Source organism: Podarcis raffonei, chromosome 1 (assembly GCF_027172205.1).
Source record: "Podarcis raffonei isolate rPodRaf1 chromosome 1, rPodRaf1.pri, whole genome shotgun sequence".
NCBI classification, from domain to species: domain Eukaryota; kingdom Metazoa; phylum Chordata; class Lepidosauria; order Squamata; family Lacertidae; genus Podarcis; species Podarcis raffonei.
The window spans coordinates 127,810,385-127,937,500 of NC_070602.1; the positions used below are offsets into that span (position 1 = coordinate 127,810,385).

The 127,116-nt window shown below is 44.9% G+C and overlaps 5 protein-coding genes across 9 annotated transcripts; 3 read left to right on the forward strand and 2 right to left on the reverse strand.

The window, feature by feature from the left end:
* Window positions 1–9,088: 9,088 nt before the first annotated feature.
* On the forward strand, window positions 9,089–18,037 carry YBEY (ybeY metalloendoribonuclease). Its single transcript, XM_053361871.1, has 5 exons — window positions 9,089–9,185; window positions 12,587–12,874; window positions 14,348–14,479; window positions 16,557–16,625; window positions 17,904–18,037. Exons 2-5 carry the CDS (start codon window positions 12,665–12,667, stop codon window positions 17,988–17,990), a joined length of 498 nt encoding a protein of 165 aa, XP_053217846.1. The 5' UTR covers window positions 9,089–9,185; window positions 12,587–12,664; the 3' UTR covers window positions 17,991–18,037.
* Window positions 18,038–35,854: 17,817 nt separating this feature from the next.
* On the reverse strand, window positions 35,855–51,921 carry FASTKD2 (FAST kinase domains 2). Its single transcript, XM_053361989.1, has 12 exons — window positions 51,828–51,921; window positions 50,116–50,938; window positions 49,218–49,321; window positions 47,515–47,623; window positions 46,203–46,326; window positions 45,442–45,581; window positions 43,893–44,065; window positions 43,026–43,189; window positions 40,873–41,094; window positions 38,757–38,835; window positions 38,104–38,218; window positions 35,855–36,047 (listed from the first exon to the last, which is right to left on the reverse strand). The coding sequence occupies exons 2-12, from the start codon at window positions 50,836–50,838 to the stop codon at window positions 35,949–35,951; spliced, it is 2,052 nt and encodes a 683-aa protein (XP_053217964.1). The 5' UTR covers window positions 50,839–50,938; window positions 51,828–51,921; the 3' UTR covers window positions 35,855–35,948.
* A 43-nt stretch (window positions 51,922–51,964) lies between these two features.
* MDH1B (malate dehydrogenase 1B) lies at window positions 51,965–74,572 on the forward strand. Of its 4 annotated transcripts, none has more exons than XM_053362039.1 (14): window positions 51,965–52,129; window positions 53,788–53,900; window positions 54,698–54,832; window positions 57,140–57,282; window positions 59,672–60,174; window positions 61,452–61,593; window positions 63,479–63,642; window positions 63,961–64,100; window positions 64,925–64,976; window positions 65,878–65,934; window positions 68,093–68,158; window positions 68,850–68,912; window positions 71,990–72,076; window positions 74,388–74,572. In XM_053362039.1, the coding sequence occupies exons 1-14, from the start codon at window positions 51,970–51,972 to the stop codon at window positions 74,402–74,404; spliced, it is 1,842 nt and encodes a 613-aa protein (XP_053218014.1). In that variant the 5' UTR covers window positions 51,965–51,969; the 3' UTR covers window positions 74,405–74,572. The 4 variants fall into 4 exon arrangements, with proteins under 4 accessions (XP_053218014.1, XP_053218022.1, XP_053218040.1 ...); XM_053362047.1 differs by having other exon boundaries at window positions 71,999–72,076; XM_053362065.1 differs by lacking the exon at window positions 51,965–52,129 and adding an exon at window positions 52,298–52,318.
* A 5,478-nt stretch (window positions 74,573–80,050) lies between these two features.
* On the forward strand, window positions 80,051–109,428 carry DYTN (dystrotelin). The gene is made up of 13 exons (XM_053376586.1): window positions 80,051–80,165; window positions 80,812–81,013; window positions 83,145–83,230; window positions 84,822–84,919; window positions 86,584–86,655; window positions 88,187–88,350; window positions 89,039–89,150; window positions 90,382–90,527; window positions 94,608–94,779; window positions 96,464–96,534; window positions 99,993–100,152; window positions 105,503–105,956; window positions 109,209–109,428. The coding sequence occupies exons 1-13, from the start codon at window positions 80,069–80,071 to the stop codon at window positions 109,352–109,354; spliced, it is 1,980 nt and encodes a 659-aa protein (XP_053232561.1). The 5' UTR covers window positions 80,051–80,068; the 3' UTR covers window positions 109,355–109,428.
* Window positions 109,429–112,312: 2,884 nt separating this feature from the next.
* On the reverse strand, window positions 112,313–121,628 carry FAM237A (family with sequence similarity 237 member A). 2 transcript variants are annotated; one of them, XM_053362156.1, is made up of 3 exons: window positions 121,185–121,628; window positions 117,269–117,657; window positions 112,313–112,880 (listed from the first exon to the last, which is right to left on the reverse strand). In XM_053362156.1, the coding sequence occupies exons 2-3, from the start codon at window positions 117,639–117,641 to the stop codon at window positions 112,735–112,737; spliced, it is 519 nt and encodes a 172-aa protein (XP_053218131.1). In that variant the 5' UTR covers window positions 117,642–117,657; window positions 121,185–121,628; the 3' UTR covers window positions 112,313–112,734. The 2 variants fall into 2 exon arrangements, with proteins under 2 accessions (XP_053218131.1, XP_053218124.1); XM_053362149.1 differs by lacking the exon at window positions 121,185–121,628 and having other exon boundaries at window positions 117,269–117,677.
* Window positions 121,629–127,116: the final 5,488 nt, after the last annotated feature.

A 127,116-nucleotide genomic window follows, 5' to 3' on the forward strand; every position in this document is an offset into this window, starting at 1 on the left:
ATGGAATTTTTTTACTCCCTTCACAATTGCCAGACCCTCCTTGTCGATTTGCGAGTAGTTCCGCTCGGTTGCGTTGAGTGTCTGGGAAAAGTATGCCACCGGTACCTCTCTTCCATCCGGGAGTTGGTGTCCCAGGACAGCGCCAATTCCATAGGGCGAGGCATCGCATGCTAGCACCACCGGCAGCCTCTCGTCGAAGTGTGCCAAGACCGAGTTTGAGACAAGCAAGTCCTTGACTGCCTGGAATGCGGCCTCCTGGCGCTGGCCCCACACCCAAGGGGCCCGCTTGTCCAGGAGTCTGTGTAGGGGCTCTGCTACCGCCGCCTTGTGGGGAAGGAAGGAATGGTAAAAGTTCAATAGTCCCAAGAAGGCCTGAAGTTCAGTCTTGTTCTTGGGCGCTGGGGCATCACAAATGGCCCGTACCTTGTCCCCAGTCGGGTGGACCCCTTCTGCGTCCACCATAAATCCCAGAAAGTCCACCTGAGGCACTCCTAGTAGACATTTTTCCCGCTTCACCTTGAGACCCGCCGTCTGGAAACGGTGCAGAACGGTGCGGAGGCGGTCCTCAAACTCCTCTGGTGTGGGCCCGGCAATCAACACATCATCGAAGAAGGGGGTGACGCCAGGAATCCCTTTAAGTAGAGAGTCCATTAGATTCTGGAATATGCCTGGTGCCACGCTGACACCGAATTGCAGCCGCTTTACCCTGAATGCTCCTCTGTGCGTCACAATCGTCTGTGCCTCTGCTGTGGCCTCATCTACTGGCAGCTGTTGATATGCTTGGGCCAAGTCCAGCTTGCCAAAAATTTTCGACCCAGCCAGGGTGGCAAGAACATGGCTGACCACTGGCACTGGGTATGCATGGGCCGTGAGGGCCTTGTTTATGGTACATTTGTAGTCTGCGCAGATGCGGACTGAACCATTAGGCTTGACGGGCGTGACGATTGGGGTTTCCCAGGGGGCATTAGGCACCGGCTCCAGCACTCCTTGCTCCACGAGCCGGTCCAATTCCTCGTCTATACGGGGTTTCAGGGCGAACGGGACCCGGCGGGCCTTGAGCCTGACCGGTCGTACTGCGGGGTCAAGCTGTAGAGCAATGGGGGGGGCCGTATACTGTCCCAATTTCCCATCGAAAACCCCCGGAAATTCCTTGCATATGGCGTCCACGTCCACTTGTAAGCTAGTGTGGTTCACCCCGGTGACGGCTAGCCCCAGTGGTCCAAACCATGCCAATCCCAGTAAGCTAATGTAGGGGCCCTTGACCACAAGCAAGTCCAGTTGCCGCGTCCGCCCTTGGTATTGCACCCTGAAGGTCCCCACCCCCATTGTGGGGACCTTACGTTTTTGGAAGTCCCGGAGGGTGAATGGGGCCGGCCTGAGTTTGGGACCCCCAGTAGGACACAGTTTCCTTAAGGTCCTTGCCGAGATTATGGATAGAGTTGAACCCGTGTCAAGCTGCATGCAGCATGGGGCCCCCTCTATCTGTACGTCAACATAAATTTTCTCTACGTTGGGGTGGGGCAACTGGTATACCTGGAAGTCCGTGAGCTCTGTCGAGTTGCCTTGGTGCGTTGGGCCCCGGGACCTGGGGCTCTTGGATTGGTCATCTGATGCCTGGCGTCGGGTGGGCCGAGCCCGACACACCCGGGCGATGTGTCCCAATTTTCTGCACTGCCTGCACTCTGCGTTGCGGAAACGGCAGGTCCTCCTCTCGTGACTTTCTCCACAGCTTGCGCAGTTCCCTCCTTCTCGTCGAGGCAGCTGTGGTATGTGGGCTGCTTGAGTGCGCTGCTGTACTCGGTGCACCTCCTCCCTGTCGGATCCTGAGTCGTCGGTGAGGTCTTCGTGGTGGGCCCTCGGTTGGGACAGCTGGCTCGGCCGTGCCTCTTGCGTCGACCTCTCGGCAGCTTCCGTTGCCAGGGCCTCCTCCAGAGCGACCTGGAACGTTAGGTCCTTCTTAGCGTAGAGGCGTCGTTGCAGCTTCTCATCCTTCAGGCCACCGACGAGGCGGTCACGAAGCATGTTCTCCAGCTCTGAGAAGTTGCAGAACTGGGCGGCTTGGCGGAGAGAGGTCACAAACCCAGTTATGGTTTCCCCAGGGGCTTGCCGCTTTGCGTAGAAGGCATTTCGACGAGCCACCACTGAGGGCTGCGGCGAAAAGTGCCCCTTCAGCTGTTCCATTATTGTTTTGTATGGAACAGTAGCGACGTCTTCAGGCGCAAGGAGGGCCTGGGCGATTTCAAACGTCTCCTCTCCGCAGACGCTGAAGAATATCGCCCTCTTCTTGGCGTCTTCTTCGTCGGTGACCCCTTTGGCTTCTAGGAGGAAGGTGAAACGGGAGGCGTACGCTTCCCAGTCTCCAGATGCTGGGTTGAATGGCGAGAAGCTGTTGTCGGTTGCCATTCTGAGTTCCTTGTGTCCCGGAGCTGAAGCCTGGATACACGGTGCGAGGCAGCGGTGCGGCAGGTGGCGGTGCTGCGGTGCTGTGTGTGGCAGTCAGCTCAGCGGGATCCCACCTTCGTCGCCAGTGAAATATACTCAGAGTCGCGAAGTGATTTCATGCTCTTTATTCAGCTCATAGTGGTGAGGAGGAATGAATGAAAGTCCCCTCAAAGTATCTGCTTTATATACATTATTTACACAATGGACTGCACATGATTGGCTAATTCCGGAATTCTACTGTAAGCCAATCAGGTTGTGGATTCACTTCTATCTGGAGCATGATTGGGTCGTTCCTGCCAACCAATCATACTGCTGCATTGTTCTAGGACCAATCAGACTGCTGCATTCTGAATCCTATTGTTCTAGGACCAATCAGACTGCTGCAGTTTGGATCCTATTCAACTCAGTACATAACAGAAGGGATGTCATGTTGAAGAGGGAGCAAGATTGTTTTCTGCTGTTCTAGAGACTAGGATGCAGAATAATGGATTCAAACTATGGGAAAAGAGATTCCACCTGGGCGCGGTAATCCAGTCAGGGAAAAAGGGAGGCATACTATGTTTAGGGCACTGTTTCCAGCCCCTTCCCCTTTTCGGGGTGAGCATAGTGGATCCTAAAAGGGGCTGCTCAGTCATGGATACAGCTGCTGAGCTGCTCAACTGCCTCATTCCTTGAGTCAGAACGACTGAACGCCCATGTGTCGGTTCATGACTAGGGGCTTCACATTCCTGCCCCCGTAGCCATTTAGTGATCGCCATGGGGGGAGGGTTTGGGGGGGTTGGGTTGGGTTTTTGGAAGATGCCTGTGCGTGAATTTGTTTTATGTGTGTAGATCAGTGCACACTGACCAACGCACAGTCTTCGCAGTAGGGCTCTGTTCTGATGGCATGAGTAGTCACGACGAACTGGTGGATCCTATCTGCTGCAGCCTTCATCTGCCTTCACAGCCGTTGTAACACACTGCTTGTTATCACCCGTCTGTTCTGCCGTTGAGGACTTCTTGGATCATTCTTTGTCTAGCTCCTTCCCTGTTATGTACTAAGCTTGGATCCTAGAACAATAGGCAAGTAGGATCCTAGAATGCAAGAACTGACTGGCTTGCAGGAAAAGACCAATCAGGCTCCAGGAGGGAAGCAGAATCAGCCAGTCAGACGGGACTCATTGTGTAAATAATGTATATAAAAGCCTGAGGTTTTGGGGGAAATTCAGTCACTGTTTTACAAGCTGCAATAAAGAGCATGAAATCACTACAGGACTCTGAGCATATTTAATTTTCTTTGACCTTACCACCTTGGGTGACCCTGCTGGGAGTACGAGATTCCCAACGGCTTCGCTCACAAGGGTCATAGGAATGTGCAAGCCCACTCACCATGACAAGTGAGAGAACTGAGATAGATTGCACTGAGCCCTGGTCTCATTAGACAAAGTGTTCCACCAAAAAGGCTCTGGCTCTGGTTGAGGACAGCTGGATATGTTTTGGGCCAGGGACCACCAGTAGGTTGTTGTTAGATGAGCGTCACACTCATGGGGGTGTATTGGAAGATAATTCCCACAGATAAGAAAGGTCACAGACTGTTTAGGGCTTTAAAGATTAGCACCAAAACATTGAACCTGATTTGATACTCCACCTGGAGCCAATCCAGCTGATGAACAACCAACTGAATGTGGGCTCTCCACAAAGTCCAAGTAAGAACTCATGCATCTGCATTTTAGACCATTTGGAGTTTCTGGAGCAGTCTCAAGGGTAGCCCTGCATCCATCTCTCTCTCTCTCTCTCTCTCTCTCTCTCTCTCTCTCTATCACATTTATACCCTGCACTCCCCGGCTCAGGTGTACAGCAAGTTAAAGTAGTCTAGTAGAGTGGTGCCTCGCAAGATGAAATTAATTTGTTCCGCGAGTTTTGTCGTCTTGCGATTTTTTTCGTCTTGCGAAGCACGGTGTCGGAAAAGTTTTGGAAAAGCTTCAAAAATCACCAAAGTCTTCAAAAACCTCAAAAAAGGCTACCACACCGCGTGCTACGAGTTGCTCCTCGAAGTCAAGTCGCAACTGTATTAACGGTGTTAAGAAAAAGGAAACAAACTTGCAAGACGTTTCCGTCTTGCGAAGCAAGCCCATAGGGAAAATTGTCTTGCGAAGCAGCTCAAAAAACCAAAAACCCTTTCGTCTTCCGAGTTTTCCGTCTTGCGAGGCATTCGTCTTGCGAGGTACCACTGTATGCAGGTGACTACTGCATGGATCACCATGGCTAGGTTGGAAAGGGACAGGTACGGTACCGATTGCCTAACCTGACATAGATTCGAAAATTCCAGTTTGGCTACATTTGTGACCAATGCCTCCATAGAGACAGAAGCATCCAGGATCACACAGGGACTCCTGATGGCAGCTACAGGTGACTATTGCGCCCCATGAAGAGCTGGGAGCTGGCAAACCAAACTGAAATTATTCTGGCCCAGCCATTGGACGCCCATCTTTAAAGGATAGAGATTCAGCCGACTCCGTTTCCTCCATCCCAGCACACCCACCTAAAAATTGGCCAATATATCCAGGGTAGCATCTGGCCAGGGCCATGAAGCAGTAGATCCATGATGTTTGTGGTCAGATCTGTGGTTATGTACAAGATATGTGAATAAAGGGTGAATTTGGGGTTCCCCAAAGCAAAAAGTGTGATGATCCATGAGGATCCGTGCTTCAAAACCATGTTTTTGAGCCATGGAGTGGCCAGGAAGCCATGGATCCGTGATTTTTGTGGTGCAGGCTGTGCCCCTGGCCATGATGTGTGATTTGATGGTGAGTTTGGGCTGATCTAGTGCAAAAAGCGTGAGGATCCATGAGGATCCGTGCTTCAAAACCACCTTTTTTGGTCCACGATATGGCCAGGAAGCCGTGGATCTGAGTTTTTTGTTGTGCAGGCTGTGCCCCTGGACATGATGTGTGATTTGACAGTGAGTTTGGGTTGGCCCAAAGCAAAAAGCATGAGGATCCATGAGGATCCGTGCTTCAAAACCACGTTTTTGGGCCACGGTGTGGCCAGGAAGCCGTGGATCCGTGATTTTTGTGGTGGATGCTGTGCCCCTGGCCATGATATTTGATCTGATGGTGACTTTGGGCTGGTCTTGTGCAAAAATCATGAGGATCCATGAGGATCCATGCTTCAAAACCACGTTTTTGGGCCACGGTATGGCCAGGAAGCCGTGGATCCGTTATTTTTCTGGTGGATGCTGTGCCCCTGGCCATGATGTTTGATCTGATGGTGACTTTGGGCTGATCTAGTGCAAAAATCATGAGGATCCATGAGGATCCGTGCTTCGAAACCATGTTTTTGGTCCATGGCGTTGCCAGATAACCGTGGATCCGAGTTTTTTGTTGTGTAGGCTGTGCCCCTGGCTATGATATGTGATTTGCCGTTGAGTTTTGGTTGGCCCAATGAAAAAAGCGTTAGGATCCATGAGGATCCGTCCTTCAAAACCATGTTTTTGGGCCCTGGTGTTGCCAGGAAGTCGTGGATCTGAGTTTTTTGTGGTGCAGGCTGTGCCCCTGGACATGATGTGTGATCTGATGGTGAGTTTGGGTTGGCCCAATGTGAAAAGCATGAGGATCCGTCCTTCAAAACCACGTTTTTGGGCTATGGTGTTGCCAGGAAGCCGTGGATCCGAGTTTTTGTGGTGCAGGCTGTGCCCCTGGACATGTTGTGTGATTTGACAGCGAGTTTGGGTTGGCCCAATGCAAAAAGTGTGAGGATCCATGAGGATCCGTGCATCAAAACCACGTTTTTGGGCCACAATATGGCCAGGAAGCCGTGGATCTGAGTTTTTTGTGGTGTAAGCTGTGCCCCTGGCCATGATGTGTGATTTGACAGTGAGTTTGGGTTGTCCCAATGCAAAAAGTGTGAGGATCCATGAGGATCCGTGCTTGAAAACCACGTTTTTGGGCCATGGAGTGGCCAGGAAGCCGTGGATCTGAGTTTTTTGTGGTGTAAGCTGTGCCCCTGGCCATGATGTGTGATTTGACAGTGAGTTTGGGTTGGCCCAATGCAAAAAGCGTGAGGATCCATGAGGATCCGTGCTTGAAAACCACGTTTTTGAGCCATGGAGTGGCCAGGAAGCCGTGGATCTGAGTTTTTTGTGGTGTAAGCTGTGCCCCTGGCCATGATGTGTGATTTGACAGTGAGTTTGGGTTGGCCCAATGCAAAAGGTGTGAGGATCCATGAGGATCCGTGCTTGAAAACCACGTTTTTGGGCCATGGAGTGGCCAGGAAGCCGTGGATCTGAGTTTTTTGTGGTGTAAGCTGTGCCCCTGGCCATGATGTGTGATTTGACAGTGAGTTTGGGTTGGCCCAATGCAAAAAGCGTGAGGATCCATGAGGATCCGTGCTTGAAAACCACGTTTTTGGGCCATGCCACTCTCAGATAACCGTGGATCTCAGTTTTTTGTGGTGGATGCTGTGCCCCTGGACATGATGTGTGATTTGATGGTGAGTTTGGGTTGGCCCAATGCAAAAAGCGTGAGGATCCATGAGGATCCGTGCTTGAAAACCACATTTTTGGGCCATGGAGTGGCCAGGAAGCCGTGGATCTGAGTTTTTTGTGGTGTAAGCTGTGCCCCTGGCCATGATGTGTGATTTGACGGTGAGTTTGGGTTGGCCCAATGCAAAAAGCGTGAGGATCCATGAGGATCCGTGCTTGAAAACCACATTTTTGAGCCATGGAGTGGCCAGGAAGCCGTGGATCCGTGATTTTTGTGGTGCAGGCTGTGCCCCTGGGAATGATGTGTGATTTGACGGTGAGTTTGGGTTGGCCCAATGCAAAAAGCGTGAGGATCCATGAGGATCCGTGCTTGAAAACCACGTTTTTGGGCCATGGAGTGGCCAGGAAGCCGTGGATCCGTGATTTTTGTGGTGCAGGCTGTGCCCCTGCAAATCATGTGTGATTTGACAGTGAGTTTGGGTTGTCCCAATGCAAAAAGCGTGAGGATCCATGAGGATCCGTGCTTGAAAACCACGTTTTTGGGCCATGCCACTCTCAGATAACCGTGGATCTCAGTTTTTTGTGGTGGATGCTGTGCCCCTGGCCATGATGTGTGATTTGACGGTGAGTTTGGGTTGGCCCAATGCAAAAAGCGTGAGGATCCATGAGGATCCGTGCTTGAAAACCACATTTTTGAGCCATGGAGTGGCCAGGAAGCCGTGGATCCGTGATTTTTGTGGTGCAGGCTGTGCCCCTGGGAATGATGTGTGATTTGACGGTGAGTTTGGGTTGGCCCAATGCAAAAAGCGTGAGGATCCATGAGGATCCGTGCTTGAAAACCACGTTTTTGGGCCATGGAGTGTCCAGGAAGCCGTGGATCTGAGTTTTTTGTGGTGTAAGCTGTGCCCCTGGAAATCATGTGTGATTTGACGGTGAGTTTGGGTTGGCCCAATGCAAAAAGCGTGAGGATCCATGAGGATCCGTGCTTGAAAACCACGTTTTTGGGCCATGAAATGTCCAGGAAGCCGTGGATCTGAGTTTTTTGTGGTGTAAGCTGTGCCCCTGGCCATGATGTGTGATTTGACAGTGAGTTTGGGTTGTCCCAATGCAAAAAGCGTGAGGATCCATGAGGATCCGTGCTTGAAAACCACGTTTTTGGGCCATGGAGTGGCCAGGAAGCCGTGGATCCGTGTTTTTTGTGGTGCAGGCTGTGCCTCCGGACATCATGTGTGATTTGACGGTGAGTTTGGGTTGGCCCAATGCAAAAAGTGTGAAGATCCATGAGGATCCGTGCTTCAAAACCACGTTTTTGAGCCACGGTTTCGCCAGGAAGCCGTGGATCCGTGATTTTTGTGGTGGATGCTGTGCCCATGGCCATGATCTTTGATCTGATGGTGAGTTTGGGCTGATCTAGTGGAAAAATCATGAGGATCCATGAGGATCCGTGTTTTTTAACCATGTTTTTGCGCCCCTGCGCCCCCCCGAAACAGTGGATGCGTGATTTTTTTGATGCTTTCTACAGAGTAAGACATGGTCTACAGTATCATGGTGGTTTTATTTAATTTGAATGAAAAAATCATATGAATTCACGAGGATCCGTGTAGATCCGCCTTTTACGTTTTTCCGTAATGGGTCTCCGTTTTTCCGTAATAAACACATCCAAGCGGGGCAGGGGGCGGGTGTCCTGCTTTAGGGCTACGGGGGGGGGCACTTGCAGGCCGGGGGGGGCAATTGGAGGGGTCGCTTCGCCCTGGCACTGTAATAATAAGTTTTATTTAGACCCCACCCTTCCCAGCCAAAACCGGGCTCAGGGCGGCTAACACCAGGTATTAAAACAATTGATTAAAATACAACATAAAAACAAGATTAAAATACAGTACATGGCATTGGTAATAAAGGCATCCAAGCGGGGTAGGGGGCGGGGGTCCTGCTTTAAGGTTACGGGGGGCAGTTGCAGCGGGGGGGGGGCTTCTTGCAAGGGGGGCAATCGGAGGGGTCGCTTCGCCCTGGCACCCGAGCGAGCGAGCCTCCGCCCGAAGGTGTTGCAAGCAGCGCCCCCTGTCAGCCCCGCGCAGCCGGCCAGAGAGGAGGCGGCGCGGGCCTCGGCCGAGCAGGGAAGGGTCGGCGGCGCTCTTCCCCTGCGCCTTCTCTATGGCGGAAGCGCCTCCAAACCGGAAGTTAGAGTCCCCCGAGCTTCCGGAGGGGGAAGCCGGGGCTCGCCTTCCCTTCTGCCCGGGAATCCGGAGCGAGCCGGAGGTTCCCCTCGACGGGGCGGGGGAGGGTAAGCTGTGTCGCTTTATTGCACCTTCGAGAAAACGGTTCCAAGATGATGATGAATTATATTTATTGTTATATTTATAATAATAATAATAATAATAATACATGTAATAATAAGTTTTATTTATACCCCGCCCTCCCCAGCCAACTCAGGGCGGCTAACACCAGGTAAAAAGCAATTGATTAAAATACAACATAAAAAAAGATTAAAATACAAGATTAAAATGCAGCCTCATTTCAGTAGAAACTCAAATCAAAAGCTTTTGGGGGATGAAAACGTCAAATCATCACCAAGGCCAAATATCCAGACTGGTCCTACATTCGTTTATTGCAATTACTTACATCCCACTTTTCAGGATACAAACCTTTCCACGGCAACTTACAAGTACAGTGGTACCTCGGGTTACATACGCTTCAGCTTGCAGGTGCTTCAGGTTACAGACTCCGCTAACCCAGAAATAGTACCTCGGGTTAAGAACTTTGCTTCAGGATGAGAACAAATCATGTGGCGGCAGCAGGAGGCCCCATTAGCTAAAGTGGTGCTTCAGGTTAAGGACAGTTTCAGGTTAAGAATGGACCTCCAGAACGAATTAAGTACTTAACCCGAGGTACCACTGTAACATAGTTAAACACACACACGCAACAGAACAATACCAATATATAAAATGGCTCCCTTTTGATTTGTGTCTGTTGTTATAGTTGCTCTCTCTGTGTTTTAGATATTATAGAACAGGGATGTCAAATTCAAATTCATCGGGGGCCGCATCAGCAGTTTGGTCACCCTCAAAGGGCCGGTTCGAGTTCGAGTGTCTTCAAAGCCCATGACACCTTTAACAGCTGGATTAAGTAATGCAGAGCTTCTGGCTCATGGAACACTACACCTTGATTTCATTTGAATACATATATGAATATAAAAATTGTTTCCTGTTTGGCTTGGTGTTTAAGTTACACAAGATGTGCAGGTTTTAATTTTTCTCATTCCCCAAATTTTAATCGAGCATTTGTTTGGATTTTTTTCCCCTTTGCTACCTACCCTAAACCTTTGAGGAGGGCGGGAACTGATGGCCGGACCCTGTAATAACATTGAGGAAAAAATTGCATGAAATAAACCAATTCCTTATCAGCTTTTTTTCCATATATAAACCAATATAAACCAATTCCTTAGCAGCTTTTTTTCCATATATAAATTTTTGTAACACGCACCCTGCGGAAGCCGCGCCTGACGTTATTTACGTATCGAATTTGCTTTTGAATTGCGAATCCCCAGAGGCAGAGGATGCTGTTCATTGGGCAGCACGGAAACGCGCCTAAAGAAATAAAGAAAAGCAAAGCAAAAGCACACTGCCCCGAGTATTCACAGGGCGCGCTCCTGAAACACAAGCGCGCTCTCAGTCTCCCTCTCTCCAACGCGCGCGAAGCCAGCTCTGCCCTTCTCCGCGTTCCACCTCGCGCAGGCGCGCTGCACTCCCGCCGGGACTTATTTCACCCCGGCGAGCCCGAAAAGAAGTTGAGAGCAGTGGCGGCAGCCTCCTATATCCAACCCCGCCCTCGCCGTGTCAAATAAGTCTCGGCTAGGTAGCTGGAGGAGGGGAAGGTCTGTGCCTGCGCAGAAGGGACCCGAGGCGCCCTGCGCGCGCGCCGCAGCCCAAGCTTCCCTCACCGATATATATAGACCAGGCTACACGGGCCACATGACGAGGTCTCGCGGGCCGGATTCGGCCCGCGGGCCTTGTGTCTGACACCCGTGTTATAGAAGATCTTCCCCATATGGCAGCTGTTGGTGGAAGGGCCTTGGCTGAGGCGGTGCAGCCAGAGCAGCCTTTTGCACGTCCTTTGCTTGTGTCCCTTTCTTGAGATAAAACGGGCACCCAGGCAACCGTTATTTTGGCACCAAACAGTTGTCCCCTGCCACCGCTTGCCTCGGGAGGGCTGTGCCTTGTTGCAACCATTTATTCTGCAATATTCTGCTCTTACCAATTTAAAGGACAAGGATTGTGCAACGTTTCAGTGATGAAAAGCATAATCCTCTCAGCATGTGCAGTTGCACAGTTCAAAATATGCTTGCAGCATATAAACTGGCAAGCTATGCTTCATAGTGTTTTAGTGTCTCTGAATATGCATCTATATGCTTGCACATTAGAAACAAGATGCACTTGTGCACCCATCTAGTAGGTTTAACTTCCATTGACAATGGAAAGGGAGCTAAATTCTGAAGGACAGCTCTGGGAACTCACACTAACACGTATTCAGCAAAACATCCCCAAAACATTGACTGACTAGAAAATCACAACTGTTGGAACACAGTGTTAGAAGATTGGGGTGGGGTGGGGGATAGTCTGCATGTCATCTTAGATGGGATCCTGCAGGAAAAGAGACTCCTTATTTTTATTTTAGTATTTTATTTTAGAAGTTATTTGCATACAATTTTAATTGCATTCATCCATAACAATTTCACTATTTTTTTTTAGGGGTTCTTCCAACCCTGACTTCCCTCCAACCTTTCCCCGGTTTCAAATATTTAGCTCTTCTCTTTTCTGGAACTAAATATTTTTATCCAATCTATTAAATCTCCTTTTTCAATACTCTTTATCAATTATACTACAAGTGCTAATTCAATCCTGACGTTTTTAAATATTTGCAATGCTCATTCATATATTCTATAAAATTAATCCATTCATTTCTAAAAATTTTATCTTCTTAATGTCTGATCTTCCCGGTCAATTTCACCATTTCTGCATAGTCCATCAATTTTGATATCCATTCTTCTTTCAATGGGGTTCTTTCTTCCTTCCAACCAACCTGGGCATATAACATTCTTGCTACTGTCGTTGCATACATAAAAATGGCCTTTTTCCCTTCCAGAATCTCTTCTCCTGTTATACTTAATAAGAAAGCCTCTGGTTTTTTAACAAAAGTTATTTTAAACTTTTTTTATCTCATTATAAATCATTTCCCAAAAGGCTTTTGCTGACTTACAGGTCCACCACATATGATAAAATTTACCCTCATTCTCTTTGCACTTTCAACGTACATTAGACATTTTAAAATACATTTTTGCAAGTCGGCACCAAGTACCATCGGTACATAATTTTCATACAATTTTCTTTTAACGAACAGCAAGCAGTAAATCGTAAATCCACTTTCCGTAACTTTTCCCATGACTCAAATTGTATATTATGACCCACGTCTTTTGCCCAATGTATCATTGCTGATTTTACTTCTTCATCTTTTGTCTCTCATGAGCATGAGACTTTTAATCTTGGGGTTGTGGGTTTGAGCCCCACGTTGGGCAAACGATTCCTGCAATCCAGGGGGTTGCACTACATGACCTTCGTAGTCCCTTCCAACTCTACAGTTCTGTGGTTACTTAACCTACTGCAATGATTCTAATCTCTGCCATTTCAGCTGCTGGAACTATCACTGCTGTCTAATGATGTTGGAAAAGCACTACTTTGCAGAGCATCGTCTTCACTTTTTAAAGATATGAGCCTGCTCATACGTAACCTGCAGAGAGCCATCCCTATCAGGCGAGTGCCACTTCGCAAGAATATAGAACAAATCCGTCGCATTTTGGGTGTGCAGCAGTTTGATCTTGGTGTTATCTGTGTTAATAACAGACACATACAGCTGCTCAACAGAAACTACAGATGGAAGGATAGCCCTACTGATGTGTTATCTTTTCCTTTTCATGAGGTAAACATTTTGCTTACGATTCTCCAGTTCAGCAACAGTCTTATGAGGCTTGTCTTGAACAGGAACAAGACAATAGGACATATTACAAAATGTGTTAAGGCTTCAAGTACATGTGGGTAATTGGGGGCCTTTGATGGACCAATCATACTTGTTAAGACTTGAGGACAACACAGATACTGCATAGAAATATTTAAATTTGGAGAAGATGAAGGCCTGTGGCTTCTTTAAAACAAATAGCCTGCTTCTGTATAAGCAATGCTCATTTGTAAGAATAAAGTGGTATATCATTTGTATTACCAGGTCCATTCATCATCGTTCTTTTTAACCACCACTGGAAAGTACTGTATTTTTCGCCCTATAGGACGCACTTTTCCCCCTCCAAAAATGAAGGGGAAATGTGTGTGCTTCCTATGGGGCGAATGCAGGCTTTCGCTGAAGCCTGGAGAGCGAGAGGGGTTGGTGCGCCCCGACCCCTCTCGCTCTCCAGGCTTCAGGAAGCTATCCGAAAGCCTTGCAAGCCCGGCGGGAGTTCCCGCAGGCTCACAAGGCTTGCGGGCAGCAGCCTGAAGCACGGGGCACCCTCCGGAGGACGCCCCATGCTTCGCGCAGGTGTCCGCAAGCCTTGCACGCCCAGGGGGAGTTGCCGCCGGGCTCGCAAGGCTTGCGGATAGCAGCCTGTTCTTGGGGCTGGGGTCGGGGGAAGCTTGGGCTTCCCCAGCCCCCTGGCTGGGGGGGGGGAATACATTTTTTAAATTCATTCCCCCCCCCAAAAAAATGAGGTGCGTTCTATGGGCCAGTGCACCCTATAGGGCAAAAATACGGTACTTCCATATAGTACTTTGTTATGCTTATAGCTTTACTTTCCCACAATTCATCCAAATAACCCTACAATGTAAGATACTAATTCTGCTCTACAGCTAAGAATGCACTGTTCTAAATGTTCTTATTTCAATAAACCCCATGGAATAAGTATGTGTAAGAGTGCAGCAAAGCAACCATATCACATGGTGTTCAGCATGATCTGCTCCAAAGTACACTTATTTATTTATGTACAAAATTTAATATCTTGTCCCTGAATCCATTTGGAACTCTCAGGATAGCTTACAGTGTAAGAACAACAAAGAAAATATAAAGCACATTTGCCTACAGTGCTTCAGTCCTAAGTATATTTAATTAGAAGCCACACTAAAATCAGTTTACTTTTGAGTAAACATGGTTAGGATCTTGCTGCAAAGCTGATAATTTCTGGCCCACACAATAAGAATGTAGATAAAAACAGACCATTCCTGTTTCCTGGCCCAGAGGCAATCACACGAGCCCCATTAGTCGCAGGGAGCTTAGAAATCAATATTGTGTTTCAACATATGCCATCTCTGCATTAATACCCATTGTGAATGTTCAAAAAAGTTATGGAACTTTGAAAATATATATCTGTAACTTTTGGATCATAGTTTGGGCCTGTTCCCTTTACAGAATCTGACAGCAGGGGAGCTGCCTCAGCCTTGTGCTCAAGGTGAATACAATTTGGGAGACATTTTTCTTGGAGTAGAACATATCTATCAAGAGTGTGAGGAGAATAAGGAAGATTTCTACAGTATTCTTACAGTAAGTATATGTTTACTACCGTATTTTTTGCTCTATAAGACTCACTTTTTCGCTCCTAAAAAGTAAGGGGAAATGTGTGTGCGTTTTATGGAGCGAATGCAGGCTGCGCAGCTATCCCAGAAGCCAGAACAGCAAGAGGGATTGCTGTTTTCACTGCACAGCGATCCCTCTTGCTGTTCTGGCTTCTGAGATTCAGAATATTTTTTTTCTTGTTTTCCTCCTCCAAAAACTAGGTGTGTCTTGTGGTCTGGTGCGTCTTATAGAGCGAAAAATATGGTAATTCGGTTTTCCTGCTACTTAAGTTGGTTTTTATCTTTAGAGTTCTAACAAGTTACCCTAAAACTTGCTTGGTCTCAATTCAGAAAAAAGAAGCTTCTTTTATTTCCCCACTTCATTCTAGCATTATGTATTAGATTTTCACAAAAAAAAAAAAACATTGCAGGCATATTTTGTTTCATCTAAGCCATTGTGCTACTTCATGATCTTAATGTCAAGGGAAGGAAAACGTTGCTCCCTAAGACTCTCTGCACAACTACAGCTGCTAGCCACAGTTGCCCTAGGACTGCAGAACCAAAGGAATGCATCAGTCAGGGCACCAAGGGCAACTGTACCCCTGCCTCCAATCCTAAGAGCTTGCTTCCTTACCCACACCCTCAAATGGACTCCTGGAATACTGTGTCCAATTGTGGGCACCACAATTTAAGAAGGATGTTGACAAGCTGGAAGGTGTGCAGAGGAGGGAGACTAAGATGATCAAGGGTCTGGAAACCAAGCCTGATGAGGAATGGTTGAAGGAGCTGGGTATGTTTAGCCTGGAAAAGAGGAGACTGAGAGGAGATATGATAGCCATCTTCAAATACCTAAAGGGCAGTCACATGGAAGATAAAGCAAGCTTGTTGTCTCCTGCTCTGGAGGGTAGGACTTGAACCAGTGGCTTCAAGTTACAAGAAAGGAGATTCCGACTAAACTTCAGGAATAAATTTCTGATGGTAACAGCTGTTCAACAGTGGAACGGTCTCCCTCTGGAGGTGGTGGACTCTCCTTCCTTCCAAGTTTTTCAGCAGAGGTTGGAAGGCCATCTGTCGTGGATGCTTTAGTTGAGATTCCTGCACCGCAGGGGGTTGGACTACATGACCCCCGGGGTCTCTTCCAACTCTACCATTCTCTGATTCTGTACCACAGTATTATCACAGGGTTGTTGTTGTTGGGATACTGCCAGGGAGATAAAGTCCATCTGAGCCCCCAAGCTCCTGCCGGACGATCCATCGATCTCCCGTAGTCACGCAGTATCAGCAATAGCGACACGAAGCCTCAAGAATAGATAGCCACATTCTTGAGCTTGTGCACACTCTATCAGCAGAATTCACACAGCAAAAGATGCACAGCAGGAGAGCATATTTACAGTTTATTCAGCGTTGGTCAGAACAAAGAAACCATGACCGTCTGCTTCGGTCTGCTCAGGCAAACAGGAGAAGAAAACGAAAGCAACTGACAACATAAACATCCTGTGAGACAGGAAACACGCAGGCTGTGACACAAACATCCTGCTCCCTTTTAAGGTGGAACGGAAATATCCTAACAGTTGTGAGGATAAAAATGAAGGGGGAAGTACGCTACCTTGAGCTCTTTGCAGCAAAGGTGGGATATAAATGTAATGATTGATAAATAAATAAATAAATAAGATGGGTGATCTCTGAGAAGTAAACATCTTGGCTGGTTGTCTCGTTCCTCTCCTCTGCAACACATTTCTTTAGTGTGTATATTGTAGCCTTGCCTTCCACTAGGTTTCCAATTAAGACACATGACAAGTGAAGAAACACAACTGAATTTCAGTAAAAGACTGAACAAATATCTTTTGCTTTCTAAAGGAAGCCTTCTTATTCTTGAGACAAGCCCCAGTGACTTCCATGAAATGAATTCCAAGTAACTTGGTAGCAAAGCCTAGCCCTAAAACCATGGAAGAGAATTACAATGAGCAAAGTCACCTGTTCATTATTTTGTTTCTTGCCAATAAAATGTGGTCCTTGAACACGGAGGGCAGAAGTGAAACTCTGAAATATTTTTCCCCCTTGCACAGGTAACAGTTGCTCATGGCATGTGCCACTTACTTGGCTATAAACACAGCACAGAAGCAGAGTGGCAGCAGGTGAGTGTTTTCCTTGTGATGAGCAATTTCACTGCATGCACCCTAATATCTGAGCAGTGAGAGACTCAGGGTTTAATTGTTTGGAACAAAGGTCAGCGGAGACTCTGTCTTTAAAGGTAAAGGGACCCCTGACCCTTAGGTCCAGTTGTGGCCGACTCTGGGGTTGCGGCGCTCATCTCGCTTTATTGGCCGAGGGAGCCGGCGTACAGCTTCCGGGTCATGTGGCCAGCATGACTAAGCTGCTTCTGGCGAACCAGAGCAGCGCACAGAAATGCCGTTTACTTTCCCGCCGGAGCAGTACCTATTCATCTACTTGCACTTGACGTGCTTTCAAACTGCTAGGTTGGCAGGAGCAGGGACCGAGCAACGGGAGCGCACCCTGTCACAGGGATTCGAACCACCGACCTTCCGATCGGCAAGTCCTAGGCTCTGTGGTTTAACCCACAGCGCCACCCGCGTCCCTACTCTGTCTTTAGGATGGCTTTATTTACACACACGCACACACCAAGGATAGTATAGAAGGACTCTTAGCATTAGCATTCCAGCAGCTATTGCCTCCCCACTAAGTTTCCAAGGTGAAGACCCCAAAGCCAGTTTTCAATTCCGCACACAGTGGCAGTCAAGCTTCTGTATCTCCTCTGCTTCCAGCTTCAGCCAAACTCACACAGAGCAGCCCCAACTATTTTTCTTCTACTTTAAAAAAAGATACCACCTCCAGGCAGGTGAGAGTGTGTGGACAGCCTATCCGCTCTTGGAAAGCAGTTGTCTCTATGGTAACACAGCTGACTCTTCGGTCACATAGATGAGGGTGTTAAACAAGACCAGCAACTTGACAAACTGTTTTGACCAGTTCAGCAGGCTCCTTCCTGCAGAGGCCCCCATTTTGTAGATACAAAACCACAAGTTTCATTGAGATCCATAGGCATTATCCAAACCAATCCCCCATCCTATAAAAATATTAATACTTTATTCAGCAACTTGATTCATCTACAGATGCCCGAGCATATTAATTGGGTGAGAAAACATAAATTTTATGTACCCTATATGCAGTGTAAATGACAAATTCATAAAGGGAGTCTGTGGTGCACCTGACTGTTAACAATAAAGTTGGTGGTTTGAGCCCGGCTTCCTGCACTGCAGGAAGTTGGACTAGATGACTGTCAGGATCCCTTCCAACTCTATAATTCTAATCTATGATTCAGATTTCGTATGATGACGTATTATTGTGTTATTTGGAAGGGAATGTATGCAATCACCATTGCCTTACCTCTTTTTCAGATGTACGAAAAGGAAGCACAAATTCTTCTGGAGCTAAACAGATTGTCAGACACAAATTTGCAACCACTGACCAAACACCACTTCTAGGAGCCAAATTTGTATGTTGGCTCAGAAATAAAAGAAATGAAAGTTCAGTTTTTTCCGTTATTTGTGGGGTTTGCTATCAAGTCCCCAAACAGAAATATAGTAAAAATGCATCTTCAGCTTGTTTTGCAAAATAATGATTTCATTGAAATGGGAAATAAGGCACTTAATGAAGAAAACGAGGAAGACCTTATACTACCAGTCCTACTACTAAGAGCCATAACAGGCAGGAAAATACGATTTCATCTTTCAGTTTTTTAAAACGACATCTTGGATTTCTCTCCTTGAAACAGATCCTATTGATCCATTGGTAAGGCTACAAATGTCCCTCTGTGACAACTTAGTTGCGCTCTGAGCATCTTACCTCTTGCCTTCCTCCTCCCCACTGTTTGCAAAATTGTTTTATGCAACAACACATGTCCCATTATATCCTTTTGCAGCTGCCTGGCATTGTTCAGATCTCAAATGTGCTCAGCTTTCTTTGGGTTATGCCCTGCCATCAGGATGAGGGCATGAACTTAGAAATTGGGCTATTGGAGCAAATAGCAGCTTCCAACTTTAATGATGATGATGTTCAAATAAGTACAGAGCAATTTGTTGTATATCTCACCTCCCCGAAGCAGTAAGTTCTATATAAGTACAGAATTGGTGGTTACGGTATACTTCTAGAATACAAAATCTAGCTATTCTCTCCTCATTTTATCAGCTAAGCTTGGGAAACTTACAAATGAAAAACTTCACACAGATCCAAACAGTGAAAGTATAACAATTAACATGCTCAAGAGCCCAATTTTGATATTTGAAAGATATACCTTTTAAAAGACATGAACAGTAATTACATGAGCAGCATGGGCATTTCATTATATTTAGTTTATTTGTCAAAAGGATTACAGTGTTTTAAATAGGAAGATTGTTCCAAAAATGTTTAACTTTATAATGCCCTGAATTAAAGTACATCTTGGTGAATCTTGGGTTAAAAAAGGTGAATCTCTTAAAATACACAACAAGCCATGTGCACTTCAAAAATATTCCAGTGTTTCTTTTTTTAAAAAATGATATTTATTGGGGAAAAGGTGTTTTGTTTTTTTTAAAAAAATTACACACACACAAAGAAAAAACAAGACAGAAAAAAATAAAAAATAAAATCATTCTCAAATTCCCCACTTTCAATACCTTCTTTCTTTGACCTCCTCCTCCTCCCTTTTCTTGTATCCTGATTAATAATAATCGCAGCAAATCCTTTCCTTAATTCATAATATTCTGTCATTACATTACCTTAATCTATTTTCATCTTATCATATAGAAACCTTAAAGTTAAAAGCTTAAATCTTATTTTTACCAACTTCTCCTAACCATAACATTCTTACCTAATTCTTTAGACATTTTTACAAGAGCCAAGTAATTTCATTTCAACATTTTTCTAACATTTATTAATTTTATAGAACAATCCTTATACATATATATAAAAAAACAAAAAAAACAATCCAATCTTCATCCAGCATCCCTTCCTCCTGGTCCCGGGCTTTGTCAGTCCTTTTTAACCTATTAATCTAGCACATTAACCTGGTAATCTTATATCCGAGGCCCTCAAGTCTCTTCCATGTCCCTTCCGGAGCTCTTCTTCATATTTTCCTTTCATTCGCGGGAACTCCAGCTTGGTAATGTTTTGGACCCTTTTCAACAGATCAGCCCCTTTTCCATAGACCAGACTAGACTCCATATGGTATTTAAAAACATGTTCCAGATTCCCTCCAAAATTGAGAGCCCCCACAGCTCCAGACATCTGACGGACCATTGCCAGACTCGAAAAGTCCAAATCTCCCTGTATAGGGGGGTCTATCCAGCCCCCCATTTCCAAACCTAACCAAACTTTATCTTTCCAAGTCTGGTTTTTTCCAAGTTCATTTGTCAAATCCAAAAATTTATGTTCCTGCTGGGCCGCTGCTCCCTCCGTCTCTGGCGCCCAAGATTCAGCAACATCCTCTTCTTTCAGTTGTTCTGTCATGGCACACTCCTGTTTTAGTTCCTGGGTGGGCTCCATATAATTTCCCACTACCTGTTCAAGGGTTCTGGCCGCATTAGTCATTAAATCCGTCTTCTGGCTTAACTGATCCAATAGGGCATTTATTTTGCAGAAAGCACCCAACAGTGCTTCTGAAGACATTGTCCTGCAAGGTCACAAATCCTTTCCCAAAAATATTCCAGTGTTTCAAGCAAACAAGACTTAATAGAACGTATGGCTTTACAGTAACATCAATTTGTCAACTAAATTGTAGCAATAAATACTTAAAATCTCTACCTATAGACTTACATTTTGATCTGGTTTAAACAGTACAGAAAACAAATTACAATTGAAAATCTGCTGTAAAATGTTGAACACTCAAAAATCTTTAAAAATCATTTTTCAGAATCTAAAACCAAAACATTTAAAGGGCATTGCAGATGAACAATTCTCCGCCAAACTGAACGAAACATGGACTCCATACATATTTAGTGTGAAATATTATGACGCGGGTGGCGCTGTGGATAAAAGCCTCAGCGCCTAGGACTTGCCGATCGAATAGGAGGAATTGTCAGCTTTTTCAATCAACATCCAGCTCTTCTGGATTCTAGAAGAAATGCTTCTTGGCAGGGGCGTAGCGACGGGGGTGCGGTAGGGGTGCCACGCCCCGGGTGCCACCACTAAGAGGGGTGACAAATCCCAGGCGGCACTCTGGGCGTGCACCGGCTCCGCTCCCCAAAAGGTTCCCCTGCTGCCTCCCACCCCCAGCTGTAACTCGAGGTGTGCTTAACTGGACATGGAAGCTTATTCGGATGGTTGCAAAAAGTGCCATTCTTAAGGCTCAGGCGTTTGAGGAGTGACGTGGTGGCTTAGGCGCCTGCAGGTTCCATGCGGCCTGAGACAGCAGCGTGGGACTTGCGTCAGTCTGCTGCCTCTCCCACAGCTGTTTGGAGACTACCATTCCCATCATCCCTGACCACTGGTCCTGCTAGCTAGGGATGATGGGAGTTGTAGGTCAAAAGCATCTGGAGGCCCAAGTTGGAGGAAGCCTGCCATAGAGGAACAAGAGTGAAGGAGAAGTGATCTTACAGGTTCAGGTGTGGAGCTTCTAGGCGAGGGAGGTCATGGTGCAGAGCTTAGGACGGAAAGGGGATCAAGCAGAGGGCAGAGCAAATCTATGTGTTAGGCAATAGCAAGGTGTGCTTATCCCAATGAGACTTGGGCCAGAATGGGCCATTGTGGGATCACTAGAAGGGGCAAGCTGACCTCAATGGAAGAAGGTGGGTCTCACCAGGCCAGGGCAGGTCCTGCTTTTTAGGGGCAGGATTTAGCCTTGAATCATAAACTAGCACCACCAAAAGTGTAATGCTCCTGAGCATGTACAGAATATGTTTTTTCTGGCAGCGGAATAACCATAACCCCATTGGGAGAGGAGGGAGTGAGGCTTTTAGAGCTCAAGTCCTTGTTGAAGGAGGGTGACAGGAGATCACCTCAAGAGGATTTAAGTCACTCCTGTTGTTTTGGGTCCTAGCTGGAGGGGAGCAGGTGGAAAGAACCTCCCAGGAAGCAGAAAGCTATTGAAAATAAAACAATTATTCTTAAAACCTGCAAATTCAAAAATAAATTAGCTCATCGAAAGAGTTCTAGATATACATTTTGAGATCAGCTTGTTACAAGCAAAAGCAGTCTGGGCCTGCTTTGAGTCACTGCCTCGCTTATGTCTGCAGTTCTTCCCAGAGTAATGGTGGAAAGTCTGGATTCTCCATCCTAGATCTCAGCTGGGCTCTCTTCTCCCCAAGAGGATGGTGATCACGTTTGGTCTCGTTTTTGAGCTGGCGATGGAGAATCATACAGAGTACATGCCCTGAGTTTCTCTGGAGAAGAGTTCCTCTGTTGCTGCTCTTGGGTGAGGCAGAAGCGTGTTACCCGCTGGCCACCTTCCTGAATGGACCTGGAGAAACAAAACCCACAAAAAGAAATCAGTGGCAAACTCAAACTGACAACTTACAGGGGGTATTTGTATGGGAGAGGAACAAACAGCCTGGCCTACAGAAGGTCTGTATTTATACTGGATGCAACAAGTACTATCACCATGGCTCCCCCCTGCTAAGCAGAACGGATGAGGCCATCTGGGTGCCTGGGCGTTCGTCTCTCAGCAAGTAGCTCATTGCATGGTAAACAAGTTTCTAGCCTCTACTGCAATGGGAGATGGCAGGATTGAATGCACTGAACCCGGCACATAGAAAACCCGTGTGTCAAGAAGGGTAAGCTACAACTCTTACCACAATGTGCTAGATTTCTCTGTGCACGGAGGCATTAAAAAATTCATTTGTGCCCTGGTTCATTTTTTCCAATGCCATTATTGTTGGTTGGTATGCTATATATTGCTTTGAAAGTCCTTTGGGCAGAGCTGTATTAAGAAATGCAATGTATAATAATAAAATTCCCTGTCTCCAGTCTGAAGTGATAACAATCAACTGAACAGGTTAAACTATCAGCTGTTTGTTCAGGGTAGTCTCAGGAGGTTAAGCCCAAACCTTCAAGGATGTTGACATATGGAAGACACTGGCCTGGCCTGAAGGTCTTCCTCCTTTTTGCTTCTGTTGGAAACCTTTAACGTCTAAAAGTTGCACCTTCTGATTGGCTGGGCTGGCTCACATTTAGTGCCTCTCTTTTCCCCAGTCCTCTCCGGGGCCTGTTCTCCAAAGGAAATTAAATGCATAAAACCCCTTTGAGATGAGAGAGCTGATCCTTTTGAACTGCATTTCCTTATTATTTAAATGAAAACAGCTGAAAACCACCATCCTTCCAGGGATCACAAACCAGATGAGGATTATATATATATATATATATATATATATATATATATATATATATATATATGATCAGCAAGTCTTTGTAACTCTATCTTGCTTTAAAGATTTATCTGCTCCTAACGAGTGCTACCCCTTCATGGATCACTGCCTTGCCGTGGCGAAGGGGCTTGAAGAACTCAGAGAAGATGAATCCCAAGCTGGAATTAAGATTGCCGGAAGAAATATCAACAACCTCAGATATGCAGATGACACAACCTTGATGGCAGAAAGTGAGGAGGAATTAAAGAACCTTTTAATGAGGGTGAAAGAGGAGAGCGCAAAATATGGTCTGAGGCTCAACATCAAAAAAACGAAGCTCATGGCCACTGGTCCCATCACCTCCTCAAATAGAAGGGGAAGAAATGGAGGCAGTGAGAGATTTTACTTTCTTGGGCTCCATGATCACTGCAGATGGTGACAGCAGCCACGAAATTAAAAGATGCCTGCTTCTTGGGAGAAGGGCAATGACAAGCCTAGACAGCATCTTGAGAAGTAGAGACGTCACCTTGCCAACAAAGGTCCGTATAGTTAAAGCCATGGTTTTCCCAGTAGTGATGTATGGAAGTGAGAGCTGGACCATAAAGAAGGCTGATCGCCGAAGAATTGATGCTTTTGAATTATGGTGCTGGAGAAGACTCTTGAGAGTCCCATGGACTGCAAGAAGATCAAATGCATCCATTCTTAAGGAAATCAGCCCTGAGTGCTCACTGGAAGGACAGATCGTGAAGCTGAGGCTCCAGTACTTTGGCCACCTCATGAGAAGAGAAGACTCCCTGGAGAAGACACTGATGCTGGGAAAGATGGAGGGCACAAGGAGAAGGGGGCGACAGAGGACGAGATGGTTGGATAGTGTTTTCAAGGTTACCAGCATGAGTTTGACCAAACTGCGGGAGGCAGTGGAGGACAGAGGTGCCTGGCGTGCTCTGGTCCATGGGGTCACGAAGAGTCGGACACGACTAAACGACTAAACAACAACAACAACGAGTGCTAAGTACCTACAGTCCAGCTCTTTATGTTACAGGAATACTCCACTCTCCAAGTTACATGTAGCACTAATGCATCGTGTAAAGCTATCATCAAAGGTCCCTACACACCACCACACTCCCACACCGGGTCTGGGGTGGCAGGGCTGCCACTTATGTTAAGTGAAAGAGGCGAAGCTCAGAAGTCGTCCTTGCTTGCCTCCTCTTGAGCTCCTCTTAGGAACCGCCATCCTCATGGCCAGACCTATACCATTAGGCAAAGTGAGGAGGCAGGTGGGGAGCAGGGACACAGTGGGGTCCCTGGCTATTGCTGGACTACAGCTCCCATCAGCCCTGACCACTGGTCCTGCTAGCTAAGGGTGCTGAGGGTTGGAGTCCAGCAATGGAATACAACAAAGTGTGTTGAAAACAGCCATAAGAGACAGGTAAAACATCAGAGTAAAAGCATCCTGTTGCAATGTTTGTTTGTTTGTTTGTTTGTTTGTTTGTTTATTGCATGTTGGCTAATGGGCCAAAAGTAGAGAAAAGGGAGGATCAGACATTCTGAACCTTTTGGGAGCTGCATGGAGAAAGGATTTCAGCAGCTGTGCCTGCCAGGCCTGCCGGAGGGTCGTTCCACAGGGCACTTCATTGTGGACTTGGGGCTGCCAGCACAAGTTTCGTGCAACATCTACACAGCACCCTCATCCAAATGCCACACTCTTTTATTTTCCAGTTTAATCTTGGTTAACTGTTTCCACCGAAAATCTGATTAAGTAAAATCTTGCTGGCTGAAGGTAACTAGAAGTGGGGCTAGCCAGATCTCTCTTGGCCCGGACTTGTGGAGCCTGGGATTGTAGCCACAGAGAAGGCCCCCGGCACCATAAATCATCAGCACCTTAAATTACTTGGACTAAATCATAAGCATAGCCACATCACATTAAATTACTTGGATTTTCTTTTCACCCTTTCAATGCCTGCTCCTCCCCATTTTCCCCTCTTGCGTCCCTCCTGGAATGCAAGGAAGGAGGAGAAATGGACCAGCTGATGAGCTGCTACGGCGGTCAACTTTCAAGCATGCCAGTTGGGGCTGAACTACACATGACAGCCTTGGCTGGGTCTGCAATCTGTAACTGACGCCCTAAAAGCACAGTTGAGTGTTTCTTCTGCCATTGGTGTGAAAGGCAACAATGCATTTTTAAATGTTCTTATACTGTCATTGTGCACCTTGTGAGTGGAAGTAACTGAAGCACAATTCCGCTTCCCGCCATTTTTGCAGGGGTGTATGCATGAGAACAACTTCCTGCTTCCTTTCTCTTTCATTTATCTCCATACGTATAGAACACTTCCAGAGGAACTGTTTGTGGAGCATTCGTCCTGATTTGTTTGCAGGGATGTTAGACAAGGGAAGTTATTTCATGAACATTCATTCTGGTTTGCTTATTTGGGAAGGTTGGATGAAGTTGCGTCAAAGCAAGCGTTGCCTCACACTTGCCAGTGCATTTCCGTCCATCAATTTCCTTACCACAAAACTCCCATTTTAATGGAAGTGGGTTTGTTGAGCAAGACCTCCCAATAGACTATAATTGTGCAACCTGAATTCGCTGGTGTGTGATTGGATCCCTTCTGAAAAGAGTGGCAGTGCCCCCCACCCCAATCTTTCTCTCTTTTTCGTCTTTTCCTCCCCCAACAAACTAATGTAGGAAAACCTTGTCAGTTTTCACCAGTTTCTCCACCTACACCTTTTCTGCTTTCTACTGAAACTGGCAAGTTTAGGGGAAACAATATGGATTTCCCTGATGCCAGTTTCTCTCGAAGTCTTCCTCTCTGTTTTCTGATCAGGCTTTCCTCAGTCTTGTCAGTTTCACTGCAGAGCTCTGTGTGTGTGAATGGAAGTGTTGGAGCAGGCTAGAAGGATACCTTTTGGGGTTGTTTCCAAGCTTAGATGCAGACATACGAGCCAGCTCTAGGGGCTGTGGGGCTTTGGCCCTCACAATGAAATATTTGAGGGGGCTGGACCCCCACAAAGTTTATGGGCATTCCCATTGAAATCATGTGTGTGCACTGCATCATGTGATTGATTATGCAGGGTGGGGCTTACCTGGGCCCCCACAGTATTTTATTCTAGTTGGCACTCCTGGATGCAGAACAGTGTGAGCCAGGTTCCCACCCAGGGAAAGGGAATGTGATAACACCTGAAGGCGGGAACAGCATAACTTCTGGGAGGGGCCATGCACATTATCTGATGCAGGGGGGGTATTCCAAAGTGCTTTTAAATGCACTTGTGGCTTTTGGCTGATGCTGCCTCTGTGGGCTTTTCCAAAACTACAAAGCAGTGGCTTTTTTCTCCCTGACAGCTGAATTCAGGCACACTTAAAAGTGGTGCCAATAGGCCACCAGTGGCAGCATCATATTTGGAGCGCATCTCCTTTAGCCTTCAGAAGATCTAAAATTGCAGGCAGAGGAGATCCACATGTGTTTGTTCTCTCTTGCATTTTCAAACCAACTCAGCATTTTGACTCAGGAACAAAGTTTAAAATACAGGTTGTAAGAAAGAAGAAAGCAACAAGATCACTAACTAAGAAGGGAAAGGAAGTTGAGGAGAAGTTTGGTTCTCCATAGTCATAGGGACTATTTAAGTTTCTGTCTGTCTGATGTGGTCAGAAGCTCTTGCTGGACTTGCCGCAGCTTGAGATGCAGTCGGTTGAGTAAAGCTTTTCACACCGTGAGATAAGCATTTGTCTCTGCTAGTGTCTCTTAGAGACACAGTTACAGTGACCTTTTTGAAATGGCCATCCTGCTGCTCATTGCATCAGTGGTCACCGTGGGCGGGCGGTGTCCCATCAGAGCAGTGAACTTGCGCAAGGTTGCTGCTCCGACATTAAGCTGCTTGCGTAAGTAATCCATTCATGTCAGCAGGGGCTTTTGAGCAAGCGGGATGTGGGCAGATCATTGGGATGGATTCACTGCTTAAATGCTTTGTAGAGTTTTCTCAAACCTCTTTGAGCTGAGACGTGGGATGAAATAAATGAGTGTGCACACCATATGATGCCTCTAGTCATGGGACGCTTGCTTGTCCCTGAATCTAAGGCTGTTGAAATTAGGAAGCAGTTGGGCAGAAATCCGTCTTTTGTTCCCAGCTAACTATGTAGTGCTAGCAGGTGTTTAAAAGTTGGCACAGAAGGTGCCTTCTGGATCTCAGTTGGCAGGGGATTCCATAGCACTGGGCCAATGATGCCAAAGGGTCAGTTTCTTGTCACTCTCAAGTGAGCGCCACCAACTGGCCATGCCAGTTTTGAGAATTCCTGGAGAACAGGCGAGGTCCCGGCAGACTGGAGGAGGGCAAATGTTGTCCCTATTTTCAAAAAGGGGGAAAGGGAGGACCCAAATAATTACCGCCCAGTCAGTCTGACATCAATACCAGGGAAGATTCTGGAGCAGATCATTAAGCAAACAGTCTGTGAGCACCTAGAAAGGAATGCTGTGATCACCAATAGTCAGCATGGATTTCTGAAAAATAAGTCATGTCAGACTAACCTGATCTCGTTTTTTGACAGAATTACAACCCTGGTAGATGAAGGGAACGCAGTGGATGTAGCCTACCTTGATTTCAGCAAGGCATTTGACAAGCTGCCCCATGATATTCTTGTAAAGAAGCTGGTAAAATGCGGTCTTGACTATGCTACCACTCAGTGGATTTGTAACTGGCTGACTGACCGAACCCAAAGGGTGCTCATCAATGGTTCCTCTTCATCCTGGAGAAGAGTGACTAGTGGGGTGCCACAGGGTTCTGTCTTGGGCCCGGTCTTATTCAACATCTTTATCAACGACTTGGATGATGGACTCAAGGGCATCCTGATCAAATTTGCAGATGACACCAAACTGGGAGGGGTGGCTAACACCCCAGAGGACAGGATCACACTTCAAAACGACCTTGACAGATTAGAGAACTGGGCCAAAACAAACAAGATGAATTTTAACAGGGAGAAATGTAAAGTATTGCACTTGGGCAAAAAAAATGAGAGGCACAAATACAAGATGGGTGACACCTGGCTTGAGAGCACTACATGTGAAAAGGATCTAGGAGTCTTGGTTGACCACAAACTTGACATGAGCCAACAGTGTGACGCGGCAGCTAAAAAAGCCAATGCAATTCTGGACTGCATCAATAGGAGTATAGCATCTAGATCAAGGGAAGTAATAGTGCCACTGTATTCTGCTCTGGTCAGACCTCACCCTGGAGTACTGTGTCCAGTTCTGGGCACCACAGTTCAAGAAGGACACTGACAAACTGGAACGTGTCCAGAGGAGGGCAACCAAAATGGTCAAAGGCCTGGAAACGATGCCTTATGAGGAACGGCTAAGGGAGCTGGGCATGTTTAGCCTGGAGAAGAGGAGGTTAAGGGGTGATATGATAGCCATGTTCAAATATATAAAAGGATGTCACATAGAGGAGGGAGAAAGGTTGTTTTCTGCTGCTCCAGAGAAGTGGACACAGAGCAATGGATCCAAACTACAAGAAAGAAGATTCCACCTAAACATTAGGAAGAACTTCCTGACAGTAAGAGCTGTTCGACAGTGGAATTTGCTGCCAAGGAGTGTGGTGGAGTCTCCTTCTTTGGAGGTCTTTAAGCAGAGGCTTGACAACCATATGTCAGGAGTGCTCTGATGGTGTTTCCTGCTTGGCAGGGGGTTGGACTCGATGGCCCTTGTGGTCTCTTCCAATTCTATGATTCTATATGGAGAACAGCAATAAACTGATTGAATATAGGAAATTATAAAAGACTATTCAGGAGTTCATAAGCACTATCATCAGTGGTCCGGATTAATAAAATTTGATGAGACCCAAAATTTAGTGCTACAGTTAGAAATTAGACACCAGCCAGAATCAATAATCCAGAATCCAAATCTTGGTTTGTATTCTGCAGAATCTTGAATTTTGATTTGCTGCTTCTAAAATTTAGAAATTAGCACGTTACTAGTCACATCCTAAATTGGTCATATAATACTACCCCCACACACACACACATCTGCTCCCTGTCTGCCCCATAGAGAAAGCCAGGGCCCATATGGGCCCACAAGTGTTCCTCTTGCTCTGCTACAAAGGCAAAAAAAGTTTCACGGTTAAACTATAAACAGTGTTTGTCGCTGCAGCAAAATGGCTGCCAGTGCTTCTGCTGGGCCAGTTAACCTGGCTGCCTTTCCTCAAAATACACATTCCTTCCTCAGAGTGATGCACTGTGGCGTCAAATGCTGCTTTTGCTAGGTTAAATTTAAGACAAGTTGAATGGGCACAGGCGGGGGGCAGGGTATTGGTTTGTTTTGTTCTTGTTCTTCTTGTGTATTTCATGTTTTTTATCTTGTATTCTCATGCTGCGAAGTGCCCCAAGATGATGGTGATGATTTGCTGATTTGACTCCCATCATCCTGACCATTGGGCCTGCTAGCTGGGGTGCTGGGATCTGGACTCCAGCAGCCTCTTGAGGGCCACAGATTCCCCCCACCCCCATTTAACCAAGGCTTGCTACCAAGCAACTTGGCCACTCTTTCCCCATGTGGCTAAGGCCCTTTCGTCCCCTCACCCCAATGCCATGGCAGAGGGCTCCTTCCTCCATGCAAGGCTGCTGCCGCTGCTGCTGCCGCCTGGGTCAGATGCTGCCCAGATCGGTGTGATGCAACTTGGTAGGGAAACAGTCTTTTGGCATACGCTCCCCACTGCTCTCTCCATAGGAGAATGGGGGGGGGGGAGGGCTAGCATTTAATGTTCATAGAACATCATAGCGGGGGGGGGGAGGGTGATGGGTTGCATTTTGAGACCCCAACTGAGAGTCCAGATTATCCTCTTTCCACAATCAGGGTTTTCCATGGGGTAATCGGCTGTTGGTTTCTGCAGGGAGCTACTGGGCTGGCAGCTGCTTTTGAGGTTGCAATCATGTGACTTTGACACATGTGTGTGTGTGTACACACATACACAAACACGCATGGGGGGTCCCAAACTGGGTCTTTGACCCCGGTGACAGAAAGCCTAGTTTCGGCCCTGCCCCATGGCATCTCCAGGTGGGGGCTGGGAAGGTCCCCTTCCTGAAACCCTGGAGAGATGCTGCCAACCTGTGTAGTCAGTACTGAGATCGATTGATCAGTGGTCTGAACTTGGGCAGCTTCCCTCTAACTGGACGCTTGGGCTGTGGGGAGGCTGCAGAATAACATGGGGGGGGCAGAATTAAGGGTGGACAATGGTTGCAGCCTGGCCCGGCTCCTTGGCGCCGGCTGTGGGGGACTGCAGCCCACCAAAAACCCCTCCTTTAAATTCACCACTCCTGACCTCCACAGTGGGCTTCAGGACTTCAGGAGCAGACCAGAGGGAGCAAGGTCTGCTCTGCTGCTGCAGTTCAAGGTCGGCTGCTGCAATCTGACCAAGCTGGCAACAGTTCAGCCCAGCCACCAGGTCTGTGGATACTGGGTTTGTAAGACCTTGCTGTGGTGTAATTGGTCTCTGTATTCGGGGCTGGGAAGGAATCCGCATGCAAACAAATGGGGCCCCTTTAGGGGTTTTGCCTTCCTCATATCAATCACCACAACTTTGGGTTGTGAAATATACTCAGAGTCGCGAAGTGATTTCATGCTCTTTATTCAGCTCATAGTGGTGAGGAGGAATGAATGAAAGTCCCCTCAAAGTACCTGCTTTATATACATTATTTACACAATGGGCTGCACATGATTGGCTAATTCCGGAATTCTACTGTAAGCCAATCAGGTTGTGGATTCACTTCTATCTGGAGCATGATTGGGTGGTTCCTGCCAACCAATCATACTGCTGCATTGTTCTAGGACCAATCAGACTGCTGCATTCTGAATCCTTTTGTTCTAGGACCAATCAGACTGCTGCAGTTTGGATCCTATTCAACTCAGTACATAACAGGTTGAATCCCGGAGTCTATTTTTGGGAGGGGGCGAAGTGGTGCATCACCCTCTTTCCTTCCCGCAGGTGTGATATCTCCAGGCCCCTGTTAAAGGGCTCTGCAGCCCAGAACCTCCACCCACACTTCCCAGTCTTGCCCCCCGGGAGGTCACTTTGGTGCTGGTACCACAGCAATTTGATTTTATCCTCGGAAGTGTATTCCAATGTCTCTTGAGACAGACAGATGCCAACAATAATATAAAACTCTACTCCTCACCCACACCCCAAATAACTGTGTACTTTTACTTTTATTTTTAATATCTTTCTGTGCTTTAGTTTCTCTTGGGCTTTCCTTTTCTGCTGCACCCTCAGTTTATGTCTTCCTTTGTGTCCCTAAGTTATGATGAAGATGATGATGATTTCCTTTCCTACCCATGAATGGGCAGCACTACCTTCCTGACTATGTACCAGTTGCTAGGCAGCTTCCAGTATGGCTTTTTTATTGGAGTGTGAGATTGTTTCCTTCCAAAACACTGTGTTATAAGAATTTTAAGGTCTCAAATATAGAATATTCATAAATGCACACATATCTAACTATATAAACCATGTGTCTGAGAGAGTACAGGAGAGCAATCCTGAAGCGTTTTGACTCTCCTAATGACCCCAAATATTCCTCTGCAGTAAGGGAGGCAAATGGGGAAAACTTTCCCATTCTTTTTGCTTAAAAATCCTGTCTTAAGGGGTATTTGTGTAAGACTAGGGTGAGCCTGTGACCTGGATTCAAGAACTAGAATATTAACCATCACAAAAGAATGCCCAGGCTGCCCAGGTAATGCAACCAGTGACCATTATCAGGTATCCTGGCAGACAGGATTTCTGCTATAGACCACCTCCTATGATGTATGTATGATGATTTTGCGGTGGTCTTTGGGCTAAAGGGGTTGGGCAATGTCCAAAGTCTTTAAAGGTTCCTGCACACTTTTAATCAGGGTCTCTCCTTCCTTGCAAAGAACTCATAACCCACCTACTTTCAGCAGCCAGAAACACCATAACCAGACACTGGAGAGACCTGTCAGGAGTAAGCATGGACCAATGGTACCAAATAGGATGGGAAACAGCCTTACTAGAAAAATTAACCAATAAACTGCAACTGACATGGGGACAAATAGAAGAAGACGCCTTCACCCCGGTATGGCTTCCCTTTATCACATACACAGCCCAATGAGACAACGACAAGAATCCGCCAACAGCATACGAATCAATCTGGCTAAGCTGATTCAAAAACACCCACCCATCCCACTCACACACGAAAACAAGGTTCACCACAGCCACTCACAAACAAGCAACCACACCCTAGGCCAACCCCAATTTCTCTCACCACCAAGGGAACACAAGCGAATAGCAAAGAGAACCCGCACAAATGACGCCGACACAAAACCCCACACATACATTAAGCAAGTTAGAAACATCGCCTCCCGACCCCCCCTCGCCTTTCCCCCTCCACCTCCCCCCCCTTCTCTTCCTAAGGTAACCCTAATGTCTCAACAAATGAAACTGACCTATGGAAAATGTAACTTTAAAAAAGAGACATTGTGCATACCTTTGTAAACCAAGAAAACTTTAATAGAAAATAGAAAACAATCCACTGCTGTTCCATTGCAAAACATGGGGGGCCAAAAGGAAAGAAGAGGTGGTGAATGATTGGCGCACCCCGGTACACACACAGCTCATTGCAAGTGGCACAATGATAGTACTCTCTGCAAATTTGATTAGGTTTAGGAAACCACATGCCAGCCTCCCGGTTTATGCTGTGGGAGTAGATGAGAGTGGAAACGTCCCCAAGGAAAATGGGGTGCTGCCCCACCAACTGCAATTTGCCCTCAGTCTCCACCCGTTGACCTAAATCCAGTGCAATATTGGCTCTGCATATAATTCAGCAGGGAGTAGAACTTCCCCCTAGCTGTTAAGCTCCCCATTATATACACATTACACCTGAGCTTTCACATGACGTAAAAGCCACTGCTGGAACTATTACGGAATACAGCGCAAGTTGGACACTCATTTCCGTTTTATTTGCATCTAGAGACACACTTCTGTGATTACTGGGCTTGTGGGCAAACTGTGGCTTCTCTGTTGTTTCAGTATTTATATTCTGCCTTCCTATAGAAAATATTTAAGGCAGAAATTTTCTAGTGATCCTGTTTGCAGCAGGGAGCCTATAGCAAAATGAACAGATAGGGCTAATTCATAGACATGAACTACATTTCATATCCTGTACGTGTAACCCATTGGAAAATACGATGGTGGTACTATTGTGCAAACTTCAAAGAGCCAGCTCCTGTGCCATTCCATGAATGGAGCATCTTTTCCCCCCAGGGTTCCTAAAAGTGTAGCGTACATTTCATGTATTGTTGTGGATGTACGGTCTTCACATCTGACATTTTAAAATGTATTGATAAGAGTATATATAAAACCAATTATATTAAAAAATATTACAGCACCATTAAGTTATAAAATACCAAATGAACCAAATTAAAATGCATGGCGAAACAAAAAAACATTTTCAGTAGGTAACGGAATATTACATTTGCAGGTATGTCTCTGATTTCAATACCAGGGCTCCAAAATACCGGTGCCACAATGCTATAAGCCTTTACCTGCATAGAAACTAAATGAACACAAGATAACTGTGGGCCAGTTACAATGAACATGCAGAGTTTGGGGGCAGAGCCTGCCACTGCAATGCGTCTCTCTCTCTCTCTCTCTCTCTCTCTCTCTCTCTCTCACACACACACACACAGAGCTGCAAAAACATTCTCATTGTTCACATAAATAATGTGTGACAAGAGCTAAAAGCTTCTTGTGATCAGCTTAGGAATGCTGCCTGATGCCATGCAGGCATGCAAGACTGCAGTTCTATGTGCAATTAAGCATATTTAAAACCAGGTGTGCCTAACCCAACCTACAGTCAAGCTGCTATAGACAGAAATCGGCCACTGTGCTGAAATATTTTCTGTATCAGGACTTCTGTACCAAAGTACAGTTAATAGGAATGCATTATTTTCATTTGTTATAATACACATGTGCATTTATTTTATTGCTGAAACCCCTACTAGACTACAAGTATTTACCTAATCCTTTCCCCACACACACACACACCTGTGTTGAAAAACCAGACTTGTTACTTTGATCATTCAGCAGTAATTCCAACCATAGCAAGGAAACCAGCGTTTCTGTCCCCTATGATCGGAATAATTGGCTAGGGAATAATCATCCAAAGAAATATCCTGCATATTATCTTGGGTGAACCTGCGTATCACAGCATGAAGATGCATCAAAAGTAGTCTCAGGTAGATATACCTGGGGATGGTAATGAGAAGAATCTTTGGGGTGGTGGGTTTTTTTGGGGGAGGGGGGATATTACAGTGCCTAACTTTGAATCTGTCTTTTTTAAAAATGTGGCATGGTTCTTATTAGCTTTTTATACCCAATAATCAGTTTTTCAAGCCTTTTAACAATGGATATTAGTGGTGAGCAGATAATATAGCATAAGAGGTTGACAACTTTCAGTTCACAGAAGAATTCAGAAAATGTACTCAAAACCAAGCGCGCTGGGGGGCGGTTTGCAGGGTTGTATTTCCCATTTCAATGATCACACAATGAAGTGCACTCAGGATGAATCTGAATGAGATGCCCACTGCAGGGGGTTGGACTAGATGACCCCTGGGCCCCTTCCAGTTCTATTATTCTACGTAATACTTGCAAACATGACCCTGTGAAGCATCATACATTCCTTTTGGGACCATTTATGGAATCACTTTGGGCAAAGGCTCCCTTCAAACACCATGTGGGAGTCACTGCATACCCAACGCCACATCAAAGGGTGGTCGTGTGTGTGCACACACGGGAAACACGTAAGCAGCGCTAATGGGGTTGGGTCTCCCCAGGTGGTTATTGCTGTCCCTTCCACTGGGAACGTGGTGATCAGGCAGGAGAGAGCCATGCTTTCAGCCTCTCTTCCAAGCAGCTGTGAGAGTCACATGTACTCCCCAGTGGAACTGCAGCCCAGGGAAGCAATTCACAGGTCATTCTGGGTCCCCATGTGCGCTTTCTGGGAAGCCACCGTATTTTTTGCTCTATAAGACGCACCTTTTCCCCTCCAAAAATTAAGGGGAAATGTATGTGCGTCTTATGGAGCGAATGCAGGCTCCTGGCTTTGCTTCACTGGAGAGGCGCTGCACAGCTTTCCCTCTCTGCGCAGCGCTCCTTCAGCGAAGCGGGAGGAGAAATGGAAGGGCTCTGTTTCTCCTGGCGCTTCGTTGAAGGGGCGCTGTGCAGAGAGGGAAAGAATTTTTTTTCTTGTTCTCCCCCTCTAAAACAAGGTGCGTCTTATGGTCGGGTGCGTCCTATAGAGCGAAAAATACGGTGCTTATCTATTTTGGAGTCCACTTTTATGTAGTCTTACAAATCAGCCTGGGATTTAAAAGCAAGTTCTGCCACCAATTGCCCACCTTAAATACTAGGAATGTCAAGCAGCAATATAGTGAGTGTCTCTGAGCATATGCAGAACGCATTCTCACCCAATAAAGAGAATCACTTCCAACAGGCCTGCGTATAGTAGCAAGGCTTCTCATCAGGCTTGAACCCAGGCACTTCTCTTTTGTGAACTCTTGATGCTCTACTCCAGGCTGCGTCAACCTCGGACCTCCAGATCTTTTTGGCCTACAACTCCCATGATCCCTAGCTAGCAGGACCAGTGGTCAGGGATGATGGGAACTGTAGTCTCAAAACATCTGGAGGGCCGAGTTTGAGGAAGCCTGGTCTACTCTCAAAGGACCACACCAAAATATCATCATGTTGGACTGGATGAGCCTCAGAGTCCCTTCCAATACTATGATTCTCTGTGAAGCTAGATGATTATGTCCTTAAAGTCTCGTGTTAGGCAATAAATAAGAATGTACCGTTTCACAGCCAAGTTCTTTCTAAGGATGGAGGCAACTGAGGATTAGTTTTATTTGAAACATATTTTCTCCAGTCTTCGCTAAACAGTGAGGACTCAAAAGTGATAAATACTACCAGAGGCAAAAAAAAATTATTCCTCAGTCTATAACAAATCTGAGTCAACAGGATTGTAAGGCAAGGACAGGCAATGAGGGAATCTTATTCATTTATTTTCTTAAAATGCAAAAAGAAAAAGGAAAAAAGCAATGTGGTATATTAATTTAAACCGTGATCCTGGATGTTCTAATCAGAATCCAAGTGTGCCTCTGTTGAAAATATTTCTCCCTTTAAGAACTCAACTGCCTCGTCTTTCTTCAGTTTCTGGAATTCCTGGTAATGAACCTGAACAGAAAAAAGGAAGAATGAAATCATGTCAGTTTGCATCCGAATTACAAAAGACCTGCACATTTCAGGTGATTTATAAAGAATAAAGCAGGAATCCTAATCTTCCACCTGGGAGTGGCAGGCCGGAGCCACTGTTGCGTCCACAGCCCTGCCATTCACACCAGCCCCATTCTTTTTTTTGCCAGCACCAGGCTTCATTGCAGAAGCTTTCGCTGGCCATTACCAGCAGAGAAATCACCACCTGCCCACCCATGCCCTTGGTGAGTGCGGCGGAGCTCCTTTACCAGTAGAGCTGAGCTGGGCAGAGGAACACCCCTGCCACATCCAAAACCCCACCAGTGTGGTAGAAAAGGGGCTTGGATTGCTCCATAAACAGCATAATCATCTGCATGTGTACGCCCACGTTTCCAAAGTTCAAGAATTAATATAGCAATTAATATATATATTCAAGCCATGTTCCAAACTAATATAAATACTTTGCCTTTTTATTGTGAAGTTTATGCAAAGCCTGTGAATACAGGCGTTCGGGTATTAAAAATAAAAGTGCTTTTATCAAGACACAGATTAATACAGGCAGCTCCTCATTTGTGTGCATTCTGTTTGCTCATAACCACACACATACACAGTGCCAAGTACCCAGAAAGGTACCGTATTTTTCGCTCTATAACACGCACCTGACCATAACACGCACATCGTTTTTAGAGGAGGAAAACAAGGGAAAAAACATTCTGAATGAAACCGTGGATGTATCATTTCGGTGCTTCATGCTGTGGCCACAGACATGTGATCTGATGGTGAATTTGGGGTGACCCAATGCAAAAATCCTGAGAATTCCTGTGGATCCATGCTTTGTAACCACGTTTTTGCACCATTGCAGCCCCAGGCAACAGTGGGTGCGTGATTTTTTTGGTGCAGGCTGTAGCCATGGACATGCTATGTGATATGATGGTGAATTTTGGGTGACCCAATGCAAAGATCCTGAGGATCCATGTGGATCTATGCTTTGTAACCACATTTTAAGTGGGGAGCGAAGGAAAAACAAAGAAGGGACATGAGAGGGGTGTGCAGAGAAGCAGTTGGCTAAGAATGCAGGAGAGGGATTTAACGGGAGGGAGGAAAGAAAGGCAAAAGTTTCCCCCCACCCAAGCCAGCCATCTCTCTCTCTCTCCCCCTCCCCCCCCTCTCTCTCCCTCCCCCTCCCCCAGCAGCACCGGAGCACAGAGAGGAATTAGAATGAACGACACTCTGCTTTCCCCTCTGCTTGCCTGGAGGGGAGGGGCTTTCCCTGCTCTTTGTTCCGTTTCAGCAAACACAGCAACGAAACAGAGGCGGGTGGGCAGTAAGACCCTGAGGCAGAATGCAGGAAAGCAGCCGCTTCCTCTTTTCAGGTTTCCCTTCTCCGTGAAGCGCGATTTGATTTTTGCCTGATTTTTCGGCTCCAGGGACCACACATTCGCTCAATAACACGCACAGACATTTCCCCTTCCTTTTTAGGAGAAAAAATCTGCGTGTTATAGAGGGGAAAATACGGTACTTCCCAAAGCCCAAAGAGGACGTCCTTTTTGGGCTCCGCGGAGGGTCTCCTCACAAGCCGGAGAAGCAGCAGGGCTTTGTTGAACTGCTCAGCCTCCCTGGCTAACAGCTGACATCCGGGGTAGCGCAGCAGCCTCAGCCGCTTCCCTGCCTGTCAGCTGTGCAAATATTAGGGGAAATAAGGACAGAGGCGCTTCATTGACCAGCTCAGCTGACGTGCTGGGAAGGTTCCCTGTGGGTTAGCTTTCAGCCTCAACAAGCCTCTGACTCATGAGACAGTGCCCAGGGCCCAAAGAGGACGCCTGGGCTTGCACAGTTAGGGGCAGGAGCCTTCAGGATCTGGGGAGGCTCTCTGCACAAGCTGGAGAGGCAGTGGGATTTTCTCCGCAGACACACAGGGTGTTCCCCATGTCACCCGTACCTCCTTTGGTTTTTAAATTTTTCTTACAACCTGCTTGAGACTACTAAAATTAACAAAGTTCCAAGTTTTCTGATGGAGCAGCATTTTGGCTTCCCTTACCAGAATCACGCGATAGCCCAGAAGACGGAGGTGCCTCATCCTCATGGCCAACCTCCCTCGGGGATGTTTGGACGCAAAACAGAGCGCGGACGCAGGAGCACACAGCACGGCTATCCTATAACCAAGAGAAGCAGTAATGATGTCTACAATAGTCATGAACTTGGCTGCACTAGTCTGAAGGACACTGTAGCTGACAGTGTAGTGAAACAAGGATCATGGGGCAGAAGGCCCGTATGCATGCGTGTTCAGTGACAATTACATTGACACTTATTTTCTTTTTAAAAAAAACGTCGCCACTTCTGACTCGCAAGGCACTCTTGAGAGTGTCCAGTTGGGGGTTGTCAAAGCCTCACATTTTTGTTTTAGTTATCAAATTCCTTGCCACAAACTATCAGGTGAGCAAGTGATCTAGTTAGTAAATACATTTGTAATACAAATAGGCCAGAAAATAAGGCAGAGTGTTTGTTATAGCTCTCCACTGAAATTATGTTTCCAGCACATTCTGACTAACCTCTTCACTAAAATATATGGACCACCCATGCAAATAAACTAACTTTTCATGTCTTTGAAGATTAAGAAAGCTAAACAGTTGAGGCTGGAAAAAGGACATGAAATAAAAATGGAAAGAAACCCTGTACCCAAGCTAAAGGTACCTTTGAATGTCAGACTTATCTGTCACTTCAGCATTTGGTATCACTATTCCCTTCTCTGCATCCATTAAGATTTCAAAATCTGAAAAAAGAAAATATCACATTCTTAGAAAATAAATTGTTACAAGATTGCACTCTATTCAGAAATGTGCAGTAAAAAGAAAAGGTGCAAACACTAGTGTTTTAGTTACAGTTATACCAAATATACATTATCAGGGCTATAAATTTTTACAGCCACTAATAACGGCAACTACAACTCTTGCAGCAGCCTGGGAAAAGGCAGGTTTAAATGGAAAGAAATGGAAATTGCAGATATGGGGCACAATCCAGCACACGCTGCATATTTTCCACAGACCATGGAGTGGCGTTAATTTGTGCCAGGTGCAATTCAGGCACTTATTTCCAATGCCATGGTTTTACCCAGAAATGAAAGGTGCACAAATGGATAAAATGGCATCTTGGCATACGCAACGCTAATTTCTCTCACTGCTGAGAAAGGAATCAAAGAACTGTACCGCTGGAAGGGACCCAGAGGGTCATCCAGCCCAGCCCCCTGCAACGCAGGAATCTCAACAGGACCCACACTCAGGAGGGATTTGGCAAAGGGCAAGAGCTTCCAGACGAGAAGGTACCATTTCCAGAAAGACCTGAGCCTCAGCTCCCCTCTTTCTGGCCCACTGAAAGTATCAGAAGTACCATATTTTTCGCTCTATAGAGCGCACTTTTTCCCTTCGAAAAATTAAGGGGAAATGTGTGTGCGTCCTATGGAGCGAATGCAGGCTCCCTGGCTTCAGCGATAGCAACGCGTTGCTTTCGCTGAAGCCAGGAGAGTCTGGTCTTCGCGCTGCTCCCCGACCTGGTTTTGAGGCTGGCGGTGGGGGAAAGCAGCGCATCCCCCCACCGCCAGCCCCACAAGCTCGGTCGAAAAGCCCGCAGGAGCCACGCGCTCTTTAAAGGGTGCGCGGCTCCTGTGGGCTTTTGCGGGAGATGGGGGAATTCCCCCACCTCCTGCAAAAGCACGCAAAAGCTGTGCGCTCTTTAAAGGCTGTGCGGCTTCTGTGGGCTTTTCTACGTGGTGGGGGAATTCCCCCACCTCCTAGAAAAGCCCGCAGGAGCCGCACAGCCTTTAAAGAGCGTGCTGCTCTTGGGGGCTTTTCCCCAAGGAGGGAGACGGGACTGATTGGGTTGTTTTCTGCTGCTCCAGAGAAGCGGACATGGAGCAATGGTTCCAAACTACAAGAAAGAAGATTCCACCTAAACATTAGGAAGAACTTCCTGACAGTAAGAGCTGTTCGACAGTGGAATTTGCTGCCAAGGAGTGTGGTGGAGTCTCCTTCTTTGGAGGTCTTTAAGCAGAGGCTTGACAACCATATGTCAGGAGTGCTCTGATGGTGTTTCCTGCTTGGCAGGGGGTTGGACTCGATGGCCCTTGTGGTCTCTTCCAACTCTATGATTCTATGATTGGCCGAGTCAGTCCCTTCTCCCTCCTGTGGGCTTTTGCGGGAGATGGGGGAATTCCCCCACCTCCCGCAATAGCAGGGAGAAGGTCTGGGAGAAGTGCACAGGCTGCGTGCAGCCTGTCCACTGATCCCAGAGCTGGGGGGGTGTCATATTTTCCCCCTTGATTTCCCCCTCTGAAAACTAGGTGCGCCCTATAGAGCGAAAAATACGGTAACCATCTCTCCCCACCAGATGATCAGCATTCATCCTGATTTGCATGCGCAAATGTGGTGGTTAAATTATCTCCGGTCTTTTTTGAGCATTTGTTTTAATCTGTTTGTGGAGAGACGATACCATTCATGCTGATTATCTTGTGGGGTGTTTACTTGTCTTCCCATCAAACATTCATTTTGGGCCACACTTTACATTTCCTGGTCACTTTCCAGATTGCAAGAAGTCAAGATTCTTTGTTAGATTTGTTGTGCTAGGACAACAAACTGCTTTAATCTACTTTAATCATGCAACCGCAGATCACAACAAAGCTCCTACTGGCATGTTTCTGCTCAAGCCAAGTGCCTCTTTGTGCTCGTCGTTCCTCTCTTCCCAATTTGCCCTCCACAGTTTTCCGCAAATTGCCATTATTTTATAAAGGCAGTAACCGTAATGCGCTCCCCCATACCTAGAGAGAAACCGTGAATCACTGGTACATTTGCTCGAAACAGACTTTCATCTCCCAACAGTGAAAGCAGAACCTCCTTAACGTCAGGAAAACTAAAAGTAGGGGTTGATGGTAGTTCCTTCGCCGATAAGGCTGCTGGCTTAGGGAAACAATTCCCATCGAGTTCTAAACAAGCATTTATGGTATGCAACATTACTTCATTCTGCTCTATATTCTGGCCATCTGGGGAAAACAAAAGAAACACCAATGTTATTTTCAAACAACCTTAACATACAGTTCTTCTGTAGCAGGAAAAGTCTTCATGAACAGTAGTTTAATATTTTTATATGACTTCATTGAAATAAATCTGCTCTAATGCCCTACAAGATAAACAAGTGGCTAGACTGCATGGTGGTATTCACCTAGGTTTCCCCAGAGTAGAATCACTGAAATTAAGGGACAGGACTAAGCCAGGTCGTTAATTGCAATAGGTTCTACTCTGAGTAAAACGTAGGTGAATACCACCTGGAGGCTATAGGATACCTGGTCATCAGGTAGGGGGAAAGTGAGCAACTAGCACAGGGGAAGGAGGGGGATACTGCTTCATAAAAGGAGAAGTGGGAGAACTGATTTATTTAAAAATCTGTTTAGACTGCTTATCTATAACAGTATCCAAAACAACTTCCAAAATAAACAACCCACCACAAAACAACTCAGCGACATCAACTGCAGAGTTACCACTATTCTATTGCATTTTACCTTGAGGTTTGCATTCTGGGGGAAATAAGTGATGCCTACTTACTGCGGGAATGATGTACAGTGCAAAGAAAAAAGGAGGGAGGCAGATTTGTGAGCCCAGCTGCAGTGGAGCTGCGGATGGTGGCACCGAGGCAGAAAATAGTTGCAGTAAACACAGGACGAACTGGGATTTAAACAAGCCCCAACTTTATTGATTACAGATGTCAGCAGGTTTTGGCATGGGCACTGGGTGTGTATCCTGACTGCTGGTCGATGTGGCAGGGTTAACCAAGGTTAAGGATCACCCTATGGCATACACCAAATCAGGGTGACACCCCCCCCCAAGATGACCAATGCGGGGTGCTGTGGCCCATCAGCATCCTATTTTGGTGTCTGGACAGAAGCACCTCCCACAGGATCCCTTTAAGGGGATACCCTGATCCCTAAGAGCAGAGTGGGGGGAGCACCCCCTGTTCAATTAAACTAGAGATCGAACCCAATGCCTTATCCCCCACAAAGCTATGACAGTTGCCGTGAGGGAGGCAAAATGCTCAGACAAGCTGTTAGTCTGATGACAGGACCCTACCTGACCCCAAATACAGCGGCCGAGGACTTAATAGTGAAGTCCTACACAGGGCTTGCCGGTGTATCCTTGGGCAGCCCATAAGCATAAAGATTGGGAGGGTGGGTTGGGGAATCCAGCAACGACTGAGGCTGAGACCTGGGCATGGCTGGCTTTTATTGCCAGGGACTGGACCAGCAGGAAGAAGTATTCCATCTGGTCTGCTCCCAAACCATGCCCCCTAGCTCGCCTGTGATTGGCTGCACCTGTGGGTGAGCTCCAGCAAGCAGCATGGCTGGGGGAGAAGAAAGCGATGTCCTCCCTCAGCTGTCCCAACTCCCTGCACCAGACCACAACCGCCACTTCTCTCCAGCTGACGCTAAGTGTTCTTTGACAACAAGCTTCTGATTTTTAGCCATCCAAATACCCATGGAAAACTACATTTTGTAGATCACTGAATTCCTGTTTTGTTTATTGAGGCATCTGTCACCCAGATTAAATTAGTTAACAATAATGTGGAGGGGGGGGGAGTTCCGTTGTGGAAACAGAAACTATTGTGCTTTGTTTGAGGCTACCCACAGTGGCAAATCAAGCACCCTAATGCGATAGAATAAAAATGCACTGGAACTTTCCTTGTTTCTTACGTGGGCACAGGGAAGAAAACTGCAAAACTAATATACCAAAGCACTATAAGCAGTTGTTATCTGCTGAAAGCAAAATGAGCATTTAAAGCACTTTTTTATTATAGGACTAATTTAAGGAACTCTAAACACAGTATTGATTTTGCAAACAAATAACACAATTCATACACAATCTAAAGCTGTGGCGTCAGCTTTCATTTGAGGAAGTATATGAGTCAAGATGAATATCTGACCTGTTGCTACCAGACTGTGGAGGATTTCATCTAGTAGAAGCTGCTTAAGTGCAGATTGGGGGAAGTATCCTAAAATGCAGAACGAATACACAGCTTTCAGTAAGTCCACGTTAGAGATCTTGGGGAGATACTTATCCAAGACACTATTCAGTGCCTCAAGGAACCTTCAAAATGTGAGGAAAAAATACTGTCAAGCACAAATTCACGATTTAATTAACAATATACTCTGCCTCACTACAGATATAGAGAGCTATGTAATTAATAAATATGACTGGCTGACAAGACACAGATGCTACACACAGACACAGAAAGAGTTTTCATCTGATAGATACAAGTTCCCGTTTTCTAATGGAAATGCAATCTCCCACTGATTCCAGTGTACAAAGAGCAACTTAGTTTTCTGTACTAGAGTGGGGGCTTCTGTTTTAATATTAACCAGGTCCCAAATTTTGTTTAGGTAGTCAAGTCACCCTAATTGCGTCTTTTTATGTGATGTGATAGTCCCATGACAATGTGGACACTTCTAAGAGGCAGACAGTCCTCTATGCCTTTAATTTTATGTATCAATCAAGGAAATACAGTTTTGTACACCAGAGGCACCCTCAGCCATTCCTGAACGGCCACTAAAATCCCCACAGAGCTGATTCATACGAAGGTTCCATTCCTAGCTGTGATTGGTTATAGGCACAGCCAATAGTCTTAGCCCAAAATATATGTTAGGAACCCTAAGCCATCATGCCAATGCCCATCACATTTGAAGAATTGGATAGGTTAATTCTGTGGGAAATGGTGATATTGCTATCTGGGCTAAATTTCTCCATTAGCTACCATGTAACACAATAACAAACGTTCTAAGCCAGAACCTACTCCTGATTTTGGCTTTTGGGGGTGTGGTTGAGAGAAGAATAGGCTCGCAGAACGGTCACAAGATCCCTCATGCTTAAGCATTCAGGATCGGACGTCACTTTCTCAGCAAACGCATCCATCAGATCAACGGGTCGAAAGCCAACATTCTCAAAGGCAGAAAGAAACAGGACTACCTGAAATCAAAAGAGAAGTCAGCATAATATGCATATATCAAGTGCGCTACTGAGAGAACTGGGCTGAAGACTTTTCTTAATATAAAACTATATTCAGCCGAAATAGGTGTAACTGAAACAAATGCACATTCTTGCCCAGCTTATGGCTTCCTTAATTTCCCACCACCTCCTCTGCTGTGCCCCCTGTATCTAGTTTTAGACACCCCCCTTCATTTTGGAACATCAGATTCAAGATGCAATCCTAATTCCAGTTGGCAGCAGTGCTCACACTGGCCAGGACAGGTTGTGGGGTGGAGCGAGGAAAAAATGTCCCTTTGTCACAGCAGCACCCTAGCTGACACAGCAGAGACGCCTGGATTGCGCACGCTGCCCTCGTAAGACGGAACCAGCAGGTCACGTGGTGGCTCAGTCCTGCCTCATTTCAGGGGGTTTCCACAGGCTGCTGCTGTCAGCAAGACCACAGGAGGTGGCTTAAGCCCACCTGCCTCTTGGGTGGGTACACTGGGGCACTCCTCACTGGCAGGGCTTTCCTGCTCACTAGCAGAAGCAAGCAGATCAAGGGTTGGGATTGCTCTGCAAAACAGCATTGCCAGTAAACACAATCTGGACTAGATTATTGCAATGAATTGGATTACTGTCAGGCTGCCCTGGTGAATCTGGTGTCTGGGCCTCATTATTCAGAGTTGGATTATCTTCAGAGTTAGATTATCCCAGCAGATATCGGCCATGTTTGCAGGTAACAAAAAAGGTAAAGGTAAAGGGACTCCTGACCATTAGGTCCAGTCGTGACGGACTCTGGGGTTGCGGCGCTCATCTCGCTTTATTGGCTGAGGGAGCCGGCGTACAGCTTCCGGGTCATGTGGCCAGCATGACTAAGCCGCTTCTGGCGAACCAGAGCAGCGCACGGAAATGTCGTTTACCTTCCCGCCAGAGTATTTATCTACTTGCACTTTGATGTGCTTTTGAACTGCGAGGTTGGCAGGAGCAGGGACCGAGCAACGGGAGCTCACCCCATCACGGGGATTCAAACCGCCAACCTTCTGATTGGCAAGTCCTAGACTCTGTGGTTTAACCCACAGCGCCACCCTCGTCCCTAACAAAAAGCCACAGCTAATGCAAATCAAGGTTTATAAGCTTCTTCGTGGTTAAAAAACCATGGTGAAGCTGCTGGGTCAGGTTTGGACAATCCAATAAACCAGTTTAATAAACCATGCCTTAGCATTACATGTAAATCAAAATGCTGAGAAGTTAACGCTTGAATGAATGCAGTTTGAGAACTACAACTACTGAAGTCTACAGCCAGCTCCATATTGGCATCAATTTTCTATTTAAAATGCCAGAAATGTGCAAATTAATATTGTTATCCCAAAGTTTACCTGCTTTGTGTCCCACATATAGAAGACGGATGCTGTATAATCCGCTATTGCAGAAAAAAGCTTGCTGTTGCGGTACAGGAGGTCTTTGCAAGACCTCAAAATATTCAGCAGACGCCGGAAGGGAGTTCCAGGGATATTCTCTGATACACACACAAAAATAAAAATAGAAATTCCACTAACTGCATTGAAGTAACCCTTGAGATGGAAGTATGTATTTCATTTGTTAAAAGAAATGTCACCTAAAATCACAGCAAAACATAAAGGTAATGGAACCTAGGAGCTGCTTAAGATAATAAAAGGGACCAGAATTAATGCAGGAGTTTTTTTGATATTCCTCCTTTGAACAGCGGAAGCCATGCCATACAACAAACCGTTCTCAAAACATTCCTCGGCTGCAAATTCTGCTTGTCATGTGATAGTGGGGGCTGCAGTTACAAAGTAAATTGAGCCACACCCACCACACACTTGGACTCACAGAATTAGCTGCACAGTTCCTTGGATCCTGGTCCATATTATTTTGGACCAACCCTCTCAAACCATGGCAACTGGACAGATTCAAACAGAGTATAACGACATGCAAAGTTGCAGAGAACAGTTCTCCTTTGACTATCCCAGATCCCTGTTTCTCTCTCCTTTTTGCGTTCCTTGGCAGATGGCTCTGCTCTCCATACTTTCTTATTAAACTGTTGTCCTCCTTCAGTTTAAGCAATATTTTTTTTTTTAAAAAAAAGACAAAAATTCTTACATTCTTTCTGACTTACCTATTGTTTTGTTACTGCAGGCATTCAGGACTGGAACAGAGCGGTAATTCATTTCAGCCAGCAGGCTGAACATGTGCTGAGCATTTGGAACAGTAAGTTGGTCTATGTGATACAAAATCTTGTTCTGAAAGAAAACAGATTTGAACGAGACAGAAATATCAATGTCCTAATATGCACAATTTGTATACGGTGTCTGATAATGTGTGGTTTGCTATGCCTAATAAAGGATATTTGATTTGAATTCATTTAAAGACCACTGTAAATGGTTAAAATTATTAGCAGGGATGTAAAGACACTCGTAATCTGGAATTGCTTATGATAACTATGGATATTTAATAGATGGATAAGGGTAAAAGATGCAGCAGATTTAATCTTAAACATGGGTCTGAAGGTTCAAAAGAACCTTGTATTTTAATGTTTGAAATGGTTAAGTTAAAATGTATAAAATTGTGAAAAAAACAATAAAAATATTTTTTTTAAAAAAGGAACAGATATCTACAGTGGTACCTCCATTTAAGTACTTAATTCGTTCCGGAGGTCCATTCTTGACCTGAAACTGTTCTTAACCTGAAGCACCACTTTAGCTAATGGGACCTCCTGCTGCTGCACCACTGGAGCACGATATCTGTTCTCATTCTGAAGCAAAGTTCTTAAGCCGAGGTACTATTTCTGGGTTAGCTGAGTCTGTAACCTGAAGCGTATGTAACATGAAGCGTCTGTAACCCGAGGTACCACTGTATATCCAATTACTTATCAGTTTTCCCCTTTCTACATTGAATGTGTTGCTTTCTTTCAAAATGGTTGAAAAAGAGCTTCGGCCAATATTGCATTTACTTCTATTGTGCAGATCCAATTACGAGAGTTAATATGATATGAAATAAATGGATTCTTTATATTACATGATACCGCTCCCAAAACCCTCAGAATAATGGAAGCTTTTTCCTCCATTGTTAAAATGTCTTGTGGTCTGCAGGGTGTGGCTGTGTGGGAATCACACTGGGGACTGCTTCTAATACAAGCTTCTAGTCGTAGAATGACTTACATAACTCTGCCTTTACCTAATGCTGTGCCAGTGGTGTTTTGCTTGTGAAACAGTATTTCCATTTCCTCTCCCCCTGTGCGCCCCCAAAATCTTTCCCAGCTGGTCTCCCAACCCTCTGGCATGGGTTTTGAGGATGTAAGCAGGCTGGAGGGGACAGGCGTGGAAGAGGAAGCTCTGTTGCACAGAGGAAGTCCATTATGCAAGCAGAGCTGCAGCAACGGTTATGGCCCTATACCTGGATACACTGAATTAATAACTCCCATTTTTTACCTCCAGTTTTGTCTTAAGCTTGAGTGGTGCATCCTTCCCAAGACCCTTCATCATGTTTTGCAACATAAGCACATTTGAGATTTTGGAGATTCTCTGCTCCACCAGTAATCTGTTTTTTTGAAAAGAGCAAGGGATTCAATCAGCTTGGAAAAAGAATGTGACATGGGCAGAAGCACACAGGACAGTTAACAAAACAACAACTTATTTCTACTCTGCCTTTTTCTTGTGACAGGGACTCAAGACGGCTTACAGACAAAATAGTAAAGGTAAAGGGACCCCAACCATTAGGTCCAGTCGTGACCGACTCTGGGGTTGCGGCGCTCATCTCGCTTTATTGGCCGAGGGAGCCGGCGTACAACTTCCGGGTCATGTGGCCAGCATGACTAAGCCGCTTCTGGCGAACCAGAGCAGCGCACGGAAATGCCGTTTACCTTCCCACCGGAGCGGTACCTATTTATCTACTTGCACTTTGATGTGCTTTCGAACTGCTAGGTTGGCAGGAGCAGGGACCAAGCAACGGGAGCTCACCCCATTGCGGGGATTCGAACAGCCGACCTTCTGATTGGCAAGTCCTAGGCTCTGTGGTTTAACCCACAGCGCCACCCGTGTCCCACAGACAAAATAAAAGCATCTAAAAACATAGGGGTGGGAAATCGCCCAAAGACTATAGAAACTGGGAGAATACAATCTTTCAGATAGCCTAGATCTAAAACATAGAGGGCTTTATAGGTTGTAACCCGCACTTTGAATTGTGCCCAGAAAGAATTAGTAGCCAGTGCAACTGTTATAACAAGGGAGTTGTATGCTCCCTGTAACCAGCCCCATTCAACAATCTGGCTGCAGCTCTTTGAGCCAGCTGAAGTTTATGAGCACTTTTCAAAGGCAGCCCTACATAGAGTTAATTACAGTCATCCAAATGGGATTTAGCTAAGGCGTTATGTCACCATGACCAAATCAACATCTCAAGGAACGGTCACAGCCAGAGCATTAGCTTCAACTGTGCAAATGCACTCCTGGCCACCAAAGAGACCTGGAGCATCCATGCTCAGGGCTGAATCCAGGAGCCTGCCCAAAGTGCAAACCTGCGTATTCAGTGTTACCCCATCCAGCACAGGCTGAATTCCCTGTTCGGCCTTCCAACTGACCAAGGGCACCTCTGTCATGTCTGGATTAAATTTCAATTTGCTCACTCTCATCCAGTCCATTAAGGATGACAGACACAGGCTTAGAACCAAGACAGTTTCCTTGGATTTAAGAGGAAATGCCTTTTAAAAATGGCAGCATATGAATGTGGCATTTTAGATGTCATATATTCTCCATCAGAAAGGAATCATTTTGTTTCTGAAACATTAAGAGAGAAAAAACACATTACTGATCTTAAGTGGGGGACTGGTACTGTGCTTGCCTTATCTGTTCCCAGGCATCGCCACCTGATCATATCACACACTGTAAGTTAAAGAAAGAACAGTTATGTAGCTTGGGGTTGCTCCTGGATCCATTGCTGTCATTAGAGGCCCAGGTGAGCTCTGTGACAAGGAGGGCACTTCCAAAACTTGCTTGGTATGTCAGCTATGCCCATTCCTGAACAGGGATGCCTTGGCCAGTGTGATCCATATACTGGTGACCTTACAGCAAGGTTTTTGTAATTATTATCAATTACAAGCATGATGCCTATTAGAAGTCAATGTATTGTTTTTCCTTACTGCAACCCAACTTGAAGAGCTTCCACATTCTTGGACTTTTCCATTCCTTGCAAAGTGTTTGCAACAACTGAGAGACATCGGTCATCAAATTCATTGAGACGTTCCTATTCAAAGCACAAGAAAACCCGGTTTTCAGCAATCTTTCACGTAAAGGGAACACGTCTCCTCAGAAGTACGTCTGAGAACTGCAGCCTCAAGGACAGTTATTCATTCCAAATTTTACCATTTAAACAAATATTAAACAAATGCATTTTCAACTCCAGCTTTACCATGACTCAATTACGTCGAATTAACAAAGTGTACTTGTTTGGTGTGATTACTCCTTATTTACTGTTGTGTTCTTCAAACTGTAAGTATGGCAATTCTTACAATGTGGAAATTCCCGTGTGCAAAATGTACATTAAGAAGTTAACAGGAGCCTTCAGCAACACCCTGTCCACCAGGAGGGCTTGCCACGCCTCTGATGGTCTGTGTATCTGCCAAGTTTCTACTGCTATGGGGAAAGAACCACAAACATGCAGTGCCACATCACCACCTTGCATTTTTCACAGGGCTGCTATGCCAACTGCTATGTGGTTCTCTCATTCTCCTATCTATCCTTAAAGAGCAGGTGGAGAACAGATTTCACAAGACTGTGTGCCTCAGAGGTAACAGATAGGAGAGTTGGAAAAGGAATGAACATTAGGGCTGCTCTATGACCTATTTTACAAAATTATGAGAATGTACGTGAGAGCACTTTGAAAACCAAAGTATTCATTATAAAATCATTAGTTTAGCTTGCTAGAGTTTCCCTGCCCATGCCAGATGAATGGCCCCATTGACAAGTCTGGAGCTCAATTCACTACTATATAATCATCCCTTATGTTCAGTGCAAGACTACAGAATTTCTGTGACTTACCTGGCATACCCTCAGCAAGGTCTGAACCAACCGGGTGTTCTGTGGGACTCCCAGTTTCACCACAGCTAGCAGGCTGTATGCCAAGTCATCACGCCACATGTATTTGGCCTCCTGCATCACACACTGACAGACCTGGCTAAACTGAGGGTGCTCAAACATCAACTGTTTCTCATAATGTTTCTGATCTTCCGAGAGCTTTTTTGTGAGCGTCCACATAGTGGCAAGACAGTTACTGGCGTACTTTGGAGCATCTGGAAATTTTGAAGCAAGGTCTAGTACATCACTGGGAGATGTACATTTTTGAAGGTCCTTAAAGAATTGCTGGGGCGTGTTTTCTTCATCCTTTTCTTCCACTGTACTTCTAACTTCCTTTGGGGATCCCAAGAATCCAGATGGAAGTTGGGTGGGTGCAACAGTCATTAGGTCAGGGCCTTGCACATGGTCATCTAAGAGGGCATCAGCAGTTTTCTGTTCATTTGCACTGGTACTGTCTGCATTAATACTTAGGGTACCTTGAGAAAAAAATCTAACAGATGATTGCAGCTGGCAAGGAGATGCATAAGACAGGAGTCGCCTCAGATAAATACTGTGTGCAGTACTTTTAGGCCCATCAACCCTCAGTGCAAACGCTCTCCTTGTGGTTCGAGAAAAAGGACTCTGTGCATAATGACATGCCTGCAGCTGTCTCACTGTCCTTAGAAAACAATCCAGGTTCTTATTCATTTTGCTCTTTAGTGCTTTATGATGACTTGTTCAAAGAAAACAACTTCATAAAATTCTCAGAACACAAATAAGGCAGTCAGAAGTAGGTCGTGTAGATTACCTGTTAAATGAATTCAAAATGGTAGTTTCGTGAACATAATACACTTGCAATATTACCATCAAATGTACATCAAACAACTAAACAACAACAAACTCAATCAATCAATATAATAAACAACTTCAATTTCGTTGGATGGTCCCCAGATCCCTGTATTATTTACTCGCGAGCCTGTTCTTCTCCAGAATGTGCCCTGCAAGGCAGCGGAGGTTCAGGACCAGAGTTTTCCGTACCCTTACATGGGCTGCTTTCCCAGGTAGACGAGCCCCATCAGCCCCTCATTAATAAAATGCATATTTGTGTGTCCAGACCCCGAGACCACCCCCTCGTTGATGAATAAGACACAAGGACACGGATATGAGGTTAATGTTATTGGGCAAATTTAGGCCACAACTTTACAGTGGTACCTCAGGTTACATACGCTTCAAGTTACAGACTCCACTAACCCAGAAATAGTGCTTCAGGTTAAGAACTTTGCTTCAGGATGAGAACAGATATCGGGCACCGGCGGGGCAGCAGCAGCAGCAGGCCCCATTAGCTAAAGTGGTGCTTCAGGTTAAGAACAGTTTCAGCTTAAGAACGCACCTCCGGAACGAATTAAGTACTTAACCTGAGGTACCATTGTATATAGCAGGTGCAGAAACTGCCCTCTTGGGTCTCCTTCGCTCAATCCGCCAGAGCCTGCCTTCTGCGGAAGGAGCGACTCCTTGGCCCGAATCCCCAACGGAGACCTGGAAGCCCCCCTGGGATGGGAAGAGGTCGAGGGGCAACCCCCCCCCAACGACGGGGCCTCCGCTCCCCCCTCAGGCCGCCCCTCCGGTTCCCCCACGCGCTTCTCTCGGAACCGCCAGGGGACGCGGCTCTGGCGCCGCTCTCTCCGCCTCCCCCTCACCTCACACGGTCTCCTCACATGGGCGCCGCCATCGCGCCAGGCTGACACGTGACCCGAGCCGGCGAGTGAAGTGGGCGGGGTGCGACGGCGAGAGAAAGGAAACAAGCCTTCCTTGAACGTACGGGTGCCCGGAGCGGACAAAATGGCCTCTTCCGGCTCGGTCAGGCTGCGCGTGCCTGGTTGCCTGGCAACCGCCCCGCTCTCCTCCGGCCTAGCTCCCGAGGCGCCCGCGCGAAAACACACACCTGTTGTTGTTGGGGGTTTTTTTTTTGGGGGGGGGATGGCCAAATTCGTGCTCGCAGGTGAGGCGGCTCCGCCATGGAGTCACACACACACACACCGTCCTGCTCGGGTTTCGTAGGACTGAGCTGGCTCGCGCCCCCTGAGCATGCACAGAGTGCTGGACTCCCGGCAGTGGCTCGGGGATGAGGAATGAGTTTGCCGGGCGAGTCGAAGCAGGAATAATAAAGAGGAGGCTGCTTCCCTCACCTGTGCGTCCAGGCACACCCCTCTGTGTTAGGAAGCAGATCAACCCAGTTAATATATGGTTGTGTTTTTCTTAGAACGATTAGTTTTTATTATTATTATGGGGTGTGTGTGTGTGTGTGTATAAAATATATAGTAGGGGCAATAAGCCTTTACTGGAAAGTAAGCAGGCAGCAGGGACCCGGGTGGTGCTGTGGGTTAAAACCACAGAGCCTAGGACTTGCCAATCAGAAGGTCGGCAGTTTGAATCCCCGCCACAGGGTGAGCTCCTGTTACTCAGTCCCTGCTCCTGCCAACCTAGCAGTTCAAAAGCATGTCAAAGTGCAAGTAGATAAATAGGTACCGCTCCAGCGGAAAGGTAAACAGCGTTTCCGTGCGCTGCTCTGGTTCACCAGAAGTGGCTTAGTCATTCTGGCCACATGACCCGGAAGCTGTACGCCGGCTCCCTCGGCCAATAAAGCGAGATGAGTGCCGCAACTCCAGAGTCGGCCACGACTGGACCTAATGGTCAGGGATCCCTTTACCTTTACTTTAAGCAGGCAGCAAGCATTCATAAGCTTGTGAATATATATATATTCACTCCTTTGATTTTACAAGCTTATGAATACTTGCTGCCTGCTTACTTTCCAGGGAAGGCAGATTGCCCAGCAAGCATTCATAAGCTTGTGAATATATATATATTCACTCCTTTGATTTTACAAGCTTATGAATACTTGCTGCCTGCTTACTTTCCAGGGAAGGCAAATTGCCCCTATTATGCTAAGGCGGATGGAGATTATATATACATATATATTCCACCTTCTTTCTCTGACAGGACCTCAAGGCAACTTACAGATAAAACTAAGAACAGCTAAAAACGTGGCAGGGGCAGAGAAATGACAACAACTGAGAAACAATTAAACCTTAACAGAATTAAAACTATAGTACGGTGATCGCCTTTCTGCCGTTAATGACACTGTGACTAATTTTCGTTTTGTACCCCTCAGTCAGTTTCACTGGACGCTTCTGAGCGCCTGCTAATGTTTATTTGTTCATTCATTAGGATGGAGCAGGAGCCCCGCTGGATTCGTGAAGGAGACATAAAGCCACAAAGATCTGGCCCTATTTCTGTCTAGGCCAAGATCCCTTCCTTCCTGCTTGCGATTCCCAGCAGCCGGTGCTCAGAGGCATACTGGTTGCCTCCAACAGTGGGAGGGAGAACATTGTGGCTAGCAGGCCCTGATCACCTAATCAGCCCCCGGCTAATTTGCCCAAGACCCTTTTCATCTAAACCATTCTGGCCGTCACTACATCTCATGGCAGGAAATTATAGGAGTTGACTCAGTAGAAACTTGCAGAGCGGGGTGCATGGAAGTCGTGCTTGGGGAAGTAATGCACTCTTGCTCTGCCCCGGTTATCACCCCCCTTTGCAATAAGCGTTCGCTCCTTTGACATCATGAGCTTATGAATACTTACTTGCTTTCTTACATTCCAGGGAAGGCCGATTGCCCCTATTATGCTAAGGCAGAACTCCTTGCTGATTATTTGCAGAAAAATCTGCCTCACTTCAGGATACACAAGATTACTCAGCATCCAGACAACTGGGAGGTAATATATATCCATGTGATTCACTAGTGCAGTAATGAGACACCTCGCAGGGCTGGTCCTGTCATTAGGGATAGTGAAACATAGTGATTATGTTTTTGTAAAAGATGTTAATTTATGGTTGGTGGTGTTAGCCATCTTGACCTTTTTATCAGGGAAGGTGGGGTACAAATATTTTACATAAATATGTGATGTGGGCAAACCTGTAATGGCCTGGTATTTCTCTAGCACACTTATGCTCCCTAGATGGAAGTGTATAAATGGACAAGCACCGACTTATATGGGCACAGTGCCTCTGTTGACCCTTTTGGGGATATATTTCTATTTCTTTTGCCTTCTTTCTATTGAAAAATTATAGCCTGGGTTCTGAAGGAGGCTCTTGGTTGAAGCGTTTGAAATCCTGCCCACTAGTGGATGCATCTGTATATTTGACTAGCATGCTGCTTTGCTAAAAAGTGTGTTGGCTAAAGCTTTCTTAAAATTTCCTGAAGCAGTCCTGGTCCACATTGGTCCTTTCATACATTCAAGCAGACATCGGTCTGCATTTTTTTCCTCACTGCAGCTTCCAGTTCAATGCACTTGCTTGCAACTAATCCATAAATGCCTTATTAATGTATACATTCAAATTAGCATTAGATGCACAGGTACAAAATGTTTGAGCCTGTTATAAAATATGAAGGAAAAGTGTTTGGGCGTATCATCTTGGGAAATTACTGTTTCAGTATTGCCTTGAAAGCTTTTTCTGGATTTAACACATTAACAATACATTTCATGGTTGCTTTTGGGGATTTTGCTTCTAGAAGTGGCTGCAGGAGATCTGTGAACAGAATGGATGGAAACATAAGCGCTCTCCAATTATTTGGAGGGAATTGTTGGACCGTGGAGGAAAGGGACTTCTTCTGGGAGGATTCAATGAATTCCTTGAACACGCCCAGGTCTGCTTCTGCTTCTTCTCTTCTTGTCTCTACGTTTAGTGAGTATTCAGTTGGCTAAATAATATCCCATCTCCCAACAAAATACTGCTGTCAGCGCTGCCCAAGGTCCCAGCTCACACAAGACCAACGCTGCTTCTTTCTCTAGTATAAAAGTCTTTATTGAAGTTCAGTTTCACTTCCAGACGCGCAGCGCGCAACGCTACGTCTATACCCTAGACCGTCGAAGCTCCATCTGAATCTCCTCCCCCCTGACACCAGTTTAAGATTCTAGCCTTACTCCACCTCTTCCTCTGTTCCTTCCTTCTCTGGGTCCGTCTGCTAGTCGGAGTCTCAGCCCTCCTAGACTCCTCTGACGCTGAGTCCCCTGACTCTTCCCCCTCCCTCCTTCGGGCTTTCGGACCTGGCTCCCAATCCGGGTTTTCTGCTGTCCCGCGCTCCTCCACATTTGAACTTGGCGCGCGCGCGCAGCCCCCCACTTTCCTTCTGACCGTTACACTTGTGTCACTGCTCCCTCTTTCGGGGAGGCTAGCTGGACCTGGCCTTCCCTCCGTTTCCCCACTTCCCGATGGGGGCGTGGTTACCCCTGACTCATCTTCTCTCCCCGCTGGAGGAGAGGCTGGTCCTGACTCATGTGACTCTTCCCCCCCACTGTGCTCTGGTGGGGGAACTGGTCCTGATCCTCCGCTGCTCCCTTGGGAGTCCCCTCTGGTCCCTTGTTTATGGAGCGTCCTCCCTGGGACCCCCCTTGCCCTTACCATAGGCGCCCCCTTCTGGGAATCTTCTGATTCGCTGGAGAAGCTCATGGAATCTCTCGGGTCACTGTCATATTCCCCTACGCTCCCTTCTGATTCCTCTCCTCCGCTCTCTATTTGCTCTCTCCCCTGCTCTTCTGCTCCTGAGCCTCTGACAACTGCAATCAGAAGAATGCTTATGAGAGAGATAGTAAATGTGAACTTATATTACTTTGTAACCACACTAGAATCACACTCAAAGACCCTAAGACCTTTTAATGATGTTGGACTTCCAACTTCCTTTAGCCCTAAGCAGCATAGTCTGTGGTTGGGAATGGTGGGAGTTGTAGTCCAACAACATCCAGGGATGGACACAAATTCCCTATCCATGTCATAAGGAGCTTGGAAAACCTACCATAATTAGAGAGAAGTTTTGATTACTGAGGCCACTGGGAAAGGGCAATGAGGAATGAGTTCGGGCTTAATTTGATTATCAGGAAAGTATTCCTAATGGGGTTGCCTATGGCCTGGGTTATTTAAATCTAAAGAATACTGCTACTGCAATGGACTGGCCATGGTAATGATAATGGTTCTGCTGTATTCTGCTTTGATCAGAACCCACACAGTATAATTTAGGAAGGATATCAACAAACTGAAGCATGTCTAGAGGGCAGCAATTGTGAGGAGCTTATATGGCAATAAATATTGAGATGAAGTCCTGCGAGGAAAGGTTGTAGGAATTGGCTGTGCTTAGCCTGAAAAAAAGATTACTGAGAAGCAAAATAGTAGCCATTTTCAAAAATGAGGTCCAGTGCCGAGGGCCTTCTGGCAGTTCCCTCACTGTGAGAAGCCAAGTTACAGGGAACCAGGCAGAGGGCCTTCTCGGTAGTGGCACCCACCCTGTGGAACGCCCTCCCACCAGATATCAAAGAGAAGAACAACTACCAGACTTTTAAAAGACATCTGAAGGCAGCCCTGTTTAGGGAAGCTTTTATTGTTTGACGGACTATTGTATTTTAATATTTTGTTGGAAGCCACCCAGAGTGGCTGGGGAAATCCAGCCAGATGGGCGGGGTATAAATAATAAATAATTATTATTATTATTATAAATATTTGAAAGACTGTCACCCTAATGATAGATCACATTTGTTTTTTGTTTTTGTTGCTCCAGAGGGTAGGAACCAAACCAAATAACCCGAAAAGTATTTAGACTAAACATTAGAAAGAACTTCCTAATGGGACAAGCTGTTTGATAGTAGAGGCTGGATGGTTGCTGTAGTACTGTAGTGGGTTACTTGCTTCAGGAGGGGTTTGGACTAGATTCCTTTAGAGGATCTTTCCAGCACCAATGATTTGATAATGATAGTAAATTATTATTTCTCTTCTACCAACATGCTTGGAGCATCCATCACAGATGGAACTTAATAAAGGATTTCCCTATTCTGTCCCTTCATTCCTCCCCCCTCCCCCAAACACACTTTTTTAAAAAAGGTTTTGTTCTTCAGATTTTTGATTAAATGGTGATAATGTCTGAGCCATATTTGGATGCTTGCTGATGACTCTTTTTAATCTTCAGCAATACTATAACATCACATCCGACATGATGACTGAACAGATGCTCTTAATAGCCAAGGAGAACTTGCAGACTCACATAGTGATTGACCAAGAGGAGGAAGAACTTAAAGGCCTTATCAATCCATTACACATTTGGATAAACAGGTGGGAAAGATGAAAATAAACTGCATAGGGAATCTCAAAAACTTAAGTCTGATCCTTTTCTTTTTAAACAATGCAGCTGTCAGGGAACCTGGAAAATTAGCAGAATCCGGAACCTGTACATGACTGAACACAGTCTATGCTTGTAACACAAAGATCCACATTTGTATATATGAGCACTTACAGCGCAGACCATAATTCCCATTTTTAATTTTCCAACTGCAGTGCCTTGCATTTCATCAAAGATCTCAACATTTCATCAAAGATCCCTTACCTTTCCCGCCCCGACCTGGCCATGGTGATCCATGCGACAGTCACCTCCAGGCTTGACTACTGTATTTCGCTCTACGTGGGGCTGCCCTTGAAGCTGTCCCAGAAACTCCAGCGGGTGCAGAATGCTGCAGCGAGACTCCTCACGGGATCCCTGCCATGGGAGCATATTCACCCAGTGCTTTACCAGTTGCACTGGCTCCCGATGGAGTATCGGGTCAGGTTTAAGGTGCTGGTTTTGACCTTTAAAGCCCTTTATGGCTTAGGACCCTCATACTTATGGGACTGCCTCTCCTGGTATGCCCCACAGAAGACCTTAAGGTCCATGAATAATCATAGTGTAGAGGTCCCGGGCCCTAAGGAAGTTAGATTATCCTCCACCAGGGCCAGGGCCTTCTCAGTGACTGCTCTGACCTGGTGGAATGCTCTGTCCCATGAGACCAGGACCCTGCAGGATTTAACTTCCTTCCGCAGGGCCTGTAAGACAGAACTATTCCTCCTGGCTTTCAATTTGCTCCTGCCAACCTAGCAGTTCGAAAGCACGTCAAGTGCAAGTTGACAAATAGGTACCACTCCGGCAGGAAGGTGAACAGCGTTTCCGTGCGCTGCTCTGGTTCACCAGAAGCGGCTTAGTCATGCTGGCCACATCACCCGGAAGCTGTACGCCGGCTCCCTCGGCCAGAAAAGCGAGATGAGCGTCGCAACCCCAGAGTCGGTCACGACTGGACTGGACCTAATGGTCAGGGGTCCCTTTACCTTTACCTTTAGCCACCAAGCCATTCCTCAGAGCTTCCTTGACAGTGAACTGTCTGATGCTTCCACTTTTATCCATTCTGACTCCTTATGCCCACCACCTCAACTTCCTTAATCTCTACTTTCTTTCTGGTTTTAGTTTTGACTTACTGGAAAGCAGTCCTATAGGGTACAGCCGTAGGGTACAGCCGATCCCCCCTTCCACCCGCAGAGTGGGAGATCCTTGGGAGACAAAGAAGGCCTCCCTTCATGAGCTTTCCTGCTGTGGGAGCGGAAATGTCAGCTAATGCAGTAACAGCAAAAGGGGTGTGTGCCAGTGGCAGAGCAGAGGAGGCTTGGGGTCCACTGGATCCAAAGACCTTGTGTCCCTGTCCCCCCCCCCCAAACTGAGGTTGGGAAAAGTGCACCAGCCCAGGATCTGGAATACTGATTTTCCCACCGTGAAAGGAAAGTTTTTTATGTTGCACACTGCCTTGTTGTATTTTCTATGAATGTGTGATTGTTAAATATTTACATAAAGAAGCAATACAGTGGTACCTCGCAAGACGAAAAACGCGCTAGACGAAAGGGTTTTTCGTTTTTTGAGTTGCTTCGCAAGACGATTTTCCCTATGGGCTTGCTTCGCAAGACGGAAACGTCTTGCGAGTTTGTTCCCTTTTTTCTTAAAGCCGCTTGAAGAGGTGCAGTTGTGACGGACCGTGCTTCGCAAGACGAAAAACATCGCAAGACGAAAAGACTCGCGGAACGAATTAATTTCGTCTTGCGAGGCACCACTGTAGCAAGCAACAGAAAGGTGAGAGGAGAGGAAATGGCACAGCCACCGTCCCACCTGCCCCACACTTGGCTTGCACAAGTCCAGCAGGTCTTTAGATCTGGCTGTTCAGCAGCCACAACTCCTCCCTCCCCTGACCTAGTCCGTTCATGTTATTAAGCAGCTTTTCTTGCATTCTCACTGCAGAATTGCTACGGAATGACTGTTTTTTGGGGGATAAATCTCAGTAGTCTATCAGCCTATGTGATTGTTAAGTCTTCAGTGTTAAGTTGTTGTGGTTTTAATAAAAAAAAAGTAAAAAAAAGTAGGTTATAGTTTAGAAAAATCAAACACTTATGCAGTTAAATTAATGTAGTCTGTAACCACATAGCTTTAAAATAACTCAGCTTCAATACCTGCTGTTAGAAGATAATGTCACTAGATTTTATGGCAAGGTATCCTTGTTCATTTCTTCTAATACAAGCACTAAGAGTTGATTACTGAGGACCATGAAAACCTGTGGAATAAAAAGATTTTTTTGGGGGGGAGGAATATCTCTCCTCTGCATAAAACCAGTGTTTGTTTGTTCATTGCTAACTATTTTTCTTATCTTAACAGAGCATCAGCTAGTATCTGCTATCATCTGATCCCTTTGTTAATCAATGGGGAAATATTTGGAATGGAAACTGAGATCAGCCTCCACTTGCTTGACAGAAAGGGCTGTGAAGAACTTCTTGAAGCTATCGTTATGGAGACTGAGGACTTGGCGTCCCCTGTCCTTCGTGGTATCACTTTGTACACTGAACTGGACGACCAGACTTTTCTCGAAGCGGAAGTCATCATTTTGCTTGATGACATCCTTCAAGAGGCAATCCCATCTCTTGAAGAATGCATCCAGCAAGTTACCAATCAATGTGAAATATATGGTCCTCTGATAGAGAAGAATGCCAGAAGTAATGTCAGGGTTGTTGTGATGGGGAAAACCTTTGTCAACCTTAAGGCGTTGATGCTTATTACACATGCTCCGTCCATCAACCCTCAGAATATTGTCACTGTATCCCTGCTCTTGGAAAATGAAGCCAAGGCCATGCTGGCGAGAAAAATGGGAATGCATCCAGCAGGTGTGTAACAAATGATTGCAGATTGACTAATGTTTATTTAGTTATTTTGGATTGTTATATTGACTTGCCTCAGGGCAAATTATGTTAAGCAAATGAAAAAATAAAAATAACATAGAAGCACACATCCATACTAAAACCCACAAAAATAGCCAAGGTTTAAAATATTCTAGACCATGGGTAGGCAAACTAAGGCCCGAGGGCCAGATCAGGCCCAGTCACCTTATAAATCTGGCCCGTGGATGGTCTGGGAATCTGCGTGTTTTTACAAGAGTAGAATGTGTCATTTTATTTAAAATGCATCTCTGGATTATTTGTGGGGCATAGGAATTCGTTCTTTCTTTCAAAATATAGTCCGGCCCCCCACAAGGTCTGAGGGACAGTAGACCAGCACCTGCTGAAAAAGCTTGCCGACCCCTGTTCTAGACCATACAGTCTGAAGTCACTACTGAAATGGGAGGATTTGAACTTTCTCTGAAGGAAGCTCAGACTCTGATGCACTTTTAGGGAAAAGGCAATTCTGCAGTGTGACACTGCCTCTGAGAACGTATCTCTGCAAACCCTTTGCATGCATGCGGGCTAGCCAATAGGCTGGCAGATCATAACATTGGTCCATGCTAGAAGATTTCTCAGTTTGACTCAAGATAATCAAAGGTAGGGTGCAGTGAGAGAGGAGAAAAACACAAGGAGGAATTTGACGTAGCGCTGTGGCAATCGTTCCATCAACACAAGCTTTTCAGCTTGCCAGATGGAACAATCCCCACTCTCTGCCTGTTGTGTGCCGTTCTGAGGTTCTCCTGACCCTTCCTGAGCCATTAGTGGATGTCTTTCACTAGTGGAACAAATCTAATTGAATCTTGCCCATAATTTACAGACTCTCTAAAAGGTCTGCAGTTCTACTATGGTGAACCTCACCAGGCCTTATTTAAGGACCTTAGGCAGTTTCTTGCCTCATGGGACACAGCAGAAGACATGTCTTTTGAAAGTACTCCTTGGTAACAAGAGGCAAAGTTAACTGTGCCATGTGAACGGTTACCATGATCCCAAAAGCAATGGCTATCTTGAGCCTCTGGATTAGAGCCAATCAGCTTGAGGGAGCAACACCAGGGAATGGCTTTTGCCTTCATGACCTGCTTCATGTGGGCTTCCCAGAGACATCTGACTGACCACTGTGGAAAACAGGATGCTGAACTACATGCATCCTGCAGAACCTTTGTTCTGTTCCAGTGGGGTTTTTCCTTCCGTTCTTACCTGTTATGCTTGATTGTTGTCTTCAACAGGAATAAAAAATCTCGTAGTCTGGGGTAATATCAGTGGGAACAGCTTCATCGATCTGAGTAAAACACAGCTCTATAGATATGACAGCGCCATCTGGGGCCCACCAACCTTTTCCCGTGATTTGATGGATGTCCTGTTTGATCGGTATTTTTTGGTGATACTTTTGATTTTTTAAAAATGGTGTCTGAAATGGTGTTTGCACCTTACGCATCGGCCCAAGACCTTTGCCTCTTTCATAGTCTCTTGCATTTTACAACCCCAAAGTCTACTCTTCAGTGATTTGGGGCATTGTGATGGTGTTCGAAAAATCTTAAACAAAAAACTGAGAGCATTCAACTCAAAGGCTTGAAAAATGAAAAAAGTATTCATGTGCTAAGAAGCAGAAGCATTGTTCTTTTCAGGACTCAATTCACAGGACAAAATCCCCAAATTGAGCCCAGAAAGGCACAAGAATGCCAGTGCTTTCATTTACCAAATGCAGCTTCCAAGTGAGAAGCAAGTGTGAAAAAGAATATTCTAAATTAAGCTTCTCTCCTGATCTTTACTTCCACCAACAGAGAGAGCTCTGCTCCAAATCAAAGCTTCTCTAATGCACTTTTGAACCTCTGTGTCATGTTACATAAGGAGCAGCATCATTATTACTTAAAACCTGATTTGGTGCTTTAAAGTTATTAAGGTCAAAGTGTAGCCTTATGAGGCTTTGCCCTCGGGTGGGAAAAATATTGCGCCCGGGAAAGGGAGATGGGAGTCAACAGACACTCAAGGAATAGTTTCGGAGAAAAAGCTTTATTTCTACCATCCATGAACTGGTAGAAGGAGCAAGTGTGATAGTTCACAAACAAGCACAAGTTCACAGTCATTTGCACAGAGCATATATTCCCCTTCCAGTTCCCTCCCCTTTCTCCTCCCTCAGGAGTCCTGCCCCATGTTGAAGTTCCTGAGCATGTACAGAAAGCTCCTGTCTTGGGACTCTTGGACTCTTGGCACCCTTCCCAGGAAAGGGGGAATGAGAGCGGTTCAGCATGTCCAAGAAGTTGCAACTAGAATGAGATAAAAGTCAGTTCTCAGGCCTGCTTTGAACAGAGCCTATTCATTAGCTTTTTGAAGCCTTCTTGTGCTGATAAAAGGATAACATTTTGCCTTGCAACAGCAGAGCAAATGAGCAGATGCTTAGCTGCTGAGAAAATGATTTTGAAAAGCTTTGAGAAGCTTTGAACCTGCTTTGGGGGGGGGGTGACTTCGGGCCTAGGTGGGGTTACCTGTCCTCACCTCCTTCAAAAGTATTTAATTAAGAAATAAATGGTCTAGTTGTGGCAAGGATCATAAGCAGCAATAGCTCCAGTGCTCTGTTAGAGTCATACCATGTAAGGATCTGAAACACATTTTCCCACCCAAAATACTGTAGTATTATTACTATTATTCATTAAATTCATTAAATGCTGGTTTCTAGATTTTGCCCTGAAGTACGTCTATATTTGAGAGCTCCTGTTTTGTTTTTGTTTTCGAGTGCTCTTCATGAGAGTTTCCGTCACACGGCTACCCTGTTGCAAGCTGCAGGCTCCCCTGTCACTTTCAAACCTGCCAATGAGTTGGACGATGAAGCAGCCACACCTTCTCCAACCTTTTGCCCCTTTTGTCAGCCATCTTCTTCCCCGGCAGCCCTGCTGCTTCCTGCAAGCAGGGGAACAGATAATAAAACTTGAAGGGAAACAGAGGGGAGAGGAGGTGGCTGTCTCATTTCCCAGTTCAGCAGCAGATTATAGGCAAAGGAGGAATCTCGACTTGACAGTCCTTGCTCGGAATGCCTGTAGGTGAAAGGGCACAAAGTTCAGGGCAAGTTTGCCCTGGTACTCCCATACCACTCCAAACCTTGCTGAAGAGACTATGACAATGTATGAGGCTTTGGGGGGTCTGAGACTTGAGCTTCTTCATGAGGAGCTGCATACTTAAAAAAAGGTTTGGAACATAGTCTCTTCCTGTAGTTTTCTTTATTTGTATTTAAGGAAAGCTCTGCTTTCTCATTTTACAGTGAATGGATACGAGCAGAGTTTCTGACTGCAATGAGTTCGTTGAGTTCCTGGGAAATTCATTGCGTAGGCATAGCGCCAGCACATGCCATTTTTACTGTGCTGAGGTACTGGTACCTGGACTCCCCTCCAGGAGAACTGGTCTCCCTGGGAGTACTCAGTGAAGGTAAATGTTGCTCTTCACTCAAATAATCGTCAAACGCTTCTTTGTCGCAGTGCTCCATTTCCACCAGAGGCCATGTGGAAGGGCTTGTGTTTTTCTATCCAAATTAAAATCTTTGCGTACGATACAGCCAAAGTGTAAGCAAAGTCCCATTGATTTCAGTAGCAGAATTTCATGCCCGCTTAAATCTCTTCCACTGAAATCAGTGTGGCAGAATATTGGGATATGGTCCATGTAATTCACAGTTTTAATGGCAAATGTATGGGTGTGTTGTTATCTGTGAATAAAATACACTTTGGAGGGACTGTTTCTGTTCCTTAGGTCAGTTTGGGATTCCTGAGGGAATTGTCTACTCCATGCCTGTAACTTTCCAGAATGGCAGCTGGAAGGTCTCTACAGATCTACAAATTAGTGAGAAAAACCAAGAAAGTCTTCAGAATCTAACCTATGATCTGATTCGGGTAACCTCATGCTGCTTTCATGTCCTGTACTATTGTTTTCATAATTCTTCCTACTAGTTATGGAAACATTCCAAACAAGAGACTCCCTTCATGTTAGATTTACTCCACATATGGTGGGTGGTCCGATTGCCATTAGATTCAGCATCTAAATTGATCCTTAGAGGGCAGAACTGGCTACTGCAAACAATAAGTTGTTATTAGTTTAAATTTAAAGAGTGCAGTTAAGGCAAATTTCATTAGCACTGAAAGGCTGCCTAGTACTTCCTAGATTGTACCCATTTATTTGGCCAGTTCGTGATTGTTTTGCAGACAGGAAACAAACAAAAACTCCTATATCTGTATAACGGGGCAAATGAGAAGCAGTAACTCACAGCTCTTCCCCTAAAATGTTCCTTGATTCTCCAAGCTCCGAAATAAATATTAAGGTCATGGATTTGCCCATGAGTGAAATCTGAGTTGTCCGTCATGCGTATAAGATTTGCACAAATACAAAAGGCACAAACATAACCCATAAATAAACCCTGACCCATCACTTTCAGCAGAAATTGTTAAGTGTATTTAGGATCAAACCTGAGGTCTTAGTATTATTGTTTCATCAGTTATTGTATTGTGTCTGTGTACACTTCCCCCCGCCGCCCAGTAATCAACTTTCAGATTATTGAGATGAAAGATGCTACCTTAAAACACCACTCTAATTTTTTGGGGGGCGGGACTGATTATCTTTGTGGCTCAAACTGGTAGTATAGGCAAATAAATGCCAACTAAAAATGCACTTTATTGGGGTAATAATTGTTGTGTAATAAATTTCTTGTTTCCCTACGCAGGAAAAGCAAGTTGCATTAGGTGAAGTAACAGAATTGTATCCAGAGAGAAAAGGTAAAAATCAGCAGGATGCGAGTGCTTTCTATTAATAGATAAAACACAGTGAATATGAAGACCAGATTTAAAATCAGATGTTCTCTGTGGTGAGATTTTTAAACTGAACATGCCTATTACTAGACCTTTGGAATCCCCAGTTATTTGAGCGATGATCATACAATCTGAGTTGCATTTCTAATTCTGCAAGTTATAATGTCAAAAAACGATATGAGACTGTTTAATCTTAAGAAATAGAGAGTTGTCTGGGCCAGGAGCCAAAGAAACTAGGCTGAGGAGCCCAAGGAGATTTGACTGCCTTTTCCCTCAAAGATCAGCCAATCCACCCACATCACGTGACAAACTCCTTTTGAAACTGAGGCAGGTTTCAAAAATAGTTTGTGAAATGAGCTGGAGGCTAGCTGCTTGAAGACCAAAACAAAAACCCAGACCTAGCACAAGATCCTTGCATATGCAGCCCCTTGAATCCCTTTGATTGGCATTCTGGAGCACTTTGTAGATTTTTCGAAGGACTATAGCACAGGATCCAAAATGCTAGGTGCACTGAAGGGGCTGCATGTTATATAGATGTGATTTATGTTTACGTAGAAGTGAATCCTACTGAGTTGAACAAGGCTTACTCGCAGGAAAGAAGGCATAGGATTGCAGCCTTAAAGTTCAAACGGCGACGAATAACTTATAGCACCTGATTAAATTCCTGTTAGTTCTCAACTGAAGCCTCTCTTCTGGATTTTATATATCACCTTATTTATTTTTTGCTGTAGGCTGCTTCTTCAACTAAAGCTTTTGACCTCAAAAACCAGCCACAGCAACCCAATTGTTATTAACATTTTACTTTAGCTTGGCAAAGTGCAGTTCGTTGATACAATTAATGACATTACGTGGATATTGTTTCTTACAGTCAGCCCTGTGCCACATTCAGCAGAGGAAGACGAAAGCATCCAAGCTGAGGAGGAAGGTAACTCAACGAAATATTTTAAATATATTATTTTATTGGGGGGAAATTGAGGGCACATTTGTTTACCCAGGTTTAGGACAGGTAAAGATATTTTTATGTTTAAAGCAGCGATGGTTTTGAGAATGCTTCTAATTATTGGAGACTCTGCTTTTCAGTCATTTATATAGGTTTCTGCATATTTTTGTTTTTAACTGTTGTTATACTCTGTCCTGAGCTCAGTTTAAAGGAGGAGCAGTATAAAAATACAATTATTTTTAAAAAATTAGAAAAGCATTCCCATCCCCTTCACTTATTATGCAGGATAAAAATATATATAAGATACCAGCTATGTACTCTGGTTTTAAGGAGATGGTGATGTCATATTATTGAACTTTCTTTATGCACCTCAGAAGATGATAGAAATTATTATTACTATTGTTGTTGTTGTTGTTGTTGTTGTTGTTGTTGTTGTTGTTGTTGTTGTTATTACTTATACCCCACCCATCTGGCAGGGTCTCCCCAGCCACTCTGGGCGGCTTCCAACAGGAGATTAAAAACACAATCAAACATCAAACATTAAAAAACTTCCTAAAACAGGGCTGCCTTCAGGTGTCTTCTAAACATCAGATAGTTGTTTATTCCTTTGACATCTGATGGGAGGGCATTCCACAGGGCGAAGAAAAACAGTTTTATGCTAAATACATGAATAATGGGGCAGTTAGCAACTGCTTCCCCACCCCTGCAATAACTGACAAATTTCGAGGTTTCTGTAGACTATCGCAAATTTGCAAGTCAATATTCAGAAAATGCAACATTTTTTAAAAGTGTGCTGACTAACTACTTTTCCAGATGAGCTCAGAGAGTATTTTTATATCCATTAGCACAGAGGGGGGAGGGAGAAATACGTAAAAGCAGTAAACATTTGCTTTATTTAGGAATGGGCGACTTCTTGAGCACCATAATTTCTGCAGAGTAGCAATGCATTTGATAAAACTGGCATGCTTGTGGTGAAACTTGCACTGTAGCTGACAGAAATGCACAGTGAGCAGAATGCCATTTGGCTGCTGCCTGCAGAAGTGACTAGAAAACATAGATTTACCTTGCCTTTTATTTGCAGAATCATTGTCCAGCTCTCCAGATGATGGCCCAAGTTTAGATACCATGAGGTTTTGGGGAGAGGGGGGGAATTTACATTTGGTTATCTTAAGAATCGTTCAATCTTTTGCTTGCCTTCCGAAATCTGCCACTGAGTTTTGAGAATTTTTTTTGTAAACGCAAATTAAGGACCTATTCCATGACCCAGTTGCTCCCTATGTAATGAAAAACCAGACGAGACAGCAAGATATAGATTTTGACTTGTTTTTGACAGGTTTTTGAGAAACTCGTGCTGGGTCTTAGTAATCACATTAGCTGCAAGTGTAGAAAAAAGACATGAAATGGAAGAGGCAGGTTAATTCCAGGTTGTGCTAGTTAATTCCAGGCTAAGTTGGGCAAATAGGCTGTTTCCCGGTGAATGTGTCACTGCATCATACAGGCAGCTAAAGAATATAGCAGGTTTTTGTACCACCCGAAAAAAAGTGGTATTTCATTATTGATAGTTAAGGCAGAGCAATTGTCACTGCCTGTGTTGCCCTACTCATTACCTAGGTGAATAGGTGACTAAAATAAATAATACCCTTAACAATCATTACAGTTTTGCTAACAGATAGACCATGGGTAGGCAAACTAAGGCCCAGGGGCCGGATCCAGCCCAGTTGCCTTCTAAATCTGGGAATAAGCATGTTTTTACATGAGTAGAATGTGTCCTTTTATTTAAAGTGCATCTCTGGGTTATTTGTGGGGCCTGCCTGGTGTTTTTACATGAGTAGAATGTGTCCTTTTATTTAAAGTGCATCTCTGAGTTATTTGTGGGGCACAGGAATTTGTTCATATCCAAAAAATATAGTCCGGCCCCCCACAAGGTCTGAGGGACAGTGGACCGGCCCCCTGCTGAAAAAGTTTGCTGACCCCTGAGATAGATAGATGTAATGGGTCTGGGAAAACTTCAGAGAGGATGAATTCCATCCCTGCCTGCTTCACAGAGATAAGGGGAAAATAGCACACACAGTAGCACTGCAGAGGCACTGCTTTTCTCATTGAAAAAGCTCTCAGGTCTGTTCTTTAATCCGGTTTCTTTTAGGACTTGGACTTTCACCCAGTAGCCAAGGAATTGCCTCTGAAAAAGGTGGCGAAACTCCTGCTGAAGGTAAATCTTAAACCGTGTGCTTGTGTTTAGGACTGAGCTAAACAGCCTCCCCAAACTATGCCCTTTTTCAGTGGTGAAGCTGGAGGGCAGGCGAAGAGACATCAAATTTTCTAGGAAAGGGGGGTGAAATTCTTCAATGCTTTTCCTTCTGAAAATTCTCTCCTTCAGAGGTGATGAGCTCCAGCTGTGATGTACTGAGTTGAATAGGATTCAGAATGCAGCAGTCTGATTGGTCCTAGAACAATAGGATCCAGAATGCAGCAGTCTGATTGGTCCTAGAACAGTAGGATCCAGAATGCAGCAGTCTGAATGGTCCTAGAACAATAGGATCCAGAATGCAGCAGTCTGATTGGTCCACAGGAGCCACCCAATCCAGCTCCAGGTGGAAGTGAATCCGCAACCTGATTGGCCTACAGGAGAATCCCGGAATTAGCCAATCACGTGGGGCCCATTCTGTAAATAGTGTATATAAGGCAGACATTCTGGTGGAACTTCCATTCCTCCGCCAACTATGAGCTGAATAAAGAGCATGAAATCCACTCTCGACTATTAGTATATTTCACCAGCTCTGCTTGCTTCACAGAGACAAGAGGGAAATAGCGCACACAGTAGCACTGATGGCTGTTTCTGTGCCACTGCTATCCTCATTGCAAAAGCTCACAGGTCTGTTCTTTAATCCGGTTTCTTTTAGGACTTAGACCGTCACCCAGCGGCCAAGGAATCACCTCAGAAATCACCGAAGAAACTTCTGAAGGTAAATCTTAAACTGCAAGTATGTGCGTGTGTGTTTAGGACTGAGCTAAAATAGCCTTCCCAAACTACGCCATTTGTCAGTGGTGAAACTGAAGGCAGGAGAAGAGTCATCAAATTTTCTCAGAGGGAGGTGAAATTCTTCAACGCTTTTCCCTCAGACAATTCTCTCCATTTAAATTTCGACTCGGTGGGCTAAGAGAGAAAGGCCTCTACCTTCAATGACGCTGTAATAATATTCAACAAGATCAAAACTGGATCCATAGTTTCGTCCAGAATTAGCAAGTGGCAAAATTGGAGAGACCATTTTGCCATATTTATCCCGTGGAATTCTCCAATAGAAGAGATTGGGTAGGGGAAGTTTTCCAAAACTGGCTAAGAAAAGCTGTTTTCTGGATACTTCTAGCCCAGCCCTAATTTCTTTTCCTCCAAAGTTTTTTTAAACAAATCTCACAACAACAACCACCCAAATCTGTCCAGGCATGCTTCAAGCCAGGGCAGAAAATGGGCAGATGAAAAGAAGCAACTTTGCCTTTACCACGAATTGTTTTTTGTATGAAAATCACTCCCCTCAAGGTGCTTCTACCTCTGATTCCTCATTCACACATTCAAGTCACTATTTGATTTGCAGTTACCAAATGACAAGCATGTGTGTGTAGAGAAGAGAGAGCGAATTTTACTCAGGGAATTTGAAGCTGAAAAACTGGCAACCTTAGTCTCTTGCCTGCCCTTGCTTAATTACCAGCAGTGCTATTCCCAAAGCCTTTTTTAAAAAAAAATATTTTATTTTATATATTATATTATATTATTTTATATTTATTTTAAAAATTATTTTATTTTATTTTATATATTTTATATATGAATGTAAAAATAGGCTTTCATTTACAAAGATAAAAACCAGTTACACAAACTTTAGAATACAAGCCTCCACAATTAAGATACACAATTAAAGATGGTTGGCTGCAAGTCTGTTTTGTGCCATTGGCTGCTATCTTTTCCTAGCAGCACCAGTTTTGGAATTCAGGTTGGACTGTTTTGCAAGACAGCATCAGGGCAACTTTTAGAAGTCAGAACTGAAGCACTAGGATGTGCACCCAAACCTTTGCGTGTGCACTTCCTCTCCCAAAAGAGTTTCTGGATCCTGCCCATTGGCCGCGGTTTTGTGTAAGCGTGTGGTTGGGGCAGAGAGAGCAGATGATGGCTTAAAGCCTTTCGATTATAGTCTAGTCAATCTGGGATTTGTATTCATATTTCCTGCATCCCAAGCACAACACCCTCTCCATCAAAGCAGACTGACATTTCCTCCCTTTTCATTCTGAAGCACTTCGTTTTGATTAGCCTTTTTGTTTTTTTAAGAGCAGGTACAAACAGCTTTCCTCTTTTAAAAAAAATGCTTTATTGGTTTTAAAGCTGTATAACAGAAATGATCGATAAATGTTAAAGACAAATTAAAAATAATCATTCATTCCTTAATTGATACTTGCTTTGTACATCAATTTGTAATTAAATTTAACATGACCTCTGATCTTCCCATTATGTTCCTCAATTGGATTCCTTTAATACACACTTAGCTTTATTTTCTCCATGTTGTTTAACTTACTTTACATTTTATAAAGTTATCCTATTTACACACAGAAACTCAATTGAAACCTGCCAACGGATTAATATTTTGACAATGTTCTTTTACATAAACTCTGTATATGACCCACTCTCTGGTAAATTTTTCATCTGTAATGTCTCGTTTCCTTGCTGATAGCCTTGCTAGTTCAGCGTATTCTCTTTAATTTATTTTGCCAGTCTGATTGGAATGGGATAGCCTCTCCCTTCCAACCTTTTGTGATTAAAATTCTGGCAGCAACTCTAGCATACATAAAGACTCTCCTGAACTTTTTTGGAATTTCGTTACCCATAATTCCTAGCAGGAAGGCTTCAAATTTTTAGGGAAATAACATTTAAACATTTTCTTAAGTTCGTTGTAAATCATTTCCCAAAACTGTCTGATCTTTTTACAGTTCCACCACATGTGGATCCATGTACCTTCAGCATCTCTGCATTTCCAGCAAATGTTTGTCCTAGATCTAAACATTTTAGCCAATTTAACAGGTGTTAAATGCCACCTGTAAGGCATTTTCATACAGTTTTCCTTCAGATCGTAGCATGCCTTCCCTCCAGAGTCTCTCCCAACATTCCATGTGGATGTTGTAACAATGGTTCCTGGCCCATTGCACCATTACGGATTTGACTTCTTCCTCCTTGACCTCCCAGTCAAGGAGTAACCTATACATTTTAGAGAGTGGTTGGTATTTATTTTGAATCTCATCTTTGAGTCTTGAAGGTTCTGTGGAGAAACCGGTTTATTTGTCTTTTTGGAAGGTTTCGTTCAATTGAAAATATTGCATCCAATCTATCAAATGGTGCCTTTCCCCCAAAATTTTTAAGGTTTTAACTTATCGTCTTTTTCTTCCAGCAGATCTTTCTAGGTTTCGCAGATATGATTCACTTTCTTCTTTTTAACCGAAAATGCTTCTGTCGGGGACAACCACCACGGTGTTTTAGGTTCTAATAAAGTTTCATATTTAGACCACACTTTGTGTAATGATCTCTTGATTACGTGGTTTAGGAAGCCTTTATGTACCTTGCCTTCTCATAAGCTAGATAAGACTGCCAACCGTATCTATTGTTGAACCCTTCCAGGTCTAGCAGGTCAGTATTATTCAGTGTCTTCCATTCTCGTATCCAGGAAAGGCATTCTGATGAGCATCAATGGTACAGCCCAAATGGCAATCCTCCATGCTTTTCTTAAGGGAGGGTGAGGGCCATAGTTCACTGGTGGGACATGTCTTTTGCATGAAGAAGGCTACAGGTTCAGTCCCTCACATCTTTAGTTAGGTCTGGAAGAGACTGGAGCCCATCAATGCGGAAGATGCTGAACTAGATGGACAAATTGTCTGACTCAGTACAAAGCCCCTTTCTGTGTTCCTAGCTTCTTGTGAAAAGAAGGTCAAAATATGTTAACAGATTATAAAAAGAAGAAAGTTTGAAATGTGTGAAATGTAAAACTAACAATTCTTTCTGCATCAGAGGCTGAAGGTTCCCCTAGTGAGGCAAAGAATCCTGAAGAAAACATCGAAGAACACACAGGCGAAAATGCAGAAGATCCTGTAGATGGTAGGCCCAAGCTGCTTAAAAATAAATAAAAAATTTACTCCTTCAGATGATAAAACAGCAGTATCGTTTTAGCAAGCACACAGGGGTAAGCTCCAACTATTTGTAAACCTTATATTTTAATTGTGAAACCAGGTATTTCTTCCAGTTGGGACTCTTTAACTCAAAAAAAGTAATGAAAAAAATCGTTCTATTTGTTGGTAGTAGGCTTCATTTTTAAAACTGTTGTGGTATTTGTTGGTGCCTGGGATCTTCTCAAATCTACTTTACTGTCTGGCTTCCATTAACAACAGCAGAATTGTTTTCACAGTACAGTCATATCTCAGGTTGAAGTTGCGGACTTTTCAGGGTTCATATGGACCCCTGGAACGAATTAAGTTCGTATCCAAAGGGTCCACTGTAATGAGCTCTTTCAACTCTCGCAGTTTGAGCCCCTGCCTCGGCTTCCTTCATCCTTCAATACCAGAGCCATCCCTTCATTTTTAACAATAGAGACCTTTCTTTTCTGAGTTTGGAGCCCGCTTGAGCCCCTTCCCAACTTTCTCTAACAACCAAGTTTGCCATAAGTGCACCAATATTTCCTCTGGTGAGCACACAAAGTATGCCAAGAAGACTCGCCTCTCCAGATGCTTGAGAATGCGTGGTGGGAAGCTATGATGAGCTGCAGCTCCCAGGCGCACGTCACCTCTGTATTTGGAGATAAAAGTCTCCTTTGCACACTTCCCTCACTGCATACAGTACAAAATGAATGAACTTTATTACAGTCATTGACCAGGATAAAAAAAACACCATATAAGACCTAAGGATTACAAATTTGATTAAGGTGGAAGGTGGAGCTTTGGGGACATTTGGACTTGAAAGGATTAAGAAACAAGATTCAGGCTCCACTTTTAAATATGGAGGTCTGGCTGGAGGAAACATGGACCTTATTGGGCTAGAGCTTCTCCGAGATTTGGTGTTTAATACCAAGGACTACAAAAAAAACCGGCAGAGAGGAATTGAGAGAGAATTAAGAGCCTCGGACGTGAGATCTCCAGGCTGATAGTAGATGGACTGATGGACGTTTGTTGGGGATTGAAACCGGGAAAGGGGGGGTGGAGTCTGGGAATCCAAAGGGTGTATAATTTAACCTGTTCTGTTTTTATTTTGTTTGGATATTTGTATGAAAATTGGGGAAATCATGGAAGGGAATTTAGGCCGACTTTAGAAAAAGGTTTAAAGAATAAGCAATGATGTATAAATATGAAGTCTATAAGGCAAAATTGGTTTTTTTAAAAGAACTAAATATAAAAAGGTTTAAAAATAGGGACAAGAACTTGTTGAACCAACAATCTGAACTGGAATACAAGAGGGAGAGGTGTGGGGAAGTCAGGGAAATATGTTATAGAAAATAAGGATTGTGAACTTTATGTGTTTTTAAACCTCTTTTGTTTTTTCTCTTTTTTGATTTTTTATTGTATTATGGTGGAAAATCTTAATAAATATCTTTAAAAAAAACAAAACACCATATAAATAAAATAGCAGTTAGGATTTTTTTTTACTGATAAATGTTGGAGCAGATAAGGACAAAGAAACAAGCATAGGATAAAACATCTGAATAAAATACAAGATTAAACACGGATAATGGATGGATAAAAACTGATAATTAAAACAGATAAGAACTAAAAACAAATAAAAACATGCAGTTAAAACAACTGTAAGAGCGTAAGAACTAAAAGACTCGCAGTTAAAACAACTATAAGAGGCTTCAGAGTAGAAGCCTCTGAAATAGAGAACACTCACAACATTAGAAACTGATGTGCAAATATGGTTAAAACTGACAATTAAAACAATGTACAACAATAAATTTAGAAACAATGTGCAACAATAAACTATGCCAGGGAATTGACTCAGAGTCACCCATGGAACCGAGTTTGGGGATTTTCATGCCGGACTATTTTGAGTTGGGTGATGGTCTGCGCCTACAGATTTGTACACAGAATCTGGCGACCATCCAGGTCGCCAGTACAATACAGAAATCACAGTGTATTGTTAAATAAGCAGCCTTTTGTCTATGGCTACATGAGTGCCTCGAGTACTGATACATTGGTGGCCTTTGAGAAACGTGACTGTGGGTTTTCCATATCTCTTAACTATCACAGGGACTAAAATGTCTTAAATGTCATCCTATAGCAAATACAGCGATCCATATAAAAACCGTAAACATATTGGATAACCACTTAATTAGGCAGTCTCCATGACTGTCCTATTTGGAAAAGCAAAAACAGAAAGAAACTAAAATGCTTCCTTCTATTTGTTTATTTTTATTCTGCAGCTCCAGATTTGTCTTAAGCAGATGCCAACTTGAGGAATCAAGAATTAAGTTCAGAATTCACTGCTGCTTAATTCAGCTGCCTCAGAGAAAATCCCTGGATGCAGAAGCTTCTGCTGCTCAACAACAGGAAAATGTTAATTCTTCTTTCTGAATGTAATGAACTAAGTAACTGTGTAAAAACTTAAGCGTGTTTGTCTTCCGTGTGCATACTAAACAAGCATGGCACATTTTTGTTGGAGTATTTGGATCAAACCAGTTTAGCTCCATTTAAATGCAGCAATATCATCTCGAAGATCATTTTGTGGGCTGAAAAAAATGCATTAGGAATTCAGAGCACTTATATTAAAATTTGTAGAGGAGGATGTTCAAATCCATAGCGAAATTTGGAGGATAGACTCTTCTCCCCTCATACTACACTTGATGGAGGAGCAAGATGAACCCTTTGGAGCAGCCTGAAATCTGTTTTGCACGCTCAGCCATCTAATCGACTCAAGGCTTCCTAGCACCCTCTACATTCCAGCTTTAAAGACTGCTGATTCTGGGGCTTTTCCTTCACAGCCAGCTTTCCTCCCTCGCCCCCTTGTTGTGTTTTTCTCAACAACCAGCCTCAAGAAGATGTAGCTCTGGAGAACTGAAAAAGCTTGCTTGCCGCTTTGCGACATTTTAGTGCGTTCTAATAAAGATGAAACCTTAATAAGGCTTTGAGATTTATTTCCATTGGAACAACGCAGGTACGCTGCTGTTTTTGAAATAAGGAAGTGTTTCGGATAGGTTATAAGCAAAAGAAAGTGCAGATCGGCAGGTAAGTCTTTCTGGAATGGCGCTTTCTTGGGGGATTATTTGAGAGGGGTGGGGGTGGGCATCCGAGAAGATGCAAAAACGCTGAACTTGGCTGTATAGGTTCCACATAAACTAAAGCACAGGGGGGTTGTGAGAATGAAAAGTGCAGCGGGCAAGCACTGAAAACAACTATGATTTGCAATTCTGCATACCGTATTTTTCGCTCCATAAGATGCACTTTTTTCCTCTTAAAATCTAAGAAGAAATGTCTGTGCGTCTTATGGAGCGAATGTGTGGTCCCTGGGGCTGGGGGGGGGGGGACCTGGGCTACCCCCGCCAGCCCCGACCTGCTCTTTGGGGCTGGGGGTGGGGGAAAGCGCTTCCCCCACCGCCAGCCCCACAAGCTCAGGGAGCAGTGGGAAGGCTGCACACAGCCTTTCCGCTGCTCCCTGACCTGCTTTTTGGGGCTGGGGGTGGGGGAAACCTGGGCTTCCCCCGACAAGCTCCTGAGCAGCTCTGGGGTAGCCCGTGAAGCCTCTGCAGGGCAGCGGGGAGCCTTCATCCCGTTGCCCTGGGGAGGCTTTGCGTGGCTATCCCTGGCTTTTGTGGGAGGTGGGGGAAGGGACAGAGCAAGGCTCTCTCACTGCCCCCACCTCCCGCAAAAGCTCCCAAGAGCCGCATTTTTTTTTTCTTGAATTCTCCCCCAAAAAAGTAGGTGCGCCTTATGGTCAGGTGCACCTTATGGAGCGAAAAATACGGTACCTCAAGGTTTCTCCAAGCATCCTAATGTTTTTCAGTAACCCTGTCTTGGCTTCAGCCCTGTCAATAGTCAACCACTTCATCACTAGAGGGAATTAGAAGATGAGATGGTTAACTTCAAGGGCTGCTACAATCAGGATTTTGTGCTTCTACAAGAGCAACATAATTACTGTAATAAAGAAATCTTTTGTATCGGTCTTTTGGCTTGGTCTTCCAAAAGCATACACAGAAATAGCTAAAGCCAGCGTGGGACTATGACGCTTGTACCTGTATTTAATATTCATCGGAAAAATTAATATGATGAAATGCCTAAAACTTATTAGGGTGGATCGGATTCCAAAAGCAATTTTTGGAAGTTCCTTCCTAAGGAAACCTAATTGTTCCAGAGCTTGATTCATTACATTGAGACTTTTGAGGCCACTCATCTTGAGAGTTGCAAAGGTACATTTTATGTCCTTAAAATAATCTCTTCGGCTTTTAAGAAATTCTTTATTGCTTTAGGGGGAGTTTGTGAATTTGACGCAAGGACGGTAGCTCGCTGCCCTTTCATGTTTTTCTTCCTGTGTTACTGATAATGGCTCTCTCTTGCTTCTCGGCCTCTATAGCAGCATCATGTTTCTTAGCTACCTGGAGACGCTCAAGTCTCACTTTCCAGAAAGACAGGGCAGACCTGTGCGTAAAGGCCTTCGGAGACATAGTTCAAAGACGCTGCCCATTTTCAATTATTCAGAATCTCTTATTATTAATTGAGTGCCCTTGGGGTTTTGTTGCTGTGAAAAGAGAACAGTTGCGAGGAAGCTGGGCGTTTTCACTGTAAAAGTAGTGAAAACTCCCAATTATTTCAAGGGCTTGCGCTTATCCCCAACTCTGGGATGTCAGTTTATAATGGGAGGGCAGACTGTTTTGTCTTCCTTGAACCCCCTGCAGGCCTTTTGTAGATGACGACTACAGAGGTAAGGTCTTCCCTGAAGGAGAACTCGTGTATGCGGTGGCAGCAGAGTGAAAGAAAGGATGACGGAGGTGATATTTTTGATTACTGTACTTTACCTTTTGTACTTTATGTGGTATTTCCAGGCTGCAGCAGAACTGCCGTCTTCACTTATCCCTCACCTTTGCACCTGAGGGTCCTGAAACCTGTGTAGTGATAAAGACCTGGGAAAAGAATGGTTTGTATGTGTGTAAAAGGCCCAGGAAATAACACTAAAGAGCCTCAGTTGAAACTTGAAGTTCCTTGTGTGTTGTTGCAAGCCATACCTTACTGAAACGTCAGATATAGCTCTTTTTACACAAACAAATGGCACTGCTGTATTTTTCCTTATCACACAGTGAATTGTGAGTCATTCAGAACCGTGGATGAGAAGGCTGGCATTGATTTGCTTATATAGTTTCTTTTGACTGCCTTTCTTTAATCAGTGTTGACGTTTTAAAGGTCCCATCGGCAAGCATTTTGAACACGTTTCAGTTCACTAGTATGACCGGCTGTATAGTTCCACGCATTTCTTCAATTCTGGGAGTGCTTAAAATTACCGTATTTTTGGCTCTATAAGACTCACTTTTTCCCTCCTAAAAAGTAAGGGGAAATGTGTGTGTGTCTTATGGAGCGAATGCAGGCTGCACAGCTATCCCAGAAGCCAGAACAGCAAGAGGGATTGCTGCTTTCACTGTGCAGCGATCCCTCTTGCTGTTCTGGCTTCTGAGATTCAGAATATTTTTTTTCTTGTTTTCCTCCTCCAAAAACTAGGTGCATCTTGTGGTCTGGTGCATCTTACAGAGCGAAAAATACGGTAAGCTATTAAATTTTTTATGGAGACATATTTTAGTATTATTATTGGACCTATCATAAATAAGAGGTATTACTGATCATTACTTAACACTGTGCTGGTTCTCGCTTTTGCTGTTTGGTCTTCCAGGACATGAGTTTGAGATCTAGTTCCAGCTAGGCTGATCACTCTGTGCCCTTGCTTGTGTTGTGCTGCTTGTGTATTTTCTTGCGGCTGCTTGAAAGCTGCAACTTTCTATCATAGTTCATTTACTTACAGGGACACCACAGTTGTTTTCCTGTCTCCGAGTTGAATAAGATGGATCTGGACCAACAAGGTAAATATTAAAAGGTGTCTTGTGTGCCTCAACAAGTTTTCAGTTATCTCATGCGTTGGCCTCCTGTTACAAATGGAATTGGATCTTTGTCTGAACGTTTGGTTTGCTTTTAAAGCAGAGGGGCTCTTATGCTAATTCGGGCAATGGTCCCACCTGGAAAAAGTGCCCTCATACACACACACACACACACACACACACACACACACACCCTCCTGCCTTTGGGATATGTATTTCCTGTGGCACACGTCCAAGCTATAATCTGTACACAATCATGCACTCACTTTGTCTCTCTGGTGGAATCCAGACACATATAAAAAAATGCTGTGAAAATGCCTTTTCAAAAAACGTTATGAAAAATATATTGAATTTTCCATAAGCTCACCGTTGCCATCTAGTGTCAGATTTGAATAATGCATTAAAATGTACTTAAAATGTTGCATTTGCAGCTGTATAGCTGAGTCCTCTGTCTCTGTTTCGGTCTGCCTGTCTCTCTCTCTGTTACACACAAACACACACACATACACACACACACACGTACATGCTCTTACTTGAGAGGCTGCTCCCTGGGCTTCACTCCAACGTGGATGCAGTATCAGGGCTTACAGCTGCTGGGTAAACTGGGCAAAGAACATCTGGAGAAAGAAGTGGGGAGGGAGAGAGACAGGGCTATTGACAGTAAGGCCTCAGAGTTCCTGATAACTGAGGAAGAAGGCAAGAGTTGGGGCAGAGAGGGTTGGAGTGGTGAGCCAAGCAAGCCAAAGTCCAACAGAGAGTTGGGGCTGGCAGATTTGAGGGTGAAGTGTGAAGCTTCTGCCCAACTGGGGCCCCAACAAATACCAACTGGTGGGTATTCACTGGGGAAAGAGCACGTGGTGCAACACGCTGCCCAAAATAAGTAAATAAAGGCAGTAAACTGGGTAGTCCCGTGGTTGTAGCTATTCGGGTGCAGCCTTGTACGCCTCATTCCCGCAACTCCTGCAGCCATGCTGGTGCCCAACGTATTGCTCTGCTTTTCTTTGGACCACATCTGCGAGTCCAGTCACCTGGGCATAACAAAACCTCCATACACACTGCTCAGGTGTTCACCCCAGGGAGCAGTTTGAGTGCCCAGAGGCACACTCCATTGTCTCTGGAGACAGACAGATGCCAACAATGTCCCTATGAAAATTTTAGAATCCTTTCATGTCCCTGACTGTTCCTTCCTTCAAACAGTTCACTCCCCCCCCTTCTTGTTTCAAAACTGTCTACAGTAGTACTTTGGGTTACAGACACTTCAGGTTACAGACACTTCAGGTCACAGACTCCGCTAACCCAGAAATAGTACCTCAGGTTAAGAACTTTGCTTCAGCATGAGAACAGAAATCGCGCAGTGGCGGCAGCAAGAGGCCCCATTAGCTAAAGTGGTGCTTCAGGTTAAGAACAGTTTCAGGTTAAGAACAGACCTCCAGAACGAATTAAGTTTTTAACCTGAGGTACCACTGTATTCATAGAGTTAGGGTAACAACAATGATGAAAGTACATAAGAAAAAGGAAGGAACATAATAAACAGAAAGTGAACGGCATTTCAGGTCAGCATCAGTACCTACGTAGGAATGCACATGAGGGGAGGAAAGAGTCCTAATAATAGCATGAGGTACAAAATAGGTCAACAAACATCTTCAGGCTAGCGAGTCTCTCAAGAAGAAGCCATGACTGAGAGCTCAGATGTCGTAAACCTTCTACAGAGAAGTTAATGAACGCACTAAAGGGGAACCATGCACAGTGCTACCTCGGGTTAAGTACTTAATTCGTTCCGGAGGTCCGTACTTAACCTGAAACTGTTCTTAACCTGAAGCACCACTTTAGCTAATGGGGCCTCCCGCTGCAGCTGTGCCACCGGAGCACGATTTCTGTTCTCAACCTAAAGCAAAGTTCTTAACCTGAAGTACTATTTCTGGGTTAGCGGAGTATGTAACCTGAAGTGTATGTAGCCTGAAGCATATGTAACCTGAGGTACCACTGTATTTCCAAATGTATCAGGTTGAGCCTGCCTCTCTGATTACCTGATGTTCTGCATTCTCTTCACAGAGGCTCTGAATACCATTGAGAATTCTGTCTACAGAACAGCCCTGAAGCTCCGTGCTGTGCAAAGCCTATGCCAGCGTAAGTGTAATAGTCCAGCCTCCTGTGCAACTTGGTAGGATCTGAGTTGGATGCAGTGCTGAACCTGCAATGCATGGCTCTAAGGGTTCAGCATATTATGTTTTCATCTGGATAAACAGGTGGGAAGGAGACCTGAAGAAATGAAACACCATCGAAGCTCCCAACTGGAGAGAAGAAACTTTCACTTCAGTTTTGGTTTAACCACAGTTTCGCATGTTGTCCAAATCGTAAACTGCGGATAATCTTAACTATTGTTTGATAATCAAACCAGCTTCATAATCCAGTGCTTGAAGTTAGCTTGTTTCAAGCAAACCACAGTTAAGATTAATCACAGTTTGTCCAAATTCAGATGACATGACAAGCTGTAATTAATGGAAAAAAGGAGGACGAAAGCTTCCAGACTCCTCCTCACAGCTGTGCCAGAAGAGGACCAGAAATGCAAAAGCCTACACTCATTCCCGCCATTGTGAAAACCATGGTTTATTGTGATGTCTGAACACAGTCACTAAGAGTTACAAAATCTGAGTTAACTTGGAGGAGGTCTATGAACCAAGCAGCATGAGAAGCTGAAATAATGAATGACAATTTCTTCGTTCGGAGTTGAGCTGGGGGGACTTCGGAATTAATTTGTTGCTTTATTTTTCAGTCAAGTTGACTGACGTCTCTTTGATTCAGCAAATCCTGCCAAACCACAAATGCCGGGCAGAGAAGCAGAAGCCTCTCTCCGTAGAGCAACTCATGCGACTGCTAAAGGAGCTGTTTAAGAGAACCAGATTAGAGAAGCCAGGCCAGGTGGAGCCAAAGGCCGCTGAACTAACTCTGAGCCTCCTGACTTCTGCGTATGACAGGTGACAACACAGAGACACCCAGTGTCCCATGGCAGATTTATGGCAGCTTCACATTTTTATGTAAAAATGCCTGGGTCATTTGTTTTTTTAAAATCCATGGTTCTAGATATAAATATACAGTGGTTCCTTGGGTTACATATGCTTCAGGTTACATACACTTCAGGTTACAGACTCTGCTAACCCAGAAATATTACCTCGGGTTAAGAACTTTGCTTCAGGATGAGAACAGAAATTGTGCAGCGGTGGCGCAGCAGCAGCAGGAGGCCCCATTAGCTAAAGTGGTGTTTCAGGTTAAGAACAGACCTCCGGAACGAATTAAGTATGTAACCAGAGGTACCACTGTATATGGAAATTCCAAACTAGGGCCAATTTTCAGATCGACAGGTGGAGAAAATATCCTTTAGAGGTGATTTGGCATGGCATGTATCTCTGCCTACACATATTGGTTTGTTTTCAGGTTGCAGATTATGGTATCTTGGCCTCAGTAATGGGCTCTAGACCTGTGGTTCCCAGTGTGGGGCACCCCCCCCCACAGGGGGCAATTTTATTTTTAGGGGGGGGGCAATTTGAGAATGAGTTAGACCAAGTTAATGGGCTTAATGGGACGCAGGTGGCGCTGTGGTTTAACCACAGAGCCTAGGGCTTGCCGATCAGAAGGTCGGCGTTTCGAATCCCGGCGACGGAGTGAGCGCCCATTGCTCAGTCCCTGCTCCTGCCAACCTAGCAGTTCGAAAGCACGTCAAGTGCAAGTAGATAAATAGGTACAGCTCCAGCAGGAAGGTAAACGGCGTTTCCGTGCACTGCTCTGGTTTTGCCAGAAGCAGCTTAGTCATGCAGGCCACATGACCCGGAAGCTGTACTCCGGCTCCCTCAGCCAATAAAGCGAGATGAGCAGCGCAACCCCAGAGTTGTCCGCGACTGGACCTAGTGGTTAGGGGGTCCCTTTACCTTTAATGGCCTTTTAGCTTCCTCCACGTGAATAGGAGTTCACTTTTTGAATAATAAGAATTACAGGGGTATCTCAGGTTAAGAACTTAATTTGTTCTGGAGGTCCGTTCTTAACCTGAAACTGTTCTTAACCTAAAGCACCACTTTAGCTGATGGGGCCTCCTGCTGCCACTGCGCCGCCGCCATGCAATTTCTGTTCTCATCCTGAAGCAAAGTTCTTAACCCGAGGTACTAATTCTGGGTTAGCGGAGTCTGTAACCTGAAGCGTCTGTAACCTGAAGCGTCTGTAACCTGAGGTACCACTGTATATGTCACTGGGGGGAGGTGCATCAGGATTTTAGAGGTGCTTAGGTGTGGCATAACCAAAAAAAGGTTGGGAACCACTGCTCTAGACCTAAGGTGGGCAACCTGTGCCTAGTAGAGGGGGTGACATTGCATACCTGGTTTATTGATGCCAAGTAACGCTATTGCTTACTGAAAGGAGGAGATACTGGGAGCTCAGCATAATAAAGGCACAGAAGTAGCAGCATGGGGGGGGGGTTATGTGTTTCCTTAATTGTGGGTTTTTCTCCCATTTGAATTTGTCTCATTTTGTACATCGACTTACTGGACACCCACACCTCTTGTATTTTGTTGTAAAGGCAGCATACAAATAAATAAAACAAACTACATTTAGAGGGGGGACGTGGGTGGCGCTGTGGGTTAAACCACAGAGCCTAGGGCTTGCCGATCAGAAGGTCGGCGGTTCAAATCCCGGCGACGGAGTGAGCTCCCGTTGCTCGGTCCCTGCTCCTGCCAACCTAGCAGTTCGAAAGCACGTCAAAGTGCAAGTAGATAAATAGGTACCACTCTGGTGGGAAGGTAAACAGCGTTTCCATGCGCTGCTCTGGTTCACCAGAAGCGGCTTAGTCATGCTGGCCACATGACCCGGAAGCTGTACGCCGGCTCCCTTGGCCATTAAACGAGATGAGCGCTGCAACCCCAGAGTCGGTCACAAATGGACCTAATGGTCAGGGGTCCCTTTACCTTTCATATAGAGGGCCGCAGATTCCTGGTGCTGGTGTAGAACCTTTCTCCTTTATTTGGTCAGGAAAAGGAACTTCAAATTCCAAAGTTGGGAGATAGCTCATGTAGCAGCTGTTGATTTTCTTCTTGCTTCCTGCCCCTTTTTCTTACATTGTAGGAATGGAGTGGGCTTTATCCAGCCCCGATCAGCTGCAGCTGCTCTAATTGCTCTCTCAGGGGATGGCCTGCTTACCAAATATAGAGGTAAGCAGTATTGCTCTTCTGTATTTATTCTCTGCAACAAGTTGGGCTCAGAGTGCTGACAAACATATATGCTTTTTTGCACAGTAAGCAATCAAGTCTTGCTTAGCACAGACGAAAACGTGAAAAATGAACTGCCCGCCCAAAGAGAATAGCAGAAATAAATGCAGTTTCTCGTTTCCTTTACACCTCTCAGTTTCCCTTTTTGCATCAGTAGAGGCAAGCAGTGCTGGATTTAGGGCACTGGATGTGGTTCTCCTGCACTGGATGCTGAGCCGAGGGGTGCAAAATTCAGAAGATCCATAATTGAGAAGATCCATTGGGGTACCAAGTTTTGACCTCACTCAGGGTGCCATTATTACCCAAAATTACCGTTCCTGGAGGCAAAGGCTGAGTATAATAAGGAAATGGCAGAGAGACAAAATCATGCCATGTCACTGCACCAGGGTGTTATAGTGGTTAGAGCAGGACCCCCAAACTCAGCCCTCCAGATGTTTTGGGGCTACAACTCCAATAATAATAATAATAATAATAATAATAATAATAATAATAATAATAATAATTTATTATTTGTACCCCGCCCATCTGGCTGGGTTTCCCCAGCCACTCTGGGCAGCTTCCATAGAAACCAAAAAACACTAAAATATCATACATTAAAAACTTCCCTGAGCAGGGCTGCCTTCAGATGTCTTCTGTATGTCAGGTAGTTGTTTATCGTTTTGACATCTGATGGGAGGGCGTTCCACAGGGCAGGCGCCACTACCGAGAAGGCCCTCTGCCTGGTTCCCTGTAGCTTTGCTTCTCGCAATGAGGGAACCGCCAGAAGGCCCTCGGCGCTGGACCTCAGTGTCCGGGCTGGACGATGGGGGTGGAGACGCTCCTTCAGGTATACAGGACCGAGGCCGTTTAGGGCTTTAAAGGTCAGCACCAACACTTTGAATTGTGCTTGGAAATGTACCCTGAAAAGGATATACCAAGAGCTCGGGCCACAAGTTTCAATATAAGGAATAATTCCTACTCGAGAGTTGAAAAGAAAAACGTATATATTCTGCTAAGAATAACAGTTTGAAGCTAATAGTAAATTTAAACACAACGTGTAAGTACGATAGTTTTAAGGTAAAACGTTTAAGTGCAGAAATAATGTAGTTTCAAATATGCAGTGATATAGTATAAAGGTACATAAAATACCAGTATACAACAATTATTTTGTACAAGTCTCAATGGCAGTCAAAAGGAGTCCATATTATATAGAATCAGAATAAAGAATAAAGAATCAAATAGGGCCGAAAAGGAGTATCCGGAGTGTGAATCAGATGTACGACTCAGTAGTAGTGACCAGGACAGGGCCCTGTTTCGGAGTAAACGCCTTCTTCAGCTCGGTTTTTTGAGGACTATAAATCTGTTGGAAGTCTGTATCATTTAATTCTTTTATGTTTCTTTTTCGACATGCGTCTTAGATAATGGAATCCAAGTTTTCTTGCGTTTCTCTGTGCGTTTTTTTCCGGCTCCCAATACGTGACCTGAAGAACGCAGGCTAGGAAATAACTCTCTTGGCTCTTCAGGAATTCTGACTGGTATTCTCTGGTGCTGGCAGCTCTCTTTCAGCTTTACGCAACCTGTGCAGGAAGGAGCGCCAGCCGGATTCATATTTCTCGAAACGGTGTGAGGAATCTGCTAACAGACTTACTCCAGGTAATTCAGCTACTGTGCAACATGGAAATGGAGAAGTGGTGAATCTCCTGAAGCAGACCGGTGAGAAAAACTACATGGCCCTAACATGGATATCTGATTGACGGCTATTCCCAGAGCATCCTTGTTTGTTCACTTCAGAGTCTCCTAGAATACTGAGAGATAATAATAATAATAATAAATTTTATTTATACCCCACCCTCCCCAGCCAAGGCCAGGCTCAGGGTGGCTCACAACCAATAATAAAAACAAGTTGAATGAATACAACTTAAAAAACAAGATTAAAATACGACATTAAAACATTAAAATGCAGCCTCATCACAGGAGGAGAAAGGAAAAAAGAAAAAGGGGGAGGGAACCAAATTGACTCCAAGCCAAAGGCCAGGCGGAACAACTCTTATCTTACAGGCCCTGCGGAAAGAAATCAGATCCTGCAGGGTCCTGGTCTCATGAGACAGAGCGTTCCACCAGGCTGGAGCCAGTGTTGAAAAGGCCCTGGCTCTAGTTGAGGCTAATCTAACTTCCTTAGGGCCCGGGACCTCTAGGGGGGTTGCTATTTATGGACCTTAAGGTCCTCCGTGGGGCATGCCAGGAGAGGCAGTCCCGTAGGTACGAGGGTCCTAGGCCGTGAAGGGATTTAAAGGTCAAAACCAGCACCTTAAATCTGACCCTGTACTCCACCAGGAGCCAATGCAGCTGGAAAAGCACTGGGTGAATATGCTCCCATGGCAGAGACCCCGTGAGGAGCCTCGCTGCTGCATTCTGCACCCGCTGGAGTTTCTGGGCAGCTTCAAGGGCAGCCCCGCGTAGAGCGATTTACAGTAGTCAAGCCTGGAGGTGACCGTCGCATGGATCACTGTGGCCAGGTCAGGGCGGGAAAGGTAAGGGACCAACTGCTTGATGCTGTGAAGGTGGAAAAATGTCGCCTTGGCTATTGCTGTAACCTGCACCTCCATGGAAAGGGAGGCGTCAAGAATTACACCCAAACTCTTAACGGAAGGCAATGGCACTAATTGGGCCCCCGCAAGAGAAGGAAGTTGGTCCCTCATCCCCATACCATTCTGACCCAGCCAGAGGACCTCTGTCTTTGAAGGATTTAGTTTCAATCAGCTCTCACGAAACCATCCAGCCACAGCTTCCAAGCATCTGGTCAGTGTGTCCGGGGCCGAGTCGGTGTGGCCATCCATCAGCAGATAGAGCTGAGTGTCATCAGATAGGAAAAATGAGATTTGCAGATCAGAGAGGGTGAGACAATAAGGAGGAATGAATCAGCTAGTTAAGAAAGGACAAACATCAGATTCCAAGGATGCTTGGATAAGAGGGAGGCACTGTCACCATGGGCTCCCTTGGTGCCAGAACTCCTGAAGAGGAAGGGCTCTTAAAGGCTGGTTTTGAAGCTAAATCCCAGTCTAATATGCCCTCTCAATCCTTAGCCTCTTCCTCTCATGGCGGGAAGCCAGAGCCCTAGGTCATGACGATGCACTGACATGCCAACATACATGCACAGAGTTAAAGTTTCAGGTGTGACACCTTAAATAAAACCCATCATCTTTTGTCAGGGCGGAAATGCCTTTTTCACTTCCCTTTATTTTTATATAGCCTCTTCTCATTCCGTGTGATGGCGGTGGTCTTTTGCTGAGGGTTTATGGTGACAATGTGTTTTGCAGATCCTGGCAGTCGTGGGAGAACGCCGTAACCTGTCTAACGTGGAAATTGCACTGAAGAGTTGTTTCAGTGGGGTGAGTTAAAATACAGTATCAAAGGTAGCTTGGGTCATATATAACCATCTTCACTGGCAGAAAATGCACTTCTGAGTTATGTTACTTAATTGCGCAGTCCCTTCATTCTTCTGTCACAAAACAGAGTGATTTCCTGAACTGTAAGAGACCAGATCCAATTAAGCCCACATCTTAAGGACCTTGAAGACCGCTATCACCGTCACAAAAGATATGCTGTCCTTTTTGAGCAAAGACCTCAGTAGAGGCTTCACTGGTACCCTGGATACAGGCCTGGCACAATACATTTTGGTACCTGAGGCGAACCACAAAATGGCACCTCCCTCCCCATCAGGGAAGGAGGGCCATAGCTGTCAACGTTTCCCTTTTTTAAAGGGAAATTCCCTTATTCCGAATAGGATTCCTCACAAGAAAAGGGAAAAGTTGACAGCTATGAGGAGGGCTGAGTGAAGATCTTCATCAGGAACAAGGGGGAAATAAAGATCTGCATTAGGATCTGCTGCCTCTGTGAATCCTGACGCCTGAGGCGGTCACCTCACCTTGCCCCATGGGTGGGTCAGCCCTGCCTGGATTGTTCCATGCAAGACTCAGGCTGGAGACTCCCTAAGAGCAGAACTGAGTTGTTGCTTCAGCAGGAGAGCTGTGTCTTCAGAAAGAACTGTCTCAGTTGCCTTCTCCACCCTCAGTGAGAGCAGCCTCTCCATTTCAAGGACGCCAGCCTGTTTTAGCAGCCATTGGCACCTGAGGTGAATCACAAAACTGATGCCCCCTCCTGGCCAGGAAGATGCGGTGAGCGAAGATCTACATCAGAAATTAGGGGGTGGGGTAAAGATCTACATTGGGATCTGCTGCTGTGGATACTGCCGCCTGAGGCAGTCGCCTCACTTTGCCTCATGGGTGGGCCAGCCCTGGCCATGATAGAGATTAGCTCCAAAACCAGAGAGTTGTATTCAACTGAGTCATAGAGTAGACCCATGGACATCAGTGAGAGGGCTAACCTAAGAGCATTGGTTTTAATGGGTCTCTAAGTATATCTTAAGGGACGCGGGTGGCGCTGTGGTCTAAACCACAGAGCCTAGGACTTGCCGATCAGAAGGTTGGCAGTTTGAATCCCCGCGACAGGGTGAGCTCCTGTTGCTCAGTCCCCGCTCCTGTCAACCTAGCAGTTCGAAAGCATGTCAAAGTGCGAGTAGATAAATAGGTACCGCTCTGGTGGGAAGGTAAACGGCTCTGTTGGGAAGGTAAAGCGGCTTAGTCATGCTGGCCACATGTCTTGGAAGCTGTACGCCTGCTCCCTCGGCCAATAAAGCGAGATGAGCGCCGCAGGGACCTAATGGTCAGGGGTCCCTTTACCTTTAAGTATGTCTTATTTGGATTCTTTTGCAATTATAGATGCGATTTCAACACAGACTCGTAGAAAACCTGTGGTTTAGTTTTTAGAGTGATCTTTTCCAATGAAAAGCCAGACTTTGTGCTACATGTTGTGCCTGAGACAAAGTTATTGTTTGAGCTAAGGACTAGTGTTCTCCTTCAGGTTCTGGGTTCTGCAGTTGATGAAGAGAGGTTCTTAGCTTGGCTCCAGTCTGAACCTGCCATCCTTCTCTGGCTCCCCACCTGCTACAGATTGTCAGCGACAGAAATGGTCAAACACCAGGTCAAATGTAACATCTGCAAGAGCTTTCCCATCACTGGACTAAGGTGTGTTGTATCATAATAACTAGGCCAGTGCTATTCAAAGATTCAGCCGCTTAATTGCACAACAAATCTAGTTTTGAGGGGTGGCTGAATCTAGTTTCATGGAGGTATAGGAAATTTTCATTTGGTGTTTATTGTTTCATTTACTCATGGAAATTCCTCTCAAGTGAATTGAGCCGTTTCTGTGAATCCCCCACTAAGGATGGGAGGATAAGTCAGTTTCTCATTTTATTTCTCATTTTTTTCCAATCTTAAATTCAGTTCTCCACATTTCTGCAGCAATTTGCAGATTTTTTTAATCCCTCCTGAAAATTATTCAACATTTTAGTGCAGATTTCTCCTAACAAACATATTTCTGTATATAGTGTTAACAAATGTGCACATCTCCCCCAAGCAATTTCTCTTGGTGTAATACATTCCTGAATATTAATTTCACTAGTATCTTCATTTTGATGCACATCCCGCCTCCCCCCCCCCCCCGGTAATATGTGCATTTTTCTAAACAATGGCTGGAGAACTGCACCACAAATTCAGATAAGTGTGAATTTGGAAGGATGGCTGCATTCTGGTTCTCATACTGATTTGGACAGTCAGTGCAGATTTAATAAATTTCCTGTAAATGCAAACTGAATTGCATCTCTCTCCCCATACCTACTGGTCTTTACTAGGTTTTCATTTCTTCTCTGGCCAGGTATCGTTGCCTGAAGTGCCTGAACTTTGACATTTGCCAAGTCTGTTTCTTTACCGGACAACTCTGCAAACCTCACAAGAAATCTCACCCTGTGATGGAGCACTGTGTGCCGGTTAGTCATGGACCCATTCACTTCTATTGCTTAGTCTGCTAGTCTACTGAATGCTGAGTTAACTGGGTGGTTGGTGCTAAGTTTTGCATTCTGGCATGCATCAGGTTGATTTGTGTTAAGAAAGAGTTATTTCCTAGGAAATGAAAGGATGATATTTTAGCCACAATATATTGTTGCATGCCACCCCGATCTCTGAACAGAGGTTCCAGGGCTGGAGGTTTTCCCACCCCTGATCTAAGGCAAAGTGGGTGCCTAGCAGAAAGAGAGGGCCTTTTCAGTGGTGGCACCCCATTTATGGAGTCCTCTCCCCACAGAGATTCTCTTGACACCTGGTTCATTGTCCTTTTGGCACCAGGCAAATGTGGTTTTCTTTCTGAATGAAAACTTTTCTGGTGTTAATACTGCTGTTTATAATTTTGTGGTTTTTAGTTTTTGTAATACAGTGGTACCTCGGGTTACATATGCTTCAGGTTACATACACTTCAGGTTACAGACTCCGCTAACCCAGAAATTGTACCTCGGGTTAAGAACTTTGCTTCAGGATGAGAACAGAAATCGTGCTCCAGTGGCACAGCGGCAGCAGGAGGCCCCATTAGCTAAAGTGATACCTCATGTTAAGGACAGTTTCAGGTTAAGAACGGACCTCTGGAACGAATTAAGTACTTAACCCAAGGTACCACTGTAATACTAATACTAATAATAATTTATTTATACCCCAGCCACTCTGGGCGACTCCCAACAGAATATTAAAAACACAATCAAACATCAAACATTAAAAAACTTCCTTAAACGGGGCTGCATTCAGATGTCTTCTAAAAGTCATATAGTTGTTTATTTCCTTGACATCTCTTGGGAGGGCGTTCCACAGGGCAGGTGCCACTACCGAAAAGCCCTCTGCCTGGTTCCCTGTAACCTCACTTCTCACGGTGAGGGAACCACCAGAAGGCCCTCAGCTGGTTATTGTATTTACATAAACAAATCTTTACCTTCCCCCAGTTCCCTCCAAGAACCCCACTTTAATCTTGCTTCCCCACCTTTTCCGCAGCCCTTCCTCATCTATTACACATATCTCTCTCGTCATCTCCCCTCCCCATTTCCAAATCAGCCAAGGAGCTTTCTCCCTCCAACCCATATACCCCCCTCGTTTATCTTACCTGGGCCAACTCTTAACATTCTTAGCTGTCCTTTTGCATGTCCATCTTCTTTCTCCATTGCCATGCCACTGGGACAGGTGTCCACAAAGGAGAGAACAAAGTTGTTTTTCCGCATCATCCGAAACAACTTGCTCCAAGGGCGCTGCGAGAGGAAGGAAGCTCTGAGAAGGAAGACCTTGGTGGTGTTGGGGGATGCAGGCTACTCTGCTGACAGCCATGCGCAGTGAGTGCATCATTCGATGCTGTGTGCTTGTAGCTCTTCGGCTGCTTCTCTCTGGCCCTTGGCAGCACGTTCTCAACCGTGCTGCCACCCTGGCCTTAACGCCAGCCGAAATTTGTTTTCCTGCAGTTTCACTGAGCGTGGGAAGAAAGCCCCCTCTGGTTAGCCTTCAGCTGGGCTTCAGTATTGCACTTCCAGCCTAATAACTTCGTAATGAGTTGCTTTATCATGTTAAAATGCTTTCCCTTCATTTGCAGCTTCCCTGTGCTCAGCTTTATGAGCTGAGCAGGCCATTAAGAAAAGAAGCATTTCCAGAATCCCTAAGGGTGTTGTTCCCTCATCTGCAGACGGGTCAACGCAAATGGAAAATGTTCCTCTTCGTTTCCATTGCAGACTCTACTTGTGGTTTTTTTAAAAAAATAATATTTTATTAATTTTCCAAATATAAAACAGAAAAAGAAAAAAGAAAAGAAAAAAACAAAGAAAAGAAAAGAAAAAATAACATCAACAATAGCATCAATAATACATATTCATAATTGGACATAAAAAAAGAAAAAAGCAAGAAATTGAAAAAGGAAAAAGAAAAGTTGACTTACCCCTAGTCCCTTCCCTGGTTTCATTGTTTATCATCATACCACATGTCCATTTTAATTTTAAAAAATCATTAAAATTACTTATTGTCCATTCATATTTCCTTACAGATATTTCTAGAATCCTGCTAATGTATTAACCTGTGTACTTTGCTTCTGTATATATGCAATAAAGTCCCTCCAGTCTTCTTTCAACTCATCGTCATCTCTTCCTCTTAGTTTCAATGTCAATTTTGCCATTTCAGCATATTCCATTAATTTAACTTGCCAATCTTCTTTAGCTGGGACACCTTTTTCTTTCCAGTGCTGTGCTAGCAGTATTCGTGCAGCTGTAGTTGCATACTTAAATAAGTCTTTTTGTGGTCCTGGTATGTCCACTCCTGTTATACCTAATAGGAAAGCTTCTGGTTTCTTAACAAAAGTTATTTTAAGCATCTTCTTCATTTCATTATAAATCATTTCCCAATATTTCTTAACAATTTTGCAATCCCACCACATATGAAAAAAAATGTCCCTTGCAGACGCCACTTGAAATGCCTTCAGATTATGTACGAGGCAAACCTACGCGCTTTCAATAAGCTTCTGTATATTTACATGGGCATTGTGTGTGCATATTTGCACAACTTGCATCGTGTTCTGCCAGCCACGTATCCTCCTGGTCTGGCAGCTTCCTGACAAACCCTCATTTTTGCAATCTCAGGCAGGCAGCAATCATCAGGCCTGCGTGGCTGGTAGGATGTGTTTGACTTTTTTTTTCCTTAGCAAACAATAAAACATCTATTGGTCTTAACACTAAAGACCCAACCTCCCGTCTATTCCATATTTCAAATTCATATTACTTATTGCCAATACACACTTTTTATCATAATTAAACTTATTCTCAATAAATCTAATTTCTTATATCTACCTTGCAACTATTACTGGAGTTCCTCGAATGCTGCAACAGAATTTAAACTACTATATTTATTTTTCAGATATTCTTTGAAAACCTCCCATTTAGAAACAAATTCCTGTTTTGATTTATTCTTTATTTTTTCTGATAAACCATCTAATTCGGCATATTCTGTCAGCTTTTGGATCCAATCTTGTATAGAGGGGGTTTCATTACTCTTCCATTTTGCTGCGATCAAAACTCTTGCTGCCGCTGTCGCATATAAAAAGATACCTTTCCTCTTTTGTGGAATATCCAAATCTGTTATTCCCAGGAGGCAGGCCTCTGGTTTTTTATTGAAAGAGATATTTAGCATTTTTTGCAGTTCTGCATGTATACTCTCCCAGAATACCTGTATTTTCCTACATATCCACCACATATGGTAGAATGTTCCTGAGTCTCCGCATCTCCAATAATTACTTGACACATTTTTATACATTTTTGAAAGTTTCCATGGTGTTAGATACCATCGATGTTGCATTTTTTGAAAGTTCTCTCTAATCGTGTAACAATTTGTGTTTGGATGTGTTTGACTTGGTGAGTCATTGCAAAGGAGGAAGCCAACTGGCTGCCCGGCTGCCCTGTAAACCTGGGGCATGGGACAACGAGGAGGAGAGAACATAGATAAGATGTGCTTCATCAGAATGGCACACAGATGCCAGACCACTTTGGCTGGAGCCCTCAATTCTTGCTCATTCAAGCAGTTCACCCCCAAACGTGCCCTCTTGCATTGTCTGCCAAGACAGACAGATGTCAACAAGAAGGAATCACAGGGCTGGAGGCAGAGGTTATCGTCAGTACATGCCCCTGAGTCGGCATTGGGTGGCTGCATCTGAAAGCTGCCTCTTACTTTTTGTTGTTGTTGTTTAGTCGTTTAGTCGTGTCCGACTCTTCGTGACCCCATGAACCAGAGCACGCCAGGCACGCCTGTCTTCCACTGCCTCCCGCAGTTTGGTCAAACTCATGCTGGTAGCTTCAAGAACACTGTCCAACCATCTTGCCCTCTGTTGTCCCCTTCTCCTTGTGCCCTCCATCTTTCCCAACATCAGAGTCTTTTCCAGGGAGTCTTCTCTTCTCATGAGGTGGCCAAAGTATTGGAGCCTCAGCTTCAGGATCTGTCCTTCCAGTGAGGACTCAGGGCCTCTTACTTTACTGCCTCCAAGTAACAATTGTGAATTGGATACCTCTGTTGATGGCGGATGCTTTCGTACTTGCTAATTCATGGATCTTCTGCACTCCAGTTTCACTGTCTTCTGAACTTTTTGTTTCCTTCCCGATAGTTCAGTTGCTTCAGTAACAGAAGAACCTTGTAATATTTTAGTGTCTCAAGCTGTCTTCTGGTTGCCATAAACCGCGCTCTGGTCTTCAGCTAGGCTTCAAATGTAGCCTGTGTCTGGGATAGTTTGGTGCATGCAAAATCTTGCATGTGTTCACTGCAGAAGATGTTTATTTCTTCTTGGAATGGCAGATATCCCTTCCCTGCCATTCCATGTCGCAATCAAACAGATTATCAAACTCTTCTTAATTTGTTTTTTTTATAATATTTTAAAATTAATTTTAACATATAAATTATAAAATGTACCACAAAACTTATCGCTTATACAATCTTTTTAGACTTCCATCAGCACCTCTGATGATCCACCGTTTTAACCACTTCTTATGCATTTCTTAACTTTATATTGCCTTTACATCTCTTAAGAAATCATCCTCCCCTTTGTCCATTTTTACAATACTTCTAATAATGCTCCCCACAAAACTTCTTGCAACCCTACAAACATCATCTGTTCTTCACAATTACTTTTCAAATAGTCCGTAAATTTACTCCAGTCTTCCGTGAATTTCTGGTCTCGCTGGTTTCGAATCCTTCCTGTTAGTTTATTTAATTCTGCATAGTCCATTAACTTCAGCCTCCATTCTTCAATTGACGGTAACTCTTCTTGCTTCCATGGAAAAATGAAAACTCTTCTTAATCTGATGGGAGGATTTGCTATGCAACATGGCGGGCAGGGGTGTTGGGATACTGCCAGGGAGACGAAGTCCATCTTAGCCCCCAAGCCGGCTGCCGGACGATCCATCGATCTCCCGTAGTCACGCAGTATCAGCAATAGCGACACGAAGCCTCAAGAATAGATTGCCACATTCTTAGGCTGGTGCACACTCTATCAGCAGAATTCACACAGCAAAAGATGCACAGCAGGAGAGCATTTTTCCAAGTTTATTCAGTGTTGATCAGAACAAAGAAAAACATGACCGCCTGCATCGGTATGCTTAGGCAAGAAGAAGGAAACGAAAGCAACGACACAACAGAAACATCCTGTGAACAGGAAATACGCAGACTCTGTGACTCACAAAGCCTGCTCCCTTTTAAGGTGGAACGGAAATATCCTAACATCGGGGACTTCTGATCAGACTTCCAAACATCTCTTACGTATGCAGAACAACTGTGCAGTTATTTGGATCCACGGCATTATTTATATGGAAATGTTCTGGCTGCCATATGGATGAGGGGAGGAGGGAGTTTGTTCAGCATCTCATTTTATTCCTTTCTACCTTTTTTTGCAGCTTCTGCGCTAGTCATTCCACTTCTTCAAGGCAGCATGTGCCATCTAATCCTATCTGCTCAGTGCATACTTTGGACCGGCAGTTAAGCAGTCCTTTAGATGCCAAAGTATCCCAAGGACAGATGATGGCAAACAACAATAGCCTACTATGTCAAGAGAAAACATCCAGTCAGGTACGGGGCTCCAATAAACACCAGCTCAGCATGTGCTGATACTTTGTAAGCTGCAAATGGGGTAAATTGATTTCATTCCCGCAAGCATATTTTTCTTAATATTATGAAGATTCTGTGGGATAACCAGCCTCATATGACTAACATAAAGGTAAAGGTAAAGGGACCCCTGACCATTAGGTCCAGTCGTGACCGACTCTGGGGTTGCAGCGCTCATCTCGCTTTACTGTCCGAGGGAGCCGGCGTACAGCTTCCGGATCATGTGGCCAGCAGGACTAAGCCGCTTCTGGCGAACCAGAGCAGCGCACGGAAACGCCGTTTACCTTCCCGCCAGAGCGGTACCTATTTATCTATTTGCACTTTGACGTGCTTTCGAACTGCTAGGTGGGCAGGAGCAGGGACCGAGCAACAGGAGCTCACCCCGTCGCAGGGATTCGAACCGCCGATCTTCTGATCGGCAAGTCCTAGGCTCTGTGGTTTAACCCACAGCGCCCCCCGCATCCCTATGACTAACATACTTAAGTCTAATTAATGCATGAAGGGGTTGTGATGAAGGTAATCAAGGCTTTTATTTCCCGTCAGTCTACTGAGAAGCTTAGCATGTAAAGAGAGGTCCGAGCTGCTTGCTCAGACTGCATGGCTTTTAGAAGCCATTCTTGTTTTCCTGTACCAAAAATTTAGGAACTTACACCACTGGAACTACTAAGCCAAGTTTTACTGCCTGTGTTTTCTGAGTAGAAAAGCACATGAACCTGACTTTTGGATAGTTTGTAAGTAAGCCATCTTTAAGTTATTAAATGTGTGGTCTTTTCTATCCTAAGGGAAGAGGGAAGTTTTGGAACTTACAAGGGCATGTTTTAAAGATCTTACAGACTTTATTTTCATGCTTTACCTTGCTGAAGAGCACTTGCCCCAAACCTGGTATCTAGAAAATTCTCCCTTTATATACTTATTTTATATACTTATTTTCAATGGTTTCCTGTAGGAGATAATAATGGACATAGCAATGCTTTTATAATATCACTAATGACTGCTGTTGTGAATGACCACTGTGATTATTGTGCATACACTTAAACTTTAATTAAATATCGATAGGCTGTGCATTTTGTATTTAATTGCCATTTTCAGTGTGCTGTCCCCTGCCTCCCCATCTACACTCATGCATATACATTCCTGCTCCCTGAGATGAACACTTCATGCAAACTGACAAAGTGGAATTTCCACAAGAGCTTATGTTGGCTTTTATGATGCCACAAGACGTGTGTGTGTGTGTGTTTGTATTCCTATATATGGGCAATCAACCTTCTGGCATAACATGTGGCAGAACCTCCTAAAAAGCCATTGCTGGCCGTGGACAGAAGAAGCAGCCTACTAATGTTAAACCAGGCATAGGCAAACTCGGCCCTTCAGATATTTTGGCACTACAACTCCCATCATCCCTAGCCTACAGGACCAGTGGTCAGGGATGATGGGAGCTATAGTCCCAAAACATCTGGAGGGCCGAGTTTGCCTATGCCTGTGTTAGACTGTGATTCCTCCACAACTTGTTCTGTTTTCCTCATTCTAACCAGAAGTACATAGCTAGGACAGTTAAAGGCAGCAGTTCTTGCCCAGCTGCCCAGCAAAACATGACTTTTTGCCTCTTTTGTGCATCTGCTATGAGCTCCCCACCTTCATCTTCCCACAGACACTTGCTTCTCTTAAGGCGGAATTGGCTAAAACACAGGAATCCATCAAGGCCCTTCACAGTGAGAGGAGGTGGGTATGCAGACGTCTGTAGCCTTGATTAAGATCCTTGAGCCTTGGACTGTAAAGCATGTGGGAGCCATGCAGCCAAATGAGAGCGTAGCCAGGGTGGGAGGAATGGGGCACTCTCAATCAGTGGTTTACATCCTCAGCGTTCAGGAGTGTTTGTCTCTGCATCCCTGTCTCAGCAGCAAGTGCAGCAAAGTGGCTGAGCCGGCTTGAAGGGGGAAGCACTTATCATCAATCAGGTTCGGCCGCTAGGTCAGAGAAGTGGGTGATAGGTATGTCTGGTGGTCCATCTCGAATAGAGAGTAGGCAGATAATCTCTCACGCTTCCGTTCAGGTGTGGGGGTGGCACCTTGATTGCAATCACAAAAGGGCAGCAGCAAGTTGCGACGCCAGAGAAAACGACACAGAAGTCCCTTGGCAGCAAAGAAAGCCAGGGGAAAGTGACCGTCACGTCCATCCTGCCTTGGTAGCTAGTGACTAGCGAAGGAAATCCTATATGCATATGCTCTGTGCATACGCCCCAAGGTCGGGACAGGGTAAAGGCACTGGGCACTCTCCAGTTTTTGCCGTCTTGGTCACCAAACCCACAACATAGCAGTGCAAAGCAGGGTTCCTCAGGCTTCCTTCCTAACATCTGTTCAGTTCTGTGCCAGAAGTTGGAATAGGCTGTTGGGGAATCACTAGGATGACATGCTGACGCTGTAGCTGATCCGATCTGGCTGTGTGATGGCAAAATCCCTGACCAAGGCGATTGCTGGGATTGCAACCAAGAGCAGAAGCAGCAATTAAGAAGGAAAACAGGCAACAAAGCAGCCCAGAGAAATATTTCATTCACAACCCACCCTCTGCCAATGCATAACTTTCAGCTAAAGAAACTGAACATTTGGTGCAACCCTAAGTTATAGCACTTTTTTTTATTTAAAAAAAGAAAGGTTCCATGTGTGTTGTTGGGTTTCCAAGGGAAAATATTTCCACAGCCATCAAGAGTGCCTCTTTGCATGCTCAATTCATGTTAAAGACTGAGGAAGTGGGGGAGGAGACATTATCTAAGGCAGGGATAGGGAACCTTCATCCTGCATGCCAAAGTCGGCACCCCTGGGGTCCTAACTGATGTCACACCAGATGTGGGCCTGGTCTAGCCATGGCTGTGATTGAGAGCTTTAAAGTACACATCTGATTGTTCCTTGGTCAATGGGGTTGCATGCAGCGTCTTTTAGATTTGGTATCCAATGCAACTCTTGCTAGGGTTGGCTGTTAGGATACTGCCTAGGAGACGGGGGCATCAGGCAGGCCCTCAGCTGGCTCCGGACGATCACCGGTCTCCCGTGGAACAGAATCAGCCAGTCAGCGACACAAGCCTCAGATATGTTTAGAGACCCGTGCATGCTCTGTCAGCAGAGTGTGTAAATCTCCTCACAGCAGAAGAGGCGGTCAGAGAAATATGTGCAAGCATATTTACAGCATTTATTCAGTGTAGTTCAGGAACAAAGGAAAACATGTCTGCTTGCCTTCGTGTCCAGCAAAACAGCCAGTATAGCAAAAGCAACATACAACGGAAGTTCCCAGCAGACTGTGCTGGGAGTAAACAGGCATGTGATACACAAACGTCATGCCTGTACCCTTTTAAGGTGGAATGGAACTATATCCTAACATTGGCTTCATTAGGGAACTCTCCACTGCAGAGTTCCTCCCACCATTCCTCTGCATCCAACCAGTCCAGGTAGCCATGGCGGTGCAGGAGGGTTGCCCAGGCAACCAAGCAGGAGTGGCAGTAGCAGCTAAAAGGACCCAGCCTAAATAAACTAAAAAAAACTGGGCAAAAAAATCAAGGAAATTGGACATGCATTCACTGGAGAGCCAGTGTGGTGTAGTGGTTAAGAGCGGTGGACTCGTAATCTGGTGAACCGGGTTTGCTTCCCTGCTCCTCCACATGCAGCTGCTGGGTGACCTTGGGCCAGTCACACTTCTCTGAAGTCTCTCAGCCCCACTCACCTCACAGAGTGTTTGTTGTGGGGGAGGAAGGGAAAGGAGAATGTTAGCCGCTTTGAGACTCCTTAGGGTAGTAATAAAGCGGGATATCAAATCCAAACTCCTCTTCTTCTACCGCTCAGCTGTCTTAGGAGGACAAAGAGCCTACAAAAGTCCCAAGCTCCGATGTTGTCATATAATTCAACCTGTTGGTGAGGGAAGCACCCTCAAAGAATCTCCCTCACAGTCAGGCATCAGGAAGAGCAAACTTTATCAAACAGCTCATTTTTCAATGGTCAGGTGTCATCAATGCAGACATAATGGGGATTATAACCCTATACCGCCACCACTGGTGAAAGGGTCACATTGCAGCCAAATAACTCTGCTGCCACCACAGGCCAAACACAGGTAATACAACATCAACACTACTGCACTGATCCCTGCTGAAAGTGGAGCACTGGGCAGAAATTCAACTCCAAAAGCAAGCCAAATTTTGAGCAGGAATCTTTGCAGCGATGGGTTGAATCCAAGCTGCAGCCACAAGATTCTCCCTTCGCAGCCTCGGCTTAAACCCGAGTGCAGTCTTGATTCCTCATTTGAAGTTGAACCATCTGGAATAAATAATGCCAGGTGGCAGCCTCAGCTGCCAGTCTTATGTGCCTCACAGAGAATGAGCCAGATCCGGATCCAGCCCACCAACGAAGACCAATTCCGCACACCTTCTCTAAGTTATGTATGGCCCAAGCTGTTAATAGGTAAAAACCAGTGACATAGATTTCGATAAAATATAACAGGAGAGGCAGCACACAAAAAAGGTGCACTGGTGGGATGTTTGCTTGGCAGTCTGTTCCCTGTTGAGAAGTAGAACCCATGTTCCATATCAGCTGAAAGCTATTTTCTGGAATAACCTCACAGAAAGCACACCTGAGCAGTGCAGTTTCGGAGGTAAGATAGCTTGAAAGGCAACAACAACCAGTAAGAAAGACACAAGTCTTTGGTATATATGGTAAAGAAAAGGTAAAGGGACACCTGACCATTAGGTCCAGTTGTGGCCGACTCTGGGGTTGCGGCGCTCATCTTGCTTTATTGGCCGAGGGAGCCGGCGTACAGCTTCTGGGTCATGTGGCCAGCATGACTAAGCCGCTTCTGGCGAACCAGAGCAGCGCACGGAAACGCCGTTTACCTTCCCGCCAGAGTGGTACCTATTTATCTACTTGCACTTTGACGTGCTTTTGAACTGCTAGGTTGGCAGGAGCAGGGACTGAGCAACGGGCGCTCACCCCGTCACGGGGATTCGAACCGCCGACCTTCTGATCGGCAAGTCCTAGGCTCTGTGGTTTAACCCACAAATGGTACACTATTCTTAAGTCATCGGACTCCCAGCGCTTCCTGATCTGCCTTCATGAAACCCAGGCACAGTGTATGAAAGCTCTCCTTGTTCCTTTATTTAATTATTTTTGGGGGTTTTTTGGAAACATTGTGTTTTCCGGCAGGTACTTGAAGAAGCAACTGAACAAGGGCAAGGGCAAAATACAGCTCCTTCACTCGGCTCAGGAAGACAGAAACCGTTCACTACAAGCAAAGATCCGTGAGCTATTAGGAAGCCAGGATAACCTCAAGCTGGAGCTTCAGGAAATGAGAGAGGAAATTAAGGTAACAGAATGGGGTCAACGGCTCTTTGCTTAGGGACAATTCCCCCTTAATTGCTTGAAGTATCCCGTTTCTTCTCACAAGTGGAGCCTTCTGGGTCAGCAAGGGGTGATGAAGACCTGGCTTTCCTTTGCCTGGTAGGTCTGCTGTTTATCACTTGAAATTGCAGACATGGCCTCACATGACTCATCGCCACCCCATCATACGATATACGATATACCATGTATCTTTATTGTCATTGTCCCATGCAGGACAATGAAAAACTACATAAAACTACATAAAAACTACATAAAACTACCACAAAACTACATAAAACTACCACAAAACTACATAAAACTACTACAAAACTACATAAAATATTCAAAAACCCCTAAAAACTCTAAAACCCTATTTTAAAATACACTATACTGTAGAAACCCTTTATGCTGCGTTTAGAACCAGAATTGCATTTGTATAGAAACTGTTTCTCAGGCAGCTAGTCCTGGCCTTTATAACCCTGTACCTTCTTCCAGAAGGCAGAAGCTGAAAAAGATCATTTCCGCGGTGTGTACTATCCTGTGCTATCTCTGCCGCTTTCTTATGGCACCTGGCAGCATAGATTTGATCCAAGGTGGGAAGAGTGCACCCAATTATTCTCTCTGCAGTCTTTACAACCCTGGATAGCATTGTTTTTTCCCTGGCCGTGCAGCTCCCAAACCACACGCACAGACCATAAGTTAGTACGCTCTCCACAGTGCAATGGTAAAATGCCATCAACAGGTCCTTTGAGAGATTGTTTTTCCGGAGGAAATAAATCCCTCCAACACAGAATCCAAGATGTCGGAGAGAAAGATTTAAAACTAGCTTCATCCCTAACATGCATCTAGCGAGCTTATGGAGGAACATCCTATCATGGGAAGAGTCTCCTCCTACAGTCAGAAGTGACATGGTCCAGGCACTTCACTGAGGACTAGGCCTAAATGGCTAGATGCTGCTCAGTCCATAATGAACATAATTAAAAGCCACGCAGTTGGAAAACAGTCACACCGGGAATTTTGGCTTGTGCCTCATTTGGGCTCCATGCATGATTTGGTCAAATCCTTGCAGTCGCAGGATAAAGAACCAAAGCAGGTTAGTTGGAGCGCCTTATCTTCAAGGACTTTACAAGCCTGCCTCCATTATTTTCCACATTTTGTCCCTCAGCTTTTGCATATTTCTCACCTATTTATGAAATAAATAAATTTAATATACACCTATTGCCAGATTTGCATAATATATTCCTTTGGGAGGATTTCAGATCTCTTGCTTTCATTTTCCAGCTTTTTAAATGATGTCCTTAGTTATAATATTATTTCCAATTGGATAGGTGCAATTTCTTTTTGGCAGGACGACCCTAACAATTTGATTGCATGAATCACCCATTCTGGGATTCCTGTTTAATTTGTTCATAAGCGACATGAGGACTCCCCTAATAGAGGCTCAAGAAAGGATTCATGCACCCCGCCTAGCACCTTATCGCTGCCCTTTGTTACTATATGCGGATGACGCAGTCATCCTTTCTTTTTCTAGAGTAGGTCTTATGAGGGCCTTAAAAAATTTTGGATCATATTGTAACGCAAATTCCCTTACAATTAATTATGAAAAATCTAAAATCCTAATTTTCTCAAAGAGCCGGAAACTCCATAATGGGAGAATTGATGGGAGAGTCATCGAACAAGTCTATAGATTCCAATACTTGGGAGTTACAACATAACCTTAGATGGAAGGCCCATGTAGCCTATGTTACAAATAGAGCCAAAGCTATCTCCTTGGCGATCTTGAGATTTTTCTTCACCGATGGGGCCCTTCATATCCCATCGGCGTTGAAAGTCTTCAAGGCCAAGGTGATCCCGACAATTGCTTATGCCATCTCAATTTGGGGGAGTTCTGTCAACCTATCTCACCTAGAGGTTATTCAAAATCAGTTTTTAAGAGGGATATTGAAACTGCCCAACTGTGTAAGTAATACAGCGCTTCGCATGGAACTTAATATTGTATCCCTGGAAAACGCTCTGTGGAAGCACATACTTTGTCACTGGTTATCTCTATGGCACAATCTCCCAAACTTGTACTTGATACAATGTATGTGGAGAGATGATTTCCAGAGCCCATGGGTAAAAAATTTACAACTGAAAATTACGGCAATGGGAATCTCCCCATCCAAATTACTAGAGCAGGATATAGTTCCAGCTAAAAGAACAGTAACCTGTAAACTAGAGGAGATGGACTTGCAGCAGAAAATGGTCTTGGGCAATGGTACCTGCTCACCTCTAAACCTTGGTTTATTACCCCTCTTAAGGCTCCCAAACTATTTGAATTCCTTAACTTCTTCGGCTCATAGATATGCCTTTGTAAAGGCAAGATTCAACACCTTCCCATCGAACGTGCTGAGAAATAGATTCTCCAATGGACAGATATCGCTCTTATGTGATTGTAATTGTGGGGCACCGGAATCATTGCATCACATAATTCTTGATTGTGCTTTTCACTCATCGGCCAGGAGCAAGTTTCTTGCTCAATATCTAAAGGGAATTGCCGATGATACGAATGAAGCCAAACAGATATCTATTAAATGATGATGACTCCCTAAGATCACTCATGGTTGCCAGATTCTTGATCAGCGTCCTATCCCTAAAGAAGAGAAACGGACTCCTGTGCGGCTCGGATAATCTTTTTAAACTATGATCTATGTTTTAGGATGTAATTAGGTGATATCACCATTGATGTCTTCTACTAATTTATGAGTAGAGGGCGATGTTTATGTTACAAATTTATTGTAATGTATGATGTTGGTCTTTTGTTTTTGTTTTGCTTTGGTTCTTGTCTGTTTTTTGTAAGTTTTGGCGGTTTTAAATTTGGAGGTTTAAGTACATTATGTTGGTATGGGAAACTGTCGTGTGATGGGCCAATGGCCGTAATAAAGATCAATACAATACAATACACCCATTCTGGGCATCACACAATTTTAAAATCTACAATATTAACATTAAATACTTTGAGAATCATTTCCAAGCCAGTCACCCCTTGGGCTGTTACCCTCTCCAGCTTTTGTGAACATAGAAGGAGTTGTTTAGGTAAAGGTAAAGGGACCCCTGACCATTAGGTCCAGTCTTGGCCGACTCTGGGATTGCGGCGCTCATCTCACTTTATTGGCTGAGGGAGCCAGCACACAGCTTCCGGGTCATGTGGCCAGCATGACTAAGCCGCTTCTGGCAAACCAGAGCAGCGCACGGAAATGCCGTTTACCTTCCCGCCAGAGCGGTACCTATTTATCTACTTGCACTTTTGAGGTGCTTTTGAACAGCTAGGTTGGCAGAAGCAGGGACCGAGCAACGGGAGCTCACCCTGTCGCGGGGGTTCGAACCTTCTGAGTCCTAGGCTCTGTGGTTTAACCCACAGCACCACCTGCGTCCCGGGAGTTGTTTATTGAGGCTCAAATTGTGATAACTGATTAAATGACTCTGAAACGTGGAGAGATGATGGTGTATAATACATAACTGGAGTTTTCACTCTGAAGTTGAGGCGAAGCAGCAAGAAAAGTGCTAATCATTGCGAGAAGCAAAGCTACAGAGAACCAGGCAGAGGGCCTTTTCGGTAGTGGCGCCCGCCCTGTGGAACGCCCTCCCATCAGATGTCAAAACGATAAACAACTACCTGACATTCAGAAGACATCTGAAGGCAGCCCTGTTCAGGGAAGTTTTTAATGTATGATATTTTAGTGTTTTTTGGTTTCTATGGAAGCTGCCCAGAGTGGCTGGGGAGACCCAGCCAGATGGGCGGGGTACAAATAATAAATTATTATTATTATTATTATAATCAACGTTTTCTTTGAATCAGGAAGAAAAAAGTTGTGTAATGTGTATGGACCTGTTTTCTCAAGCAGTAATACATATGTTCATGTCTGCCATGATTTTCCAACCAAAGCAAATTTCAAAGGCAGTTAGTGCCATTGCCATTCAAAGGCAATGCTGTACCATTGAGATTAACTGTCCAAAAGAAAAAGAATCAAAATCTCCCCTGAGCTAGCATGACCTTCGAGTAATTGTAAGATGTTATTTAGGTCACGTCTGAGAGTCCCGTCTCCCCATTAAGATGATGATGATGATGAAACAAGCTCAACTCAGATGCCTTTATTTCACAGGTGAAAAGCTAAAGTCTAGGAATATTTGACAAAATCTCAGCATCACTCAGGGGGTCAATGGGAAAGTTGACGAGTCACAGTTGCCATTCCAACAAGCTTATTCATGTTGGACTGTCAGGGCCAGTCATTGGGCAGCTGTGGCAGTAAAAAGGAATCGATCAAGTGGAAGGTGACCCTGAACTTGGAGGGGATGTCACAGGATCACACCTATCAGAATAGGATTCTGAATAAAGTAGCTTGCTTGGGCTTTTAAGATCCAATCATCTTGTGCTTTATATTCATTATTCCACCATTTTTACTCAGAGGTTGTGTTTTGTTTTTATGCAGTAATTATTCACAATGCTAAATATGCAACTGCTCTACTCATTTTGTTCCCTTTGCTTGCTGGTTTACTGGTCTCCTAACATTGCCAGTGCCTGACGACAGGACCGCTAGTCTTTTGGTCCTTTTTATTATGAAGAGGGACAGCCAGCGTTTCTTGAGCTTCAGAAAATTTTAAAGGAGCGTTACGTAACAGCCATTCTTTACCCCAGCGGTTCCTAATCTGGTGCCCTCCCAGATGTTTTGGACTACAACTCCCATCAGCTGCAGCCCACAGGGCCCAATGGTCAATGACGATGGGATTTGCAGTCCAGCAACATCTAGAGAGTGTTTGAAGGCTGCAGAGAAAGGGTGTGGTGTAGAGAGAGGAGGTGTGGCCTGTAGAGAAAAGGTGTGGCCTAGAGAGAGGAGGTGTGGCCTGTAGAGAAAAGGTGTGGCCTAGAGAAAGGAGGTGTGGCATGAGGAGACAGTGGGGCTGAGGAGGGGGTGTGGCCTGCAGAGAAAGGGTGTGGCATAGAGAGAGGAGGTGTGGTGTTATGTACTGAAGTTCTCACCCTGGGCCAGCAGGGGGATACTGTAGATAGTTCAGGTCCACATATGCAAATAAGGGATCGAAAGTGATGTTCAGTGATTGGATAGTTACAGAAAGTTGTTACAGTTACGTTGTACTGGAGCTCTATATAAGCAGGCTGGCTGAACCCTTCAGTTCAGTCCTACCCATCCAAGGGAATTTCTAGATTCCTTATTGCATATCAAAACCACCCATTTAGTGCAACCCTTCTCTATAGCTTTTTACGAATGATGATTTCCCCTCTCTGTGCACATACATGAACTTTTTAAGTCACATCTCATCTTTCCTTTGCAAACTGGTAGAACGTCGCTATATGGAGCAAGGAGCCCTTGAAGGAAAGAAATCTCCAGACTGGATCCGGTTGCCCTTCGTTAAAGCCCAAACGTGTGGAATATTCAAAATACAAGTCTCCAGAGCTCCTCTCCTCTTGGATTAAAAGGAAGTGGCTTTTGGAACCACAGGGGGGTCATCTCGCCAGAAATGCAGGAGGATCACCGGAGAACACGCTGAGAGCCCAATTCTTCCCGAATGCTCCCCCTGAGGTTGCTCATCATGAAAGCCCCCAAGAGAGAACTGCTCCACTAACAGACTGCTCTGAAGCAAACAGGGACCGTCTCAGTAACGGGATTAGGAGCATAAGCCCTAACTATTCCACGGCAACGGAAGCTCCTCATAATGAGATGCAGATGGAGGAGGAGGAACTGCAGCAGTTAATGATGAAGTTGAAGGATGCCTTGTCTGTCCAAGTATGGCAAGGTAAGAATTCTCAATGCTGCCTGGATCATCAAAGGGCTTGATTTGATTTGCGACTCAGTCTTAAATTTTGTTGTTGTTGTTGTTGTTATATTATTATTATTTATACCCCACCCATCTGGCTGGGTTTCCCGCGCCACTCAACAGAATATTAATAATAAAAAAGCGATAAAACATCAGAAATTAAAAACTTCCCTAAACAGGGCTGCCTTCGGATGTCTTCTAAAAGTCAGATAGTTGTTTATTTCCTTGACATCTGGTGGGAGGGCATTCCACAGGGAGGGCGCCACTACCGAGAAGGCCCTCTGCCTGGTTCCCTGTAGCTTCACTTCTTGCAGTGAGGAAACCGCCAGAAGGCCCTCGGCACTGGATCTCAGTGTCCGGGCTGAAAGATGGGGATGGAGACGCTCCTTCAGGTATACTGGGCCAAGGCCGTTTAGGGCTTTAAAGCTTAGCACCAACACTTTGAATTGGGCTCGGAAACATAATGGGAGCCCATGTAGGTCTTTCAGGACCGGTGTTATATGGTCTCGGCGGCCACTCCCAGTCACCAGTCAAGCTGCCGCATTCTATTTTCCATGCCACAGCTACGCAGTGATTATGAAGGAGAAGATCTCTGCCTTCTCCTGGCTGATCACAGCGAGGCCCCTTGTGGAATGAGGAGGAGGAACGATCTCCAAGTCACGGAGAATAGTTGTCAGCTTCAGCATCTGTTTCTTAATAAATAAACCACCCCTGGACACCAACATATTTGTGCTGCTGGGTGATATAAATCTAGTCTAGTGGGTGATACTTTCCATTGCTATAAATGGGTACATTACTAATCCAATCCATTGTGGATCTGAAGTAATTGGGATTTAGCCCATGTAGTAGAGTCTGAATCAAGCCTAGAACATGCGTCCTAAATCCAGGCATTCTACCTAACCAGACTGTGGACCTGTTAGTTAGGGATCTGTGACTGCACAAAATATATCATATCTAAGTCATTATGCAGCAGAGATGTTCAAATGTCATAGGGAGCCGTGCTGAAGAAACCAACATCGCCTATAGAAGTTCATACCATAATACTTCCAGCCTCCACCAATCTGATGCCAACCAATAATTTTGGACTGCAATTCCCATCAGCCACAGATGGAAGGCACCAGGTTGGCAATATAGTTCAGGGCCCAAAAATGTACCAAGATGCATTTCAAAATATATATTTAGGATGAACAATGTTCAGAAGTATGAACTTAGAGAGAAAATGGGTATTTTGTGAGAAACATCTAAATATTCCCGCAGGTTTTGTTTGTAAAAAAATCAGAGCTCAATGCAGAAACGGCACATATGGGGAAAGTGACACAGTCTAGAAATAAGCTGATCTTCCCATTCTCAGACCATTCTCTAGCTGCCACAGGTATTAGTAATCTGTATTAGCCAAAACAGAGCAGAACAGCTTGAACAGATTTTGCTGTTGTGGTCAGTGCAGCAGGTACAGCGGTTGGGTGTGGGAAATGCCTCCTGCCTAGGTTAAAGGTAAAGGTAAAGGGCCCCCTGACCATTAGGTCCAGTCGTGACTGACTCTGGGGTTGCGGCACTCATCTCGCTTTATTGACCGAGGGAGCCGGCATACAGCTTCCAAGTCATGTGGCCAGCACATCTGGAGAACCAGATCAGCGCACGGAAACGCTGTTTACCTTCCCGCCAGAGCGGTACCTATTTATCTACTTGCACTTTGACGTGCTTTCGAACTGCTAGGTTGGCAGGAGCTGGGACTGAGCAACGGGAGCTCACTCCGTCGCAGGGATTTGAACCACCGACCTTCTGATCGGCAAGCCCTAGGCTCTGTGGTTTAACCCACAGCGCCACCCGCGTCCTGCAACCTGCCTAGGTTAGGATGCTCTAAAAAAGTGGATTAGAAAGGTATTGAAGAGGAGCCCGTATGGCCATCCATCGTTGTATATTGACTTGGGAATTGTTGCCAAACCCGTTTCCCAGTCGGCACAATCCACTTCTCCTATGGAAACCCCGCTTAATGGCAAGAGCTTGTGCACAGCTTCCATCCATTTGAAGGCGGCTTCTGTAGGAGAACTTCCTAGTGGGCTTGTTTGCTCAGTCTGTAACTCCAGAGAAGTTGGCGATCTGAGTGGTACGGCCCTGCTTTCGAATGATGCCCACATTTGCATTCTTGGATGCTGCTAGCGAATATGTCAGCTTTTCAACTTGTGCCCTGTTGTTTTAGCCTTTGAAGCACTTACTGAATGTCATTCATGCCTGTTTTCCGGGAACAAGATTAAGTCTTTTGATGTCATTATTTTTCACCTTTTAGATAAGCTTCAGGAGCACTGTATACTCTTTCATACCCAAGGGGTTCCCATTCACTTGTGCCCCTCATTCAATTTAAAAGATGCAAATTTCATTCATTTCCCTGGTGGCAAAATTATTTCTTAGAAGGCATCCAGAGAGTACGACACGGGGGGTTCTAAGTCCCTTTTTCAAGAGTGTGATTTGTGGCACCTGCTGATTTTATAGGCTCATTATCATATATTTGAATCAGCTTTCCTGATCAAGTGTGTTATTAAGTAGGCCTCTTGTGTCACTTTAGAGATGCAGCAGTTCTGTCTGTACATAGCAGCGTACTTTGAACCGATACCTCTTATATTGACATTTTATAAATGAGGGCCAATAAACGATATCTTTCTTTTAAATACTCAAACTTGCTAAGACTGCTCTTTGTTGCTATGCAGTGCACCAGTGTACTAATGAGTTTAGAGTAACGTTCTGCGGTCTCAGTGACCCTTATGTTAATCAGAATAAATCAAGATCAGGTATAGCAATTAGCGCATTCTTTTGGGTATATGCTCACACTTCCATTACTTCCTCTGAGTAATTATATTGGCTTATCTATGTAAACAGGGATGCAGGTGGCGCTGTGGTCTAAACCACAGATCCTAGGGCTTGCTGATCAGAAGGTTGGCGGTTCGAATCCCCATGACAGCGTGAGCTCCCATTGCTCGGTCCCTGCTCCTGCCAACCTAGCAGTTCGAAAGCATATCAAAGTACAAGTAGATAAATAGGTGCTGTGGGAAGGTAAACGACATTTCCGTGCGCTGCTCTGGTTTCGCCAGAAGTGGCTTAGTCATGCTGGCCACATGACCCGGAAGCTGTACGCCGGCTGCCTCGGCCAATAAAGCGAGATGAGCCCCACAACCCCAGAGTCATATTGGAGCCACATATTATTTCTGCTCTCTCTCTCTCTCTCTCTCTCTTTTCCAGGTCAGCTCTCTGTTCTTAAGGAAGGATTGCTCTTAACAGCTAAGAATGTTTGCAAGTCTTTCTCTGATCTTATCAGCCAAGTAACTTTGCCAACTAGGAAATATGGTTATGCTGATATTGGTTCTTCTGCCTCCATCACTGCTTGATTGCCTAAGGTAAAAAAGACAGCTACATAATGCTAATTCTCCAAAAGTGTCCAGAAATTCATTTAGAGTTAGCTGGCATGTCAAAACTTCCGTACAGTAGTTGTTTTCTCTGGTTTTGTATTCTAATTTTAATATTAATATTGCAATGGCATATTAAACCATCATAGATTGATGTTAACATTTTTAAACGTTCCTGTCTCCTGTTGCATGAGTTTTCAATAAACAATATATTTAGGTTAAGTCCAATTAGCTGAGCACTTTTACATCATCCAACAATTTCAGTGACAAAATAAAAGCATGTCCTTTAATCTTTTCCTAAATGTGGTTAACAGTGGCCAGATCTTTATGTACCGTATTTTTCGCCCTATAGGACCCACTTTTCCCCCTCCAAAAATGAAGGGGAAATGTGTGTGCGTCCTATGGGGCGAATGCAGGCTTTCACTGAAGCCTGGAGAGCGAGAGGGGTCGGTGCACACAAACCTAGACAGCATCTTAAAAAGCAGAGACATCACCTTGCCAACAAAGGTCCGTATAGTAAAAGCTATGGTTTTCCCAGTAGTGATGCATGGAAGTGAGAGCTGGACCGTAAAGAAGGCTGATCGCCGAAGAATGGATGCTTTTGAATTATGGTGCTGGAGGAGACTCTTGAGAGTCCCATGGACTGCAAGAAGATCAAACCTCTCCATTCTTACGGAAATCAGCCCTGAGTGCTCACTGGAAGGACAGATCCTGAAGCTGAGACTCCAGTACTTTGGCCACCTCATGAGAAGAGAAGACTCCCTGGAAAAGACCCTGATGTTGGGGAAGATGGAGGGCACAAGGAGAAGGGGACGACAGAGGACGAGATGGTTGGACAGTGTTCTTGAAGCTACGAACATGAGTCTAACCAAACTGCGGGAGGCAGTGGAAGACAGGAGTGCCTGGCGTGCTCTGGGGTCACGAAGAGTCGGACACGACTAAACGACTAAACAACAAAATCATTCCCAAGTCAAGTCCTTAAACTGGGAGGGGGGACCAGAGTTGGTGCATCCTGTTTTGCCACTTGAGGCAAAAGTGTCATCAGGATCCTGCCACCACCCCTCAGGCCTCCATCTCCCTCAACTCAGGCTTCAAAGAATAAATGAATATTTTCATAGAATCCTAGAGTTCGAAGGGGCCCAAAGAGTTCCAAGGCCCTGCAAAGCAGGAATAACAGCTAAAGAATCCATGACCTCTTGTTTAAGAACCTCCAAGGAAGGAGAGCCCTTCACCTTCATTCCCCTGTCAAACAGCTCTTACTGCCAGATAGTTCTTCCTGGTGTTTATTCGGAATCTTCTTCCTTGTATTTTGGGTCCTTCCCTCGAGAGCAGCTTTGGGTTCGAAACATCAAAGAGTCCTTTGACTCCTTAAAGATTACCTTGCATTTTATTTATTAACATTCTTATCTTACATCGGTAAACATTGTCATATTACATTACAGGACTTACTATAATTTCAAACATGTATACAAAAAATTATATACAATTTTTATATACCTTAGAAAGAAAATGAAACAACAACAAAAAAGAAAGAACAAAGAAAAAACAAACATATTTTTCCAGAAATCATATACATACCAACACACTAGACTTCCTCTCTTTCCCATTGTAGATTCCTTTTTTACAAATGAATGTACTCTTATTATTGTATATTTCATTACATTTTATCTAATACATTCCTATATCAATATGTGCTCTTAGTCTTATTTCTAAACGCAGTCTCACTCCAGCGTCAATCAAATGCTAGCATAGATAGCGAACCTTTACTGAATTTTTGAACATATGTTTTATATCTGTCCCACTTTTCCATAAATTTTTGTTTTGAATTGCCTCTCAGGGTATCTGTTAACTGCGCCATTTCAGCAAATTCTCATAGCTTGTAATGCCAGTCCGTTATTGTCGGGGCTTCTTGTTCCTTCCACCCCTTTGCCACCAAAGTATGAACTGCGGCCCTTGCATATAAAAATACCTCCCTAAAGGCCTTAGGGATGTCCCTGCCAACAATGCTTAACAGAAATGCCGACTCCTTAAAGATTACCAAATGGCTTGTGGCAAATAACTGTGGTCTTTAGGCCTTTCAAGATTACATTACTGTGGGTGTGGCTCTCCCTTGGGTTTTGCTTGAATCAATACATTCAGTGTGAAACCACAAAGTGTGACACAAGGAACACAGTAGTTTGGGTTTTTTTAATTATGCACATACATGCACACATTCAGGAAGGGTTACAGTTTACTGTTGCAGAACCTGACTTTAGCTGTAAGGTGTGCATGATTTGTCTGACTGGGGCTCTTCTCCCTTCAAGAGACCTCTGTCTCGCGCATGCTGAGATACAAGTGATTTTTATTTTTACTTTTGGGCAGTTTACGCATTTGTCAGCATGCATGTGGGAGAAGCACCCAATGGGTACTTGGGTAGCAGCCAGCACCTGAAAATGAAAAGCATTGTATTCTCTTCTTTTCTGTACTGGGAAGCTAGCTACTTACAAACTTATTAAAGAAACAGAATTCCTGGGCTTCATAATTACCGTATTTTTCTCTCTATAGGACGCACCGGACCATAGGACGCACCGGACCATCGGAGGGGGAGAACAGGAAAAAAAAATTCTCCCCCTCTCTGCTCAGCGCCCCTTCAGCGAAGCGGCAGGAGAAAGGGAGCCCCTTCCATTTCTCCTCCCGCTTTGCTGAAGGGGCGCTGCGCAGAGAGGGAAAACTGTGCAGCACCTCTCCAGCGAAGCGAAGCCGGGAGAGCAAGAGTGATCGGAGTGCACCGACTTCTCTCGCTCTCCAGGCTTCAGACGGCTATCCGCAAGTCCCGCTGCACTCCGAAGGCTTGCGGATAGCCGCCTGAAGCCCCCGGAGTGCAGCGGGAGTTCCCACTGCACTCCGGGGGCTTCAGGCAGCTTCAGCGAAAGCAACGTGAAGCTCTCCCTCTGCGCTTCGGAGGCTTCACATTGCTATCGCTGAAGCCAAGGAGCCTGCATTAGCTCCATAGGACGCACACACATTTCCCCATAATTTTTGAAGGGGGAAAAGTGCGTCCTATAGAGCGAAAACTACGGTAAATCAAAATAAAATCAAGCACCAACCTCCAGTTTAACAAAGAAAACATTGTTCGGGAAAAGTTAGCTTCAACCAAGTACCATTGAAATGAATGAAATGGGAGTTAGTTGCAAAGAACTCCTAATCATTTTAATGGGATGTAAATTTACAACGCACTTTTGCTAGATTGTACTTCTAGTGTGCAGGCAGTCTTTTTCCACAAGAAACAACTTCAAATGCAATTAGAGGCAAAAACCGAAACGGTAACAGTATTTGTTTAAAGGGAGAAAAGAGGGACGGATGAAGAACTCAACTGTACAACTCTAGAAGAGTTTCGCCTTCATTGTTAAATGTCCAGTAATTCTTCTGTGTGAAGCAAACCTGCTCTTGTGCACATGGATTCTTATTAAGTTTTCTTTCAGTTCTTTCTTTTTCCATAGAGGAGTCATCTGAATTTGTGAAAAGATGCCTAGATGTTGGAAGGGAAAGCAACATAAACATGTATTTCTGATGCACCTGGAAAATTGTACTTTTCCTGACACTATCATGTTGTTTCATGTTTAATTTCATCCCATGGTTTAGAAATATACTTTATTTGATATGATAGCTAATTTATAAGAAGACCGTGGGAATCGCCAAATGAGTTCTACCAGCGGAAACTGTGCACAAGGACTTCTACTTATGCTGTGATGCTTCCCCCAGCCCCCCCCCCAATTGGCTTGGGGGTAGGGAAGGTTGGGCAAAACCTTGGAACAGAGTGCAGGGGGTGGACTGGGGAACATTGTGTCTGGCAAGTCAACATGCTTGCACTTATGAGACAATCAGAGGAATGTGATGCTTAATCCCTCCCAACAGACATACTTCAAATCATCCTGATTGTTATGTACTGAGTTGAATAGGATCCAAAATGCAGCAGTCTGATTGGTCCTAGAACAATAGGATTCAGAATGCAGCAGTCTGATTGGTCCTAGAACAATAGGATCCAAAATGCAGCAGTCTGATTGGTCCTAGAACAAAAGGATTCAGAATGCAGCAGTATGATTGGTCCTAGAACAATGCAGCAGTATGATTGGTCTGCAGGAGCCACCCAATCCAGCTCCAGATGGAAGTGAATCCACAACCTGATTGGCCTACAGGAGAATTCCAGAATTAGCCAATCACGTGCAGCCCATTGTGTAAATAATGTATATAAAGCAGATACTTTGGGGAAACTTTCATTCCTCCTCACCACTATGAGCTGAATAAAGAGCATGAAATCCACTCTCGACTCTGAGCATATTTCACTGATCATGAGATCAAATGTTGCATGTGGTAAAATAAACCAGAGTGAATGAAACTGCTGCTCTTCATGTGCAAACTTACACAGTGTGCAAGGGCTTCCCATTTAGTGACCAAGATATATAAACGAGTGATTAACATTAATCGTCGGCAATTTAACAGGGATAAGTGGGGAAGTACAGCACTTAATTTAAATTAAGTATTTCATGCCTGTGGCTGCAAGTTAGGTTAATTAACAAGTGTTAACAGGTATTTAATCTATGTTAAAGTGATTTGCATGGTAAATGAATATCCCTCACCTGTACACTTCCTTGGGCATAGGATGAACTTGACACACACAACATTCCGATGACCACTAAAGCTACAGTGAATTAATCAATCAGTTGAGTAAGGAAAGAATCAGGACAAAATATCAAATCTAAGCATGAGATGGGGGGGGGGGGAAGCGCTCAATAATTTTGGGGTCTTCCTAACACTTTCATTGTGTCATGGTTTCTTACTTTTTGAAATATGGCAACCTTAACCTATCCAAATGAACATTTTGCACAGTTCTAGCCATTGAAATAAAGATGAAAAAAAGATGCTCCTGCTATAATGGTTACCATGTTTAAGAATCAGCAGTTTGCTTCATTTTTATAAGACGCTAGATAATATGTTTCTCTGTGTCCATAGATTTTTTCTTTTTCATCAGTTAATCATGGAAGTGGATGTTTCTGTTAAATTAACATGGACTGACGACATAGTGAAACAAAATAAAATAATGATTATATTTTAGTTCACCAAGTCTATGATTTAACACTCAGGCTGAATAACACCATTATTTTACAGTTGCTCAAACAACCGCCATTATTCACATTTTACTGACAGAGATCTGAGACTGAGGAACAGTATTGTTGTGATTCTGGCTCACTCCTAACCATAATTAATATGTTGGGAGTCAGTTTTGTGTATATGTGTTCTTGTACTTCCTGGAGCTAACTCAACCCTTCTTATTGCAGTTAAATTTATTGTTGGTGCCAGTGTGAACGGTGGTTTATGCCAGCTAGGGTTTCAGAATCTGAACCTGCAAACTGATATCTAATTAATCTAATCACACATCCTATATGAACTGAAATCTAGCAGATTTTTTTGGGGGGAGAAACACTTATCAGTCTAGTAAAATATGAGCAACATATCTTTGTCTACACATTCTCTGTTCAAGCAACTGAAAGGGCAGCAAAGGCAGTTCCCATTCCCTTTGAAGGAACTTGCTCAGAAGAGAGTTTCAGCCATGTTAATGCCCACCTTGTGAATCTTATGAGCAGCCAAGTGATTTATCCATCCCCACTGAGATCCCTTTAATGCCTGCTTTGGTTGCATAGTTTTCAGCATGTATAACCATGACAGAACTACCGTATTTTTCGCTTTATAGGGCACACCGGACCATAGGGCGCACCTAGATTTTAGGGGGGGAAATAAAGGGGAAAACCCCCCCCAGCCCCAAAGAGCAAAGAAGCCAAGACAGCGAGCTTGGCTTAATTTTTAGTCGCGGGGCTGGGGCGGGGGAAGCCCGAGCTTCCCCCGACCCCAGCCCCCAGAACGGGTCCGGGAGCAGCGGCGAGGTTGCCTTGCGCGCAACCTCGCCTTCGCTCCCAGAGCTTGCTGCTATCCGCAAGCCTTCTGAGCCCAGCGGGAACTCCCACGAGCTCTGAAGGCTTGTGGATAACTGCCTGAAGCCCGGGGTGCGCAGCAGGAGTTGGAGCTGCGCTCCCCGGGCTTCGGGCTGCAGGCTGCTATCCGCAAGCCTTCGGAGCCTGGTGGGAGCTCCCGCCGCGCTCCGAAGGCTTGCGGATAGCTTCCTGAAGCCTGCATTCACTCCATAGGACACACACACATTTCCTCTTCATTTTTGGAGGGGGGAAAGTGCATCCTATAGAGCGAAAAATACGGTAATCCCTGGATTTCTAGAATTGTGCCACCATACAAAGGGCACAATTTAATTACAGTGACAACTGTGCTCCATCGATAGTAATAGATTTAACGACAAATTTAAGCCATATTTCTGGTTCACTTGGATTTCACTTTGGCTGGGACCTCTTCTGACATTGCCACTAGTTGCATGGGACCTAGGCCTTGAGTCCCCTACAAAACACTCGTGGGCACCATGGCACCCTAAGACACCCCTGATGGCACCTCCCAAGCCTCCTTGCCCCTCCCAATTTTATTATTTTAAATTGAGGGTTTTGGGGGGAGTTGCTAGTTTGGGGAGGGGTTACCTGTTTGTTAGTTTTTGGGGGCTTTTTATGCCTGGGTTTTATTTGTTTTAAAGTGTTTGTAGGTGCTTTACCTGGGTATTTTGTGGGGTGGCGGTAGTTCTATGCATCCCCAGTGTTTCTTCTGTCTTAATGCTACAATGGTGGTACCTTGGTTCCCAAATGGCTTGGCTCCGGAGCAAATTGGCTCCTGAACGCCGCAAACCCTACTGATGAACACCCAGCCCAAACCCCCTGATGATCTCTCCCAGCAGCTGCATGTAGATGTTGAAAAGCATGGGGGAGAGGACAGAACCCTGAGGCACCCCACAGGTCGATGGTGTCAAAAGCCATTGGGAGATCCAGCAGAACTAGGAAACAGCTCTCACCTTTGTCCCTAGGCCGCCGGAGATTATTGACCAGTGCGACCAAGGCAGTTTCAGTCCCATGATGAGGCCTGAATCCCAACTGGAAGGGATCCAAATGGGCCACTTCTTCCAGGCGTGCCTGGAGTTGTTCAGCAACCACTCGCTCAATCACCTTGCCCAAGAATGGAAGATTTGAGACTGGGCGATAGTTGGCCATCGTGGCCGCACCTAAAGATGGTTTTTTAAGAAGCGGTTTGATAACTGCCTCTTTCAGTGGGTCTGGGAAGGCTCCCTCACAGAGAGAAGCATTCACCACCCTGCGAAGCTTTTATAAGCCAGGATGGGCAAGGATCAAGGAGACAGGTGGTTGGTTTCACTCGTCCAAGCAGCCTGTCCACATCCTCAGGGTAACAGATTGGAATTGATCCCACGTAACTTGACTAGACAGGACTCTAGCACTCTCCCACCCCAGTCCTGCTCCCACGATGGAGTCTACCTCTTCCAGAATCTGAGCGACTTTATCTGCAAAAAGCTTTGCAAAATCATTGTAGGAAATCATGTGGCCCGTACTGGGCCCCGATGTAGCAGGTGGTTCTGCTAAATTGCGAACCACCTGAAAAAGTCTCCTGCTGCTGTTTTCTGCAGATGCAATAGAGGCGGTGAAGAAAGTCTTCTTCGCCGTTGCTACCGCCACTTGGTAGGCTCGACGTTGAGCTCTAACCCGTGTCCGGTCAGCTTCAGAATGAGTTATCCGCCACCGGCGCTCTAGCTGTCTCAACGATTGTTTCATTACCCTCAGATCTGTGGAAAACCATGGATTTCCAAATGTGCCCCCAGGTACAAAAAGATTGAGGACCCTGATTTGGTTCGTGTGGGTGGAAGCCCATGAAATGCCTCCTTCGCACACCTGTCTGACTAGCGTTGATAAAAGTTCTGGACGTTGCTGCTACCTTCCTGCCCCCTGGGTGCAGAATACTAACCTTGCTTACTCAAGATGAGCCAAGACGGGAGAGCTGCAGTTTGTCTCTGGGCTTCAGCCAACTGCCTTTTCCCTAAGCCGTGGGTTCTGGAGAGTACGCAGTCCATGTAGATATCCCAGAAGAGCTGGGCCAGGTGCCAAAACAAAGCCCCGTGCTTCAAGTCCTCAGACGACTTCAGGAAGATCATAAAGTCCCAAAAGCCACTGACAGAGTCAGAAACAGGCGGCTTCCTCATCTCCAGCAAGACGGCCGTGGAGGATTCCCAGCATTTGGGATCAGCTCGGCCAAGAGCCATGGGGTCCATCTGGCTATGGCAGAAGAAGGGCGTCACATGAAGCAAACCCACAATGAAAAGGAAGTGGGTGAATCTCATGTTGCGGAAAAGCTTTCTTGTAGTGCCAGAATCCATTGACTTTCTGGAACCTGTCAAGAGCAAAAATAGCATAATAATCCCCAAACCGTCTTAAGAAAGTGCTATAGCTCCGTGCTAGAACATATGCTCTAAGATCAATGTTTGGCTCCTCTAGGTAGGTCTGGGAAAGACTTATGTGAAGTCCTAGAATCCAAAGGCACTCAGTGCAGAGGAACCAATGATCTGGCACTTCCTCTGTTATTGCAGTCAGGACCGCAATACCTCTTTCCATATGAACCTACCCAGACGGTGAGATCATCTTCTGAGGCCCTCCTTCGTGTGCCGCCTCCTTGAGAGGTCTGGAGGGTGGCAGCACGAGAACGGGCCTTCTCTGCAGTGGCTCCCCGTCTGTGGAATGCTCTCCTGGCGCCTTCATTACACATCTTTAGGCGCCAGGCAAAAAAGTTCCTTTTCAACCAGGCCTTTGGTTGATCTGTTTGACATCCTATACCCTTTTAAAATGTGGCTCTTTTCTGGGGGGGGGTTATTGGGTTGTTGTTTTTATTCTGATTATATAAATTGTAATCTTTTCTGTGAATCACCCTAAGACCTCCAGGTATAGGGCAGTATATAAACTAATAATAATAATAATAATAATAATAATAATAATAATAATAATATTTGGGCTGAGGATGCAAATATGCTGCTCATTTAAAAGGTAAAAGTAAAGGGACCCCTGACCATTAGGTCCAGTTGTGGCCGACTCTGGGGTTGCGGCGCTCATCTCACTTTATTGGCTGAGGGAGCTGGCGTACAGCTTCCGGGTCATGTGGCCAGCATGACTAAGCCGCTTCTGGAGAACCAGAGCAGCACATGGAAATGCCGTTTACCTTCCTGCCGGAGCAGTACCTATTTATCTACTTGCACTTTGACGTGCAAAGTACATTTCAGTTAAATCTTTTAGCTGCAATCTGACACAGAACTAAGTATACCCAATTCTGTGTTGGGATGTGGCGCCTAAGAGCAGTTCAGCCATGAAACAAGGTGAGAATTGCATAGCCATGAGAAGTTGTGACAAGCTCCTCTGCCATGAAAAGTTGGGACATGTCCCTCTGGTTTTGTTGTTGGGGCTATTCTGACGGGAATAATTTCTATGAGTGATGGGGAGCCTGTGACCACCCAGATGTTGGACTTCAATTCTCACGGAGCTTCAGACAGGATGGGCAACTGTCAGGGAAGATGTTCAGCAACAGCTGAACAGCTCCATTCTCTCCATCCCTGGTTTAGAGCTACCTTGTATTCCTGCAAGCAGCCACATTAGATGAGCCACTGGACCAAACGTCTGTCTCCTGCACAAACTCCCCTGTTCTTAGCTCCTCTATTCAGCACTGTGTCGGTTCCTATATAGCGGTGCTGCTATCTGTGGCTGGAATACTCTTTCTTCCTCTCTCAAGCCACTTTCCCCTCTTCAATTTCTGTGTTCTGCACAGCGCCAACTGCATTGTTTTTGCTAACACAGTGCAGTCCTATCAGTATAGTAATTCACTATGGGATCTCTGAGCATAAGGCATAACACCCTATGATTTTATTTTAACACTTTTGATTTGCTTTCATTTTTTGCAAATCTATGCCTTCTAAGTCCTTCAGAATAAATTTATTATTAGTTTTTTGCACCTTGATCGTTATAACAAAATCAAAATATATGTAATATAACTGCTTTTGAAACTCAGGTATATAAACAGCAGTTATTTCTGTCATTACTCAAAGATTTTTTGTTTGTTAAAAAACTTGTTTTCTCTTTCTCTTATAATAAGAAATATGGAATCTATAGTTGTCAAATGCTGCATCATGACATGTTTATAATGCAGAATAGATGCATTCATGAGTTTACAGCTTGCCATATTTCTAAATTTTAACATGAGTCCAACCGGGGAGAAGGGTGGGAATAAAATCTTGTGCATTCATATTGACGGATAAGTGTATTTGAATTCCTCTCCTGGAACAATAAGAAGCCTCAACTTATTTTTATAAAGACAACAATATTCCTGCTTCTAAATGCAAGAGAGACGCTTCAGCTTTGACCCATGCTCCTTGTATATACATACCAGTCTTTAAGGAACTTTACGCATAATCTCTATATGATGAACAAGTATTTTATGGCTTATGAGCTGTACTTTAGGTATAGGAAAACTCTTCATTGCCACCCCTTTCTTTTCCATTGCTCCCCCTGCCTTTGCTATCTCAGCTAATCAGGTTTACAAATATATTTGGTCCTTGCTAAATTGGAAGTTAAAGAGGCATAATTCCCTCTCTCTCTCCTCCTAATATCAAACTCGGGTTGAGTGTCACCAGGATCATAGTGAAAACTGAGGAAACAACAAAGAGGTATCAGCATGACTGGGAGAAACGAAGGGTTTATAGAAGTGTAAAGAATCTTTAAAAAGAACTAATGGGGCAACCTCCTGCCCCTGCCCCAAACAACCCAATGATGACTGAGCAGGCGTAGAATATAGGGTGACCTATAGAAAAGAAGGCTGATCGCCGAAGAATTGATGCTTTTGAATTCTGGTGCTGGAGGAGACACTTGAGAGTCCCATGGACTGCAAGAAGATCAAACTGCTCCATTCTGAAGGAAATCAGCCCTGAGTGCTCACTGGAAGGACAGATCCTGAAGCTGAGGCTCCAATACTTTGGCCACCTCATGAGAAGAGAAGACTCCCTGGAAAAGACCCTGATGTTGGGAAAGATGGAGGGCACAAGGAGAAGGGGACAACAGAGGACGAGATGGTTGGATAGTGTTCTCGAAGCTGCCAGCATGAGTTTGACCAAACTGCGGGAGGCAGTGGAAGACAGGAGTGCCTGGCGTGCTCTGGTCCAGGGGGTCACGAAGAGGCGGACACAACTAAACGACTAAACAACAACATAGAAAAGAAAAACAGATGGGGCATGCCCTACTAGGAGGGAAGAGCTGGCTGGAACCATGAAGAGGAACACCCCTTTGATGAAGACACTGCAAAATGTTACTCGTAACATCTCTACCTTAAGAGAGGACATATAGCTTTTAAAGCTCAGGAGTGAAGTATGTTTTGCATTTCTTGCTGCCTGTTTCCTGCATTCCCCACTCCTCTCTCTCTCTCGCAGTTGCTTCTTAGCAGTAGTTCTTATACCCTGTGAAGGCTGCTTGAGACACCAGTAGCCCAGACTCCATCACTGTCTAACGTAGCGGATTGTGCCGCAATACACTACCCCTCTGGAAACAAATAGTCCTCCAGTACTTTACTGATCAACAGATGTATTATGCCATAGGCTTTCATGAACCAGTTTTGATTTTTGCTTGAAGGTGGGTCAGATTTCCACTGGCCCTCAGCTCCTAAGCTCTCTTGCACACCTTGGAAGCAGAATGCAGACTCTACAGCAGCTAAAAAGAGCATCAGACTCTGACTGTGTAAACGCCACCTGCGTGCCTAGGAGCTCTCCTTGGTGCTGAAGCCAACACAAGCTCTTGTGTTTTTCTTTCAGTCTCTGCTCTGGAGGAAAAAAAAGACTTACAAGAGATCCACTTACCTTCCTGAATATGGTGTGTGTGTGGGGGGGGTCTCTTCTGGAGACTGAAATTGCACCCAGGGGAAGCCTCTGTTCCAACTTTGTCTCTCCTGAGAATTGTAAGGCAATATTAGACTTATGCCCCCCTCCCCCCCTTTATAAAGAAGTGGGAGTGGATAGCTTTTATTTTTCTTGCGTCAAAGCTCTGTGCAGAAACCCCCCCTCCCCTTTCAGGTTCAGTCCCTGAAGCAGGCTGTTTCCTGGCTCTCCTACGGTTGACGGTTTATTTTGCAAGCACTTAAAAGAAAACTTGTCATCGATTTCACTCAAGAGATAATGCAAAGACTCGGCTGAAACTGTGCAACCACCTGGTATTTCTCCACTCCCAGCTGCTGTTGCTAGTGGACAGCAGTAGAGTGGGGCAGTAAACCACCACCTGAATTGCCCAAGTTCAGAATTCTTTGGTCAATTTTAATGGGGACTTTAATTTTTAACAAAAATTAGTAATTCACTCAGAACACTAAACCAAAATTAAGCATCCCTCTATCCTGTTGGTTTCGAGGGGGGAGATTTAAACAGGCACATAACTCTTCCCTTTTAACCAATTGAACAAAAAAATGCTTAATTTTCACTGATTGTGTTTTCTTTCTCTTTCTTTCTTTCTTTCTTTCTTTCTTTCTTTCTTTCTTTGCATTATCTCAGCAAGAACAGCATTTTGTGCTCTCCTGCAACAACCACATGTGGATGTCTGCTGTGCTGTCACTGACAACACAGAAAGGGACCTGTTGTCATTTTCTCTTAACGTCATCTCAAGGAAAAGCAGGATTGACATGCTGCAAAATGTTCCCTGCATTTAAAAATCCCCCTACCTAAATCCTGCAAAAAAGTGGCATGGAAATGGTCAAGAAGTCTACTATCTACCTCTAAAAAAGATTTTAGATAGGTATAGTCCCATTGCCAAGGGCTTGGGGAACTTCTTTTTTATATAGTGAGCCGAAAGAGGAAAAACCATTTCTGGAAAACCCAACATGGAAACAATATGAGGAAATTATAGAAGAAGAGTTGTAGCTTGGGGAAGAGAGATCTTCTGAGAGAGAGTACTGGAAACGAAGAAAGAGGACCTGAAAGGTCCAGAAGAGTCAAAACAGTCCGTTCTCCCTATTCCCAGATTTTGATTATTACTGGCCTACAAGAGGAGTGGAAGACAACAGAGGAGCTAGGGCCAGTGTAAATATTGTAATCATACTGTGCTTATATAATAATATATATAATACGTCCATAAAATTTGAGGGCCATCCCAATGTTTATAGACTTTGTATAATAGTTGCATTGACCTTGTGTACCCAAGCAGTGTATTGCTCTAGTGTACAGTGGTACCTCAGGTTACATACGCTTCAGGTTACAGACTCCGCTAACCCAGAAATAGTGCTTCAGGTTAAGAACTTTGCTTCAGGATGAGAACAGAAATTGTGCAGCGGTGGCGCAGCAGCAGCAGGAGGCCCCATTAGCTAAAGTGGTGCTTCAGGTTAAGAACAGTTTCAGGTTAAGTATGGACCTCTGGAACGAATTAAGTACTTAACCCGAGGTACCACTGTACAGTGCTTCAAAGAAACTGGGTGAAGCTCTCATATCTTATCAACAGTACAGTAAAGACATAGATTACAATAGCAGCCATACCTGCAAATTTGTGGTACTGAAGCAGGTATGGAGAACCTGTGACCCTTATTCATGAAACCAGGATGCACAGCCCATCATGTCATTTCGGGATACAGGCTCCTCTGTTTGCATGTATCAAAGCCACATCTTTCGAAGGACCCTAGAAATAACATTGTAATGAAGGTGCCAGCAATTAACTGGATGTGACCTGAAGGCCAGTTTCCTCATTTTGGTCAGAGGAATTCTACAAGGTAATTTACAATTAATTGTAATGACATCCGGGAGCGTTTAAGTGTATCATTTGCATTTTGCAAAAAGCACCACTTTGCAAATGAAGACGTCAGCCCTTATTGCTGGGGCACTTGTTGAGAATTCCTGGCAAGGCAATAAAGGCAAGAGGTCCTTTGTTCCATTCCTGCTTTCTCCATTAGCCTTCTTCATAGGTAATAAAAAGAGCCAATTTCGCATTACAACTCCATGAAGGAGGTGAGTCACCCTGTTTCAATGGATTCTTAAGAAAGTCCCTGGTTGGGGGCGGTTGGGAGAAAGTAAGTGGAACCAAGTTGAAAACCATCACAGGAAGTGAGGAAGATAAATTGGTTTTTTTACCCACATACCAGCCACTCTGATCACTTGAAAGAAAGGGAGTAGCAACCCACATTTTGTAAAGGAAGCATAAATCCTCCCCTCTGCTTCATTTTGTGCCTATTCCAACTTGGTAGGCTGGAATCCTATACATCAGGGCTGGAGAAATTATTCTGGATGCTGGGCCAGATCTCCCCTACCTCTCCTGGGCCAAATTTGGCGGGTGTGTCAATCACAACGATGCCAGCTGATGGGTTGCTTTGAAGACCCCTGCAGTGTCCTGAAGCATTGCTGATCAGTTGATTGTCAGTGTAGATCAAAGAGCTGAAGACTCTTTTCCAATGAGCAAGGTGCTAGCAAAGAGCCATGCTCAGCCCATTCATCAATTAGCTTTTAGTTAGTTCTTCTAGACAATGATTCAATATTTCAGCTCAGAGCCTTTTTATCTTATCAACATTGAGAAGATGTTCACTGTCCTGCAAACTTTCAGGTCCCCCAGGTCTGCTACGCTCTTCCTCTGGTTCCTGTGTGGTGCTGTTTTGGATACTTAAACAAGTCTGGAATTAGTATCTATAAGCATGACTCATCACCTTGTCAACAAAGGTCCGTATAGTTAAAGCTATGGTTTTCCCAGTGGTGATGTATGGAAGTGAGAGCTGGAGCATAAAGAAGGCTGATCGCCAAAGAATTGATGCTTTGGAATTATGGTGCTGGAGGAGACTCTTGAGAGTCCCATGGACTGCAAGAAGATCAAACCTATCCATTCTTACGGAAATCAGCCCTGAGTGCTCACTGGAAGGACAGATCCTGAAGCTGAGACTCCAGTACTTTGGCCACCTCATGAGAAGAGAAGACTCCCTGGAGAAGACCCTGATGTTGGGAAAGATGGAGGGCACAAGGAGAAGGGGACGACAGAGGACGAGATGGTTGGACAGTGTTCGCGAAGCTACCAGCATGAGTTTGACCAAACTCCGGGAGGCAGTGGAAGATAGAAGTGCCTGGCGTGCTCTGGTCAAGGGGGTCACGAAAAGTCGGACACGACTAAACGACTAAACAACAACAAGCATGACTACTCCCCAGCCCCTCCCTTAACAAATTTGCCGAAGCCCTGGGAATCTCTTCACCTGCAAGAAGCTTTTGGAGATGGCTCGCCCTCAGCTACAACTCTTCCCTTGGGGTTGTTGCTTCCTTGGGCCAGTTTTTTGGGGGTCCTCCAGCAATACCACCATTTTTTTCATGTTTCCTCCTTTCTCCTCAAAGGTTGGTGGCTTCTTTTAGGAAGTGTTAAAAGAGCCTGCTGGCTCCAAGTAGAGTTTAGATCTTTTCCCCCAAAAGATTCCACAACTCCAAGGATGGCACCTGGAAGAATCTGCAGCAACCTCCACTTTCTGCATCACATTTGGAGTTTCTTCTCCAGAAGATGTTGCATAGTTTTGAAAAGCTAGCACAGACTGGGGGGAAAGATGAAAGCCTAGCACAGAACAGGGGAGAGAGGTGAGCAATGGGGCTTAGTCTAATATAGAGGTTGGGAACCTCAAGCCTGCAGGCTAGTATTATAATAATAATTAGAAGTAGTATTAAATGTATTAAATCCCCACACACACAGCAGGTCCCAGGACCATGTGTAGTGCCAAAGGGGCAAGTACCCCCTCCCAAAATAAGGAGCTCCCCCCAGTTGCTCCCCCTGCCCACTTCTGAACTCCTGTCATAAGCATGTTATTCATGTTTAATCACTGATCAGGTCAAGAAGTGGCGAGTGTAGTATTTATGTGCAGACATATAAATTCCACTTGAAAGGAAGTACGTTGAGTTGGGGGAACAAATATTTGATGAACTTGGTGTGGAGGCTTTGTAAGCAAATGGGGGTGGGGGAATCAGATAATACAGACATGCCTGTTGCATGTGGTCTTGATAACATTTTAGAATCTTGTGTTCTACGTGGCCACAGAGAAGATTTCCAGGAAAGGGAGCCGGTTCTCAGCATATCTTCCTTTTTATTATCCAAAGCAGAAGTCTCTCTGTTGGTATTATCTGCAACATTTCATGGCTAATTCTTTCAGGAATAATAATAATAATAATAATAATAATAATAATAATAATAATAATAATTTATACCCCGCCCATCTGGCTGGGTTTCCCCAGCCACTCTGGGCGGCTTCCAACAGAATATTAAAATACAAAAACCTATTAAACATTAAAAGCTTCCCTGAACAGGACTGCCTTCAGATGTCTTCTAAAAGTCTGGTAGTTGTTTTTCTCTTTGACATCTGGTGGGAGGGTGTTCCACAGGGAGGGCGCCACTACCGAGAAGGCCCTCTGTCTGGTTCCCTGTAGCTTTGCTTCTTGCAATGAGGGAACCGCCAGAAGGCCCTTGGCGCTGGACCTCAGTGTCCGGGCTGAATGATGGGGGTGGAGACGCTCCTTCAGGTATACTGGGCCGAGGCTGTTTAGGGCTTTAAAGGTCAACACCAACACTTTGAATTGTGCTCGGAAACGTACTGGGAGCCAATGTAGGTCTTTCAATACTGGTGTTATATGGTCTCGGTGGCCGCTCCCAGTCACCAGTCTAGCTGCCACATTCTGGATTAGTTGTAGTTCCGGGTCACCTTCAAAGGGAGCCCCACGTAGAGCGCATTGCAGTAGTCCAAACAGGAAATAACTAGAGCATGCACCACTCTGGCGAGACAGTCTGCGGGCAGGGAGGGTCTCAGCCTGCATACCAGATGGAACTGGTAGAGAGCTGCCCTGGACACAGAATTGACCTGCGGCTCCGTGTTCAGCTGTAAGCCCAAAATGACTCCCAGGCTGCGCACCTGGTCCTTCAGGGACACATTTACCCCATTCAGGACTAGGGAGTCCTCCACACCTGCCCGCCTCCTGTCCCCAAAAACAGTACTTCTGTCTTGTCAGGATTCAACCTCAATCTGTTAGCCGCCATCCATCCTCCAACCGCCTCCAGACACTCACCCAGGACCTTCATCACCTTCACTGGTTCTGATTTGAAAGAGAGGTAGAGTTGTCTCCTTATGTGTATCCTATTGACTCATACCAATATGCTCGTCTCTATGACTCTTTTATCTATAGTAGTTACTTTACATAACATCTTTTTAAACTTCGACAGCCACCTGCAGCTTTATAGACCTCTTCTAATGGTTCAGCAAAATGGATGTGTATGTGTGAGAGCGCGCGATAAGGCAGGCACCCCCAACCTTCGGCCCTCCAGATGTTTTGGAGTACAATTCCCATCATCCCTGACCACTGGTCCTGTTAGCTAGGGATCACGGGAGTTGTAGGCCAAAACATCTGGAGGGCCGCAGGTTGGGGATGCCTGGATATAGGGCATAGTTCTTGTGTTAATAGTGTGTATTACAAAACAGTAATGGTTTTATTTTGGTTGAATACAGGGGTTGTCAACCTCGTCCCTACTGCCCACTGGTGGGTGTTTCAGGATTCTAGGTGGGCGGTAGGGGGTTTTACGGCACAAGCTGAATCCTCCTTCCATTGAGCACTGCTGGGCAGTAAGGAAATTTTACCATCAAGAAAGATGCATTAGTGGGCGGTAGGTATAAAAAGGTTGGCTACCCCTGGTTGAATAGTAGTATTGGCCGAGTAGTAGTAATACTGTAATGGACAAGCTTGTGTCTAGCATAGCCATTTCTGCTTAAAGGCTCTCTTGTGTATCCCAACAGAGGTGTTGTGGTTGTAGATGCCT

What these genes read in the sequence shown, in the direction of transcription:
- FASTKD2 (XM_053361989.1), bottom strand. Translation starts at nt 50,838, where the DNA reads ATGAATAAGAACCTGGATTGTTTTCTAAGGACAGTGAGACAGCTGCAG. An exon ending in GATTCACGGTTTCTCTCTAG is followed by an intron (nt 38,836 to 40,872) that starts GTATGGGGGAGC and finishes TTCTTTTTTCAG; the next exon opens with ATTTTGAAATCTTAATGGAT. An exon ending in GATAAGTCTGACATTCAAAG is followed by an intron (nt 38,219 to 38,756) that starts GTACCTTTAGCT and finishes TCTTGGTTATAG; the next exon opens with GATAGCCGTGCTGTGTGCTC.
- MDH1B (XM_053362039.1), top strand. Translation starts at nt 51,970, where the DNA reads ATGGCCTCTTCCGGCTCGGTCAGGCTGCGCGTGCCTGGTTGCCTGGCA. An exon ending in GGCCAAATTCGTGCTCGCAG is followed by an intron (nt 52,130 to 53,787) that starts GTGAGGCGGCTC and finishes CTTACATTCCAG; the next exon opens with GGAAGGCCGATTGCCCCTAT. An exon ending in AATTCCTTGAACACGCCCAG is followed by an intron (nt 54,833 to 57,139) that starts GTCTGCTTCTGC and finishes TTTAATCTTCAG; the next exon opens with CAATACTATAACATCACATC.
- FAM237A (XM_053362149.1), bottom strand. Translation starts at nt 117,677, where the DNA reads ATGGATTCTGGCACTACAAGAAAGCTTTTCCGCAACATGAGATTCACC. An exon ending in GCTCATCTTGAGTAAGCAAG is followed by an intron (nt 112,881 to 117,268) that starts GTTAGTATTCTG and finishes TCCAACATCTAG; the next exon opens with GCATCTTTTCACAAATTCAG.
- YBEY (XM_053361871.1), top strand. Translation starts at nt 12,665, where the DNA reads ATGAGCCTGCTCATACGTAACCTGCAGAGAGCCATCCCTATCAGGCGA. An exon ending in ATTTCTACAGTATTCTTACA is followed by an intron (nt 14,480 to 16,556) that starts GTAAGTATATGT and finishes CCCCTTGCACAG; the next exon opens with GTAACAGTTGCTCATGGCAT. An exon ending in CAGAAGCAGAGTGGCAGCAG is followed by an intron (nt 16,626 to 17,903) that starts GTGAGTGTTTTC and finishes CCTCTTTTTCAG; the next exon opens with ATGTACGAAAAGGAAGCACA.
- DYTN (XM_053376586.1), top strand. Translation starts at nt 80,069, where the DNA reads ATGTTCTGCATTCTCTTCACAGAGGCTCTGAATACCATTGAGAATTCT. An exon ending in TGTGCAAAGCCTATGCCAGC is followed by an intron (nt 80,166 to 80,811) that starts GTAAGTGTAATA and finishes TTTATTTTTCAG; the next exon opens with TCAAGTTGACTGACGTCTCT. An exon ending in GCCCTTCACAGTGAGAGGAG is followed by an intron (nt 96,535 to 99,992) that starts GTGGGTATGCAG and finishes GTTTTCCGGCAG; the next exon opens with GTACTTGAAGAAGCAACTGA.